The sequence below is a fragment of the Malania oleifera genome, chromosome 3 (genome assembly GCF_029873635.1).
Source record: "Malania oleifera isolate guangnan ecotype guangnan chromosome 3, ASM2987363v1, whole genome shotgun sequence".
In the NCBI taxonomy this organism is placed as follows: Eukaryota; Viridiplantae; Streptophyta; class Magnoliopsida; order Santalales; family Ximeniaceae; genus Malania; species Malania oleifera.
In genome coordinates this window covers 69,119,902-69,264,080 of record NC_080419.1, presented here as the reverse complement: position 1 = coordinate 69,264,080, position 144,179 = coordinate 69,119,902, and the positions used below count along the sequence as shown (strand labels likewise).

Sequence of the window (144,179 nt, the reverse complement as noted above, 5' to 3'; positions counted from 1 at the left end):
CTAAAATATTCCCAAAAATATACATGTACGACTGTTCCGCAAAATACCCTTAACTGGGCTAGGGCTATACAGAAATACTCCAAAAAAAATACTCACTCTCTACTGATAGGGCAGTACTGAAGCCCCTCTAACTGCGAGCCTGATCAGCTCGCCTATCTGGATCACCTGAAAAATGTTAAAGTAATGGGATGAGACGACACTCAGTAAGACGAAATATGCTATTGCCCGTGTGTGGCAAATGAGTTACAATACCATGAAAATCTGTTTCTATATATAGTCATGTATAAATGAATATGAGAATACAAGTACAAATAATATATAAAGCCACCACATGTACCCATGTTGCTTAACATATTTGCTTTTGTAGGTTTTCCATTAATAATTCTTCTACTATACATAAGTACACCCAATGCTACTATAAAACTGTATATACGTATAATAACTGAAAACTTCCCTGTGGATAACTATGTGCCATGATTTAACCCATCATGACAGGGTTGTGCAGCCCGTAGGCAAGATCTACCCTGGCTGGCTGACCAAGATAAACCATTATACTCCATTAGCCTGATCAGCCCTCCTCGACCCATATCTGATGGGGAGCCTAACCACTCTTGGGATCCATCCGATTGACTGTTATACCACGTATTATCTGAATAGGTGGTTGCACTCTATAATGTATGTAGCAACGGTACTATAATCTGTAAACTGTAATGGTCCAATAGGGTCTAATACTATATAATACATTTTTGTATATAACTATCTGTTTTATCATGATTCTGTAATAACTGTATTAACCATGACGCTGTGATAAACTGAATCTGTATCAACTGTATTTTTAAAATAAACTATAAAACAGTACGTCATGGTACTGTAAATTGTATCTGTATCAACTGTATAATCATAGTATTCTGTAATTACTATAAAATATCTCCTCTGTCTATATATTCTGTAAAACATAACTCTGAAAAATACTGTAAAGCATGTTTTTGTACTATATCTATATTCTCAAGCCACACAATAATTTTAAAACATATTAAACATACTTGATAAACTGTATAAAGTTCTAATGTGAATATTAATTTAGCAAAAATTTACATTTCATACTGAAAATCATTTTAAAACTGCCTAGCAAAGCATATTTCTCTATACAGTTTCCTGTTAAAATTCCCCTACTATGACGGGTCCTAAACCCGTAGGGTTCTCCACTCAACATCCTGAAAACCATATATCTCATAATAAAATATTACTATTTCTACATCTACAACATTTCCTACAATTGCTGGAAAGCTAAATTTTGCTTTAAAAGACCTTACTCTGAACCTGGGATTAAATCCAACTCCGTCCCACTGACGATCCACTCGGGCAAACTTGAAGAGAACTTCCCCAGGAGCGTCGTGGTGGCCTCAGATCGTCGATCGGCGGCTAACGGGGCCAAAATTGAAGAAAAATGGGAGAGGATTCGTAGAGAGAGGAGAGAGAGAGTCTTCGCTGAAATTTTTGCGTAAAAAATGAGTTTAAGCACTATTTATACTGCGAGATTCGTTGCCACATCACCTTGTCGACGAGTCCTATAGAAATTTCGCTGACGAACCTACACCCTCGTCGACGAATTTCAAACTTCCAAAAATGCTTCTCGGTATCTTCTCATCAACAAGACAGGACCTCGTCCCCGAGATCTGAAGAACCCTTGTCGACGAAACCCCTGTGTTCGTCGACGAGGCCTGAAAAATTTCTTAGGTTATTTCCTCCAAAGTGCAATGTCATCGACGAAGTTGTCTGCCTCCTTCTATTACCGATTCCATTTCCCTCCCTTTTTATTATTTAAATACCATTATTCTTCGGGTCATTACATTCTCTCTTCCTTATAAAATTTCGTCCTTGAAATTTACTATTCATAAAACTCATCATCCCTTAAAGGCAAAACGGTCTACTTATTTTATTACCTGCCCTGACTTATGGTGGAGGAATACCATAGTTACATGGGTAGTTCTAGGAGATTACAAGAATAAAAGAAAATTCCCCCAAAACCAAAATACTACCTATCCTATACTCTACATTACAATTACATTGTACAAAACAAAATTATCACTACTTCAATTTACACATCACTGCTATGACCCACTAAATAGGTGGGGGTATTTCTGTCTAATCTCATTTTCAAGTTCCCAAGAAGCTTCTTCTATCGTGTGGTTCCTCCACAGGACTTTGACTAGTGGTATTTTCTTACTGCACAATTCCTGTTCTTTTCTGTCCAAAATCTGTACTGGAGCTTCTTCATATGACAAAGCATCACCGAGTTCCAATTCGGTGTAGCTAATAATATGGGAAGGATCTGGGACATATTTCCTTAACATAGATATATGAAACATGTCATGAATCCTAAATAGAGATGGCAGTAAAGCCAACCGATAGGCAACTAACCCAATCTTCTCGAGTATCTTAAATGGGCCAATGTACCTAGGGCTCAACTTACCCTTCTTCCCAAACCTCATGATTCCCTTCAGCGGTGCTATCTTCAAAAATACATGATCACCCACTTCAAATTCCAGTTCCCGATGGCAAGTATCTGCATAACTTTTCTGCCAACTCTGTGCTGCACTGATCCTATCTCGAATGAGTCAAACTTTATCGTACGCCTGCTGTACTATTTCTGGCCTCAAAACTCGCCTCTCACCCAGCTCACTCCAGTATAGAGGGGAACGACACTTCCTACCATAAAATGTTTCATAAGGAGTCATACCTATGCCAGCCCGATAGCTGTTGTTGTAGGCAAATTCCACTAATGACATATACTGAGTCCAGCTACCCCCAAAATCCAATACATACGCTTGCAACATATCTTCGAGTACCTAAATAGTTCTCTTTGTCCGACCATCATTCTTAGGATGGAAAGCGGTGTTGAATGCTAGTTGAGTCCCTAGTGCCTCCTACAAACTCCTCCATAACCGCGATGTGAAACGTGGATCACGGTCCGAGACTATGGATATCGGCACTCCATGGGGTCGAACAATTTCTTGTATGTAAATCTCTGCTAACATGTTCATAGGGTAGCTAATCTTAATAGGTAGAAAGTGAGCTGTCTTTGTCAACCTATCAACAATTACCCAGACGAAATTCTAACCATGCAGCGTCGGTGGTAACCCAATGACAAAATCTATGGATACGTGGTCCCACTTCCATTCAGGAATGAAAAGTGGCTGCAACTAACTAGCTGACCTCTGGTGCTCAGCCTTAACCTGCTGGCACGTCAAACACTACCACACAAATTCTGTTATTTCCCTCTTCATGTCACTCCACCAGAAATACTCCTGCAGATCCCTATACATTTTCGTACTGCCAGGATGAACACTGTATAGAGATCTGTGTGCCTCCTCTAAAATCGTCCTCCTGATGTTGTCATCTATAGGCACACACAATCTGGGGTGAAATCTCAAAGCCCCATCGTCAAAAATGCTAAATTCTTCTCCCTGACCGTCCTGTATTTTAGCTATGACTTCTGCCAATTATGGATCATTCCCCTAAGTGGCTTTAATCCTTTCATATAGTGTAGGTTGTACAACTAGACTGGAAATAAGCGCCAGAGGATCATCTGCTACTAATTCCATGTTGAGTATTTAGAAGTCCATCTGAATCGGGTGCTAAATTATTGCTGCTAACTGCATTGTATCCTTTTATTTACTGCTCAGTGCATCAGCTACCACATTTGCTTTACCTAGGTGGTAACTGATGGTGCAGTTGTAATCCTTGATGAGTTCTAACCATCTCCTCTGACACATATTCAACTCTTTCTGTGTGAAGATGTACTTTATGCTCTTGTGATCAAAAAATATTTCACATGTCTCACCATATAAGTAATGTCTCCAGATCTTTAGTGCATGTACAACCGCAGCTAATCCTAGATCGTGAGTAAGGTAGTTATTTTCATATTCTTTCAACTTCCTAGATGCATACACCACCACCCTACCATGCTGCATTAATACACAACCGAGTCCTCTTAAAGACGCATCACTATAAATCATATAACCATCACCTCCTGATGGAATCATCAGTACTTGTGTAGTGATGAGCCACTGCTTTAATTCCTTAAAACTATGCTTACATTCTTCATCCCACACAAATCTGGAATTCTTCTTAGTCAAACGCGTGAGAGGTCTTGACAAAGCCAAAAACCCCTCAACAAACCAATGGTAATAACCAGTTAGTCCTAAGAAACTTCTAACTTCTTGCATGTTCTTCGGCCTGACCCAATTCACAACTATAACGATCTTGCTGGGATCCACTGAAATACCATCTCCTAAGATCACGTGGCCTAAAAATGCAACTTTCTCAAGCCAGAAATCGCACTTGCTAAAATTGGCATAGAGTTGCTCTTCCCTGAGTGTCTGCAGTACCTGCCTCAAATGCACCTCATGATCCTAAAAACTCCTCGAGTACACCAGTATATCATCAATAAAAACTACTATAAACTGATCTAGATATTGGTGAAAAACTATATTCATCAAATCCGTGAACACAGTTGGAGCATTCATCAGACCAAAAGGCATAACGAGAAATTCATAGTGCCCGTACCTGGTCCTGAAGGTTGTCTTTGCAACATCCTTTGCCTTTACTCTCACCTGATAATAACCTTATCTGAGGTCAATATTGGAATACACCTGTGTACCCTGGAGCTGATCAAACAGATCATCTATATAGGGTAGAGGATATTTATTCTTAATAGTAACCTTGTTGATTTCTCTATAATCAATACACTTCCTCATAGACCCATCTTTCTTCTTTACAAACAATACTAGAGCTCCTTATGGCGATACACTGGGTCGTATAAATCCCCTATTCAACAAGTCTTACAACTGATTCTTCAATTCTCCTAATTCAGCTGGATCTATACGATAGGGAACCTTAGAAATCGGTACTGTCTTTGGAGGAAAAACTACAGAAAAGTCCACCTCACGTTCGGGAGGCAACCCTAGTAGCTCCTCTAGAAAAACATCTGGAAATTCTCATACGACTGGGGTACTATCAAGCTTCAATTCATTCTCTGACGCTTCCTTTACAAAAGCCACAAACCCCTGACTTCCATCCCGAAGTAATCTTCTTACCTATAAAGCTGATACTATTTGCAACAGAGCATGTACACGCGAACCAACAAACCTGAATTCTTATTCACTAGGGGGTCTGAAAACTACTTCCTTCTGAGAACAATCAATGTTGGCATGATTAACAGCCAACCAATCCATAGCCAGTATTATATCAAACCCGCACATCTCAAACACAATTAGGTACACTGGTAGCACTCTTCCCTGAATTTCTATAGGATAACTTCTAAGCACCCTCTAACACCGTATTACTGACCCAGATGGTGTAGCTACTGACAGTTCTCTATCTAATAATTGAGTCTCACTTCCAAATAATTTAACATATAATGTAGAGACAAAGGAATGAGTAGCACCTGAATCAAATAAAATAATAACAGAATGTGATAAAACAAAAAAAGTACCTATCACCACATCCGTGGCAGCCTCAGCATCACCCTGCATCAATGCGTAAACCCTCGCCGAGGCTACATTCCTCTGCTGTCCTCCACAATGCGCCTGATATCCTCCCCAATAGGGCCTGGGAGTTGGGGCCTGGTTTAGCAGTCCTAGGAATGCACATGCCATGTGGTCAGGTCTCCCACATCGATAGCATGCATCTCTCCCTACCCGGTACTCCCTCAAATGACGTCTCCCACACATCTGACATACTGGGATGATTGGCGCACCCTGATTCCCCTGAGGTCCTACCATCTACCTCTGATCTCCCCTATCACGACCTCCTCTTCATGGACCCCTACTAGAGCCAACCTGAAAGCCCCGAGGCACAGACCTCTTCCTATGACTCAGAGCCGTTATACCCCTCTGTATATTGTTCTCAATGATCACAGCTCTATCTACAACCTCCGTAAATGCCTGAGATCTGAAGCCAATCACCTGCTCAAATAAGTTCTACCTCGATCCATCTTCAAACTTCCTTACTTTTTTCTCTTCATCAGGTGCTAGATGTGGAGCAAAACGTGACAACTCGATAAACCGAGCCGCGTACTGGGATATCGACATCTACCCATGTACCAGATGCATAAACTTTGCTGCCTTCGTGCTCCGAACGATAGCAGGGAAATATCGCTCGAAGAACAGCTCCTTGAATCAGTCCCACGTCACTGGTACTAGAACCAGCCTTTACTCCTCTATCAGTAGCATTGATATCCACTAGCGCTTCGCCTCCCCTATCAGCTTATATGCTACAAATACTACCTTCTGCTCATCCGAACAAGGAAGCACTGCCAACGTCTCTTCGATGTCCTAGACCCAATTCTCAGCTACAATCGGGTCATCTCCTCCAGCAAAAGATGGGGGCTTCATCCGCATAAACTGCTCGATCGAACTGTCACACTCCCCAGAGCTCCTGGTCATCTCAACCATCACCTGCTAGGTGACGCTGCGCAATACTGCGTCGGTATCTCCACCCATGTTGGAAGGTCCAAGCCTGTCTCCTCCAACAATTGTACCACTGCTTCCCGGGTTCATCCTGATAAAAAGAAACACACTTAAGAACCTTATCTTCTACACAGAGCTATCTTGTACCAATTAAAAATTAACTACCTTTCCTGACCTTAACTCAATATCCAATTCTGTCACCTAGACACGTGACCTAACAATAGTTTACTATGGTTTTCCTAAAATCAACACCCCAGGAAAAGCACAGAAACCACCACGAAAATTCCTGTACCCAAACAACATAACAAACCTCAAATCCTTTCCTATACTTTGGTATTGCTTCCGCTGCACTCTAAAGTCTACCTAACCTAAATACCTAGGTTCTGATACCAAATTTTAACGACCTGCTATTTATTTCAAGTTGTATATATATATACTATGAGATTTATAATACTCTAATACCAAACTGTCAACCTAAGCAGCAAGAAGCTGAATCCATATAACCATATTCAAAATATACAATACCAGAGTACTAAAATATTCCCAAAAATATACATGTACGACTGTTCTGCAAAATACCCTTAACTGGGCTAGGGCTATATAGAAATACTCCAAAAAAATACTCACTCTCTACTGATAGGGCAGTACTAAAGCCCCTCTACCTGCGAGCCTAATCAGCTCGCCTACCTGGATCACCTGAAAAATGTTAAAGTAATGGGATGAGACGACGCTCAGTAAAATGAAATATGCTATTGCTAGTGTGTGGCAAATGAGTTACAATACCATGAAAATCTGTTTCTATATATAGTCATGTATAAATGAATATGAGAATACAAGTACAAATAAAATATAAAGCCACCACATGTACCCATGTTGCTTAACATATTTACTTTTATAGGTTTTCCATTAATAATTCTTCTACTATACATAAGTACACCCAATGCTACTATAAAACTGTATATACATATAATAACTGAAAACTTCCCTGTGGATAACTATGTGTCATGATTTAACCCATCATGACAGGGTTGTGCAGCCCGTAGGCGAGATCTACCCTGGCTGGCTAACCAAGATAAACCACTATACTCCATCAGTCTGATCAGCCCTCCTCGACCCATATCTAATGAGGAGCCTAACCACTCTTGGGATCCATCCGATTGACTGTTATACCACGTATTATCTGAATAGGTGGTTGCACTCTATACTGTATGTAGCAACGGTACCGTGTTCTATAAACTGTAATGGTCCAATAGGATCTAATACTATATAATACATTTTTGTATATAACTATCTGTTTTACCATGATTCTGTAATAACTGTATTAACCATGACGCTGTGATAAACTGAATCTGTATCAACTGTATTTTTGAAATAAACTGTAAAACTGTATGTCATGGTACTGTAAACTGTATCTGTATCAACTGTATAATCATGGTATTCTGTAATTACTATAAAATATCTCCTCTGTCTATATATTCTGTAAAACATAAATCTGAAAAATACTGTAAAACATGTTTTTGTACTATATATATATTCTCAAGCCACACAATAATTTTAAAACATATTAAACATACTAGATAAACTGTATAAAGTTCTAATGTGAATATTAATTTGGTAAAAATTTACATTTCATACTGAAAATCATTTTAAAACTGCCTAGCAAAGCATATTTCTCTTACCTGTTTCCTGTTAAAATTCCCCTACTATGACGGGTCCTAAACCCGCAGGGTTCTCCACTCAACATCCTGAAAACCATATATCTCAGAATAAAATATTACTATTTCTACGCCTACAACATTTTCTACAACTGCTGGAAAGCCAAATTTTGCTTAAAAAGATTTTACCCTGAACCTGGGATGAAATCCAACTCCGTCCCACCGATGATCTGCTCCAGCAGACTTGAAGAGAACTTTCGCAGGAGCGTCGTGGTGGCCTCAGATTGTCGATCTAGAGGCTAACAGAGCCAAAATCGAAGAAAAATGGGAGAGGATTCGTAGAGAGAGGAGAAAGAGAGAGTCTTTGCTAAAATTTTTGCGTAAAAAATGAGTTTAAGCACTATTTATACTACGAAATTCGTCGCCACGTCACCTCGTCGACGAGTCCTGTAGAAAGTTCGTCGACGAACTTGCACCATCGTCGACGAATTTCAAACTTCCAAAAATCCTTTTCGGTATCTTCTCATCGACGAGATAGGACCTCGTCGATGAGGCCTGAAAAATTTCTTGGGTTATTTCCTCAAAAGTGCAACGTCGTCGACGAAGTCTCTTGCCTCCTTCTGTTACTGATTCCATTTCCCTCACTCTTTATTATTTAAATACCATTTTTCTTCGGGTCATTACAAATTGAGTCCACAAAAAATGGGTGGTCTAGTTAAGGATTGACCCTCACCAAAGGGAGCCACTCCTATTTGTGCCATCTAAATCTTTATATAGCTACTTGTTAGGATTTGTTATAATTGCACTCTAATACCAATTGAAACCTAAGGTGTAGTCCCAAGAGGGGGGTGAATTGGGTTATTTAAAATTCCTTAGAGTCTTTTTATAAGTTCTTGACTTTTTACAATCTTTTAAAAGACTTCTTATATTCTTGTTGATTAGGCAATCCACGCAAACACTTAATTCTTCTATTCAATTCGCAATCACAACATACACAACCAATTGATAAACTATTCAAACCAAACAAACACCATACAAGTAATCAATGTTAGTTTTGCAATATTCAGCAGTCTTGTATATGAACGTGCAAGTCTTGTGGTTGGCCTTTGAACTGAAGATTAAAATAACATTCAATCACTCTTTCCAAAATAAGAATTCAAATAAAGCTTCAGCTAATAGGTTTTGGGTTGTTAACCAATCAACATACTCCCTTACGGTTTCCCCAAAATATTGATTAACCAGCGTACTCCCTTTCGGTTTCCGCAAGCCTAAGAACAAATTAGGTTTTGGTTTATTTAATTTCCAACATGCGTTTTTTTATGATTGAAAGAATTACAACATCCACACAGTTTACATTTTTTTCTAGAATTTAAAGAGAGTAAGGGAAAGAGAGTGATGCCGCTATATTTACGAGGTTCGGCTTACCCCAGCCTACGTCCTCGCCTTAGGTCAACCACCTAAGAATTTCACTATACCTTGTTCCTTCCAGGTGAAACAAAAACCTTTACAACAACCAACATCTTTTTTAGGAAGAGAAATCTCTCCAAGCAACAACCTATATTTTGTGCAACGATCCAACTATACCTTAAACCGTCAAAGATCTGGTAGAAAGGAATGGATATCTGCGTACAAAAACACTCTCAAACACAGAACAAGTTGTACAAGTTAAATCTCTAATTGTACTTCAAAACCAAAACTAAATAGAAAATGTGAAGCTCAAGGTTTAAAAGTCACCAATGGTTCTTTCTTATTGATATAGAGATTTTAGTTGCAAATCAGAACCAAACCTTGTTAATCAACCAGCAATTTTATAGAGTTTTCACCTAGTAAGAGTGTGAGCAAGTATGATCTTTAGGAGAACTTTAGCATAGGAAACGTGTATTGCTTGAGTGTATTTTTTCATTGAGCAAGGGAGGTATTTATAGACTTCTTAAAGAAAAGTTTCCTCATTTAACATGGAGTATTTAGGTAACTTTTCAAAAGATATTAAATCATAAAATCAATTTTAAAAAACTTCCCGTAAGTTCGAAATTCAAAAATCTCTGCAGACTCAGTCGGTTGACCAACTCGATGGGGTCACTTTTTGTACTAGTCAATCGGCTGACTGAACCACGTTCAAAATGGTCAGTTAGCTGGGTGTTTTCAGTTCATCGAGTCAATCGGCTAGACAGTTAACTTTGTTGTAGGTTTTCTGTCAGTCGGCTGACTGAACCACGTTCAAAATGGTCAGTTGGTTAGGCACTGTCAATCGGCTGGGTGTTTTCAGTTCATCAAGTCAGTCGGCTGGGCAGTCCTCTCTTTTCAAATATTTTTTATTTCTGATTTTTTAAAAATCTAGTTTACTTGAAAAACTTAAGTACAACTTTTCAAAAACATTTTCAAGGGTTTTTCAAGTGTTGGTCTCTAAGTCTTTGTATCTTAAGGAGTTTCATATATCTAAATAGTAATGACTTGAAGTACTTACAAATATCCTTCTAAGCATGATCTCCTTAATCACTAAGTCTTGCAGCCTCTTGAGGTTCAGTCTTTATTTCAAGATCTGCTTAGCCTTTAAACTCTTCATTTGTCGTTCATTGCTTCAATATACTGAGAAGCTTTCACTTGATTGACTTTGATTTCTAGCTTACTTCCATGATTAACCATGAGTGTCCTTTTACTTAGACCTGAAATAAAGTCACTCAACAACACAAGTTAAAACATTCTTCATTTGTTATCATCAAAATAAGATTGAAAAACCTAGTTAGGCCAACACTAGATATCTATATGATCCTTACAATGCTAAATTTCAAACAGGATATATATTTCTTTATGGAAAAACTGTTATATCTTGGAAATCAGTAAAGCAGACGATTATAAAAACATCCTCCAAACATTTTGAAATACTTGCTATCCATGAAGCTAGTAGAGAATGCATGTGGTTCAGATAAATGATTTCTCATATCCAAACAAATTGTGATCTTCAATCAATCAAGGATATTCCAACAATATTATATGAAGACAATGCTACATGTATAGCTTAACTAAGAAGAGGATACATAAAGGGTGACAGAACAAAACATATTTCTCTAAAATTCTTTTATATACATGAATTCTAGAAGAATGGCGAGTTAGATGTTTAGCAGATCTGATCAAGTGATAATCTTACAGATTTGTTCACCAAAGTTTTGCCTACTACAATATTCAAGAAATTACATCATCTTATCGGAATGAGGCATCTTAAAGATCTTAGTATAAGTAGTTAATATATGGGTGACATCCACGGGGGAAAGTTATGAAAAATAGGTTATGGAAAATGTGGATGTCACCCCATGTTTCACCACCCCATCTTCCACCACTTTGGTTTCCACCCCAATAAATGCATAGGTATCCATATTGCTCTATAAAAGGGCACCCTACCCCTCTCATTTGGATGATATATCTTTACATGCTTGTATAAACATTGCATGCTTGAATACTCACTTGCATGCTTGAAGTAAGTAGGGTATATAGAAAGAAGAGAGAGTGATAAAGAGAATATTGAGATATCTTGTACAAGGTCGGTTCTATAACACATTGTAATTCCTCCCGTGATAGTGAAATTTTGATCTCATCCACCCATGGAGTAGGCAGTCGAACCACGTAAAATTTCTGTCTCATCTCTATTTATTTTCTGCATCTTTTATAACACTAAGAAAAGATTGGGTCGGCCTTTAGGGCCCAGCCAATATTGTCCGCTTTGGGCTTTAGGCCTGCACGATTTTAAAATGTGTCAGACAAGGGGGAGAAACAACCATCTTAAATGGAAAAACTCCCCCAACCTCCCAGTTGATGTGGGATTGCTTTCACAACACTCCCCATCAATCCCACATGTGAGGTCTTCAGGACCTGCATGGGCCACCAAGAAAGGAGCGGATCAGTCGTCAGGGCCCAGCCAATATTGTCCACTTTAGGCTTTAGGCCCACATGGTTTTAAAACAAGTCGGATAAGGGGGAGAACCAACCATCTTAAATGGCAGAACTCCCTTGACCTCCCAGCCGATGTGGGATTGATTTCACAACAAATTGTTATTAATTTTTTAAAAAAATACAACTTAATTATAGCTAACCAATGGTATATAATTTTTTTTAAATTGTTATTAATTTTTTGAAAATTAGTTGATTAATGGTAGAAGGAAACAAATATATATAGAAATCCTAGAGATGTGGAGAAATAAGGAAATAAAAATTTTCAAATTGTTATTAAGTTTTTAAAAAAATATAACTTAATTATAATTGACTAGTGAAATCGAAGAATATAAAATCAGAGCCAATAAGTATTTAGTCTAGATTTTTTAAATTTTAAAAGATCTCAAAATTTATGATTGGCATTTTGGAAACTCCTCTTCCTTCCATTATTTTGTATTTTGTGTGTGTATATATATATATATATATATATCATCACTCATGCCATTAGAATGTTAGTATACACAATTTTTCACCATTTGTGTTTAATAACTCATTTAACAATTCAATTAATTTCTTCCCTCAAATAGTTAATTTTTCTTTGTGTTTCCCTATAGGCTATAAACATAGACTATCAAAAGCAAAACACACATCATTCACAATAGATCTCTTGCTCTAGTCCATGAAGTTACATGTACATAATTCATCTCTTCTTCACCACTTTTTTTCTTTTTATAAATGTCATTTTCTCCTCGTTTATCCCTTTTATTGTTTTTCTTTTTTTGGTGTAACTATCACAACTCAAACTCTCCAAAAAGGAGTTCTTTTGTGTTTCATTAGATGTGTTTTTTTTTTTTTTTGACAATTAACTTCTAGGTTTTGATCATAAATCCTATATCTTTTTTCTAACATTCAAAAATTATCAATACCTGAAATAGGAGTTTTGATTAATACAAGTTTTTGGGTTTTGATATGAACCCATAACTTTCCTATTTTCAATGTTGTTGATAAAACTAAGTAACATATATATCATTTTAACTTGTTCTCATGTTATTAAGATTAATTCTTGTTAATTGACTGATGATTTGTTAAAGATTATTTGTATGATTGTTGATTGTGAGATTATGAAGTGAAAGAGTAGAACCAAAATTTTTGTAGTACCCTACAAAAAATTGAAGGAAACGCAATGTGTTGTTGAAAGATTTTGGAGAAAAGGAAATGAAAAGCGCTAAAAATGAAGACATTTTAATCAATTGATTGCTAAGAAGTAGGCAATAGGTGGTGCAATGCAGCTAATTGAATCGCTGAGAAGGTGGCTTACCGACAACTTCAACTTGACCAAACTTTACTTTGTCTCTCCACAAGATGTTGTTATGATGATTGTTGTTTTATATTTTTAAGTCCATTTAGTTTTGTTTCATAATTTTTATTTGATTTATTAGATATTTTGATTAATTTTACTAAAATAATTATTTTTCTTTATTTAACTTTCTCAATGTGAAAATTGAAATGGATATTGCATTTTTGTTTATTTTAATTTTTTTTTGTAATTTAAGTAAGTGAGAAAATGGAGACTTGATTATTTGGATTAAAGCGTATTTTTAGTTTTTATATTTATGATTACTAGCAAAGACCACACATTATGCAAAAATTTTAAAAAAATATATACTAAAATTAAAATGTGATTATATATTAAGTATAAAATTAAAGTAGTTCTTATGATTGAATATTTAAAAATAGCTACGCAACAATACTCAAAATATTTTGTTTATGGATCATATAATAAAAATATTTCAATAATTAATATATGCATTATTACACATAAGTTAAATATCATTATAAAAATTTATTAATTTAATTATTAGTACCAATTACAAAAAAAGTATTACCTAAAATTACAAGTAAAAAATTGAATTACAACATTATAATTTATAAGAAGGTTTTAAATGCTAGTTAGTTCATTTTTGTCATGATTTTAAGATATTAATACTATTATTATTCCATAAAGTAATTCAAGAACTATTAGCAACTGCAAAATTATTAATTCTATTATTATTAGTGGTTATAAAAACATTACTTCAATTACTATCATCAGTTGCAAAATTAAATCATAAAATTATGATGAGGTTTCAAAATAATAATCCTTTTATTTATGGATATTTTTCAAAATATTTATTATTTTATTTATTGTCTCATAAAGTAATTCATTTATTAACAACAATTAATGAAATTACTAATTAAATCATCATTAAATTAATAATACATTATTAATAGTAGTTGAAAATTTAAATTACTAATTTAAATAAAAAAATATTCAATTATTAATGATTAATAAAATTATTAATTAAGTTATTAATAGATATATTTTTTTATTTTATTTTATTTTTAAATATGTTTGTGCCCTCTCATATTTGAGTCTTGGTTGTGTTGTTGCGGTAAAGGTTGTTGGTGGCTTGTTGTGCGACCAAGTAGAAGCCATAAATGGTGGGTGTTACGGTTCTTGCTTGCGTAAATTATTTAATAAAAATGGAAGTAAACATTGTTATGGGTGGCACTGTGGGCAGGCATTACATTTTAAGAATAATCTTAAATAGAGTTATCAATCATCTATACTCTAATTTCAAGTGACCAATTTGTCGTGATTATGAGAAGTCCTTATTATATGGCCCCAAAGGTTAAAAAGTGCAATTATGGCTTGTAAGTTGATATTTGCAATGATGTTATTTTGTATATTTTACTCTACGTCGTTCCACTATTTTTAGGCAATTGTGTTAGTCTATTTCTTGCAATTATAAATATAATATATACACAATTTTTACAATGTCAAATATGGAAAGAGTTATAGATATTATGGTTGTTTTGAATATGATAGGATAAATTTAAAAATAAATAAAAGCTATAATTTTGGTAAAAATAAGATTATCAATTATCTAATTAACTTTTGCTAGATTTCAACAATCTCTTATTGAGATCTTCGCACAGTCACAAATGCGTGCCATGAGATTCCTCTTTTGAATCTTCTTACAAAAATTATCATTGTTTTTCTTCTAAAAACTAAACAAATGAAGCATATGCTATTATTTTTTTCCATCATTGATTCTAAGATAACCGTTGACATAAAGTTATCGATAACACAAAGGACCTAGTCAAGAAAATGCTTGATCTAAACCTAAAGCAGCAACTTGGCTCAAAATCTGCTTGGTATTGTTTAGTTGCATTAGGTTGGTTCATTTTGTGTTTATTAAGAATTGTTAATCAATTTAAGATTACAATTTTTCATGAATTCAGTAAAATTGTCAAAAATTATTGCTCAAACATCCCAAAAAGAGAAAGAAATAATTTGTTAAAGGAAGTAACTTGAGGGAAATAATCTATTGGGAATTACAGCCTACAAAATGATACTAAATTTCACTTTATAAACACTTTATATTTCAAATGTAATAACCTATGTCCTCTTTCTCTTCACCTAATAAAATTTTGAAGAGTGGCAAACATTGTAACATTTGTTTTAAATGACAGACGTGTTAGGAGCTATTACTTGTGCTAGCTGTACTTTGTACCTAATGATATTTTGATGCCTAAGCCTAACAATTTGAGTTTATAAATTTTGAGACTCCACGACATTGTTTACTGACATATTTGATCATAAAGTAGGTATGTTGATAATTTTATGCCACCATGCCATGTTTGTTTGCAATTGACAAATATTGCTTCCAAGTTGTTGAATTATCAGGCACCAATAAATTGTTTTAAGGCAACTAGATCCCACTATCTTGCTTTGATATTTTAATCAAGATGGGAATTTCTTTAGATGGTTTTGGCATGTTTTTCAACCCACCAACTCACTATTTATAAATCAAGGAATTGCCTTCGAGTGGCATAAAACTAGGAGAGGACTTGCCATGACTCGATCTTCTTATTTTTGCTCCTATATGGAGTCTTGATTCATTGGGAATGTTAGGAATGGTAGGTTACACAATACTATCCAGTAATATATCTTGTTTGTTGGCTATTTGCTCTCTCATTGTATCATTTGTGTTTTAAAGAACTTGAGTGATGTTCCAAATATGGTGCACAACGTCATTACACCTTGTGAATTTCACAATAGAAGACCGAAGGTTGAGTTGTTACAAAACTTCAAATACACCCATACCATGCTAAGATCCCTATATTTTGTTTCGTTTGCTAGACTAGGCCCCTATTTGGAACGTATTAAGAAATAAGTACTTTTCAAAAAAAATATTTATTTTAAGTATTTGTATCAATAAGTAGCGTTTGGTGACTTAAATAAGTATTTTTTTCAAAAAGTACTATTTCAAACTACTTTTTTTAAAACGAAAAATTAAGTATTTTTTGAAAAAGTATTTTTCTAAAAAAATTACTTATAAAGTAATCTCATACTACTTGTGAATAAGCAGATAAGTACTTTTTTCTAGAAAAGTACTTTTCTATAAGTGGTTCCAAATGATTCACAAAACTTGAAAACTCAACTTCCTAGATCCCTCCAATTGAATGCATATTGGGTTATTCTTACTAGTTTATGCTCATATTATTTATCATAACCTATATTTTCTAAATGGGTATTTGGAATTTTGAGTTATGCTTATAGAATGGCAATCACACATTCAATTTTTAAAATATGAGTAAACAACTAACCTCACAAAAAAGCTTCAGTCCATTTTCATTCAAAGAACTTTTAAATAATGTTCCATCCATTATTTTTTGACCCAAATAAACAAAAGAAAGGGAATGAGAGAAAGAGAGTTTGATCCACATTTGTAATGAAAATGAATGCAATATAGTAGTAAGAGAAAATAAGAGTGAATTAAAGAAAAGTTTGCTAAGAGTTTACCTCGTCTAATGTGTCAATAATGTTTTTTTGTGTAATGAGTTTATAATCAAAATACCACGTAGGTCGATAAGCATGTGAGAAGATGCCATGATTGTCATGTCTCGAGAATCTAAAAACAAAGGATTGAGAATGGGTATTGCATGGGAAAAAAAATTAAAATGGGTATTTTGGGTATTATGTTACAAATTAGGACATAATAGGCACTTAAAATTTAAATAAATGACACTCAAAAGGTTATGTACGTATTTAAAAGTTTTCACGGTCATAAATTTTAAATGTTTTAAATTTCAAATTAAGGTTGCTTGTGCCCCAAATTTTTTAAAATTTTAAAAGATACTCCAAGTAAACTTGGGCATTACGAAAACACTTTTCTAAGCCTATAAATACATGATTTTTCAAATCAAATTTACACCAAGAAATAAAGAATTGAAAAATCTGCTAAAAGCAACTTGCTTTTGAAAAACTCTCTCTTGCTCACTCATTGCGATACTCTTTTGCTAAGAAACTAAAGTACTGATCATCTCAAATCTAGTTCCTACTGCTAATATCCATTAAGAGAAGGAATTGGTGAATTCTAACTTAAGCTTCAATTCTATTTTATATTGATATTTGAATATTGAAAAGCATAGTATTTTGAATTTGTACTAATCTGCTCTATGTGAGAGTGTTATTGTACGTAGCATTCATTATTTGTTTCTTGTAGTTCTTGGACGATTCCAGGTTGTTGGATCATTTTTCAAGCGTGGGGTATCGCTTGGAGAGGTGATTACTCTAGCTTATTGAAGGAGTGTCAAATCGTGGGGTATCGCTTGGAGAGGTGATTACTCCAGCCTATTGAAGAAGTGTGTAAGGTTTTGTTCCTCCCAGAAAGGAACGGGTATAGTGGAATCCTTACGTGGTTTGCCTAAGGCAAGGACGTAGGCTGGGGATAAGCCGAACCTCGTAAAAACTTGGTCTCCTTCTCTTACCCTTACTCTTTTTATTTTTCAGCTTACTTATATACTGTGTGGATGATTTAATTTCTTGATCATAAATACTACGTAATTTGGAAATTAAATAAACTGAATTTTAATTTATTTTTGAGATTACGGAAACCAAAAGGGAGTACATTGGTTGATCAATAATTTGCGGAAACCATAAGGGAGTATGTTGATTGGTTAACACGCAAAGACTCTTTAACTAAAAGTTTATTTAAAGTATAAGCTTTTGGAAAGAGTGTTGAAGTTTAAATTGTGCATCATATTGAGAAAGCAATTTCATTATCTACAGGGCTTGAATCAAATTCATTAATTCAAGGATTGAATCAAATTCATATACACAGGGCTGCAAACAAACAAATACTTTGAATTCTTGTAAAAGCTGAGAATTGCCATAGAGTTGTATATTATATCTTGAGTTGGTATTTTTTGGTTGTTTACTTTAAAGTACTTGGTGGATTGTTTGAGATTTGATTTACTTATGTTAAGTATTGATTTGTGGATTGAATAAGTGAATAAAACTTTGTCGTGTAATTGTTAAATCAAGAAGGGGGTAAGAATTCTTGCAAAGAATTAAAAGAAAATTTTAAAACCCAATTTACCCCCTCTTGGGACTACACCTCAACTTTCAATTGGTATCAGAGCGGGCATATAACAAATCCTAACAAGTAATTATGTAAAGATCTAGATGGCACACCTAGGAGTAGCTCCCTTTGGAGAGGGTCAATCCTTAACTAGGTCACCCATCTTTTGTAGTTTAAATTATACATTTTGGAAACAAAAGATAAGAATTTATCTTCAAACAATGGATTGGAAGGCTTGGAAGGTTGTCACACATGGTGACTTAATTCCTACTAAAACCGTAGATGGTAAGGAAATTCCCAAAGAAGAAAAAGACATGACCGACAATGACCATAAGATGTTGCAAGTAAATTCTAGTGCCATGAATGTATTATATTGTGCTCTTGATATAAATGAGTTTAACAAGGTAATGACATGTAAATCAGCCAAAGAGATTTGGGATAAATTAGAAGTTACTTATGAAGGAATCATTGATGTTAGAGATAGAAGAATAGACATGCTCACAAGCGAGTATGAAGCCTTCAAGATGAACTCAGATGAATCAATTACAAACATGTATACAAGGTTCACACATATTATAAACTCCCTCAATGCTTTAGGAGAAACATACTCAACCTATGAGATGATCCGTAAAATCCTTAGAGGACTTCCTCCAATATGGGAACCAAAAGCCACAGCTATAACGGAAGGAAGAAATCTTAAAAATACATCCCTAGATGAACTCATAGGATCCCTTGTCACATATGAAATGTCTATGAAAGAAATAAGTGGAAAATTTAAAGCCCAAATATCAATGGCTTGTAAAACTTCAAACAAAAACTCCAGTGATGAAGATGAAGATGAAGATGAAATGTGTTAGCTTTACCGTGATCCCAAAAGGGGGGGTAAATGGGTATTTTTAAAATTCATTCCCTAGGTCAATCTCCTAACACTAGTATATTCACAACCCTATGGTCAATCTAGTGCAGGTAAAGTAAATGTATACCAGAAAGTAAATAAAGCAATTTAATCAATCACACAAGCACCAGAAAGCAGTAAAAAGAGGGTGACACGCAGATATGTTATCGAGGTTCGGCCAATTGCCTACGTCCCCGCCTTAGCTAACAAGCACAAGGATTACCACTATCACTTGCTCACTTAACCGGGTGGAGCAACACCTATACAAACCAGGTCAATTAGCACAGGACTGACCTCAACCTTTACAACAATCCTTACCGGGCTGGAATACCGCCCCCTCAGGCCACGCCTAGAATTACTTAGATTTACAATCAAATGGTACAATATAAAAGTGTTTTCACGCAAAGCAGATTTGTACCCAAATGCGTTCAATCACATACACCACAAATGATTTAATATGTAAGCTTAGTGTGGTCTAAATAGTTCAACTCTCAAAGATATTTTCTATCAGTGTAATGCGTACGTGAGAGTGTCAGCAAGCAATCTTTGTATTTCAATATGTTCTCAATCAAGGTGCTCAAACAAAGATATCACTCAAGTTTCAAATAATCCAAATAGCAAAATATGTCAATCACCAAAACAGTGTATATGCTGGGTTTGCAAAAGCTATGCAATCTTTGTATTCAGCAAATGATATATACTTGAATAAATATTGCCACAAAGATTAATATAACAAACACAAATATCGTTTCACAAATATGTCAATATGAATACCACAAGATATTTGAGTAGGTTTTGAAAACGGTTTTGCAACCCAAAAACAAATACAAAACTTCCTAAGTTATTGCAACGAAAATGCAACACTCGAAAGTTTAATACAAGTCTTCTTAGGATAGGCTTATTAGCAAAGCCCCCAAAGAGAACTTAGGTATTGCTCTCGTAAAAACGAATCACTCAAACACGAATGGGAGAGCAAACCTCTTTGCACAAAACACTCAATACACTTACAAAGGATTTGGAGAGATGTAGAAAGTAAGAATGAGTGGTTTCTTAGAGTACGTGAACAATAGAGAGATTTTTGGCTGGAGAGAGATTTTTCACTTTTTACTTAATAATATTGCTAATTTTCCCAAATGAAGGGGTATATATAGACACCCCATGAATTATGACCGTTGGGGACCTATTAGGAATTATTAGGAAAGTTTAATGACATTTCAAATATTTTAACCCTGTTTAAAAAATATTTAACCGCAGTAAAAATTAGGGCAACCCGAGAGGTCCGGTCGACCATAGTTCATATGGTTCGGTCGACCAGGACATTTTTGAATTGAAGACTCGGTCGACTGAAAGTGGGCAATTTCCACTTTACTGAGGTTTGATGGACCAGGACATTTTGAACTGATTGGTTTGATCAACCAAATAGTTGGGATTTCTCTCAAGGACCCTCAGTCGACCAGGTAGTTGCAATACAAATTTGGCTCGGTCGACCAGATGGTCAATTTGTTGACCTCAGAGGGTTTCGGTCAACTTGGGCTTTTTGAACTACACTGGTTCGGTCGACCAAGTCCTTGGTCAACTGTTGACCCAGGCTTATTTCGATCAACCGGGGCAGAATGAACAGCCAAGGTCAGTCGATCGAAAGTGCACCAAGTGTGCATTTCGGTCCTGTTTTGAATCACACAAACCCTATTTAGGTGCCTAATATTTATAGGTGCAATGTGTGTGTCCTAGGGTCATTTATGTCCAATTAAAGTGTAGTGACCCGAAGAATAATAGTATTTTAAAAATAAGAGGGAGGAAAATGGAAACAGGAACATAATAAGGCAGTAGGCTTCATCGACAAATGTCTTCAGGATCTCGTCAACAAGGTCCCGTTTCGTCGACGAGAAAATACCGAGCGAGGATTTTAGGCTACTCTGAATTTCATCGAAGAAGGGTAAGGTTCGTCAATGAATTTCCTTAAGGACTCGTTAACGAGATGACATGGCTCGTCGACAAATCCCGCAATATAAATAGCCTTAAACTGATTTTTAATCGCAGAATTTCAGTCAAACTCTCTCTCTCTCTCTCTCCTCTACGCCTCCTCCTCCTTCTTCCGTCGATTTTGGCCCCGTTAGTCGCCTGATCGATGATCTAAGGCCACCGCGACATTTCTGGCAGAGTTCTCTTCAAGTCTGTCAGAACGGATCGTTGGTGAAACGAAATTGGAATTCATCTCAAATTCAGGGTAAGGTCTTTTATTCAGTTTTTGGCTTCCTGGCAGTTATAGGTAATGATGTAGGCCAAGAAATATTGATGTTTTGTTCCAGGACTTATGATTTTCAGGGTGTTGAGTGGAGAACCCTACGGGTTTTGGACCTGTTATAGTAGGGAATTTTTAGCAGGAAACAGGTAAGAGAAATATGCTATGCTAGGTTATTTGAGAATGTTTTCAGTATAAAATTGTAAATGTTTTACCAGAGTATTGTTCTACAACAGAGATTTGTGCAGTTTATCAAATATGATTAATATGTTTTAAAATTACTGTGTGGCTTGAGAATATGTACCTAGTATAGAAACATGCTTTACATTATTTTTCAGAGATGTGTTTTACAAAATATACAAATAGTGAATGTATTTTTCAGCAATTATAGAAATACCATGATTATATAGTTTTACAATACCATGACATACAGATTCATAGTTAATTATAGAAACATAGTTGATATAGAGATACAGTTTTCCACAGCGTCATGGTTTGTACAATTATTACAGAATCATGGTAAAACAAATAGTTGTATATAGAGGTGTATTATATAGTATCAGACCCTGTTAGACCATACAGTTACAGAGCACGGTACCATAACTACATACAGTTTATACAGTGCAACCACTTATTCAGATAATACGTGGTATAAAGGTCGATTGCATAGAGCCCACAAGTGGACAGGCTCCCCATTAGATATGGGTTGAGGAGGGCTGATTAGACTATGGGGTATAGTGATTTATTCCTAGTTGGCCAGCCAGGGTAAATCCCACCTACGGGCCGCACAACCCTATCATGAGTGGTTAAATCATGACACACAGTTATCCACAGGGAAGTTTACAATTATTATTATGTTTATATAGCTTTACAGAAACAAAAAATATATACATATATTAGCAATATTCTGAATAGAAACCTAAAGTATAGGAATGTTAAGCAACAGGTAAAAGATGAAGATTATATTTCTAGTATTATGCTTTACAGATTCAGTGATACCTGACTATATAGTAATAGTTTTTCTCAGTATTGTAGCTCAATTGTCACACACTAGTAATAACATATTTCATCTTACTGAGCGTTGGCTCATACTAGTGTTGAATCATTTTTCAGGTGATCTAGGTAGGCGAGGAGACCACGCTCGTAGATAGAAAGGCTTCAGTAGTGCCCTGTCAATGATAGTGAGTATGTTTGTGGAGGATTTTTCTATATCCTAGTATAGTTGAGGGTATTTTGAGAAACTGATATATGTGTATATTTTGGGGAAACATGTTAGTACTCTGGTATTGGTATTGTATATATATTTTCATATGGTTATGTCTATGTGATTTCTGCTTCTCGCTATTTAGGTTAATGATTGGGTTTTCCCCAATACGGTATCAGAGCATGTTATATGTCATAAAAAAAAAAAAAAAACTTGTTAATTAAGCAGGTCGTTACATAAAGACACCAAAAAAGTCCGGTGTCGGTCGACCGAACCCTAAGGTCACTTTAAGGTCATTTTCACTTTGAGCATTGTGAGCTTATATATTTGAAACATACATGTGGGGTGTGTGATTATTACAAGCCAAAGACCCTAATTACTATTACAGACCTTTGAATAAATATGAAATACAATACAAATAGAAATTAGGTCTTCAACTTCACTTTCTCCTTGTGCATTATGATTTGCTAATTTGAGTTCCTGCACATAACTTCAAACACTCATTAGATACAATGAGTATTTGTCATAATCAAAACCGGGCGTGAAGGTCAACATTCTCCCCCTTTTTGATGATGACAAATACGATTGACAAAAGTGTAGGGTTAAGCCCAAGAAAGCTCCCCTTACAATATGCATCCAATTTATTTTTAAACACAAGTCCTTTTACCCATTATTTTTGCCTCTTTTCATCTTCCCTTTTTGGCAACAGCAAAAAAGTTCATTTGAGTTAAAATCCTAGGCAATGGATAGGTATTACATTTATACATGATGAATTTTGAAAATATTTTGAAAAAATTTCGGCAGAGTGCCTTTTGTAAATCGGACTTTCCAAAATAAATCTTGTATAAGATGTAACCTGTTTGAGTTTAAATATATCCTAACAGTTTATCCACAACTACTCAAATAGTCCAGTATGGTCCAATCAAGCAAATAAAGTTTCAATATGATCATGAAGTGGACAAGTTGTGCATCACAAATGGTAACCAATATAATCAGGCAATAGATATATATTTGACATGTGCACACAATCAATAATCAACTTTCACAAAGTCTAAAACAAGAAGATAAGTCAACAATAGAATTAGTTGCTAAAACTTGGAAATTTTCCATAAGAGAGCTCCCCCTAAATTTATGCAAGTTATGAGACATTTAAGTGTAGGAAGCTTCTCTACTATGCATTAAGCCTAACTCACGTCTAATTTGTATGAACCTACCCTCGGGTAGTGGTTTAGTGAATATATCAGCCCATTGTTCATTGGTGCATACAAACTCAAGTACAACATCTCCTTTTTGTACATGATCACAAAGAAAATGATGTCTAATCTCAATGTGTTTAGTTCGTGAATGTGAGATAGGATTTTTAGAGATGTTGATTGCACTAGTATTATCACATTTAATCGGTATTGTTTCATAGTGCAATCTAAAATCCACAAGTTGTTGTTTCATATAAAGAGTTTGGGCACAACAACTTCCAGCTGCAATATATTCAGCTTCGGCTGTGGATAAGGCAACTGAGTTTTGTTTCTTGGAAAACCAAGAAACAAGAGATTGTCCTAAGTAATGACAAGTGCCGCTAGTGCTTTTTCTATCAACCTTACTACCAGCAAAGTCAGCATCAGTGTAATTAACAATCTCAAAAGTAGTATACTGAGGGTACCACAATCCTAATTCAATAGTCCTAACTAGATACCTAAGGATTCGTTTAACAGCTTTTAAATGAGATTCCTTTAGGGCAGCCTGAAATCTAGCACACATATACACACTAAACATAATATCAGGCCTACTAGCAGTGAGATATAGGAGACTCACAATCATGCCCCGATATAATTTTACATCAACAGGGATTCCTTGCTCATCTTTATCAAGCTTAATGGAAGAGTTCATAGGTGTACCAAGAATTTTACAATCTTCCATATTAAATTTCTTTAACAAGTCCCTAATGTATTTAAATTGGCATATGAAAGTTCTATGATTAGCTTGCTTAATTTGTAGCCCTAAGAAGAAACTAAGTTCACCCATCATGCTCATTTCAAATTCATTTTGCATGCATTTGGCAAACTTATTACACAACTCATCATTAGTTGCCCTAAAAATTATATCGTCCACATAAATTTGAACAACAAGCATATCATCATTTTTGGATTTGATGAAGAGTGTAGTGTCAATCTTGCCACGGGTAAACTCATTTTCTAGTAGATAACCACTAAGCCTCTCATACCAAGTTCTAGGAACTTGTTTCAATCCATACAAAGCTTTAGATAACCGGTAAACATGATCAGGATATTTATGATTTTCAAAATCGGATGGTTGTTCTACGTATACCTCTTCATTAATGTAGCCATTTAGAAAAGTACTTTTAACATCCATTTGAAACAATTTAAAATTTTTAAAAGCGGCAAAGTTTAAATTGTTTCATCATGAGCATATGTTTCATCAAAGTCAATCCCTTCTTGTTGGTTCTACCTTTGGGCAACTAGTCTAACTTTATTCCTAGTTACTACCCCAATCTCATCTTTCTTATTTCTATATACCCATTTAGTTCCAATTATGGTGTGCTCATTAGGCCTAGGAACTAAGGTCCACACTTTTCTTCTTTCGAATTGGTTAAGTTCTTCTTGCATGGACATCACCCAAGACTCATCCTCTATGGCTTCTTTAATATTTTTAGGTTTTTCTTGGGATAAGAAAACATAATGATTCACTATATTTCTCAAGGAGGATTTTGTGGCCACACCACGGGATGGTTCGCCTATAATTTGATCTATATGATGACTTCTAATGTATTTCCAATCTCTAGGCAACTCCTGATTTCCATTTTCATTGTCTTCAAGTGATTTTTCATTTGCTTCTTGATTTTCACTTGTATTGTTTTCAATAGACATTTTCTCTAAGCATTTTCTAATATCAATATCATCTTCATCATCTTTATTAAAAAATGGATTAGACTCATCAAACACAACATGAATAGATTCAATAACAGTTAAAGTTCTTTTATTGAAAACCCTATATGTTTTGCTATTTAACGCATATCTTAGGAAAATGCCTTCATCAGATTTGGAGTCAAATTTCCCTAGATGTTCATTATCTCTAAGCACAAAGCATTTACAACCAAACACATGAAAATAGGAAATATAGGCTTATGGTTGTTCCATAATTCATAAGGGGTTTTATTAATTGATGGTCTAATCAATACTCTATTCATAACATAGCATGCAGTTTTAATGGTCTCGACCCAAAAATATTTAGGTAAGTTATGCTCATTCAACATAGTTCTACCCATTTCTTGCAATGACCTATTTTTTCTTTCTACTACACCATTTTGTTGAGGTGTCCTAGGTGCAGAGAAGTTATGTGATATGCCCTTTAAGTCACAATATTTTTCTATGCTTTCATTTTTGAATTTCGTGCCTCTATCACTTCTTATATGAGTGATTTTATATCTTTTTTCATTCTGAATTCTCCTACACAATTTGGTGAATTGTTCACATGATTCATTTTTATGTGCAAGAAACCCATGTGAATCTAGAAAAGTCATCCACAATTACAAAAGCATAAGATTTACCACCAAAATTTTGCACAGAATTAGGTCCAAATAGATCTAGGTGAAGCATCTCCAAAAGTCTAGTAGTAGATATGAATTTCTTTTTCTTAAAATTAGATTTTGTTTGCTTACCCATTTGACATGCATCACATATTCTATCCTTTACAAAAGACATCTTAGGCAAACCTTTAACCAATTCCTTTTCTAACAAGTTTAGACAAAAAATCCATGCTGGCATGTCCTAAACGCCTATGCCATAACCAACTGGCTTCATTTATAGCAGAAAAACATGTTGCTTGTTGTGAAACTAAATTATCAAGAGATATAGTATAAACATTTTCATGTCTATCAGTAGTAAAAAGCACTTTGTGATTTGTTTTATTTTCTACTATGCATTTGTCATTTTCAAAAGATACTTTATATCCTATGTCACACAACTGACTTATGCTAAGTAGATTATGTTTCAGTCCATCAACCAGCAAAACATTATCAATGGTAAGAGAGGAATCCTTACCAACCTTACCTACCCCTATGATACGTCCTTTGGCATTGTCCCCAAATGTTACGTAGCCTCCATCCTTAGGAACAATTGATGTGAATTTGCCCCTGTCGCCAGTCATGTGTCGTGAGCACCCACTATCCAAGTACCATCTGTCCTTGGAGGAGGATGATCTTAGGCATACCTGCAAAATAAGCTAAATGACTGATGTTGGTGCCCAAATTTTGTTGGGTCCACAGGGGTTAGTAGCAGGATCTCCCTTAACTACCCATACTTTCCTAATTCTAGCATGCTTATTCTTAAGTGGACAATCAAATTGAATGTGACCAATCTGTTTACATTTAAAACATCTTAATCTACACTTAGGTTCTTTAGAAGGAATATAAGATTTTGACTCACGTGTAAAGTGTCCTAAGTAAAGATTACGTTGTCTTACATTTTCAATACCATTAAAACCAAGACCCTCTTTACTTAAGGAGTTTCTTTGGGCATCAAGTAGTTTTTCAAAATTTTCTTTACCCTTAGTGAATTTAAAAATGATTTTGGAGCTATCCTCCAATTTCCTCTCAAGCTCAACAATAGTAGCATCCTTTTCTTTGAAAATAGGGGCATGAGAAGTTTTTGTCATATAAAATAATTTTGACCAATTTTCACATTTCTTTTTCAAATCATTATTCTCTTTGGTCATTTTGCCTAAAAATTTTGAAACACGAATATATTCAAATTGCAATTCTCTAAATGTAGGCATGCTGTCAGAATCACAATCATCAGATGAATAATAAGAAGATGATGAAATAGAAGACAATACCTCATCCTCGTGTGCCATCAAGCACAGATTAACGACCTCCGTGTCACTATGATCTGAATCCGAGTCACTGTTGCTGAATTGGTCCTATGAAGTCCCAGCCTTCATGACTTTCTTCTTTTTCTTAGCCTCCTTTTTCAACAGTGGACAGTCGGGTTTGATGTGTCCCACCTTGTTGCAGTTATAGCACGTAGGGGCATTTGATTTTTCTTTTCTTTTGCTGGACTCTCCCTTCTCATTAGTAGAGTCTCTATATTTTTTAAATGGCTTCTTATTCTTCCTGAAAAATCTGCTAAACTTGCTGGTTAGCATAGCCATTTCATCATCAATGTCAGACTCACTGCACTCACTAGATGTGTTATTAGATGCTTTCAGTGCAGTCACTTTCTTAGCCCTATTATGCTCATTAAGTCTCTCATTTATGGACAATTCATAAGTAATCAGGGAATTTATCAATTCATCTAAAGTCATGGCCTTAAGGTCTCTACCCTCAGCAATGGTCGTAGCCTTGGCTTCCCAAACAGGAGGTAAGCCTCTGAGGATCTTTCTAATCATCTCATATGTGGGATAGGTCTTTCCTAATGCATGCAGTGAGTTTATGATGTATGTGAATCTAGTGTACATGCTCTGAATGGACTCACTTACATTCATCCTAAAGGCCTCATACTCACTGGTTAACATATCTATCCTACTGTCTTTTACATATCTAGTACCCTCATATGTGACCTCTAACTTGTCCCATATTTCTTTTTCAGTAGAACATGCCATAATCCTATTAAATTCATTTACATCAAGACTACAGTATAAAATATTCATGGCAGTGGCATTAAGACTAACAGCTTTCATATCATCATCATCATATTCATCCTTAGTCTTAGGAACCCTAGTTGCACCCTCAGTTTTCATAGGGACATAGTTTCCCTCAGAAACAATCTTCCACACCTTCCAATCAGTATTCTGAAGGTAGATGCGCATCCTTTGTTTCCAGAAGGTGTAATTAACACCACTGAAGACTGGAGGTTGTGTGAAAGATGGTCCCTCAGGGAAAGGGGTCACGGAGCTATGAGCCATATGTGATCTTTTTGCAAAATAGCAACTAGTCTATGCTACGTGGTTCTGATACCAATTGTTAGCTTTACTGTGATCCCAAGAGGGGGGTGAATTGGTATTTTTAAAATTTAATCCCTGGGTCAATCTCCTCACACCAGTATTCACAATCCTATGGTCAATCTAGTGCAGGTAAAGTAAATGTATACCAAAAGTAAATAAAGCAATTTAATCAATCACACAAGCACCAGAAAGCAGTAAAAAGAGGGTGACATGCAAATATGTTATCGAGGTTCGGCCAATTGCCTACGTCCCCGCCTTGGCTAACAAGCACAAGGATTACCACTATCACTTGCTCACTTAACCGAGTGGAGCGACACCTATACAAACCAGGTCAATTAGCACAGGACTGACCTCAACCTTTACAACAATCCTTACCGGGCTGGATTACCACCCCCTCAGGCCACGCCTGGAATCACTCAGATTTACAATCAAATGGTACAATATAAAAGTGTTTTCACATAAAGCAGATTTGTACCCAAATGCGTTCAATCACATACACCACAAATGATTTACTATGTAAGTTCAGTGTGGTCTAAATAGTTCAACTCTCAAAGATATTTTCTATTAGTGTAATGCGTACGTGAGAGTGTCAACAAGCAATCTTTGTATTTCAATATGTTCTCAATCAAGGTGCTCAAACAAAGATATCACTCAGGTTTCAAATATTCCAAATAGCAAAATATGTCAATCACCAATATAGTGTATATGCTTGGTTTGCAAAAGCTATGCAATCTTTGTATTCAACAAATGATATATACTTGAATAAATATTGCCACAAAGATTAATATAACAAACACAAATATCTTTTCACAAATATGTCAATATGAATACCACAAGATATTTGAGTAGGTTTTGAAAATGATTTTGCAACCCAAAAACAAATACAAAACTTCCTAAGTTATTGCAACAAAAATGCAACACTCGAAAGTTTAATACAAGTCTTCTTAGGATAGGCTTATTAGCAAAGCTGTAAAGACCCGAAAAATTAAAAGGATTAAAATAATTTAAAAAAATAAATAAATAAAATAACAGATAAATAAATAAAAGGAATGGCGTGGGAAAAAGAAAAAAAATTAAAAATAAAGAAATTAAATTAAATTAAGATAAATTAAATAATTAGTTACTAAATTAAATATTTTTACATTGGATTTAAAAAAAAAACTAATTAGAATGATACATATAAGTAAGTTATTATAATATATATATATATATATATATATATATATATATATAAAGTAAAGTAAAAGAAATAAAAAGAAGAAAGAAGAGAAGAAGAAAGAAGAAGAAGCTAGAGTCAGAACTAGCTGCCCCCCCCCCTCTCTGCAAATATATATATAAAGTAAAGTAAAAGAAAGAAAAAGAAGAAAGAAGGGAGAAGAAGAAGAAAGAAGAAGAAGCTGGAGTCAGAACTGGCCGCCCCCCCCCCCTCTCTGCAAATTCCTGCACGTCGTGGCTCCTCCGTCTCCGTCTCTCTCTCTCTCTCTCTCTCAATTTCTCGACGAGTTTGTGACAGATCAGGAAACGAAAGGTGCCATTGGAATCCTAGTTTCGCTGCCGACATTTCTACTGGAGCAGATTTTCCATGGGAACGACTTAGGCATTGTTCTTGGGGAAAGATAATTTTTTCCCATTTTTTCTCAATTTCACTGTTAATATGCGGTCAAATCGATGAACGGACACCAACATGGGGTCTTAGTCATCATCATTGTCATTTTGACGTGGATAAATTTCCAATTAGGATTTTTTAGGCCCTACTCCAAAACGAGAGTGAGATTTGAGAAATTTGGCTATATTTAAAGGTATTATTATTTATTTAGTAATTATGGCCCTAAGAAATATTTAAATATTATTTTATTCAGGAATAATTTATTGGAATTAGGAATTTAATTTCAGGTCCGGGTAAGCGCCACAGGCATCTTTTCGGGGTCCCTGTTGGCGTAATTCAAGAAACTAGGTAAAGGGAAAAATATATTTTAAATCAGAATTTTTATGAATTTAATGAAAAAATAAATTGTGTTATATGTACGTGTATATGTTTTAGTATGGGTAAAATGCCAATTGTTTAAATTATATTTTTTTTCAAGTTTAGGACTGTTTATTAGATATGTATGTGTGAAAATGAACTGTTGAAAGTGGAAAAATATTTTCAGAATATTTATGTAAGACATGAAAGGTATTTTTAGTATATAAACATTAAATGTTGGTTGGCTTATTTTACAAGTAGTGTATGAATTTTATTGTTAAATTGTGTGGCATAAGAAAATAGAATGTTGTGTGCATTTATATTAAATGTATAAGATGCAAGCTAAGTAAGTAAAACAATGAGAATAAAATATGATATGGACAATGTTGCCTGTGTATGTTAAATGTAACCATGCAAAGGTACAACAGCTGAAAGCCGAGTTAGCAGATTCTAGCGCATTTCTATGTGGACTAACTGATGACAGCTAAAAGGAGCTGTATTATCAGATTCTAGCGCATTTCTATGTGAACTAACAAATGATGACTAAAGAGCGGTTGTAGTGTAAAGGAATGAAATGAAAATGTTATGAAATGAAATGATAAGGAATGACAATGCAATGAAATGAAATGTAAAATGTGAATGATACAAATGGGAAAGAGTCACTTAAAGTGAAACGAAATGCAAAGTTAAGTTATGAACAGGAATGAATGTGCATGAGTGTATAATGACAGGAAAGAATGATGTATTATGATATTAGAAGTATGTATGTACGTAGAACATGTTACGATTGGGCGAGGCGTACCTTTCACCTAAAGGCTTTCTAAGTAAGGAAGTGAACTAGTAGTTACAGATGTGGCAGTAGCCGCATAACGTACTAGGGCAGAGGGAACCTACTTGTATGGGCAGGTAGATTTCCGTATCCTTAGGGCTTTTGTCGGTAAACTTTTGTATGAACTATATGAGTACGAGATCAATTTATCACTTGAGGGCTTACTGAGTAAGGTGAGTATCCTGGTATGCTTTAGTTGTGATATTTGAGTTGTCAAATGTATCAAAGCAGAGGGGTGCTACTTGTATAGGCGAGTAATCACCCCTATCCTCGGGTAATTTCGTGGGTTAAACATTTGCATGTGTTTGATTAGGATCAGGGAATGATTTCAGAAATTATGTTAAGGATTTTCAAATGTTAAATATTATGTTATATATAAACTCATTTTGGTCACACACTGTTTTAATATATGGTTTCTTTCTTACTGAGATGTGTCTCACTCGAATATAAATTTATTTTTTTTTCAGGATTTTCTTAAGATCGAGCTTTGAGAGCTCGAGGTTTTTATGGCATTATTGGGAAATAGAAAAAGGAAAGGGTATATTTCTATGTTGATTTTGAGGAATGCAAATATTTAAGTTTTATGTCTTTATGTTTTAAGGCTATCGAGTAAGGAATGATTGTGAAAATACTGAATTGTTTTGGGAGTTATGTAGATTTATGGAAATGCAGGTGATGGATGATTTAAAATGGATTATAGTTAGAATTAGTAAACTCTAGTATTATGTTATATGGAGATTATGGTTATGTTTTCTGCTGCGTATGTCATGGATTATGATTTATCAGGATATGATCAGGTATAATGCACCGGACTCGGGTTTAAGGGTTCGGGGCATTACAAAAGCCCCCTAAAAGAACTTAGGTATTGCTATCGTAAAAACGAATCACTCAAACACGAATGGGAAAGCAAACCTCTTTGCACAAAACACTCAATACACTTACAAAGGATTTGGAGAGATGTAGAAAGTAAGAATGAGTGGTTTCTCAGAGTACGTGAACAATAGAGAGATTTTTGGCTTGAGAGAGACTTTTCACTTTTTGCTTAATAATATTGCTAATTTTCCCAAATGAAGGGTTATATATAGACACCCTATGAATTTTGAATGTTGGGGACCTGTTAGGAATTATTAGGAAAGTTTAATGACATTTCAAATATTTTAACCCTGTTTAAAAAATGTTTAACCGCGATAAAAATTAGGGCAACCCGAGAGGTCCGGTCGACCAGAACCATTTCGGTCGACCAGAGTTCATATGGTTCGGTCGACCAGGACATTTTTGAACTGAGGGCTCGGTCAATCGAAAGTGGGTGATTTCCACTTTACCGATGTTCGGTTGACCAGGACATTTTGAACTGACTGGTTCGGTCGACCAGACAGTTGGGATTTCTCTCGAGGGCCCTCGGTCGACTAGGTGGTTGCAATACAAATTTAGCTCGATCGACCAGATGGTCAATTTGTTGACCTCGGGGGGTTTCGGTCAACTGAGGCTTTTTGAACTACACTGGTTCAGTCGACTAGGACCTTGGTCAACTGTTGACCCAGGCCTGTTTCGGTCGATCGGGGCAGAATGAACTACCAAGGTCGGTCGACTGAAAGTGCACCAAGTGTGCATTTCGGTCCTATTTTGAATCACACAAACCCTATTCAGGTGCCTAACATTTATAGGTGCAATGTGTGTGTCCTAGGGTCATTTATGTCCAATTAAAGACACCGAAAAAGTCCGGTGTCGGTCGACCAAACCCTAAGGTCACTCTAAGGTCATTTTCATTTTGAGCATTGTGAGCTTACATATTGAAACATACATGTGGGGTGTGTGATTATTACAAGCCAAAGACCTTAATTACTATTACAGACCTTTGAATAAATATGAAATACAATACAAATAGAAATTAGGTCTTCAACTTCACTTTGTCCTTGTGCATTATGATTTGCCAATTTGAGTTCCTGCACATAACTTCAAACACTCATTAGATACAATGAGTATTTGTCATAATCAAAACTGGGCGTGACTTATAAGGTCAACAAAATGGATGAGGATGAACTAGCCTTCATATCTAATAAACTTGCAAAAATCCTTGGAAGAAAGTATAAATTTAAACAAAAATTACGAAACTCAAAAACAGAATCAAATGAAGAAGAAACCAATGAAAATAAATCAAAGAATAAAATTCCCACACGTTATAATTGCAAAAAAGATGGACACATAAAACTAGATTGTCCACTGCTCATGAAGGATTCTAAAAAGAAAAATAAAAATGCAATGAAGGCCACTACATGGGACAATCTAAGTACTAGTAGTTCAGAAAATGAATCAAGTGACCAAGAGATTGCTTATACTTGCTATATGGCATGGGATGATGATGATGATGAACAAAGCTCTTCATCCAAATTAGTTAATAAATATAGTAGTGATTCATTTAATGAATCCAATGATGAGAGCATGAAATCTTATGAAGATTTACAAAATGAATTATTTAAAGTTCATAAGATCTTAGTCAAAGTAACTAAACAATAGGCTTCATTGAAAAATAAGAATGAAGGTACAATAAAGGAGTTGGAATCCCTTAAACTTATTGAAAGAGAGAAAGATTTGAAAATCAAAAGATTAGAAAGCAAGAATGAAAAGATGATGAAAGATATAAAAGATCTAAGATTCCAAACTTTTATGGAAATTGAGAAAGACATATATATATATATTTTTGAATTAGAAAGTAAAATCAATAACTTGTCTCAAGAAACAGTGAAATCACAAGTGAATGTTGATGGCAAGAAAGATATAGAGATAAATGATCTCAAAAATCAAATTGAAGATAAATAAAAGATCATTTACAATTTTACTAGAGAAAAATAAAATTTTAACAAAATGATTGGATAACAAAGAATGTCTTTAAATAAATAAGACATATGATTCAATGGAATTAAAAATAAAAGGAAAAAGAACCTCTATATGGGGTACTTTACAAAAACATCCAAAAACTATGTTAGCACCTCTTCTAATGTCTATGCTCACACTATATGCTATCCATATAAAAAGAAGGGACATACAAAGTTTGAATGTCCATTAAAGAGGAAAGATGTGAAAACTAAACAAGTTTGGAAAATTAAGAAACATCTCTTGTTAAACCATTCGGACCCAAGAAAGTATGGGCACCTAGATGAAAAATCAAGTTCATAAACTAAGGATCCAAAGATATTTGGATTAGTCATACCCCTTAGAAATTAAGAAAGTCACTCAATTCAATTTTCATTAAAATGAAAAGATTTTTTTTACTAATGAAAATTGTTGGCCTCCATCAATGCATGAATCATACAAGGCTTAAGATTTGAAAAGCAAATTTTGGAATTCATATGAAATCAAAAGAAAGAAAAACTGAAGCAATATGAAAAATATTTGAGCAAAATGAGAAGTAGTTAAACTGAATGAGAAATACTTGAAACATGAGAACAATTTGAACAAAATTGTAGTACAATGCACAAATGATTATAATATGCTCCATGCTTATATATGATGATATGCTACATGCTAAATGCTGATATTCTGAGATACATATATGGTGAAATATATGATATGCTACATGCTGATATTTTTATATGCATATGAGGTGAGATACTAATGACATGATAATATGAACTAAATGTTGAGCTATGCTATATTGACTTTACTTACATTGATGATTTATGGCTCACTATACATTGAAAATTTGAGTATGAAATTATTGAGCATGATTAAGAAACTTATGATATGAAATTTGTATTGGTATCCATGAGTATACTTGAGAATGACAGCATATTGGTATCCATGAATAAACTTGAGCATGACAATATATTTTTGTCAATGAGCATGTTTTGATCTTGATATGATATGATATATGAGTATGAGATTAATTCTTGATCATATTAGTTTGCATGTTAAATGATGAATAACTTTGTATATCTCTTGCATGATTGACCAAGGATAAACATAAGCATGTTATGACAAAGATGATATTGAAATAATATTGGTATTATTCTCAATATTGGTATCCATGAGTGCTTACATGATATAAATCAATATTTGAAGCATGGGATGATAAATTTAAAAAGCACACTTGGTATTTTCATGAATATATAGTTCATTTCACGAATGAAAAACTGAATGTATTAAATTTAGGGGGAGTGTTATGACTTATTGCTTATATTATTTTTTTTACTTTTCAATTGGTATCATGAAATAAACAATTGGTATCATGAATTAATGTCAAAGAAGGAGAGATTTTTGTAAGCAAACAAAGATAAATTAATATGCATGATAAATTTTGAGCTAATATGAATTTTCACTAAGATCTATACTTTTGCTTATGGTTGCTCATAGCCGTTGTATTTATATATTTTTCTTAATATCTTACTCTTTTTTATTGATGTCAAAAGGAGGAGAAGTTTTGGGCAAAAATTGAGCACGAACATGATATTGAATATGAGAGTATTTGATCTTGAACTAAAATGTTGCTCTTGAATGATATTGATCTTGAATGATGTAATTTTGATATATAAGCATAATGCTGAAATTAATATTGAAATTGACCTTTATATTACAAATATTGTTAAGATGATGTTTATTGTAAGGGGGAGTTTTTTAAGGCTCACTCAAATTTTTGCTCCTTATTTGTCATCATCAAAAGAGGGAGATTGTTAGCCTTACAAGACTTAAAATCTTATTTTGATGATAACAAACAAGTGAAACTTAACATATTTTGTCAAGTGATGATATTTCAAGATTCAAGTATGTGAACACAAGGTCAAATGCTTATAAGGATGATTCAAAACTTATGTTCCAAAGAAAGGTGATCAAATGAAACTTAAAGAGTCAAAGCATGAATTTAAAGATGATCTAATAAAGCGTAAAGAATATGAGAACATGGATGACTTGCTAAAAGTTTAAAGTATGTTGAAACTTGAAGATAAGATGGAACCAAAGCAAGATAAAGCAAGAGAGTCAAAGAAAAACAAACACGAAGACTTAAGTGTTTAGAGTGTCAAAAGTTCTAAGAAGTTTTTATGTAAATGCTTCGTATTTGAATATATTTGTGAAATACTTTTGAAGCTATTCTAGGGTACATTATAGACTTAGAGACCTTATCTTAAACCCCAGAAAGAAAGAGAGAAAAAATAATTTTTGAAAACAAAACTGAAATTTTTGAAAGTGGTATGTCCAGACGACTGAGGAGAATCCTTAGACGTCTGAAGAAGCACCTCAGACAATTGAAGTTTTACTTCAGATGTCTAAAGAATTTCTTCAGAAGTCTGAAGATTTAATTCAGAAGATTGGAGATTTTATTTTTGAAACACAGAACAGGTAGAACACCTTTAGACGTCAGAATGGTCAGTTCAGTCGTCTGAACAAAAACTTCAGAAGTCTGAACCTACGCTTCAGAAGTCCAACCCTGTGTCCAGTTCAATTTTTCAAAGCATTAAGGAACTTCAGAAGACTGAACCCGAAAGTTCAGTCGTGTGAACACTGTTAACGGTCAGAAATTTTAAATGTTTTAAATTTCAAATTAAGGTTGCTTGTGCCCCAAATTTTCTAAAAACTTGGAAGATACTCCAAGTAAACTTGGGCATCACGAAAACACTTTTCTAAGCCTATAAATACATGGTTTTTCAAATCAAATTTACACCAAGAAAGAAAGAATTGAAAAATTTGTTGAAAGCAACTTGTTCTTGAAAAACTCTCTCTTGCTCACTCATTGCAATACTCTTTTGCTAAGAAATTGAAGTACTGATCATCTCAAATCTAGTTCCTACTGCTGATATCCATTAGAGAAGGAATTGGTGAATTCTAACTTGAGTTTCAATTTTATTTTATATTGATATTTGAATATTGAAGTGCATAATGTTTTGAATTTGTACTAATCTGCTCTATGTGAGAGTGTTATTGTACGTAGCGACCATTATTTGTTTCTTGTAGTTCTTGGATGATTCCAGGTTGTTGGATCGTTTTTCAAGCGTGGGGTATCGCTTGGAGAGCTGATTACTCTAGCCTATTGAAGGAGTGTCAAAGCGTGGGGTATCGTTTGGAGAGGTGATTACTCTAACCTATTAAAAGAGTGCCAAAGCGTAGGGTATCGCTTGGAAAGGTGATTACTTTAACCTATTGAAGGAGTGCCAAAGCGTGGGATATCGCTCAGAGAGGTGATTACTCTAGCTTTTTGAAAGAGTGTGTAAGGTTTTATATGATGATAGAAAAAAGATGAATAGAATGGAGAAGTACTGTGTTGGAAAACAAAGGATTGAGATGGAGAGACATAATGTTGGAAAACAAAGGATTGAGAAGGGGTATTGCATGGAAAAAAAAAATTAAAATGGGTATTTTGGGCATTATGTTACAAATTAGGACATAATAGGGATTTAAAATTTAAATAAATGGCACTCAAAAGGTCATATACGTATTTAAAAGTTTTCACATTGACCACTACCAAGTATTTCCCCTTAGGGGGCATTTGTTTGATCTTATCTTTGAATAGAGACTATCTCTTAATTGGTTTGCTGAATAAGTGAACCAATTAAACATTAGAATGTTTGGTGACAACTCTGAATTTTATTAAAATTTCTCTAATAGAATCTAATACGAAAACATGTCTGATTCATATTACACATCTTTTGCTAACTTTGCTTGCATTTCAAGGCATTCACATTAAGTTTGGGCAATTCGTTAACATCATCTTCAAGATTCAAGTGCTTACACTCGTACTATCTTATGAAAAACTGGTTCGAATGCATAACAAATGGTAGACTTAAAATTTATATTTTTATCATTTAAAGGACTACCATAATTTTGCCTTTTACCTTTTAAGAGTAGTTTAACTTAATAATGCATCAAATTATTATTTTATCAAGGAAAATAGCAAATAAGAAAATTAATCGTTAGACAAAACATATTATTCTTAGAGGTGAGATCATAAATTTCAAATTTTAAATTTAAATTTAAATTATTTTTTAAAAAATAATTAGTATATTTTATACAAATTTAAATGTAAGACGTCTTACAAATGCAAAATTCATTTCATGAAGTAAGACTTACGAATACGTCTCTCCCAAACCGAATATATATATATATATATATATATGGCTAGGATCTAGCATAATTATTGCATCTTTTTGTTGATTAGTTTGGGCATGCTCCCTATAGAATATTAAAGCAAAAGAGGAGACAGAAAAATGAAGAGGAAGGCAGGAGAATCAAAACGACAGTATTAGTGGGGTTTATCGTGTGGGAGACCAAATAGTCTAATACGCAGTGTGTTGTAGAAGCTCTTTTTGGGGGCATCCGCATCCACGAGGGGCATTTTTGCCATGTAAGAGCATCTGCAAAGCTTCTTCTGGCTCCTTCCATACTTCTTCTTTTTTGATTTCAAACTCCTACGCTTCTTCTTCCTTCTCTCTTTGCCTTCAAGCTTTGATCAAATTTCAGAGAGAGAGAGAGAGAGATGTCCTGCTTACATGATCACAGTTGCGAAGATCACGATTGTGGGTCTGATTGGTCTCTCCACAACCATATCGATAAATCCAAGGTAAATTTCCCACTATTCTTATTTACAAATGCTTGTTTCCCAACAATATGCTTCACACCGTTTGCCGCTTATCGGTGATTTATTTTGGATTTATTATTGGAACTAACGACGACCCACAAACGCTTCAGCTTCAATTACTGCAACAGAACACTTTTCTTTCTTGTTTGTTGTTGTTAACACAAGTGTGTATGTGGCGCCTGTTACCCAAGTTTAAGTTTCACCATTAATGTGAGTTTTATGCTATTTGGCGAGCACTTGTGAAGTACCCAGGTTGATTATTGGAACTAATTAACAGTGATCCATAAACACTTTTAGCTGCTATCGTTGTAACAGTGAACCAACTGTGTGTTTTTTGCTGTTGTGCGGAATGCCTACTTCTACTTGATTAATGGTTAAACAACATTTTCATTATTTTACATCTCTCCTCTGTGGGTATGACTCAAGTAATGTTGTTTTGTGCTGTTTCAAAGGTGTCCGCTTTAAATGAGGCTGTACATGGAAGTGTGAAGTCAGTTTTTAAAGCTTGGGACCAGCGTCTGAATTATTCAGAGGTAGTTCTGGCTTTCTTACTTATCTGCTCCCCTTTGTTTCCTTGGAAGTCTGCTCCCCTTTATTTCATTTGAAGTGGGCTATTTTCCCGGATTTTAAGCTGGAAACATTAAATTAATATGTATTTATTTGGAAATTATACTACTAGACATGATATAGAAAATATTTGAAGTTTTCAGTGTGGAAGTCTGTTATATAGATTGAGATGCACTAACTGTTTTCCCCATTAGTCAGTTGCTATAAGTACGAAGAATTGAGATAGTACACGCAGGAAAAATATGCAAAAAACATTTGCAAATCAGAGGCTAAAACTTGAGATAGATTAAGTCTGGAACAGGAAGTAGGGAAGAAGCTCCGAGATTAATGAAATGAAAGTATCAATAATGCCTTCCATTGCAATGAGTTTTTCTATTTATATTAGGCTTGCAAGGAGCTCTTCAATCTTTGTCCCTTGAGTATGAAGAAAGCCATTTAATCTAGTGGTTTAATATCATTAAACAGTCATATGCTAGTCATTGTGACTTCTAAATAATACTAGAGACTAGAGATCATATAAAATAAAAGAAAAACAAGAGAACAACTAGAAAGACCAATTAAAACAGAGGGATGCTATAGTGCCTGAGCTTAGTAGAGTGAACAGTGCTTGCACAGTTGCACTACAGTGACATGTTCCTGCTTCAAGAATTCCTCTAAACTAACAAAGTGTTGTTAACACTTGTTTTATGAAGTGCAAGCAGCTGGTGGCTAGTGTTCATGCATCTTTGGTAGTTTGGTAATTGGTACTGTTGAGCTGCCTCGGTATAAAGCTCTTTAAATATTCAGTTTGTATATCTTCCCAAGTTGTATGGTTTGCTTTATTTTTTATTTTTTTGTTGATGTGGTGGTTGAAGTCATGGGCTCCACTGTCTTCTTCCCATGTAACAAGGACCCAAGTGTATCTTAAAAAGTAATGAGGACAGAATGATGTATGTTGTGTGGCACGGGAAAAATAGCTTGATGCTAGGACTGGAAGAAGTAGTGTTGTAATATGACTATGAGAGGAATGCAGATGGAGTTGGTAGAATAATTTATTTGGAGTTCTTGGTGAGAACTGATTTTCTCTGTTCTCTTTGAATGATCTCTATGTTGTTATTTTAGAGGCTTTCGGAGGGGCCAGGAAGCATTGTGGATGTGCACAGTTTTTGCTATTTGTTGGCGTATTTGGTCAGAGAGTAATGCTGTAATCAGGTACTATCGTATCTCATACTTTGGTTTGGAGCAGTTTTGCTTTGGTGCACTACAAATGGTTTTTTTGAAGGTGTCTCTCTAGATGCCGTGCAGGGATATTTGATTGCATTGCTTCACTTGAGCTGTTATGTGGATATTTCGTTTTTTTTTTCCCTTTTCTTTTGTTCTTTTTTTGAGTTGTTGGAGGATGCCTTGTTCTTCATGTTTTATAATTCTTTCCTTGACTTTTCCCTAATGGGTTTGTGTTTATCAAACAAATAGAAGGAAAAAAGAAAGAAACATGGATAGACAAATCACATTTCATGGATTTGTAGGTTATTGGAGGTGGAAGAATTTGATTAGGGAATTGGAGGTGGATGGGGTGTTTATTATCTTGGATCCTAATGTAATTGCCTTTGAGATCACTAATTTTTATTATAATTTGTATACTGAAGAGGATGAGAGTAGACCAATGATGGAAAAAATTAGAATGGGATCCTTTGCTTGTTGATAAGATAGCTTGGTTAGAGAGACCTTTTGAGGAAGAGGAAGTTAGGGCTACAACTTTTGGGATGGAGACGGATAAAGCTTCTGGGCCGGACAATTTTAATTTAGCTTTTTATCAAGATTGTTGGGTGATGGTGAAGAATAACTTGATGAAGGTTTTCAATGAATTCTATTGGAATGAATTTTTAAGTGGGAGTATTGATTCTAAGTTTATAACTTTGATGCCTAAGAAAAGTAGGTCTATCAAGATCTTTGACTATAGACTGATTAGTCTAGTTTCAAGTGTTTACGAAATAATCACCAAAGTGCAAGCTAAGAGGTCAAGTGTGGTGCTTGATAAGATTATTTCTAAGCCCCAGAGTGCTTTTGTGGGATAGACAGATTGTGGATGCAATTGTGATTGCGAACAAAACTGTTGAGGATATGAGGAGGAGGAAGAAGAAGGGGCTTGTTTTTAAGTTGGACTTTGAAAAAACTTTCAATAGAGCGAATTGGATTTTTATGGATAAAATTTTTGTGAGGAAGGGGTTTGGAGAGAGAAGGCGTAGATGGATGAAGTAGTATGTCTAATGCGAATTTTGTGGTGATTGTGAATGTTGAGCCCAATTCTTGGTAATAGAGGTTTAGTGAAAGGCTTTAAAGTGGGTACTGGGTAGGGACGAGATCACAACGTTGCACCTCCAGTTTGCGGATGACACTATCTTTTTTCCAGAGGATCATATGTCTTCTTTCATTAATATTTTGGGGCCTCTTAAAATCTTTCAAAAGGTTTCGAGGCTTGAGTTTAACTTGGGTAAGAGTGGTATTGTAGCTATTAACCTGCAAAGCGTGTTAGACATTTAGCCATGGAAGTTGGGTGCGTTGAGCTGGGTTGGCCATTGTCTTATCTAGGGGTTCCTTTGGGAGGAAATCTTAGATCATCGAGTTTTGGGATCCTGTGGTGGAGAGAGTGTCCAAGCGTTTAGATGGGTGGAAGGGAGCCCTTTTTTCTTTGGGAGGGAGGGTCACTCTAGGTTTCTCTTTCTAGTATTCCATTGTATTTTCTTTCTATTTTAAAAATTCCAATAAGAGTTGCTAGTAGGATTGAGAGAATTATGAGAGATTTTCTTTGGTCAGGGGTAGTGAGGGATCATTTGGTGAGTTAGGAGATGGTTTTTAGGACTAAGAGGGAGAGTGGTTTGGGTCTTAGAAATTTGGTCTCAAGACACACGACTCTTCTAGCTAAGTGGCTCTGGCAGTTCCTGCTAGAGGTTTCTTCATTGTGGCATAGAGTTATCAAAAGTAAATTTGGACTTGATGGGAATGGATGGGATACTAATTTGGGCTTTAGATGCTCTACGTAAAGGCTGTGGAAAGCTATATCTCAAAGCATTTCATTGGTTGGTTGTGCTTAATGGGATAAATACTAATGACTTGTTGCAGATGAGGAGACGTTTAAAGGCTCTCCCTCCTGATATTTGTATGCTGTGCTTTAATTGTTTAGTCTTTCATACTTTTTCCTGCATTGAGATTATGCATGGAAGGTCTGGAACAAGTTATTCAATTACTTTGAAGAAAGCTGGGTTTGTCCTAGAAGAGTGGAGGAGTTCTTGGCAATTTCTTTTGTGGGGTTTGGGAGGGAAAACGAAGGAATTGCATTATGGAATAGTGCTATATTTGCAGTGTTTTGGTGCTTGTGGAAGGAATGTAATGCAAGTATGTTTGCAGGGAAGAAGTTATTATATTGGTTGGCGTGGGAAAAGATTCTGTTTATGGCTTCTTTATGGTGTATGGGCTATGGAAATATCAAGGGAATGTGTGTTTCAGAAGTTCAGCACGATTGGATGTCTCCTTTAAGGGCGTCTTGAGTTTGTGTCATTGTTTATTTTTGTGATTTTCTTTTTGGTTTTCCTGAGGATTATCAGACTTTTTTTAAGGAGATGTCCGCTATCGTGCTTGTAAATTCTATCTTTATCAAATGAGTTTCTTTCTCTATAAAAAAAAAGGAGATACGAAAAATGGTTAGATTAATTGTTGGACAAGGTATCCAAAAAATTTAGGGCCCGTCTATTTTGTGGAAAATATTTTCCTCTTTTCATTTTTTTTAGTTTCTTTTTAAGTTTTTGAAGATTTGTATTAAAAAGGTAGAAAACAAAGAGTTTGTTTAAATTTACAAAACTTTTCTTCAATTTTTATTTTTAGATTTCAAATAATTACAAAAAAGACAACTTGTTTTCCAATTTTCCAAAAATTATGTGAGGTAATGTTAGGGATTATGGATTTTGGGGCTTGAATTTAGATTTGTGTGTATTTAAAAAAAGCTCTATACATATCAACAGATTCAACACAAATTAAAGTTCCAAGATTTGAATTCCATGCTTCCATATGCGAGTAAAAGTTAGAAATCTAGAAAAATATTAAAAAGATGTTCTCCAACATTTCTATATAAATTTGGAAAATTGGAAAACAAGGTGGCATTTTTGTAATCATTCAAAAAATTAAAAATGGAAAATAAAAATATTTTCACAAGCAAATGGCACTAAAACTGTTTATTGTTGTTCATTTATTTCATACAAATGTTGTAAACATGAAAAGTTAGCTAAAATTTTTGTATTTTTTTTTTTTTTAAAACTAGAGTGGAAAATGAGAACTGTTTTCCACAACTAAATGGCCCCTAATAATTGTGGAAGTCTCCAGCGTAAACAGGCTGCTAAACCAACTTTTTGCTATTTATCCTCGAGGATTGTGAGAGTAGTAAATATTCCTTTAAAAGCTATTTTGTTTCTTGAAGAAATGGAGAGTGGGATCAAAGACAAGCCTTCTTTCTTTTCACTTTCGTAGGAATACCCTTCCAGGCATACCTCTTTTTCTACTGTCTCAGCTGTAGCCCAGTGCTTGCTGGTCAGAACAGTAGCCAGGTTCTTGAGTTTTCTGGTCCAGGGCAGTGTAGCAAAATGTGACCAACAGATTCAGCATCATATTTGCATAAAAAAAAAAAGCGTTAAACAAAGTTATGCTTCTTTTTTGGAGGTTTTTAATAGCAAAAGTCTTCACAAAAGTTGCCTTCCAAGCAAAAAAAAATTGCTACTTTGTTTGCGCTGAAGTTCTCCAAATCGCCTTTTGAGGGAAGTTGATCTGGCATCAGTATTATTGCCCAGCTTCTTGTAGGAGAAACTAACAGTGAAGTATCCACTATACTTAAACTTCCATTTAGGCACATTTAGGTCAGTTTGGTGGGGGGAGGGGGGGGGGGGACATCACCATATAAGCACCTGTAGAAATAAGCGGAGGAGTCAAGTTCTCGGTAATGTGTGTTTCTCACAAAGGGAAGGTTCCAAGTTGTTCCCTTATTGGAGTGATCAATGTTCATATTCGCCAAAGCATTTTTGTGCAGGCTAAATTGAAAATGGCAGGAAATTTGATGCTAAGGGGGGAGGAGCTGCAGGTGTCGTGCCAAAAGATGTTGCCATTTCCAATATTTTTTTTTGAGCAGCAAAAGAAAAATATATTAGCAAGGCATCAAGGGGATGCCAACCAGTGGTACAAGCCATCAACCACTTTGAGGAGTCTTACAAACATCAAGGATTACAAAATGATCGTTAACAAATTTCCCACTAAGCTAGCTGGAGACAGCAGTAATACATTGGGTTTTGCAGGTCTGAAGCGAAAGGCTTTCTTATTTCTTTCTTTCCAAACACACCAAAGATGGCGAGAGGTATGAGGTTTAAAGACTTTTCCTTCTCCTTCGTGGCTCTGATGCTTTTCCAAGCCCCCTCCAACTGAATTTTCCATAACCCACTGCTGCCCAGCCAAGGAAAGAGCCAAATTCCTCAAGTTCCTTGTCCAGGGGCAGTGGAGAAGAATATGGTTGACTGATTCTGCTTCAACCATACATAGAAAACACCGAGTGGTGACTGTAAGCCCTCTTTTCTCCAGATTGTCAACGATTAAAATATTTCCATGTACGGACTCCAAAGCAAAAAAGGCTGCCTTTGAAGGGGCTGCTGTCCTTTAAATGTGAATCCAAGGGCAGTTATTGCAATTTATTCCCAATGAAAAGAGCTTCTTATATAAAGATTTAACATTGGAAATGCCATTTTTGTCCACAGCTCAGTTTGGCTCATTGGGGATGTTTTGGTGACAGAATTTGTATAGAAATCTGTAGAAGCCACAGATGGTGTGAAGTTCCCAATCTGCCATGTTCCTTGTAAAATGAATGTCCCAGAAAATTCTCTAATCTGTGATTTGGAGATGACGACTGATAAGGACATTTCTGTCACAAGCCAAGTTGTAGATGGAAGGAAATGCAGCTCTAAGATTAGTGATTTGGATGAAAGTGAAGATCCTCCCAACCTTTTCTGATCCATTTCCAGACACCTAACCCATAGGCCTAATCTCTTTGGCTGTCCACCTATCGCGATCAAGGTCATATTTTAAAGCTGTAACCTTTCATCAAAAATCCTTTTCTTACTCATGAATCTCCAGGGCAATTTGCCTAGAAGGGCCTTATTTGACAAGTGTGAGAGACTTGAGATCTTTGAATTGGTCGATGAGCTACTTCCAATTTTGCTGAGTGGAATTTGAAGACCTCTTTCATATTTGCCTAAAGAATTGAATTTTTTTTTTTTTTTGGGAATATCTTCCAATCTTTTGGCCAGAGCAAGGTATGGGGAAGAGGGGCATGAGGTAAAGTGGGAGGTTAGGGAGTGTGCTCTTGTTGAGTTGCCTTTGGAGAGATTGTTTCCAACCAGCCACCTGTTTTCAAATCTCTTAACAATAGGCTCCCTGATCCTTGTTTCCTTGAACTTTGCACCAATGGGAAGTCTTAGGTTGTTCAAAAGAAAAGGTCCTAGCATGCAGCCCATGATACCAGCAAAGAAAGTGCTGATCTTCACATCCCCCAGTGGGAATGAGCTCACTTTTCCCAAAGAAAGGCCCATGATGAGCCTTTGCCTCGCAAACAATGTGCTATCAGGGGATGTGAGATACTTTCAGCTCTCTGTCATTTCGTCTCATCACTAGCTCCTTTAAGAGTTTTGCCCTTGTGGCGTGATGCAGCAGGACACTGAGAACCTCCATTACAATGATGAGGAGAAAAGTAGAAAGGGTCACTTGCCTCAAACCCTTGGAAGAATGGAAAAAGCTTGAAGGGCAGCCATTAACAAGAATTGAGAGGGATGGTGTGGTGATACATTGTTCAGTTCATATGCACCATAAGTTTCCAAAGCCCATCTTTCTGCAGACGTAGAGAAGAAAGTCTCTTCAAACATGGTCAAAGGATTTTTTAGTGTCAAATTTGCAAACTCCTCCATTTCTGGCTGTGGAATGAACTATCCACAGTACCTTCAGTGATGAGGGTTACATCTGTGAAGACAGATTTCTACAGTAAAAGATATGGGTGTTACTGCAGGTAGCGCAAATAAGTAAGATGTAGATTCAAAATTGTAGGCATCAAGTACAAATAAATAAATTCAATATCAGCTCATATCCAATTAGGTTAAATTCACATTGAATCCAGCAAAATTTGAGAACATTTGTAAAGGTCAAAGTTGACCATGGAATTATTTGAAATCAAAGTGACTAGTAATATATAATGGTCTTAAAGAGATAGATTGCATTTCTACATGCACAAGAAAGTATTTTAGAAATAAATACACTAGAGTATAACAAACAACAAAGTTTCTGAAACTTCATGATTCTCTTTGCTGTGGCAGGGACATTTGGAAAGCAATGATGGTGATCCTGAGTTACTTGTTTTCATCCCGTAAGTGGTGATTTCTGTTGTTTCTGTGCTATTTTTCTCTGTAAACAAAGTCAGTCATCTCTAAACTTGAAATTTTCTGGGTCAGTTTATCTTTCAATTTTATTCTCTTTCGAGCATAGTATTTTGCCATGAATTTTAAACGTCTTACAATCTTTGTTCAACTGGGTCTAAATATTGGTTTTACACTTGATATCGTTTGAAAATATAGATCTGAAAATCTGTTGTTGATAATACTCTTGTTTATTATTTCTACGACACGTTTCTAGAAAATCTGTCCATCTTTCAAAGATCATTACGCATTATCATCTTACTCACTTTGACTTCAATCCCATTATCAACTTTGACCATTAGGAAAATGTTCTCAAATTTTGTTTGATTCAATGTGATCTTGACCTAATTAGGTATGATGCTGGAATTGAAATTTAATTTTTGCTTCATGTCTACATCTAACAACAATTATGTGAGCATCTAACAAGAACAGCAATAGCAGCAGTAACAACAATCCCTCTAGGTAGGGTCAGCTACGTGAATCCTTTTTCCATCAATTTATTAGATCGACAAATGTGCATCCAGATCTTCTTACTTATTTTTTCTACCTTTAATAAGACCTGCATCTTTGGCTTGCTATTGCCTATTATATACATCTATTTGTCTTCATGTGAAATTCTTAGAACTGCATTTCATAAGTTGAATACTAAAAATATGATTTTCCTTTAGATAGAAAAAGAAAAAAATTTAAGAAAGAAGAATAAATGCTAAGAAAGGGGAGCAAATTGTCCTCCTACAGAAACAGGAAAAAAATAAAAAGATGTTACCTAAATGCATGAGAAGTTGAAGCCTGAAGAGAAGTTAGAAAGTCCATGCTATCCCAAAACAAGCAACAATGTGTAAGTCGATCTTTCGAAATTCTATGACTCTTTTCCTTCCATGAAACACAAAAAAGGGCAAACCAAGCACACTTCCTCTACACTTTTCATTGCTTATTCTTGCCAAAGTTACAAAACTTCATCATCAGATACCCCCTCCACATTTTCTTTGGGTTGACTTGCCTCTCCCCAATTGGCAAACAGTACATAAAAGGTGCACGGTCACTTGACGATGAAGAAACAAATGCTTATGTATCTCATTAGAAGCTGAACACATCAGATGAATATCTGGGCTTAGTGCTTTGTTTGGTCTTCTCATGTGCAACAAGTCATTAGTAATTTAGTAGCAGTGTTTCTATAAAAACAGAAAAAAGTTTGAAATTTAGTATAATTTGGTTGAGAATTGAAGTCCCCAAACTCCAAGTGAACACCTTATCTTTAGAGAGAACCTTTTCTTTATCCATGGGAAAGAAAGAGAGAGGAGAAGGTTTCATTGACTGCAACAAGATAGTGAATTTTGGACTTAGGTTTCAATTGAAAGTACAATTCCAGTAGTACTCCTTTGAGAAGTTAATATTGGACTTGGGGAATCTTGTACATCATGTTGCATGTGCCGCTATGATTAAATAAACACACACACTTACCTAGATGTATGAGGCACAATCTCCTCCCATTTGTATCATAGTCTCAATTATAGGAATATGTTGAGGACTATTTTACTCAAGCCTTGTTTATTTATCTTAATACCTGTGAAAATAACAACAAAAAATAATGAATATTTTAGAGGGTTCATTCAATTGCCTCCATCAAAATCGGTTGTTATCTAGATCAATTATCAGTCATTCAATTCACATTTTCAAAAACTACCATCAAACCCCGGAGGTTTAATTTTATTGACAAAATGAACCTTGTGTTAGTTAACTGTTAGTCAATCATTAAGTTTAGGGAAAAAACTAAGTTTCACCCTTAATAAAATGACAGTTTTACCCTTACACTCAATTTTAATAAGTTAAATCAAGAAAATGACATTAATTTAATATATTAAGTACAAAAAATTGGTCAGCTAATTACAATATGTTTTGAAAATGAAACTTATAAGTGAATTAAACACCTAGCGAGTGGGTCAGGTCAACTAGTTGACATAAGCATAATAAGATAATTAAATTATTATTTTAATAATTATGAAAAATAAATAAATAATACTAATAATTTTGAAAAAATAATTAAATAATTATCCAAAATATTTGTTTTAAACATTTTATGCAAATTAAATGACTAACTATATATTTACAATAACAACAGCAACAACAAACCAAGCCTAAGTCCCACTAGGTGGGGTTGGCTACATGAATCCTTTTCCGCCAATTTATGCGATCATGGACAATTTCCTTCTACAAATTTAGGACAATTAAAATCTTTACTATTTTATTCCGAGTTATTTTAGGTCTACCCCTACCCTTTCTTTGCCCCGCGTGTTAACTAAATCACTCTTCCTCGTTGGTGCACTATCTGGCCTACGTTGCAAGTGTCCGAACCATTTGGAGTCGTCCCTCTCTTATCTTATTTTTTATATGAACTATGCCTAACTTACTGCGAATATGTTCATTTTTTAATATCTTTTGGCGATATACCACCCATCCATCTAAACATTTTCATCTTGGTAACTTTTAGTTTTTGGATATGTTGTTTCTTAGTCGCCTAGCATTCTGATCCATATAACATAGCTGGTCTTATAGCAGTTCTATAAAACTTCCCTTTTAGTTTTAAGGAGAAGGGTTGTGTTAGGTAGTTGATAGGCAACATAAAACTTGTCAAATCTCTATGAAATGACTAACTATATATTTAAAAAATATAGTTAAAAAAATAAGCTCAAATTGGGCACTTGGTCAAATTGCAGCTTTCTTTCTAGGTTTGGTTGAATACTATCTTTAATAACATAGCAACATGAATAAAATCAGGAAAAGTCAGTGAATTGTCTCAAACAAGGATCAACCAATTTGTAGAATAGTTGGGTAAAATGGAAGACCTAAACACAATGATAGGTCTCTCCCTCCATTTATAATATATGTCAAGTACAATGGGAATGACCATAATACCCTTACTAACTCACACTTATTACTAACAAAACTCTAACACATAATAATAATGCTAAATGACTAAATAACCATTAACATTCCCCCTCAGGATGGAGCATATATATATATATGCATGGTCTTAAATTTCCATGAAATTGTTAAAATTTCCATCAAAATTTTTGATTTTTGTCACTCTCGAAATCGAAATGGCAGTTGATTTCCATTTTACATAATTTCCGTTGAAATTTCAATGAATAATTTGAAATTTATTGAAATCTCGAAATTATAGCGAAACTTGTCGAAATTTGAACTACAAAATGAAATTTCCTCGAATTTAGGAGTTAAGTGAACTTCCTCTCAATTTATTTTATTTTTGTATTTAAACATTGATTATTACAACAACTTTATATGAAAAATGTACTTACAACAATATTTTAGCTAACCATTCATGTCTAAATTATCATTATTTGTGTAATAAATAATATTTAAATGATTTATGATTTTCATTTGTTTTAATTGAGAATATTTTTAATGCACATTATTTTATAAATATGCTTGATACACTAATTATATTACCACTTTTCCACCTTCATATACAACATAGATGTATTTAACTTATACCATATTAGTCCTAAAACTTATATTATTATGTCTATTAACCATTTCAAAAGTTTCATAAAAGAATTCTATGCTTTACTACTAAATACTATTATTTTTTCTTATTGAAATCGAAATTGACATCAAAAATTGAAATTTCCATCAAAATTCTTGTACTTTTGGAGCTTTGAAATATGAGTCGAAATCGAAATTTAAGACCTTGATCATATGCTCCTAGCTTGTTACAAATGAATTTCACATAAGCACCTCCCAAGACTTTAGTGAACAAATCAGCAAGCTGAAACTCAGACTTCACATGAGTGGTTGTAATGAGCTTCTGTATCAGTTTCTCGCAAATAAAGTGACAATCAACTTCAATGTGCTTTGTCCATTCATGGAAGACCAGGTTCGAGGCAATATGAATAGCAACTCGATTATCACAACATCAACTCCATAGACTGAGAATGTGGAAAACTAAGTTCTTATAGCATGTTCTACAAGTTCATATGTAGTGTTCGCCATAGCCCTATACTTTGACTCAACACTCGACCTAACGACCACATTTTGTTTCTTACTTTTTCAAGACACCAAATTACCACTGACAAAGATACAATACCCGGTTGTGAATCTTCGGTCAGAAGGTGACTCAGCCCAATTTGCATCTGTATATCCTTGAAGATGAGTGTGATCCCGATCCTGATATAAGAGACCTCTTCCTGGTAAACCTTCGATATATCTTAAAATGTGAATTATTGCATCCTAGTAACTTGTTCTCGGGAAATTGAGAAATTGACTCACAACCATAGTAGTCAGAGGCGCGAGGTGAGCCAAGGCTCAAAGGGTCCTTGAAGCCGAGGCGCGAGGTGAAGGCGCGCACCTCGTGAAGGTGAGGTGCACAATTATTAAAATGGTGTAAAATGTCTATTTGGGGTAATTGATATATGAACATATGAATATCTAGTAATATTAGAATATAAAATGCCAAAACATTCAATAACAAAATTGAAAATTTAATAAAATCGCCAGTACGAAGCCCAAAAGCATCAACAATTCAACATAGTTCGACATCAAAAGAAAAGAGTACAAATCAAAAAATAGTAGCTAAATTTCAATAAAAAGAATAAATATTATGTTTTAGTTATAATTTATAAACTTACATTAATTAAACTAAATATTACAAATTAAAATACAGTAGCTAAATTTCAGTAAAAAGAATAAATATTATGTATTAGCTATAATTTATAAGCTTACATTAATTAAACAAAATATTTAATTTATAAGCTTACAAATAAAGAAGAAGAAGAAGAAAAAGAAGAGCAGCGGCAGCAGTCAGCAGCAAGCAGCACGCAGCACGCAACAAGCAGGCAGCAGGAAGAAGAAGAAGAAGATGAAGAAGAGAAGCAGCAGGCAGCAGGACGCAAGCAGCAGAAGAAGCAGACGAAGGTTCGAAGGCAGGCAGACGAACTCGTGAGGACTCTTGATAGTTCAAAACGAAGTCGCGAAGGGTCGTGCTTCTTCAAAATGTCGAAGGCGAACTCACGATCCTGATTCGAAGCTCGAAGACGAAGTCGTGAAGGCGTCTGGCTGGTTCAAAGGCTCGTAGACGAGTTCACGCTGCTGGTTCGAAGGATCGTGAAGGCTCTTGCTGGTTCGAATGTGCAAGACGAACTCACGAAGGGCTTCGAAGGGCCGAAAAGGGCCAGGGCTATGTTCGTTCGAGTCGAATGAGGGCTACGGGTCTGGCTGTGGCTATTTCTCTCCTTTAAATGACTAAAATTCACAAGGCGCCACTCACTGCGCCTGTCGCCCCACTGCGCCTCGTCTCGCCTAACGTCACCTCTTGCGGGTAGAGGCCAATGACAAGTGGTGGCCAAAAGAAATGAACAAACATACTAAGGGCAAGTTTAGCGACCGGAAGGAATGTGTTTGAATAATCCAAACCTTACACCTGAGTATACCCTTTAAAAACAAGGCAGACCTTCACCCAAGCTGTAGAACCATCAAGATTGACTTTCACATTGTACACTCAGTCACAACCAACCACATGCTTATCAGGAGGAAGAGTTATCAAATCCCAAGTATCATTATCATGGAGAGCATGCATCTCTTCAACCATTGCCGTCCTCCACCCAGAATGGTATATGGCTTCAAAAACAGATTTTGGAAGAGCAACAAAAGATAGAGTACTAACAAAACAGTAATAAGAGGGTAACAAGAAATCATAACAAACAAAATTAGAGATTGGATGTTGGGTACAAGTGCATTTACCTTTTCGAACAGCTATAGGAAGATCAACTCATGGGAAATAAGATCATTCGATGAGGGAACTAGAGGCACAGTAGTAGAAGTTGGAGGAGGCACTTCCCCCTTAAGTTGCCATGTGTATGCCTACAAATTGGGATGATCCAAGCAACGAGAAGGACTCAAATTGGATGAAGATGTATAAGACATAGATAATAGGTTTTGATTTGGAAGGCAAGGTAGAGGAAGGGACTCATCAAGGTCAACAAATTTCAAGGAATTAAAGTAGTATGATGCAGAATAAAAATACGACATTAGTAGAGACAAAAAATCGATGTAAAGTAGGACTATAACATCGATATCCCTTTTGAGTATAAGAATAGCCCATAAAAATACATTTGATAGCATGAGGATGCAACTTATCCATTCTTGGAGTCAACTGATGGACAAAGGACACACAACCGAATAAACGAGGAGGAAGGGAGAACAAAGGAGCCTTAGTGAAGATAATTGAATATGGGATTTTACCACCAAGGACAGAGGATGCCGTTTTATTTATCAGGGAGCAATCTTGTGAGCACAACATCACTCCAAAAAACTTTGGGGATATTCATTTGATACAATAGGGTACGAGTGACTTCAAGAATATGTCTGTTTTTTTTGCTTTGTAACTCCATTTTGTTGTGGTGTGTGGGCATAAGAGGACTGATGGATCATACCAGAGTAAAGTCATATAGGTATTGAATTGGGTATTGAAGTACTATGTAGCATTATCACTACAAAATATCCTGACTAGCATATCAAATTGAGTCTTTATTTGGGAATAGAAGGCACAAAAGATATCAAACAACTAAGAACGATCTTTCAAAATATAACCAAATCATCCTAGAGCAGTCATCAACAAATGTAACAAAGTATCAAAACCCCAACTTTGATGTGACACGACTAGGACCCTAATGGACTAGCATGAAAGGACTAACCACCTGTTTTTCAACCTGGGAAGCAAAGGGAACACGATGATGTTTGCCTAATTGACAAGACACACTCAAGATTAGACACATAACTCAATGTAAGAGTTTCACCTTGTCCAAGGATGGATGACCAAGGCGACAATGAATTTGAAGTGGTGTAGCTGCGACCATGCAGGCAATGGGTAGAGAAGGCGACTCCAAGCAATAAAGTTCGCGAGCCTCACGTTCTATGCCAATTGTCTTTCTCATCTTCAAATCCTGAATAACCACAGAATTAGGAAAGGACGTGATAGAACAATTTAGTGACTTTGCAAGCTTATTAATTGACATGAGATTGAAAAGAGATATGGGAATGTATAAAGCAAAAGAAAGAGAGATGGAAGGAGTAAGATTTATTGTTTCTATCCCCTTAACAGCAATAGTGGACCCATCATCAAGGATAACTTGAGGTAGATTTTTAGGATACTGGAGGTTAGAAAAGAAGTTGGTTGCACCTGCTATATGGTAAGTGGCAGCAGAATCGGTGATACCAAATGACATACAGATTGTAGGATTACCTTTCTGGGCAAAAGATGTGATGTGATAAGATGCTTGTTGTGACGATTGATACTGTAGAAACTTTGAATACTTCTTCTCTGATATAGCCACAGTATGCGGTTCACTCAAACAAGTGACTAACAAGGGAACCATACTTTTGGGATTTGCAAACTCCATCCCAACATTCACAAACTCAGACCAATGATCACAAGATTAATTGCTGGAACAATCAGAACAACCACAAACAAGGTGACCCACCATGAACAAGTCACAAATAAATCAGTACAAGGCTGCCACAGCACCAAGAAACTCAGACATAACCCCAAGAAAGCAACACACAGCACTAGAACAATTGGAGAGGTGAACCACCAAAACTACCATGGATAAATCACCAAAAAATTTATATAACACTGCCACAGCCTCTCAAGAAACAGCTTATGAGCACTGACACTGCTCCAAGAGAGCCACCAGTGACTATTACTAACACTAAACAACAACTAATGAATTACCACGAGTGCATGGTCACAACAAAGATTGGATCTTTGAGCAAAACATATGCCCAACAGCTTGATATTTTAGTATATGGAAGGAATTAGAACATTGAATAAAAAAACACAGCAAATCCCACTGTTTCAGACCCAATAAATTCAATAACCATTGATAAACAACTTCATGAAGCATCAGACAACCATTCCTTGGGTGCCGCACATGAGCAATTTAAAAAGGTGAGATCATTAGACAAAATACATCATGAAAAACTCCAATAACATGTTAATTGAGGGATTGGATCACTGCTGGATGATTTCAGGTCAAAAACATGCCTGAAAGTAGCTTCACGCGCTGGCGCGTGGGGTCGGCCCTGGCAGCCTTCAACTGGCATGTGAGGGGGCCCGTGGAACACTGCCTGGAGATGGGATTTCAGTGTGGGGCAGATCGGGAGTGTCTGTGGGTGACACTGGTGTTATTTTTGCAAAATCTTTAGTAGATTTGGTGTTTTGAGCTGGTAGTGTCGCCCAGAAAATTTCCAGTGACTGGTCCGACTTTCAGCTGCTGCTGGCTGTTTTCTAGGGCTATAGTGTTGCTGGAAATTCTTCTATGATGGTAGTCATGCAGTGGATTTTGGTTTAAGGCTTTGGTTTTGACGGTAGTGGTAACAATTAGGGTTTAGGTATCAAGCTCTGGTACCATGTTGAATAATTGGGTAAAATGGAAGACCTAAACACAGTGATAGGTCTCTCCCTTTATTTATAATATATAACAAGCACAATAGGAATGACCTTAATGCCCTTACTAACTCACACTTATTACTAGCAAAATCTAACTCATAACTAGGGGTGTGCAATCGGACGGTTCGGCCTATTAACCGAATTGACCGAAAAAATTTGGTTAACTATTCATCATAATTGAATCGACCGGACTACGCTTCTTACTCGAACCTTACCTGACCAAACTAAATTTTCGGTTAATTCGGTTAACCGAATTTAAACGAATCAAATTATTATTAATTATGGGAAAAAATATGATTGTATGCTTTCAATATTTAATTTTTATTTAATTATTAATTGTACAATAATTATGGAACCCTAATTATAAATTATATAATTTATATTTAATTATTAATTAATTATATAATTCAGTTAAATCGGTTAACTGAAATTTAATTTCTCCATAACCGAATCGAAAACCAAATAACCGATTTTACCGAGATATAAAACTGAACCGAATTAAAAATTAACTGAACTGACTGAATTTGGTCAGTTATTTCGGTTAATTCGATTTTCACCGAATTATGCACACCCCCCTACTCATAACAGTAATGCTAAATGACGAAATGACCATTTAACACACTTAATATAAATTTGAGTTTTCTTTATTCATTTAGCATTCATATTTTACACGCAAAAGAACTAACATTCAATTTTATAGTTTTAATTTATAAAGGATGAATTTTGAAATTTTATTTTTCATTTTCTATAACACTATGTTTGGTAAGGTACTTGAATTTAGGAATATTGTACTATGTTTTATTTGTTTTATGATGTGCCTAGTCATTAAATTTTTAAGAAATACATCTAACAAGCATTTTGTAGCATTATAATTACTTGGTATTTTTTATGATTTATTAATTAGTTTTTATTTTTTCCATACATATTTTTTAAAAAATTGTTATGTTGATGTCAATTGATTGATCCAAAGCGATTGGACTGGTTAATTTGAGAATCAGTTTAATTTATGGTCTTCAGGTTTCTTAGTTTCAAGACATTATACTAACCAATTTTTTAAATTTAATTTATTAAACTGATGTCATTTTAAATTATCATTTTATTATGGAAAAAATTCATTTTTTTTTTCATATATACTTAATGGTTGACTAACGATCAACTAATGGAAGGTTCATTTTGTTAAAATTAAGCCTTAGGGGGTTTTGTAGTAGTTTTTGAAAACTTAGAGGGTGGAGTTTCATAATCCGAAAACTTGGGGTGTTGCTGGATTTTACCCTTTTTAAAAATGGGTTTAAGAATGCATATCAAGAAAAAAAGAGACCAAGGAGAGGTAAGGATCCTTTTTCTATTAGCATCATGGTTTCCAAAACCAGACCTGACCAACTAGCCTGACTGGGTTCAGCCAGAACTGGTCACCAGGGTGTTCTGGGATTCTGGGATTGACCTGGCCAACCTGGTCAGACAGATTAAAATGGGTCATTGGCAGGTCAACTTGGCTCCTTGCACAAAAAAAGACAATGATGCTGCTGTCAATTGAACCTGAAACCCTAGGTATGTAAGGGAGTGAATTACCACTACACTTACTATATCTCTGTTTATTTACTGTGTAAATAATACATATGCACAAGTAGTAATATATAGATACACACATGCACTCCAACTTAAGTAAATTTTTAATTAAATCAAACCTCTCTATTTTTCAATATTTGTTTGACTCCTAATAATAATAATAATAATAATAATATAGAAAAATAGAAAAGAACACAAAATTTTTTTAGGTTGTTGCTGGTGATTGTATTTGGCTCTATTGACCAGCACTTTATAATTTTATTCCCCATATGGTGAAATAGTATCTTTTTAGCACCCACACACACACACACACACTGACATCATGCTGACATCACTGGTTTGGCCCATCAATTCGATCATTCCAACTAAACCAATGGCTTCACCGGGTTTGCTCTGGGTTTTAGAACCATGATTACATTGAATGGAACACATGTATGGATGCTTTTGCTGAATAAAAGAGTATCACTAATAAAAAGCTCATTTTTTGGTAATCTTTTATGGAATAAATTTATTCCTTGTGGCAAAAGAAAGTGAGAATCTTCTGATGATGTGCAGTTTTTGATGCTATATGGGTACCTTGACCGGAGATAAATGCATGGATTTTTTGAAATCACGTTTTAGCTATTGATTTGATTTGGGAAAAGATTGATTTTTTTTTTTCTTCACTTTTGGTGAGTTTTCTCCCAAAATATAATTATTTTATTCATATAATTACCAAAATGATGTAGTTGCCAAAATTATTTCCCCAAATGGTGTACTTTTATAATCTAGTAACTATTACTCGAGTTCTTGAAGTGAATGGAGGTTACATGATTTCTGAACTGAATTCTAGTAAGCAGCTCAATTTTCCTCCTTGTATGTTTTTTTCTTTTTAAATAATACTGTAATCAAGTAATTAAATTTGATTTCAGCTGAAGCCCACTTGAAACTCTTACCTCCACCATCTGCATGCGAAAACCTAGAGTATAAAAATTTATCACCAATGCAATCCATATTCATCCTCAATGTAGCAGTAGTAGTCCTATTAGTCTACTAGTTAAGAGTATTGTACTGCAACTGTTGTTGAAAATTTAACAATTTTGATGACCCTTGCGATGGGGGGAGGGGGCAGAATTTGGGCATCATCATTAAATGAATTCCCAGACAGTAAACATGAGAAATATTCGAGTCAGTACTAGTATTATAATTGGGTAGAACTTGGGGTTCATCATCAAGAAGTAGTTCTCCACATCCCTCTGCTGCTCTGCATATTCTGATCATCATTGTTTCTGCCAAACAAAAGCCTTGTATGGGGTACTACTTGGGGGTTCTTAATCAAGAAGTACGCCACAGCTCTCTGCATATTCTGATCATCACCATCATTTCTGCCAAAAAAGCCTTAGTTCTTGTAAAACCAATTGGCATATGTCTTGCTTGCCGGCTGTATCCATTGGCATGTGTACGTGCAATCCATCATCTCCATTGCTTCTGTTTTCTCTCTATCAAACAGCGTTGATTGTGCAATATTTGTAATTGATGAAAAGTTAATAATTCTGAACTAGAAGAGGGGGGGGGGGGGGACTTGGTGATGGTTGGATTCCCTACTACTGCTGGAGAGGATGAAGAGATATCATTATCATAATACTGATGATGATGAAGATCATCAATGGATACTTGGGGGTTTCATCATTATCGTCTTCATCAAGAACTCCAGATTCCTCACGCCAGCATTAAGTTCTGATCAGCTCTATGTTCTAACATGCCTGCATGTTAGAGCAGTTCATCATCCCTGCTGCAGCTGCTGCGCTCTCCACCAGCAAATAACATCAATCATCATCATCGAGATCGTTTATGAATGTGATTATTATCATTGTAATTATCATCATGAATAAAGTGCTGGCATGGTTCTTCTCTCTCTCCCTCTCTCCATCATATGAGGTGAGGCTAGGAAGATGATCTTCATCAAGAGGAAATCTTTCGACTTGGTGCTTGATGTCAGAATCACAGAATATCAAATGGGTTGGAGGATCTCCATCTTCCTGGAGGTGGAAGAGTTCTGAAGCTGCAGTAAGAACAGGTCGTTATCCCCCTCCTGGTTGTGCCATATGAGGAATAAGGAGAAAACCTTTCTGCTTCAACTCAAGGTGAACAGTTTCAGTTGGTTGCTTGCCCTGACAGTGATCAAGCAGATGGAGATACATTGCCTTTCCAGAGAGTTTTGATTCGAAGGGCTGGAGCAAAATTGTTAGTGCTGTGGCTGAGCTGGGAAGAAGAATGATCCCTAACCAGAGTTCAATCTCCAAGGCTTTGTGAAGGTGCCACCTTCGATCAAACCACAGCTGAGGAAAGATCAAGCCAAACTCAAAGCAGCTGCTCTGTTGGCTCTTTTGGAGGCCAGTTGCTACTGCCCTCACTGCAGTGGCTATATCAGCCACACCCTCAGGAAGCTGAGAAGGCAAGTGAAGACATGATCTTTTGCACGCATTCAGTCAAAAGCGTAAGGTCTCCAAGGTTCCAAACAACTTAAATTTTGAATTTTTTGGTGTGGTCCTTTTTGGTCCGCGTCCTTTGCCATTTTTAAGGATTTAGGGGCAGGTCTTCTTTTGGGCCCGTCCAGCTTTAGCACAAGCATCTTTACGTTCAGGCTCTCACCATCCCATTTCCTTCCTCTTGTGACTACAGAACAGCCCATGCTTCCACCACTAGGAGTCTTGGATCTGCTTTGGTTCTCCTGTGCCACTGCAGGCTCAACTTGAACAAGCTGCTAAGGCTGGTGGACAAGCGAGGGTCCTTGAAATCCTTGGAAGAGGAGCATTTGGTGCTTTTTCCTGCTACACTTCCTGACTTGAAGAATGTGCAAGACAGCCCCCCCTCTCCCTGTTTTAAGGAGCTCGAAGGCTTGATTTTGACAGCACCAGCTTCAAAGAGTAGGTGTCGCTGTGTCGGATTGGGTTCTTTGCAAAATGAAGTTGGTTAGCAAGACTATTGGAGTGTGGCTGTGTCGGACTGGGTTCTTTGCAAAATGAAGTTGGTTAGCAAGACTATTGGAGTATCTTTCAAAAGTTTGAGGACAGAGATATGCCTTTATTGGAAGAAATAGAAAAGAAGAGGAAGGTAGAATTACTTGTAAAAAGCCTCAGGGCAGCAGCCATAGGATGGATGCAAGTAGGGAACTTTAAGAGATTCGAATGCTCAGTGAGTTATGATAAGATTGGAGGGAATTCGGACCTGGCGGAGGCCGGAAGCAATTGGGTTAATTTCATGAAATGTGAGGGATCTCACAAACAAAGCTAAAAGGACTGTAATCAGATAATTTCCCCCAGATTGAAAGGTAGATGTAATATGTTTTCAGGAAACTAAGGCCTATTCCTTAAATAGCTGTATGGTCAGTAGTTTCTAGGGGATGAAGAACTGCAAGTGGATTGATTTGGGAGCTGCTGGAATGCCGGAGGAATTCTCATAATGTGGAAGGATATGGTGGTGGAGCTGCAAGGCCATTCCCTTAATGCTTCCTCGGATTTTTGCCTGTTCAGGGATTTGGAGGACAATTTTACTTGGATTTTCATTGGGTCAATGGTCCAGGTGAATGGGCTTCCAGAATGAGCACCTGGTGGTTAGAGACAATTGGGATGCCCCTCATGTTATTGGGGTAGATTTTTACTCAGTTCTATTTCACAAAGGAGTAGGAGAATCTTATAGGTAAGTAGCATGCAGAAGTTCCCTGACTTTGTTAATAGCTGTGCCCACAGTGACCCTTCCATTCACTGGCATCCTTTTCATGTGGTCAAACTCTGGGAGTTTCCCCTGCACTCAAGGATTGGCAAATTCTTAATTTCCACTGATGGGGAGGAATACTTTCCCAAAGTTATCCATTTATTGCTCCCATGATCCATCTCGGACCATTTTACCATCCTTCTTGATATGGGAGGAATTAAGTGGGAGCTGATCGCTTTTTGGTTTGAGAATATGTGGCTCAAGTACAAAGGGTTCGATGATCAGGTCAAGCAATGGTGACTTGAGCTGCTTTTTGAAGGGGAGGCTAGCTTTGTGGTTGCTCTGAAACTGAGAGCCGAAAGAGAAATTGAAGTGGAGGAAATGAATTAAGAGCTTGAGGAAGAATGTGATTCTCAACAGTGTTAAGGAGCTGGGTGAAGAAGAGCTTAAACAGGGCCTTAGTGCTGATAGTAAGTCTAGAAGAATCACTTTCATAAAAGATCTTGCTGAAGTCTTCATCATGGATGAAATTGCTTGAAGGCAAAAATCTAAGGTTCTTTGGTTGAAGGAGGAGGACAGTAATACTAATTTCTTCTTTTGAACTACTAATGCCCATTAAGATTCAATGTGTTGACTAGAATTGGAGCGGAGGGAGAGATTGTAGTTGATGATGGTCCAATATCTCAAGGGCTATGGGGACAAAGCTTCTGGCCTTGATGGCCTCACTTTAGCCTTTTTCCAAAGGAATTGGGGCCTTCTATAACATGATATCATCGGTGTTACTAAATATTTCCACAGAACCGGTTAATTAGTGATGAATATCACCTCAACTTTTGTATCTTTGATTCCCAAGAAATTTGAGGCTTGCAACATCAAAGATTTCTACCCTATTAGCCTGGTTGGCAGCTTGTATAAGCACCTTTCCAAAGTCCTCGCAGCAATGCTTAAGATTGCAATTTCGAAAGTTATCGAGAAATACTAGCATGCTTTTATAGCAGGAAGGCAGATCATTTTTGATGTATCTCTAGTTGTAATTGAATTTTTGGATGCCCATATTAAGGAAAAGAAGGGAGGAGTGATATGCAAGCTGGACATGGAGAAGATGTTTGACCATGTGAATTGGAATTTTCTGCAATGCATTCTTAGAGGAATTGGTTTTGGGGAAATGTGGTGTAATTGGATCCTTGATTGCATTTCTAGCCCTTCTTTCTCAATGCTCATTAATGTTTGCCCTATTGTTTTTGTTCATCTTGTGGTTGAGACAAGGGGATCCCTTCTCCCCATTATTGTTTATCATGGTTATGGTAGTGTTGAGCCTTATGATAACTAAGGCCAATGAAGGGAGCTTGCTCAAGGGGCTTAGGCATCAGAAGAACAATGCAAATCTGTTGTCTCCCACCTTCTTTTTGCAGATGACACTATCATTTTTTGTGAGGACAGCGTAAGAATATCCTCAATCTCAAATGCATTTCCTTGGGTTTGAAGTGGTTAGAGGCTTGAAATTGAATTTGGGCAAAAGTGAAATTATTCTAATGGAGACTTACCAATGTGGGCGTCTTCTTGTGGACCTGTTGGGGTGTAAGTTGGGGCCTTTTCCTATTACCTATTTGGGTCTCCCTTTGGGAGCCAAGTTTAAAGATAAGGGAGTTTTGGGATCTTATAGTTGGAAGAATTGAAAGAAAACTCGTTGGGTGGAAAAGCACTCTATCTTACCTCCCAATCTACTTTGTCTCATTTCCCTATCCCTATTTAGTAGCTAGGAGATTGGAAGCTGTTCAAAGGAGATCTTGATAGGGGAACTTAGGGGAGGATTTTCAGTATCATCTGGTCAAATGTGGGGTGGTTAAATGACCAATGCATAGAGGAGGGTTCGGTCTTAAATCTCTTCTCACTTTCAATTAGGCTGTCCTAGGGAAATGGCTTTGGAGATTCATGAAAGATATGAATCATTTTTGGAGGGAAGTCATTGCTACCAAATACAGTCTTCTTTATGATGGATGGGTCGGGAAAGATTTGAATGGAGTTCATGGTGTAAGTGTTTGAAAATTCATTAGGAGAGCGAGGGAAAAGTTCTTCTTTCTCATTTATTTTCAAGTGGGGAATAGAGAAAATATGTTATTTTGGCATGATATCTGGTGTAGCAAGTCCTAATTTAGCATAAAATACCCTTCTATATTCAAGCTGGCTAGAGACAACGATGCGCTTATCAGCACCTTGAGCTCACATTGTTGGATGTTTGGAATATTCTCTTGATTAGGAACACCTTAGATTAGGCAACTTGATGCACAAAGCTTTCGCATATGCAGGGTTTGGGAAGGGGTGGACCACAATGGTTCTTTAGTATGCAACCTTACTTTACATTTTTGCAAGAGGCTGTTTCCGTGCCTCAAACCTATGGACCCCCACGTCACACGGTGACAAATTTACTATTTCACCTCGACTCCCCTTAGAGCGAGAGGTCAATAATTTCATAGATTTCTACTGCATCCTCTATAATACCTTGCACAAAAAAAACTGCCATTGAGCCTAACCGAACTTGGATAAAGATGGGAACTTAATGGTCAGATCTTACTATAAGAGTTTCATCTCTCCGACAGGAAACAGTTTCCCCTGGAAACTCATAGAAAACTATAGCCCCCACCATCAAGGTTACTTTTTCCACATGGGAGGCAACTCTTGGAAATATCCTCGCCATTGATAACCTTCAAAAGAAAGACTTCCTCTTGTTAATAGGTGGTTCTATTGCAATGCTCTTGGACTAGATACACCTGGGATTTGGCCATTTCCTTGATCAAGCAGAAGTGGGTCACTTGAGAAATTGTGGAGGGTGAGCTATGGGCTTGGAATGCGATCCGCTCTAGTAAGGATGGAAGGAAGGCTCTTTCCCTCATCCTTCTTGCCATATTTTGGCAGAGTTTTGCTCTTTCATGTTATCAAAGATCATTGGATAACCTTGATTTCAAATTGGCATAGTGGGCTCATTGTGAGGGATAGTAATGAAATGCTTGATTTCCTTGACACACTACAGTGAGGATTGTTCTGAGTTTTTTTTTTTTGGGTTCCCTTTGTAATTAGGTGGCATTCCCTTGATGCTGTTTAATAAACTTCCTTTGCTGATAAAAAATTGTGATTATCATAATGGTACCCCCCTCACCTTTGAGCACAGCAATCCTAGCATTCACATTTTCAATCGTCTTGCCTAGTTCGCCTTGCAGCGCATGTATCTGATCCCTTGCCAAACCCTCCTTCATCTGTAAAGATCATATGGGCCCCATAAACAACAGAGCGGGGCAGCCCTGCATCCTGCATTGGGGCTTCCCTTTCCTAGTCCAATGCAACAAGCTCATAGCACTCAGATGCAAATCCTTGTAGCTAATCACCATGTGATCTCCCCCAAGCCCTTGCTGGTTCCTTCTGTGATAAATCCCCTCCACTTCCCCTGAAAAATCCAGCAAAAAATATTTCTGAATCTCCATCCATTCTTCAACTCTACTCTTGTAACTATGGGTGAGCATAATTCTGTTTTAACCGAATTAACTTACCAAATTTGGTCTGTTTGGTTCGGTTAATTTTTAACTTGATTTGGTTCGGTTTAATAATTTGGTAAATTCGGTTATTTGGTTTTCGGTTTGGTTATGGAGAAAGTGGATTTCGGTTAACCGATTTGACCGAATTATGTAATTAAATAATACATAAATATAAATTATATAATTTAGGGTTCCCACTTCCCTTAATCCCTTCCCACTTCGCACTACACTTTCTAATTCCCAGTTCGCACTTCCCCTTCAGACTTCGGCTTCCACCTTCCTCCAGTGCAATAGTGCTTCCACAGAGCGCAAATTGCCTTTGGGAATTAGGGTTCCCAACTTCGCACTACACTCAACACAATTCCAGACTTGAGAGTTGAGATTCGACTTCTAGTGCTTCCACTCCACAGATTGCATTTGGGAATTAGGGTTCCCAAGTTCCCATTCGGCCAGCGATGACTTCCCAGAATCCTAGCCGTCTAGCAATGAGCGACGACGCTGACGAGCGACCAGTGTCTAGCTGTCCATCATTGCGTCGACTCTTTGACAATCGAGACTAGCCTCCATAGTCCAGGCCCTCCACGACTCCACCCTCCAGAGACCAGCCATCGCTTGCTGTGCCCTCACGTTGGCCGTCGCCTGAGTGCCTCTCAGACTCAAAGTCTCAGGTAGTCAGGTTTAATATTTGTTATCCTGGTTTGATGATGACATTAAATTCATCTTTGATTGAAGAATTGTTTATTTGATACTCCTATTCTATGCTCAAACACATCACACATTAATCTCTTGTGCATGGTCTCATCTGCCTCATTGCTTGTGTGTTTGTGTCAAGCTGTCAGCTATTTTGCAAAAATGGTGTTATAGAAATAGAGCTATTTTCCAAGAACAAATTTGTAGCATACAAATTATACAATCATATTTTTTTCCATAATTAATTATAATTCAATTGGTTAACCGAATTAACCAAAAATTTGGTTCGGTCAGGTATGGTTCGATTAAGGAGTGTAATTCGGTTGGTTCGGTTTTAATGGAGAGTTAACCAAAAAAATTTGGTTAATTGGTTGAAATGGCCGAACCGACCGTTTGCACACCCCTACTTATAACCCTCTCCCTATGACCCCAAATCCATCACCATCATATCTGTATTGAAATAAAACTCCTTCTTCCCTACAAAAAAGACCCCCAATACCTTCAGTCTGACCAGAACTCACATGCTTCACAAAGTTCACTCTATAGTACTTTGGTGCTCCGATTACCTTTGACCCAGTTAGAGACACCCTCCATAGATTCTGGATATGTATGAGACAATGATGTCGGAGTCTAAGTAGATAATGTGGTTGATGCAAGGTCAAGCATTTCACCCAATTAGCTTCTTGCATTGTTCAGGGGATTTTTAAAAGCTTTCCGAATAGGAGGAGGAGAATAAATTGTTAATGAGGCATTCTTCAGATGCATAAACTTTGAAATTCAAAGAAGGGAATATGGAACAAATGATCTGCGCAAAGTGGGTGTGTTTTGCTGATGCTGAATCAAAGGCGATAAAGTGGAAAAAGATGGATTCTAGGTAGAAAGTGTGTTTGAGAATGGAGTGTATGGTGGATGCTGAATGGAAAACTACACTAAACATACTCATTGTCATCTTTAGAGTGCATGGGAGGTTAAAGGAGGAGGGAGGGAGAGAGGGAGGGAGCATATGGTGGGTTGAAGGAAGGGAGACTGAGAGTTTCAAATGGGCTTTAGCTCAAATCAAGTTTTGATTACTTGATTTTAGTATTATTTTAGGAGAGAGGGAGGGAGGGAGTGAGACTGTGTAAGTTGTTGCATGCAGATGGTGAAGATGAGAATTTCAAGTGGGCTTTAGCTGAAATTGAGTTTTGATTATTTGATTGTAGTATTATTATTATTATTATTATTTTATTTATTTATTTTTTTTTTAAATTCAGTTCCTGCAATTTTTTTTTTTTTGGAAAAAAGAAATTTGAACTGAAATCAAGTAATAGTTGCTGGATTTAAGTTCGATTTCTGCATTTTTTTTAAATACTTCCAAACTAAAATCTAGACTATCTAGTAAGGTTACTAGATTTCAGTTCAGAAATTGAGTAAACATTACTCAATTTCACTTTAGGGACTTAAGTAATGGTTATTTGATTTCATGCATCATTTTGGGAACTGTACTAATAAAATAATAATATTTTGGGGAAAAATTTGTGTTTTGGCAGTGTGGCTTTCTCTGTTCTCTAGCATGATTGGTTGGTTTATTAGCCTAATCTTGTATTTTCTCTTATTGCATTAAGTTTATTTTTTATTTTTGGTTTTTCTTCTAATTTCTTGAGGATTCCTTTGCACATTCTTTTCTATTATCAAGCTTCTTCTTCTATCATACAATAAAATTATTTTGAATTTAAATTATTGTAACTATATATTGCTCTTCTTGCATGCGTGTCATAGCTTCTCCAGCTTTCTTTTGTGAATCTTGCAAAATTCACCCTCCCTTTCTTTTCTTTTGGCACTATCCCCATGCTTTGCTTATGGTATACTAATTTTGGCTATATTTTATAAAATTTTGGTAAGAATGGGTTTTGTTCTTGTGCTTGAAATCTGAATCTTGTTCCGTATATATTTCAAGTTTTTGCTTGTGAACTCTCTTCATTTCTATGACCACATATATTGAAATAATCCTGATGTTTGATGTTCTGATTATTAACATCTGCATTCCTACCTAGCTAAAAAAAACATCTGCATTCCTATCTGGAATGACCCATAATTGGAGCTAAATGAAAACTAGGACTGGCATTGAGAAACTACTGCTTTTAGTTTTGGTTTGAAGTAAAATTCAGTTTGATTATTCCTGTGCGGCCTTTGCATCTATACAGCCTACTAGCCTACTGCTTTTGTTATGGTATATTTACTTGTTAACATATTGATGCTCTTTATGGAACTATAGAGGCCATTTTAAGCTTTCATTGATTTTAAATACTGATTTTTCTTTCCCCTATCCACATAAAATTATCAAAGTTGTTGTTCTGGCCATGCTTTGCATGGCATATACCTTGTTTCATACTTTTCCTTTGGTTTTTGTCTTTACTTTCTGGCACAAAATTTTTTCTGATCCACTTAGTTGCCAGAATTTTGTTATTTCCTTATACCTCATGTTTTGTGTTTTATAGTTTGTAAGCCTCCAAAACACGTACAATTTTTAGCTGGAGGCTGCTTCCCCATCCCCTACCCCTACCCTCCAAAAAAAAAAAAAAAATACATGAAAAGTTTTAGTGTGTTGTTTGAATTTATTGATGATCCTCCTTTCCTTTTTTTGGGATGTCGAAGAGTGATTTATGGGAGATGGAGTTTGTTTTTATCCTTTTTTTTTTTCCATGGCCTAGAGTAGTTCATAGAATTTTCTCATTTTCATTGTGGTTGATTATGTAGATTTACATCAGATGTGAAGATTAAGAGCATATCAGTTATTGGTGGTGCCGATGGAACAAGTCCTTCCAAGATGAGAGCGTAAGTTTCACCCTTTTGACATTGCTATGTTGTGGTATGGTCGCTTTTATAGCGACAATTAAGCTTTTGATGGCTATACTTTTTTACCTGTTTTTTTGTTAATGTGTGATTGAATTTACTTTTTTTAATTTCTTCTATTGTTTGTTTTATCTTATTATTATTTTTCTTAAAGATCTCTTGTCCTTTTTTGGTTTGTAATTCTTTTCCTTTCTTGATACAATTTCTTTCTTTGTAAAAAAAATTTATTAGTTAAATTAACACGATTTTGTGCAATGTTATGTTTGACATTGCTAGGTTGTGGAATGACATTTAAATTGTTGTTTTTCCTGTCAGTATTTTGCAGCATCGTCTTTGTTGGTCATGCCTGACCTCCTGAAATTGTGAATTTTGGTGAGATTTAAGATCTGCTTTGCTACAGTCTTGGTTTAAAAAGCAAAAGTTACGATTGGTCATTACACAACTTAAAGATGACTTCGAAAAAATTCTCTGAACGTTTTAAGTGAAATTGTGTCAATTTGATTTCTCTTACCATATTGTCCATGTGAGTTTATACAAACTGGCTTGAATTTGTGGATTTTAGGCATCACAGATAACTTTTATTTTGCTCGGGTATGGAGCAGAACCGAAAACACATTCCTTTTCATGCATCTCTCTTGATTAAGAGGCTTCTTGTAACTGCATTTAAGTAGAATGACATTGTGTTCCATTATTTGCTTAGTGTTGCTCTCTCTCTTTTTAATGTTGCGTTTTGCACTTTTGAGAAACCATATGCTACATCCTATTCTCTTCATATTCTATTCATTTTCTGTTTTCATGCTCTATCCAGAGTTTTTCTCAGCAAGAAGGGAATTTATTGGCCAAGGCTGATATTGATTTAGTGGAAAAAGAGGAAAGAAACATCTTTTTCTCTCTTTCTCACATCCATTTTAGTCTCTAATGGGCGTATTGTGTTGACAAAGTTTCGGGATGCTTGGAAATGATGATGCTTTTCATTTTCTCTTCTTTTTCTCATTTTTTCACGGCAAATTTTATTGGTATGCTCTCCAAGTTTTTGAGTTGTTTAGAAGTTGCATTTTTATTGGTCAAGCCCAGCTTCTTAAATGCATTTATTTTAGCAAATTTATTTTCTTCATTATCTTGGAAGCATAGTTACTTTTATTGTCATTTGATTTTAATAATTTTTAAATTTCATGAACATACATATTAATTACTTATGACTTATGAGATCATGTGAGTAAAGGATTTTGATTGGTATGATCAAATTTCTAGGCTTGTTACCTTTTTTCTCACTTAGATTTATCTTTTGCCAATATACTACATAATTCCATGTTCCTTGTTTTTGATTTGGGTCCAATGTGGAGTTATTTTCTTATAAAGTAGAAATGCGCTCTGACACTTCTTGGTAGCTCGTTGTTCTATATGACATTGCTAAGTTTAGTGGCATTTGATTCTAGCATCATATGATTTTTATGAGTTCATCCGACTAAAGCAAGCCTCTAGCTGATACAAATATTTTTTAGCTCTTGGTTACATTCCTGATGTAATGCATGTGCTTATTTTTCGAAAGAAGAAAAATGGCTTATAACTTCAAATTAAAATTTAGGTTCATTAATCGAGAGGGCATTGATTTTTCAGATGCTCAGAGTATGCTGCCTGTTCAGGTATTGCCTTTTTTTAAGCTGGTTAGTCAGTTTATCATTGTGTTTAACACTAAAACTTACGTGAAGACTTGTTTCTTAAGGAGTGGAATTTGGCTGAAAATATGCAAGGAATGTTGGAATATCAGACAAGGTTGTTTTTCCCTCCCCCTCTTTTTATTTGATACATCATAGTGCCATTGTTATTTTGTGGCTATTTTATCTTGATCCATCATTTCCATTCTGCATATAAGATGGGATAATTTTAGATCACTGACGGTGATTGAAGGGAGGGATAACAATTTTTTTCTTTGTTAATAAGTAACCTTTTTTTTGTCCTTTCAAAAAGTGACAATTTTTATGCTTTTTGGTGGAAGGCTATTTGTAATTATAAAAACCATGATGTAGTGTTTTTCCAGCATGACTATTGTATTTTTCTTGCTCCTAGCAGTATGATTTGGGGAAAAACTTAATTCAGAAGAGAATGAAGCCAAACAATGGGTAATACTTAGGCCATGAATACTTATACAGTATAAATAATTATTACCATGCCATTTGATGACATATATATATTTTTATTTTGATCGCAAAAGAAATATAAGAGAAAATTACAAACAATGGGAGGACATCCTCAAAGCCAGAAAAACAAATAAACAAATAAAAACCTACAAAAATAGAAGAAAAATCAACAGACCCTAATTGAGAAGACCCTTCTTTAAACCCTTCCCTTCATAATTGATAGAGCTTTGAAGCCTTGCTAATTCCCACTGACCTTTATATGGTAGCTCCATCCAATCAAACTTCATTCCCTCCATGATCAGCCATCCACAATCCCATTCTATCCAAAAGATTTTGAACAGAAACATCCTGCTCACTAATCTTCTCTGCAGGAGTAGGTAATATTCCATCTTTACACTGATTACTCACAGCAACATTCTGCGTAGTCTTCTCCACAGGAATAAGTTGAGTATTCCCTCCTTAAACTCGTTAGTCGAAACCAAATTCTCTCCCAATCCCTCCTCAAAGATTGAAACATCCTCTAAACCTTCAAACAGATAAGGGGGCACATAAGAAGTAATCCCCCAATGCACTGAAGAGTCGGACCCATAATCCAAATTTTTGCGAATATCATCTAACAATAAACCACTATCACAGGCAAAATCACTATCAAATTCACTATCCTTTTCTGAGATATCCTCCCAATTTTTCTCCTTCTGAATTTGATTCATTCCTTTATCCATATCAATCTTGACTACTGAAATACTTTCTTACCAGTCACTCGCGTTCTGTTACGGCAACTCTTCCTTGGTTGTGAGAGCTCTTACGGTCTCCACCAACGACAGCATACATAGCATCTGCTGACCAACTTGTTCACCACCATTCTGAAGTCACGATTGATGATATTGACTGGTGAGACATTTTAGCAGTCAAAAGCGACCTTGAACTCCAATTGCTGATGCGTTTCAGCAGGCGAAAGTCCTTCACAAACTGAAAATCTGAGTTTGCTTTGAGTTGAAAAAATTATTGTCTGAATGGGAGAGATCAACTGCTCATTAGGTAAGAAGTGGCTCTCGTTTGCAGACAATGGGGAGTTCCTCAAAATTTTAGAAAAGAATGGGAGCTGGACCTTTCATACCTTCCTAAGAAGAAAGGAGCTGGCTTTCTGAACATTTACAGATCTTCCAATATAAAAAAAACAGAGGATCCCTGGGTTAGGAATTTCAGAACATCGAATCATTTCATCATGCTTCGGTGGAGCGAATAGCTTTGGTCGTTTCTTATCTCTGGAAAAAATTACAAACAAAGGTGTAATACAGATGACTTGCATACCAGTAGGGAAGGACGCAGGGGGATGGATAAGGTTCTTTTATATTGTCATGGTTTTTAAAGAATACAAGAAAAATGAAAACTCTAATTCCAGGGAGGTGCCGAGAATGTGCTGTCTGGATTGTGGATCACCAAACATAGGAGTAAGGGCAGGGCATATCGATCAGAACTTCCGTGAGAACATACAGCCAGTTGGAAGTCCTGGGGAAATTAAAATCAGAGGGCAGGAAGGAGCTCCGGCAAAGATCAGCGGAGAGGAAGAAATTCCGGTGAAGGAAATTATGGAAGGAAAGAACCTATACAAGGCAACTTTGATCCCCCTTTTAACCCCCGCGGGGGGGGGGGGGGGGGGGAGGGGTTTAAGGAGTGATTCTGGAGACAATATCCAGGATTTCACCCACATAATTATAGGGGAAAGAGATATCAGGAAACAATTGGAGATTTTAGAGGGGCTGGAGCTTCCAATTGTGCCAGAAAAGATGTAATTGGGCCAGAAAGAATAATCATATGGGCCTATTTTTTCGAGGCCTAAAACATGGTTTCCTAAGGCCTTTTATGGAAGAACTACTTACAGCCAGGCCTTGAAGACTGGGCTAGAGAATTTAGGCTCAGAGGAGGCCCATCTAGAACTGCAAAATGGCTTGGGAACAGTTAGAAATGGAGGCAACCGGCATTTTTTCCAGATCAGTGGGTAGGAGCCCTCCTCTTCCAGAGAATGTTTCTTCTGGGATAGGAAGAATGAGAACACAAGGACATCTAGGGTGCAATTGGAGGAATTCCATTTAGGCGAAGAGGGAGAAGGGGAACAGAGAGGCTGGGGGAAGTTCAAAGCAGCAAAGCATATTGAACTCCTAAAAGGAAAGACGGGTAGAGATGGAAATGCAGCGAACTCCCTCTTACATACTGAATAGATTGGATTTTAAAGCCTCCGTTTGGGAGCACTTAAAAAAAGTTCTTATAGCACTTATCACTTAAAAGAAGCACTTTTACAAAAAAGTGGCGTTTGACTTATATTGCAGCAAGTACTCATTGCAAAAAGCGCTTTTCAAATCCACTTTTTTTAGAACTATTTAAGTGAATTTTGAGAAACAATCTAAGATAACTTTTTAGCCACTTATAAGTGGTACTATTCATAGGCGGGATCCATTTTGTAAATATAAGAAAATTTTGTGGCTCTTTTTTAATTTTAAAAATATATTAGAAAATAATCATATACTATTTCATTATGTATTATAACAAATTAATTATTAATGAAACATGATTCAATTTTGGAATGAAGAAGAAGTACCATCTATTAATTTAAACTAATATTAAATATAAATAAATTAATATATTATTTTGAACGTAAATTAATGTGATAATCATATGCTTTAAATATAAATTAGGAGCAAGATTATTTTTAATCAAAAAAATAATTACGGGTGGTCTTGGGTTCGAGACTTGGGAGCAGCCTCTCCAAAAATGGGGGTAAGGCTTGCCGACATCCACCTCTCTCAGACCCCACTCAAAGTGGGAGCCTTGTGCACTGGGTACGGCCTTTTTTTTACTTAATAAAAATATTTAAATGTAAATTAAAAATAAAAATTAGCATAATTTTAATTAAAATTTTTATTAAAAATATTATAATTTTAATTTAAAATGTATAAAAATAATCATGTATTATTTTATTATGGATTATAACATATTAATTATTAATAAAATATAATTAAATTTTGGAATCAATAAAAAGAATCATCTATAAATTTAAATTAACATTAAATAAATTAACATTTTTAATTTAGTTATTAATACTATTTTGAACATAAATTAATGTGATAATCATATGTTATAAAGATAAATTAATAAGAAGATTATTGTTAATTAATAAATAATATTATTATATTATTTTAATTAATAGAAAATATTTAAATTTTAATTATAAAATTAATATAATTATCATTGAATTTTTTATTTATAAATATTGATAATTTTATTTCAAATATATTTAAACATAATTATATATTATTTTACTATGTATTATGACATATTTGCTATTATAATTCAATTCTGAATTGAATAAGAACTTTATATTAATTTATATTGACATTGAATAAATTAAAATTTTAAATTTAATTAATGATATTATTTTTATGATAAATTAAAATAAATTAATATTTTTATAATATTATTTAATTAATAATATTATTTTTAATCAGTAATTACTAATATTATTTTTATCACAAATTAATGTAATAATAATGTCACTAATATACATTAATAACAACAACAACAACAAAATACCAAGTCTTAAGTCTTGTTAGGTGGGGTCAGTTATATGAATCTTTTTTCGCCAATTTATGTGATCATGGCCAATTTCCTTGGACAAAGTCATGCCTATTAGATCCTTACTATCTCATTCCAAGTTATTTTAGATCTACCCTACACCTACTGCCCCTCACAGTAACTAACTCATTCTTCTTCATTGGCGCACTATGTGACATACGTTGCAAGTGCTCAAACCATCTGAGTCATCCCTACCTTATCTTATCTTCTACGGGAGTTATGTGTCACGGACCCTCAATTGAGGCTCAATTAAGGGCTGTGCGGCACTCGTCGAAGGCTCTCCTCCAACTGAGTCAGCCGATAATACGCGTTCAGGCCTGCAAACATGAGCACTAGTTAAGTCTCGAAAACCACTTGTAACCATGAAAACATTAATACATACAACAATAGATCATAAAGGCAAGAGACACTCATGCTCTAGATATTCATATAGTGATATAGGGGTACATCCCTATCCAAGACAATGGAACTCAATGATAAATAGGATTACGTATTTTATTCTCATATCCATTATAAGTCTCTGGAGAATACATGTAAACTCATCTCTCCCCCCCATTTAACCCGTTACATTGTCACCTCCTAACATCCTCTCCCACTAGTTTTATCGGCATCCTTGTTGACTTGCTGTAAGAAGTCTTCAGTCTTCGGATTTTGGTGTTGTTGTCTTAGAGTTCATGAAATCTTGAATCTTCTGTGTGGCATGCTAGAGGTTTTCCGTCTTTTCCCAACGGTTCTCTATTATCCGACCCTTCTTCGCCTAACTAGGTATTATTGTTGTTGATGACCTTTATCGTTGATGACTCTACTTGCAAGGATTTCCTCTACGTTTTAATTACAGTCTTCATTCTTGAAATGGTTGATCTCCTAGACTTCTATCTGTATGGATCTTTTTCGTGAACATGAGACAATTTTAAGTTGCTGATGTGAAGTACTGGATGGATTGGTCTTCGTATTGTCTTAGAAGTCTTTCAGGCGGTACTTTTCCAAGCACTAGGTCTCCAGCTTCAAATTATCATGGTTGTCACCCTTTGTCTGCATGGTTTTTTGTGAATTGGTAGGCTTTCAGGTAATGTCCATCACGCGGGCCGTCAAAAGTGTGTGGGAGAGTTGGTTGTTAATTTGTCACCATCTCAACAGGACTTAGTTAGTTGCAATATATTTCATTGAATTAACGCAAAATTAATCTATATCTAATAGGGGGACAAATTTTTTTTTTTGGGGGTTCACAAAATGTTGCACGTATTCTTTCTACATCCCTGTCGCTAATTATGCTCTTAGGGACTCCCCAAAAGCCTTAAAGCCCCCACCATACCTCTCTTTTCTCCTAACTCTGTTTTCGAGGCTTCTGTTCCCTCTTGGAATGCTTTCAAGGCATTAGAGGCTTTTCATTCTGGACATTTTGCTACATGGTGGGGCCCCATGCATAGAAACAAGCAATTGGTGGTCAATACTCCTTATTCCTTATGTCTCTATCCTTTGACTCTCTAGTTGTCAAGGGTCCTTTATCTCTTCAAAAGCTATTAGATCACTTGTCACTTCCTCTGCTTGTACTATACACCCTGTTGGATTTCTGTTCATTATTGACGGAAGTTGGATATTTCCTCTTTTGAGAACTATTTGAGTAATCATCTAATCGTCCGGCTATTGCGAGGGTCGAGTCTAAGAAATCATGTAATCGTTCAATTGCTGCGAGAGTCAAAGGGAGGTCACGAACCCCTTGCCTTTGCATCTTATTCTTTGGCCATGTTTTGAGTCCCTATAGGAAATGGAATACTCTGTTAGATTTGCCATATCTTTGATGTCAAGCATTAAGGCCCAGAACTCCCGTACATAAGTCCTTATCGAGCCTACCTGATGTAAGTCATACAACTTGCAACGTGCCATGTACTCCACATTTTCCGGGTAAAATTGTGCCTTCAAAGCCTGTTTCAGTCCCTTCCACGTCTTGATGGATACCGATTGTTTTGCATGTCTTCACATTTGGTTCTCCACCACAACTTAGCATTCCCATAATGATATACTGTTGCAATGTTAACTCGGTCCTCATCTAGTTTGATCCTTAAGCACATAAAGTAGCGTTGTAGGTCAAAGACAAAATTGTCCAATTCCTTTGTTCTCGGGCACCCCCATAACCTTTAGGTTCTAGTACCTTAATTTGAGGTCCCTTAATTGTATCGGTTATCAGCCTTAAAGACATTTGCGCCACGGTTTCTAACTTAGCACTCATCTCCTATATGTCGTTCTATAATTGGTCCGTTATGTTTCAGAGCTTGCCCACTTCCTTCCAATCCTCTTTCAAGGTGCCCATGGATTCTTTGGCATTTTCTGCAAGCTAATAAAAATTGTTAGCTAACTCCCATAGGAAGGCCTCAAGCTCTATTGGCTCTCCCCCTTGAGATGTAAGGGATGGCATTACGCCCTCAATGTGTTTCAGCCTATTCTCAAAGGCTTCCAATTGGTCAATGTTCCTCTGGAAGACCTCAAGATCTATTGGTCTTTTCTCAGGGATTTTATATGTGGATTGAATTTCTCAGGTTCCACAATTCCATTCTCAAGATCAGATACACTATAGAGGTTTCCTACTAGTGTTTTTATCTGGCAGCCTCAAGCTTTATTCGCATGCCTTTCTCTTTTGACAATTTTGTCACAAACCCTTGAAGTTCAAAGAACATTGTCTCTAAGGTTTCGAGTTTTGTCACTCTTGCCTCAAGCGCTTCAATGCGTTCTGTCTTTACAGACTTTAAAGTTCTTATTTTACCACTCATGGTGCTCACACACACTATGCTCTAATACCAACTGTCACGGATCCTCAATTAAGGCTCAATTAAGGGCTGTGCGACACTCGTCGAAGGCTCTCCCTTAACCGAGTTAGCCAATAATACGCGTTCAAGCCTGCAAACATGAGCACTAATAATACATACAACGATAGATCATAAAGGCAAGAGACACTCATGCTTAAGATATTCATATAGATCAATAGGGTACATTCTGATCCAAGAAAATGAAACTCAATGATATATAGGACTACTTATTTTATTCAATTATGAGGACAACCATACGCTATAACACAAGTAACTTGATATCCATTATAAATCCCTAGAGAATGTAAAACCATCTCTCCCCCATTTAACCCATTACATTGTTACCCCCTAGCCTTATGCCTAACTTACCACGAATATATTCATTTCTGAATTTATCGTTTTAATGTTACACCTCTCATCCATCTAAGCTTTCTCACCTCGATAACTTTTACTTTTTGGATATGTTGTTTCTTAGTCGCCCAACATTTTGATCCATATAGGATAGCTAGTCTTATAACCATCCTATAAAATTTCCCTTTTAATTTTAAGGGTATTCTACGATCACAAAGCACACTTGAAGCGTTTCTCCATTTTACCCTACCTGCTTTAACTTTATGCATTACACCCTCTTCAATTTTTGCCTCAACTTGCATAATAGGTCCAAGGTATCAAAATCTACTAGTGCTATTGATTTCTTCATCATCAAACTTAACTTTGTCTCTAATATTCCTCCTACTATTATTGAAATTACATTTCATACATTCTGTCTTATTTCCTTTTATCCTACACCCTCTAGCTTCTAAAGCTTCTCTACATAATTCTAACTTAGACTATATTTCATTCCTAGTTTCATTAATCAAGACAATATTATCTGCAAACAACATACACCATGGGAAGTCATTTTGGATACTCCTAGTTAGTTCATCCATCACTTAAGAAAAAAGATAAGGGCTCAAAGCAGATCCTTGGTATACAACTATTTTGATTGGAAATTCTCTAGTCTCTCCACCTATAGTCTTAACACTAGTCATTACTCCATTGTACATATCCTTTATAACATCAGTATACCAACTACATGTACCTTTTTTCCTAAAACCTACCATAAAACTACCCTAGGTACCCTATCACACGCTTCCTCTAAGTCAAGAGGTACCATATGCAGGTTCCTCTTCTTTTCCCTAAACTTTTTCATTAATCTTCTTAAAAGATACATAGCTTCTGTAGTAGATCTCCCAGGCATAGAGCCAAATTGATTTTTTGAGACCTTCATTTCTAGTTTTAATTTTTGTTCAACTACCCTTTCCCACATTTTCATTATATGACTCGTAAGTTTAATTTCACGATAGTTATTACAATTTTGATTTTATCCTTTATTTTTGTATATAAGTATTAAAATATTTTTCCTCCATTTGTCTGATATTTTCTTAGTTTTATAATTTTTTTAAATAAATTAGTTAAGCATATAACTTTGTTATCAGCTAAGCATTTCCAAACTTCAATTGGGATGTTATCAGATCCTATAGCTTTTCCATTTTTCATCTTTTTTTTAGTACAAACTTAACTTTGTTAACTTTGATTTTGCGAATAAATCTCATGTTTTTAGTCTTTTCCTCATTTGTCAATTTTAAGTTTAACCCTTCTACTTAGTTTTTATTAAATAGCTCATTGAAGTAACTTAATCATGTCTTCCTTGAACAAGACAATATCATCCTCACTTTTTATGCATTTTACATTACCCAAGTCTTTACTCTTTCTTTCTCTAGTTCTAGCAAGTTTAAATGTATCTCTTTCACCTTATTTTGTATCTAACCTAGCATACAAATTATTAAATGATCTATGTTTAGCTTTACTAACAACCTTTTTTGCATCTTTTCTCGCCTCTTTATACTTTTCAAAGTTTTCAATGTTTCTACTTTTTTTCCATGTTTTATACCAATTTGTTTTTGTCTTTACAACTTTTTGGACATCTTGATCCCATCATCAACTTTCTTTGCTATTCAAGAATCTTCCTCTTGATTCACCTTAAATCTCTTTTGTGTCTACACCATCCTCTATAATCCAATCACCATCTTTGATCAATTTATCTTTAAATTTTATTATATTTTCTCCCTTCAAGATCCATCACCTAGTTCTTTTACACTGGTTTATTTTATCCTTACTCTTTCATTTCTTTAATACATATATCTAACACTAATACTCTATGTTGTGTGGTTAAGCTTTCACTTGGGATAACTTACAGTCTTTACACGACAAACAATCTATCCTCCTAGTTAAGAAAAAATCTATTTGACCTTTATTTTGTCCACTTTTGAAGGTTATGAAGTGTTCTTCTCTCTTCTTAACGCAATAAAATCATATGACATAGCGAACTTTAAGATCATCTCCCCAAGCTCATTTTTGTGTCCATATCCATATCCTCCATATATCATTTCATAACCTTTATTATCCCTTCCAACGTGTCCATTTAGATTTGCTCCTGTGAATATTTTCTTAGTCCCTAATATGCCTTGTAATACTATCCATTAAAAGAGAAAAAAAAAGGGCAGCCCAGTGCACAAAGCTCCCGCGTATGTGGGATTTGGGGAAGGGGCGGACCACAATGGGCCTATAGTACGCAGCCTTGCCTTGTATTTTTGTAAGAGGCTGTTTCCACGCCTCGAACCCATGACCTCCAGGTCACACGGTGACAACCTTACCGTTGCGTCTAAGCTCCCCTTCCCTTGTAATGCTATCCATATCTTCCCAAAATTGTCTCTTAAAGGTTTTCTGCTAAGCCTACTTGAGGAGCATAATCACTAATGATATTTATTTATCTCTTGGCCTAAGACCATCTTGTTTTTTATAATTCTATCCCTTACTCTTTTGACATCTATAACACTATCTTTTAAGTTTTTGTCTACAATAATTCCTACCTCATTCTTATGTTTTTCCTTTTTAGTGTACCAAAGTTTAAATCCTGATTTATCAATTTCTATAGCTTTCTCCCCCATCCACTTAGTTTCTTGAAGGAAAATTAAATTAATTTTTCTTCTAATAAATGTGTCCACAATTTCCATTCTTTTACCCGTAAGTGCCCTATATTCTAAGTTGCTAATTTAATTCTAGTCTCCTGATATCACTTCTTTACTCGCCCACATCTAAAATGATGCGGGAACCCTCACATGTTTGACACCGTACTCTTGTGTTTACATGGCGCATTGCTTCAAGGCGATGACCTAGCCCACCCTCGCCCACTTTTCACTACACCCGAGTGGTATAAGTACAACGTGTCGCTCGTGGGGAACGCCCCAATGAATAATCGGTAAGGATTCATATCATAGTGATCTAAGAAATTTTATGGTGGCTGTCAGCTACTTAATAAGATTATTGTTAATTAAAAGTAATAATTTTATATTATTTTATTTAATAGAAAGTATTTAAATTTTAATTAAAAATGATAAAAACAATTATTAATGAAATTATCAATTAAAAAAATATTAATATTTGAAATTTAAAAATAATTATATAGCACCTTATAATAAAAGTAAGTACCCAAATATCACTTAATTTAAATATAACCAAACACCACATATAACTTTTAGCACTTTTGTAGTTCAACACTTGTTATATTCAACACTTTTTTTTTTTTGAAAAACATTTTTGCATAAGTTGTTCTAAACGATTTAAAGTCTATGAGCGCAGAAATAATAAGATGATAGAGGCAAGTCTTTTGGATAAAAGGAAAGGTAAAGAAGTAGTGGAATTAGAGAGCCAGGACGAAGCTAATTTTGAATATGCAGGAGATGGTGAAGAGTCCTTGTCATCATTTGAGTTTGAGGATTGCTTATTGAAAAATTGAGGAAGGGCGAAGAATTTTGTATCTACAAAGAATTGTATTGGCCTACGTATGAGAGTAATCAAATTACAAACAAGGTAAGGATTTCAGATGGTTCTTTTTTTCCCATAGCAACTATAGAATTCCAATCCTTTGATAAACCCAATCATTTACCTTCTGTGATCAATCTTGAAGAGAAGACAAGCAATTTGGCTAACAACTCCATGGAAATTGAATTGGGGAGTGATGCTATTTTTGAAGGTATGCCATTTAATTCTGTGTTTCTCATATGAACTCTGAACCACTAAATTGCCATAACAAATAAGGGTTGAAGGAAATCTACAAATTGTTGACCTTTTAGGGGGTGAAAGAGAAAACTAGGATGCTTAGGAACTACTTGACGACATGGGTCTTACCTTGATAGCTCCTTCGGCTGATTTGGTTAGTCTTGAGAAAGAGGATTTTAAGGGAGAGGAAAAAGGCTAATAAATTGAGCAGGGAGCTAGCTAGGTTTGCTTCCTTGGAGATCAATGAGAAGGGGGTTAGGGTTTCGGGGGTTGGTAGTGTCTCCAAATGAAGATTTTGTCTTGGAATGTTAGAGGTTTAGGGGGATTAAACAAAGGAAGGGTGGTCAAGGATTTGGTGAATAAAATCAGCCCTAATACCTTGTTTCTTCAAGAGAAAAAAAATTAGGTGAGATTGATTTCCTTGTCATTAGGAGTATCTGGGAATAGATTCAAGGAGTGGGCTTTTTCCCATCCATAGGAGCTTCGGGAGGTCTATAAGTGGCGTCGGACACTAGGTCAGCTACATGTAAAGATAGCATTTATGGTTCTTTCTTCTTGTCTTACTTGAGCTTAGGGGTGTAGGGAATTGGTGGTTTACCTCCATTTATGTTCCTACTCAACATTCCTAGTGGGAAGATTTTATCATAGAGCTGGCTAGTCTGTATAGGCTTTTTGCAACTCATGTTGGGTGCTGTGGGGGGGTGACTAGTATTTATCAAAACCTCGAGGGAGAAGCTTGGGGGCTCTAGGGTGACCAGTAGCATGAGACTTTTTCACTCTTTTATTAGGGATTGTGGTCTTAGGGATATTCCTTTGAGCAATGGTCGTTTCACTTTGGTGGGTTTTGAGGATAGATAGGTTTGACTCGCATAGATAGATTCTTGTATTTTGATGTGTGGGAGTACCTTTTTCGAAATATTGTTCAAGAGTTTAGGCCTACTTTTGATCATTGTTTGATTATTTTGGAGTCCAACCCTATTCAATGGGTGCAACTCCTTTTAGATTTTAGAACATGCGGCTTATGCAACCTCCTTTTTCGCGATTCTAGTAGATCTTGGTGGAGGGAATGCCTTGTTCAGGGTTGGGAGGGATTTAAGTTGATGAGAAAGTTGAAATTTATCTAAGAGAAATTAAAAGTTTGGAACAAAGAAGTGTTTGGGGATTAGGGGAAAGGAAAAATGATATTTTGATGGAGATTAGTGGTTTGGATAGATTGGAGGAGTGTGGTTTATTAGGGGAGGAAGATTAAAGTAGAAGGGTTCATCTCAGTAACGATTTGGAGGCACTACTTATGAGGGAGGAGAGGAGTTGGCGTTAGAAGTTTAGAATTAATTGGGTTTGAGAAGGGGATTGTAATTCTAGGCTCTTCCATAAGGTGGCCAATGGGAGGAGAAGGAAGGAGTTGGAGGTTGATTTGGGGGAGGTGGTGAGAGACCATAATCAGATAGGGCAGGAGGTTACAAATTTCTATGAAGTGTTGTATTGAGATGAGTGTGTGGATAGATTAATGGTTGAGGGGTTTTGGACACCTATTGGGGAAGGGGCGGCTAAGTGGTTGGAGAGACCTTTTGTTTTGGGGAAAATTAGGAGGGCTGTGTTTGATATGGATAGGGACAAAGCACCAGGCCTGGACGGTTTCACTATGGTTTTATTCTCAAGATAATTGGGTAGTGGTTCAATGGGATGTCTTGAATTTTTTTGAGGAATTTCATAGGAATGGAAGGGTGTACAAGAGTATGAATTCTACTTTCATTGCCCTAATTCCTAAGAAAGATGGTGTTAGGATTTCCAAATCAATTGAGATTGCTAATTAATGTGTTAGGATTCCCAAATCAATTGGGATTTCTATTTAATGTTATGATTTTCAAATCAATTGGGATTTCCAACTGATGTGTTATGATTCCCAAATCAATTGGGATTGAGTCCATTAAGGACTTGGATTTGGATATTTTACATTCCTAATAGGAGTAGGGTTCCTTACCCTATATATATGTAACCCTACAGGGGTTTTTTGGAAGCAATAACATAATTCATAGCCTTCCTCTCCCCAGTTTAGCAAGCCACTGCAACCCCCCCTTCCCATCTGGAGAAGATTTTAATTAAGCAGAAAGAAATAAAAGTCTCAGAATATACTGCTCTTGAAAATGAACATTCAAAATAACAGATGGCCTCTAATCTCATCTCCATAATTGCAGAGTGGGCAAATTCTTCTTGTAGTTTTCCCCCAGCCAGAAACACTGTCCAAAGTAGAAGTCTGTAATTTATGGCAAGCCAACAAATGAACCCGTGCCTTGGGATATTTGATTGAAACCAAGTTGCAGAGTCTCAGACCACTAGGGAACCTCAGGATGGAAAACCTTGATTTGATTCTAAGCTGAGAAAGAATAAAAACCCCTGAAGAAGCTGCAGTCCGTGGAACGCTTTCTTCAACATTAATATCAGGAAGTCCTTCGGTCTGCTCAATAATTTAAACTATTTTGGGATTCCTTCTCCTTGGCCAATTCCAGTTTTGAAACCTAGCTTTCAAAGGAAGACCAAAATCAGCATGTATCTCTATACCAAATCTGCTAACAAATGGACTCTCAGGGGATGACAGTTATCCTAAAAGAAATAGGACATCCTTTCATTCCCAATTTTGTGCTTGATGCATCTATAAACATCCTCCCTTGCCTTTAAAATCTTCCTCCACAAGCTGACCCCATGATCGTCACTTTTACATCCTAAACCTTCAACATTATTCACTGCCGCCATGACCTGACTCCACAATTGTTGATCTCAGTGTGGACCTTCAGCTCTGCCACAGCTTCATGATAGAGACCCGTAGCCACCTCACCAAACTCATTTTCAAAGCTTCACTACCTCACATCTTTAGATCCACCAGAAGCAAAAACCAACTCCCTCTTCCTTTGCCACCCCAACTCTTTGACTCCAGAAATTTCCCCGCCTTTGTTAGATGAATTTTCAATTAATTCCGTATGCTACCCAGTTACACCGTAAGAAATTCTCTTCCCAACTGACTGATAATAGACGGCCCATCAGAAAACCATTTTGCGGCATCTGAAGGAAACCGCACCCACCTGTTGCGATTCTGATTGTGTTTGAGCACAAACAAATACAGCTTCTCCCCAACTTGTCTAGCCTCAGATTGAAGGTCTTTTGTTTTATCTCAATCAAACACTTGCATGAGTCTGCTGATGTGTTCTAGCAATTCCATGCCACAATACTACATGAAAGACTAAACAAGGAATGACTGATCAAGCTCCAGATAATGTAATATAAGTTTTGGAAAGGGGTCATCTAGAAATACTCTATATCTGTCAATGACATAGTTATTCTTTAGTATTTGTTTATGTTTTAATTATTTCTATTTTCTGATTTTAAATCAATTCATTCAATCCAGATATTCTAAATTTCAAGGTGTAGCAAGTCTCACTTTACATTTCCCTTTGAATTTTGGTGCTGAAACAACTCAGATTAACTACATTGGTTTAAAGGGCGAAGCCACTCAGGTAATCTCACTGTCAAAGATTGGTTTCATGGTTTTATTAATGCTCCAAATGACACTTTTTTTTTTCCTTATTTTTTTTGTTTCTCGTGAATCAACAGTTGAAAAGGGACGTTGTTGCAACAATTGTTTATGAAGTTACACCTAATCCATCTGACCACAAGTGAGTTCTGTTTGCTTCTGCAAATGATTTTGAATATTTGGTTGCTCTTGCACTGCTGCTGATCTCTTTGCTGCTGTTAATAGCCAAATGCTAATAAGATCACAGGGGTTTAGCTCAAACTTTAGGAGTTGAGACCATCTGAGCAAAAAGATAAAACCTTGAGCAACAGCATAATTTGTTTTAAATTCTAATGTATCCTTGCATGCATTGGGTGCTGCTATCTTTCTTTTCCCTTTCTTTGGGGTCTCATGATTAGTTTGTTAAAACAATAAATGTAGCCTCATGTAAGGTTAAGAGCTTCAAGGCCATCTGAGCAGTTTTGAGAAAGTTCGTTCTGAAATGGCAACTACGCAAGCATCGCGATTCTTCCCATCGAGCCCCTGTGTGCGTACATGAGCAAGACTACCCTCCCTCCTCCCTCCCTCCGAAACCCTTCCCTTCAACTCCCTCTCACGATCATTCACCCTTGGATACCAACTCGATCAGTCGAAAATTTCACCATTGACTTGGAACCAAAGTGAACAATCTCAAAACTTCCCTTCGCATCACAATTCACCAGAAACTCATTGACGCCCTTCAGAGCATCTTCGTCCTCCTTTGTCTGTCCTTTGGAAACTCACAACATCCAAAGGTGACCATCTTGAACCATTGTGCACCTTTGGAAGGCTCACACTGCAACTGTAACCTTTTTCAAATCTCTTTTCCCACCAAACCATTTCGTCCTTAAAGAATGACCTTCTAAAGTTCTCACAGCTCCTGAACCCTTGTCGCCTGACTCATTATTGCAGCAAAAAAGATGAGAGGCAATGCTGCTTTCAAAATTTTAAGAAAGGTAGTCTGTCTAAGTATTTTGGCTTCCTCAACATACTGTATCATGGAATTTGAAGGGAAACATGTATCTTTTGTTGGCATGGAGAAAGATTAGTTTGTGTGGGCTTCAAAACTGACAGGGTTAATCCATGAAGCTAGCTGAGAGACCAAAGGGGATTGAAGGGGACTTACTTTCAGCTAAACAGGCAACAGAGCTAGTTTTCAGATTCTATAAAATGTCAGAGACAGATATGTTTGTTCGAGGAAGGAAAACAAATGAAAAATCAATGCAGTGTGTATTCCAGGGTCTAGAAAAATGGGTAGAGGGCCTTTCTCACTGCTCTGCTGGAACTCTCATCACCCACGAATTAATCCATCAAAACTGACCTTGGCAGCTGGAGATGTTTCGATTGTGGTGAAGAGTATAGAGAGACTTGTTTTCTAGAGAATTACGCCAAATATTTCTTTCCCTGATCTTACCAGAGGAGCTCCGGTGATGAGGAATGAATCAGGAAAGATATCTGGTTAGGGTGTTTAGGGGAGAGGAAATGGAAAGGCGGTGGGAAGAGGATAGTCGTAGAAATAAGAAGGGGGGGGGGGGGGGGTTTGAGAAAGTTTGTGATAGAGTAAGTAGGAGCTTTTTGGATAAAGTCTTTGTGAGAAAGGGTTTGGGTAAGCGTTGGCGTTGTTGGATTAGGGGCTGTCTATCTAATGTGTGGTTCTCGGTGATCGTTAACAATCAACCCAAATCTTGGTTTAGCACCTCTAGGGGCATAAGATAAGGTGATCATTTATCCCCTTTTTTATTTGTTCTTGTAGCTGGTGTGTTGAGCAGGATGGTTGATAGTGCTGTGGAGAGGGGGCTGGTTAGAGGATTAGAAGTAGAGAGAGAGGTTATGGTGGTCTCCCACCTCCAGTTTGCTAATGATACCATTTCCTTCCTTGATGATCATAGTCCCTCTTTCAGAAGAATTTTGGGTATTCTCCAAATCTTTGAGTGGGTATCTGGCCTCAAACTTAATATGGGGAAGAGGGACTATGATCATCAAGGAAGGAGAAGAGGGGTTTCTTTTTGGTTGGGGGATTGGGGGGAGTAAGAGGGGGAATCCTAGAGTAGTTTTTGGAATCCAATGGCGGAGAAGATGTTAGATGGGTGGAAGGGGGGTCTCTTCTCATTAGGGGAAGAATTACTCTGATTCAGGCTTGTCTTTCTAGCATCCCACTTTTTTTTGTCAATTTTTAAGATTCCAACAAGTATTTCTAATAAACTTGAGAATTGAGAAAATAATGAGAGACTTTTTTGTGGGCTGGCATTAGGGTTCATAGGGATCACTTACTTAGATGGGATGAGGTCTGTAGGCCTGAGAAGTAGGTAAGGCTGGGTCTAGGTAAGTTGGTGTCTAAAAACGCTTCCCTTCTAGCTAAATGGTTATGGTGCTTCTCTCTAGAAGAATCTTCCCTTTGGCATAGAGTTAAAAGAAGTGAGTTTGGGTTGAATGAGAATGGGTGGGAAGGTGGGATACGAATAGTAGTTTAAGATGTTCTTTGGGGAGTCCGTGGAGGTCCATTTCTCAGATTTATCTTTCCTTTACCCCTTACACTAACCTTTTCCCCTCACACTAAACTTACGGTGGGGAGGGGGTCATGTATCCATTTATGGAAAGACCCTTGGCTGGGTAATGTAGATTTGTCCACTTCTTTCCCTCGTCTCTTTTGATTGAGTGCTGAGCAAAATAGAACCATATCTTTTTTTTGTTGAGGATTTGAGTTGTCCTTTGGTTTCTTAGAATCTCCATTTTAGGAGACCTCTTAATGATAGGGAGATGGAGGAGGTGTCTTCTTTGTTATCTTTATTGAATGGAAGTAATCTTTCGTCGAGGAGGGATGTTTGCTCTTGGTTCTTGGATCAGTCGGGAGTGTATTCTTGCAAATCGTTTTTCGAATTCTTGATTTGTTCTAATTCTTCATTTCCTCCTACAATATGGAAGGCCAAGGCTCCCCAAAAAATTAAGGCTTTCACTTGATTGGTTGTTTTTAATAAAATAAATACTAACTTGTTCCAAATCAAAAGACTTATGAAGGCTCTTTCTCCCAATGTTTGTGCGCTATGTTTCAAGAACTCTGAGACAGCTTCTCGTCTCCTTATACACTGCAATTTTTCTTGGAGGATTTGGGATAAGCTGCTTGGTATTTTGGGAGAGAGTTGGGTATGCCCTGCATCGGTGGAAGACTCACTAGCCATTTCTTTTACAGGTTTTGCTAGAAGGAAGTATAGGGCAGCCTTATGGAGCTGTGGTTTATTTGCAGTTTATGGGGGATATGCATAGAACGTATTGTGTGGATATTCTCTGGGATAAAATCCAGTATTTTGCGCCATTGTGGTGCGTTGGATTTTGGTTTTTCAGAGGAAATAGATTCCAAGAGATTCAAAGAGGTTGGAGGAATGTGCTGGCTTGTTGATTTTCTCCTTTTTCTGTAGGTTTTGGTTGCTTTTTTTTTGTTTGTTCTAGATTTTCTTTTGGAGATGTCTCATTCTCCCTCTTGTAAATTCTTCTCGTATTAATATAATTTTATGTAGCTATCAAAATAAATAAATGAACATAGACCCATGTAAATATGCTTTGTTCCCAAATTTACCAGCTGTCTGTAGTATTTTCCCTTAATCAGAATCTGGAAAGAAGTAGCTTATAGAGAGAAATGAGTTGCTGTTTTATGCATGAAGGTGTTCATGTTTCCATTTTTAAGAAGCTCTAGGGCGGACAACCTGGAATTAGATGTCAGTCAAACTGAAGGAGGATTTTCCACAACCCATCAGCACTTATTACAATTTGTTTTGTATTGCATTAGAATGTCAATTCTGCTTTATGTCTGTCTGATGCTTAAGAGAGTCTGAATTTTTTATTTGTAGAGCTTTTCCCAGTCATGTGCTTACCTAATATTCAGCTGCTTCACTTTTGCACAGATTTGTGAGTCTTATGAACTTGTAAAAGTTGGGTTATTGAATATCTTCACAGTTCAAAAACTAAGTATACAATCAATTGTGTTCTCTCTCTCTCTCTCTCTCTCTCTCTCAGCCCTTTCTTTTTTAATCCTGCTCTGCCATAGCTGTCAACCTTGATAATGGAGGGGTGCGTCAACTCTCCATATAAAAGAGAAATACTTAGATATGTGACCATTGTTGGGTCAAGGTTTCCTTGGCAGCAGCAAAGTGGTTTTTTCAATGGTCTTCTCAATGTTTGGTCAGTTGGGGATATTTTGTTGTAGAATAAGATTCGGGAGAATATTTCGCCAAATGGCAATTAGGCAGACGAAGAGAGGTTGACTTCTGGAACTAGGGTTGGGATGCGATGGAAAAACTTTTCTGTTTTCATTCCTGGAGGCTTTAGAGCTGCAATGGATGGTGGACCAAACTGGAAAGGGAGCTGATGTGCAGGTTTTGTTAATGGTTCTATGATTCAGTATGTATCAATTTTGAAAGGAGGTTGTGAAGGCAGGTAAGGGATGTTTTTGTTTAGTGCAGTCAAGTCAAGTGGTGGAGTTTATGCTGGTGGTGTATGGCGATAAGTGAGGAGGACTTGCAGAGAAAGGAGATTCGTCGATTAGGCCATTTCAAAGCACTGGGCGCCAAAATTAGAGAGAAAAGTGTGAAATAAGGGCTAAAGCGCTCGCCCCGTCCCTTTTCTCCTTTTTATCCCCAACACAATACAAATCATATCCAACCCCTTTGTGGATCTTTATTAATTCTTGACTACATAGATCTTGTTTTAGGGAAATAATTCACCTATTCCTTAATCTTTAAGTAAACAAATACCCTTATGAGGTCCAATAAATTACAGAAGATAGAGTTTCTTCAATAATGATATTTGGGTTGAAATTATGCGAATGGCATGTGGGCTTTGAGGTCTAAGGAGATGTGGCGCAAAATATCTACTCTCAGATTCCTTGGATTCTGAATCATTCTTCCATGTCTAAGACTCCTGCAATAGGACTGGAAGGGATTCATATCTTTGTGGAAGAGGGATATTATAAAACGTGGGGAATGGTTGTTGAGGAGCAAGCGACTGGGATTCAAGGAGATGGTAGTTTTCCACCCTTGCCTTACCAAGAGCTGAAGTTTGTGAAAAGGATGATAAAGTTCAAAATCTTTTGGTAGGGTGAGCTTGTGGGAATTGGTTCAAGGAGGAAAGGAGGTTAGGTTGGAACAGGAAGAGCAAGATAGAAGGGGCACTGAAAATTAGTCAAGATGTTCATGGGAAGGGTTTAAAGGGAGGCTTTTTGAATTAGCTGTGTGAGCCTATTAGATTTTTGATTTTTTTTTTTTAATTAAAAAGGAAAAAAAGAAGGAAAAAAAAAAACAAAAGCATCCCATGGGCATAAGGCTCCTCACTTTGTGAGTGTAGGGGGAGGATGGTCACAGCATACGCAATTTTACCCGTGCTTTTGTGCAAGAAGGCTGTTTCCTTGGACTTGAACCCCTGACCAACTAGTCACAAAGGAGCAACCTTATTGTTGATCCAAGGCCCACCATCGGCCTGTTAGATTTTCTTGTTCATTGTTTTTTATTTTCTATTTTGTCCTAATAATTTTCATTTGTTATCTAAAAAATGGATCTTCACAGTAATGGTTCTTCTATTACTGTACATCAGTTTTTCCTTTCATTTTCTTTCTTCGAAATCCTGTTGGTAAAATTTTTCAGATTATGAATACTGCTTTCCTATAAGCATCCTTTTCTGCCTTTCCAATCTAATCTGCTAGTTTTCTTTTGCTTGATAATCAAGTCTGCCAGTTGGTGGTGTTGGGGTTGCGGGAGTTCATTGTACATGGAGTTGATATACATGGTTAAGTAGCAACTTGATGCAACAACTTGATCTAAAAGTTTAAGTCATTAGGTCTTGAACCCATCCATGTTTCCGTTGTGATACGAAGAGTGGAATTTCTGACAATCTCACTTTCAATTGGGAGCAAGCCCCAATTCTCAACAATTGCTCAAGGAGGCATGGGCCATATGGTTGCACATGTCTTAATGACATTCCATGTGCCATTTGAATTAATCATGCTTCCCTAGTCTTTATCCACATGGATCCATCCAATGGGCCTAGATGATCCTTATTGACCTTGGTTTGGCTCTTGGTCATCCAACTTAGTATGTCAGGAGAATTGGCTCTTGCACCTCCATTTATGCTACCACTTGACCACTCATGGACTATCCGGCTTTGAAACCACTTGTTAGACCTAGCTGAGTCAGGGCTTGATACACAATGGACCCAAACATTTTTAAGCCATTATTTCTGTACTCATTCCTGTATATTTTAATTTGGGACAATAGTGAAATTTCCTTAACCCGCAAGATGCCACAACATTAAGCGGTTGGTTATATGTATATGATTCTTAGATGGATGGGTGACCTTTGTGTTCATGTGCTGCATCACATGAAACACAATATTAGCTTTTACCCCTATTTCTCCATATTTTGTTTCTCTTTGCTGTGTTCTTTCATACATTTCTACTGTTAAATAATAAAAATTGTGCTGATATGCAGGGCACAGGCTGAAGGTGGGAGGGGTCTTTCACATGTGGAATGAAAAATAGAGGCTACCCAACTTTATTGCATGACGGAATGTGATGAGAACTTGTTTTACCTTTACTCCAGACCCAGTAATCTTGGCACTTTTCCTTCTGCCCTGTTGTTTTTGATGAATTTAACCCTTTTTCTAGTCAAAGTTTTAATTTTGTGCCCGTATAACTACAATAATTTAGAACAGATGTTACCCTGATTTATCTGAAAACAATGCTCTCTTTGGTGCAATGATGAGGTTGGGACCATAATGGGCAAGCTATGTATTTAGCTTCTATGCGACTGCTGAAAAGGAAGTGATTATTCAATATTTTTATTGGCCTGGGTCAAATTTCGGAATGGTTTAAAACCCAGATTGTCCAAAAGGGCAATCCACCTGCTGTTTTTCTGGGTTTGCAGCAATCCTCCTGCACTTCCATTGGGATGGTTGAATTATTCTTGCCTATGTGGGACATGGATTTCTGATTCAGTCCAATTTTTTTTTTCCCTTGGCTAAACCTGTCGTGTGAAGAGCAGAGGGGCATATATGTATATATATGAGACTGCGTCAGTATCTGTCATTGCTGTGTGCTGATTGTCTGATTCATACGCTGTAAACTGTTATACGATCAGTATGTGATGTTTTGTGAGACAAGTGATTATGTAATTATATTGTCACACTTATTAAAACTTTAACATATAATTCATTTTTACTAAATATAGTGAGTTGTCAGCTGTGTCAAGACTTGGAGAGTGGCAATAGAAAGTGATGATTTGACGGGCTAGTTTTTTAAAATGATATTATTTTATTGTTAATCTCATTCTTTTCATGGAAAAAACCCTTTTATTTTTCAATGAGTATGCTGAAAGGATTGAAGAAGAAAAATTTGGGGACTGGGCATAGTGACAGAGAAATTGAGTAGGAGGAAAAAGGAGCAGAGATGGTAGAGGAGACGGAAGATAAAGAACAAATTTGAGCGAGGAATGAAGAATGTAAAAATAATATTTGTGGTAGGTGCAGCGGAGTGTAAATTTTGAGGTTTGAATTTAGATTTTTATAAATTTTAAAAAAAATTAATGAAACTTTATATTATATTTTATTTAAATTTACACATTCAAATTTAATTTCTTAATTTTAAAATTAAATTTCTATAAATCCTCTTTTAGGACTCAAATCTCTGACAATATAATATTTATATTAACATTTAAATTAGTTGAGTGCCTCTTTTAAATGATAATCTGATAATCTTACCCAGTTGTGATGTATGTAACTTCCTCACTTTTTGGCCTCCACATCATCTAAATAACTATTGTCCTTGTGTGAAGGGCCTTCTCCTTCTTCATTTCTAAGGTGCCAACTTTAATTTTTGGTAAATGTAAATGAAAGTATAAAGAGCACAACTAATGAAGATGATTTTTTCTATAATTTTGCTGGGGCATCTCCTAATGCATTACAATTATACTACTTGGGTATAGCGAAAAATGCACAAGTGGGTATGGTGAAAAATGCACAAGGTTAGGCTACTTCGTTGCCATAAAGAGAAGCATTGTCACCGTGTTTAGATATAATGTCAAATATGTAAGATTTTCCAAATCATTCTAGATGTAAGTGGGAAAAGAAATTATTTTAGAAGACAAGGGTTAACGAGCAATTTGAAATATAGGGACACTTAATGGTAAATGCTTGGGGATGTGGACACAATGATTAGAGGAAAAAAAAAGGAACATAATTTACCTTTACTAAGTGGATAGCATAGAAAGTTAGAGAAATTGAAAAAAATATATATATATTTAAACTTTTATACAATGGGGAGGTAAGAATTATAAAACTTAAAAGAGAGTGTTGCTGATATTAAAATAGGAGATTGAGTTATAAAAATCAAGATGATCTTAAGACGAGATAATAAATATCATTAGTGCTTACGGAAAGGATAATAAAGGTTATGAAAGAATACATGAGTATGGATATGCAGATAAAAATGAGTCCAGCGGTATGATTTTAGGCTTTGCAATGTCATACAATCTTACTACAACAAATACATACTTCAAAAAAAGAAAATAATACTTAATAACCTTTAAGAGTGAACAAAATAAAGTTTAAATTATTATTTTCATAAATAGGAGGGTAGATTATTTATCGAGTAAGGAGTGAAAAGTTATGCTAATTGAATGCTTAACTGTCTAACATAGAGTTATATATATATTGAGGTTCCACCGTAAAAGAGCAAATTGGTTGAACTTAAAGGAAGAAAATATATTAAATTTTAAAATAAAATGAGTAAAGATGGCGATTGGCAACAAGGATAGCATAGATGCAAATACATTTTTATTAAGAAGGTAGCAAAAGAGATTATAAGTTTCTTGCCTAGTAAATAACAGAGTTGGTAGTGGGTCAAAATCTCCAAAAGTTGTGAGGACCTTTTTTGTAAAATTAGAATTAATGAATTTAAGTTTCCATAAAAAAAAAAAAGATGCAAATGAAAAAAGCTATGGATCCAATGAGAATAAAATTATTTGATTAACTAATTTACTTAATATAATTATAAGAATCATGGTTTTATAACTTAGATAGATGATTGGCTTGGTGAAGCCACCGGACCAATCAGTCAAACCAGTGATATTGTGTCTTACAAAATAGGTTTGACAATGACGATGAAAAGTTGATATTAGGATTACTATTTTCATTAAAAATTAAATAAATATTACATAATAGTTAGAGAGAATTTAATATTTTGATTCAATAAATGTTTATTTAAAAGGGTAAAAAAATTATTTATTAAATATTAGTAAGATAGAGTTTTTTAGTTAAAGTTTTTTAGGTTCTCTTTCAGTCAAATATTTTGTTAAGGAAATGCATTAAAAGTGAAACCTTACCCTAATATGACTCAAAATTAAGAAAAATCAAATGTTAATGATGTGTGAAATCAAAATTTTGTAATTGATTTTATATATAGTTTATTTTCTATTTCACTTCCCTTAATAATCACGTATTGAAAATTTTGATAGAAATATAGAATTTATCAAAATTTGAACTCCTTTACCTTTTTTGAAACTTGAAAAACATAATATATATATATATATATATATATATAGGAGTTCGAATTTTGATAAATTCTATATTTCTATATGCCAAAAAATATATGCATTGTTCAGACATTTTAGATGTCGATTATGCCATCCTTGTGCAACTCCTTGGAATGTTATAGTGATTATTCAGCTAACATAGTCACCATGAAAAGAGATTGCTTAAGCAAAGTGAGTCATGTGTCACCTAGTCACCCAAATGAACAAGTGAAGAATCACTTAGAATAGGCATTAAGTCAAACATTGCAAGTGAGGTGCAAATCGCCTAAGAGCTAGAATCATTTATCACTCGAGTGACAGAGAACACGAAGCCACTAGGCAACGATGATCTCATCAATCTTTAGGAGATGATGGTCCGCATATATCATTAATTGAAGTTCGCCCATCATATTCACCAACAATGGTTGCCCAAGTCATTAGAAAAATGTCACCCATCATTAAGCGACAAGAAGAATAAGTATTGGGCAAGTATGTCAGCTATAATAAATTGGACTTTTAATCGCATGAAAAGGTCCCTATAGCACCTCGAACCCGGTGGGGTCCAGAGAGCTATTCACCATACATGACCTCTGATACCATATACATAACATCCTGATACCCGAAGTGGGCACTAGGTACACCTGTCCATAATCCAAACTATAAACCAAATAGCGGAAACATAATATACATAATCCCCAAATATAATACCAGAGTTCTAAGATCACTATAAATACATACATATTTCCCCAAAGATCCATAATGTATCCCAAGATACACAAAGCATAACCCTGTCTCACGAATACCTACCCTGAACTACAGTATCTAAGCCTCCTCTCTCTCGAAGCTCGCTAAGCTCGACTTCCTGGATTTCCTGAAATATTAAAGTTATTGAAGTGAGACACTTCTCATTAAGACAGAATAGATTATTATCAATGTGTGGCAACATGAGTTTTAGTGTAATAAAAACACATCCAATGATTAACTTAACTTTAATTGAGAAATCATGTAAAACTCTACTCACACTTATATATTTAAAAATACTTACTTTCTTCTCAAAACATGCTCTGACTTAATAAATTTCTCTGTATATGTAAATTCACATATATGCATAAAAGAGCCTCCCTGAATGGATAATCATATAACATCATGTAATCACCCCACATAATCGGGTTGTATGGTCCAAAGGCGGGACTTAGCCATGACTGACCTACCACCAAACTAAGTCAAAATACCTTGTTTGTAGTACAATTTGCCTATCATAGCCTGGTCTGAACTCCAGGGGCGATCCACAACTCTTCGCAGGCCAAATCGACTTCCATTACCAACACTCTCATAATAGTGTAGTTGCACTGACATATCTCCATAGCTACAGTGCCGAGCTTATCTCTGGTCCATCAGGGTTATTAAAACATATAATGCAATTTATAAAATAATACAGTAACATGATCTCATTTTCATAATTTGGTATAAAATCGTCATACTACAGTTCTGTATAAACGTTGTTATACAATTACTTTGTGTAAAACATTGTCATATCATAACTCTGAATAAAACCATATCTTTGTCTATATAGTACCATAAAAACCGACAGATTTAGTTATGCAATAATAGTCAATCTCATGCCACATGATTTAAGGGATAGTTCATAATATAATAAACTGCCGGAAAAATATATATTTTGCTGAGAATTAACATATCAATATCCTTTACGATTCTTCTTAATCTCAAAATATCTAGTTTCTCAAAAAACATACTAAAAATAATATTTCAAAATTTTCATTTCCATAAGCCTAAATATTTAGAAAAACATATATATTATTCCTGATAATTTGATCAAATCAAATCCCTGTAGTTTTATTTAATTTCAAAATATTCCCTAAAAATTTGATACAATCAAATCCCTGCAGTTTAATTTAATTCAGACATATTTTTAAAATAAAATCTGAACATAGATATAATTAATTTCACATACTCAATTTAAATCGGGCGTATTTTTCTTAACATAAATCTAATTAAATCCACGTACTCAAAACTTAATCAGAAAAATTTTAAAATAAAAACTTGACATAATCTATTTCTCATACCTTAGCCCTAGAGTGGTACCTACGATGTCTCAACAACGAATGCACTTGGGTTAAAATGTTCAAGAGCAAATCTAGGACCCGGATATGGTGTTCATTTTTCAATTTGGCTTACAAAGACGGAAAGAAAATCTAGAGAGAGAAAGTGAGAGTTTGAGGAGAGAGAGAGAGAGAGAGAGAGAGAGAGAGAGAGAGAGACGATGGAGGGGGTCTCTGTATCCCTTTTATTTTTCAATTTGAATCCTGGAGGATCCTTCAGGTTACCTTTATATATATATATAATTATAATATTATATTATATTATATTATATTTATTTAATTAATAATTATGAATAATTATTTATTTATTTAATTTAATTTAATTATTTGTATTTATTTTTTTTATTTTTTTTTTATCACTACATTCTCCCCTCCTTATAAAAATTTCATCCTCAAAATTTGCTAACTTACACTTATCACAACCTCCTCTGGGAATCACTGAAATGTTTACCCGTCACTAGAAAGAGCCAGCGGCCACCCACATAGCGGCCCTATCTCAAATTTTATTAATTACCATCACTTATGATGAAGGAATACCATGGTTACATAAACGGCTCTGGGAGATTACAAATAGCCTAATATAAACTCTCCCAAAACCACCCAAGATTAAAAACCAAAAAAAGAGGGGTTACAATTGAACAAGTTAACTATACAACCTACACTAACCAAATATTTACTTGAACCATCACAATTATCTGATTCATACTAGGTCTCGCTGAAAAGGTGTGGGTACCTCTGGCGTATTTCCTCCTCTAGTTCCCATGAAGTTTCCTCAGCTGCATGATTACACTATAGTACTTTCACCAATGGGATTTTCTTGGTGCGTAGTTCCTGCTCTTTCCGAACCGGCACCTCTTCATATGATAAGGTATCTCCATGTTCTAGTGACTCATACTTTATCATATGCGACGGATCTGGAATATACTTCTCCAGCATGGATACATGAAACACGTCATGGATCCTACACAATGCTGAGGGTAATGCTAACCTGTAGGCAATTGGACCAATTTTTTCTAGTATTTCGAATGGCCCAATATACCTAGGGCACTTACCCTTCTTCCCAAATCTCATAACTCCCTTCATTGGTGCTATTCTCAGGAATACATTATCTCCTACACCAAACTCCAACTTCTGTCAACGGGTATCTACATAACTTTTCTGTTGACTCTAAGTAGTTTTAATTCTTTCCTAAATAAGTCTGATTTTTTCTTAAAAGTCTATTGTACAATTTCTAGCCCCATAATTTGCCTTTCACCAACTTCATCCCAATATAGTGGAGTTCGACACCTCCGAACGTATAATGCTTTATATGGTGTCATCCCAACACTGGTCTGATAGCTATTATTATAAGCAAATTCCACTAGTGACAGATACTGAATCCAGTTTTCCCCAAAATTCAATACACAAGTCCACAACATATCTTCCAGTATTTGAATTGTCCTTTTTGACTGTCCATCAGTCTAGGGGTGAAATGTTATGCTAAATGTCTGTTAAGATCCCAAGGCCCTCTGTAAGCTCTTCTAGAACTGGGATGTGAATCGTGGGTCCCGATTTGATACGATCGACACCAGCACGCCATGAAGTCTAACTATCTTTTGAGTATACAATTCTGTCAACCTATTCATGGAGTAGTTAGCCTTAATTGGAAGAAAATGGGCAATCTTGGTCTGTCAGTCTACTACTACCCAAATGGTGTTTTGCCCATGCAGTGCTGGTGGCAACCCAATGACGAAGTCCATGGAAATATGCTCTCACTTCGATTCGGGAATGTGAAGTGGTTGCAATAGTCTTGTCGATCTCTGATACTCAGCCTTTACCTGCTGACATGTCAAGCATTGCTTTACGTATTAGGCAATTTCCATTTTCATATTACTCCACCAGAAGGATTCTCGCAGATATCTATACATTTTACTACTTCCTAGATGTACTATGTAAATGGAGCGATGTGCCTATTCCAAAATGGTTCTTTTAATCTCAGCATCATCGGGTACACATAATCTGGTACGGAACCTCAAAACTCCATCATCTGAGATATTAAAATCTGCCCTCAATCCACTCTATACCGTACCTATATTTTTTACAAATTTTGCGTCTTTCATTTAAGCAATCTTAATCCTCTTTAGTAAAGTGGGCTGAATTACCAGACTTGCAATGAATTCTTAATGACTTCCCTCTACTAGTTCCACACCAAACCTTTCTAGATCCATCATGATCTAATGTTGGGTTACCATTGTTGATACTGATGCACTCCCTAACTTCCAGCTCAAGGCATCGGCTACCACATTAACTTTCCTTAGATAGTAATTGATGGTACAATCGTAATCCTTTATCAATTCTAACCATCTCCTCTGCCTCAAATTTAGTTCCTTCTGTGTGAAGGAACACTTATTTGTTTATAAGCAATGCTCATCTATTGATGAACATGGTTCATCCATCTATTAGTAGAGCTCATTTGTCAATATAACTAGTGTTTATTTGTATATGAGCAAGGCTTATCTGTCTTTGAGTAAGACTCATCCGTTGACGAATATAGTTCATTTGTCCTATTAGTAGGACTGATCTATCGGTATGAGTAGAACTTATATGTTTTGTGAGCATAACTCATTTATCTTATGAGTAAGGGCTCATATGTTGATACAAGCAATGCTCATCTGTTTATGAGCAAGACTTATATGTTAATATAGGCAGAGCTTCTTTAAATATTTGTATGGATAAGGTGTCAAACCATGTGGTAATTAATTCAAATGATTTTTCTCTTGATTCAAATCATGAGAATGCTACTATTCATCTAAAAGCCAACTGAGCTGAATCATCTAAAATAAGTCGTCCATGAGGCTGGCATGTATTCAAATTTGCCTGTCTTGCATATATATGTGTGTGTGTGTGTGTGTGTGTGTATCAATAAAAAATGATGTAAAATAAATGCAAGTGTGAATCATAGTAATGAAAATATTTTGGGTATAACATATGATATGAGCATCACTAGTAAAAACACAATAATTAATATTTATTTAAGTATTGATCAATTATTTATTCACATGCATGCCTTTGTTGCATTGAAAAAGATTATGTTATGGATTCCCTCTTTCAAGGAATTGTCTCAGAGCAACTATTACTCTTGTATGAGCAAAATAATTGGGATTTTTTTAACCCAATTGAAGTAAAGGAATACAAAATGAGAGAATGTACCATTGAAAATGTAATTGAGATTTTTGTTATGTCAAATTGAAGAATGTAAGAAGGAGCCGCCTTGGCCAAGGAGAGGTGAAGTTGGAATCCTAGAAAATAAATAATAATAAAAAATTAAAACATTTTTGAAAATTTGAGACTAAAAATATTTGAAAAAAGTGCATCATATGGTATGTAGGAATCCTCCCGTGAGGCTTGAACCTATGAGCAAATTAATAAGGATACATTCCAATTGAAGTAAAGGATATGAAGTGAAAGAATGTGCCATTGAAAATGCAATCAAGATTTTTAGTTTATCAAGTTGAAGAATGTAAGAAGGAACTAGGTGTACAAAAGCAAAATTTCGATTCCATCTTAGCCAAGGAGAGATGAAGTTGGAAACTCAAATATATAAAAGACAATCAAAAAATTAAAATCTTCTTCAAAATTTGTGGCTAGAAATATTTGAACAAAACACATCATTTTACAATCATTTGGTCAGACAATTGAAAATCGTACATTATGTTGAACTTGCCTTGTTGGAGCTGAACCATATGTTTTTGGCGACCTCTCCTTGCATTGGAGCTAAGGCACTTGATTTTTTTATTTTTTTTTCTTTTGCCTCATTAGACCTTGGGTCAAATTGTTCCTTGATCTTAGAGGACCGATTGAGGTGCCCCCACTTCCTTTATTTTTTTTCTTCCTGGTTAGAAGAATCATCACAAAAGGAAGCAAAATTATCACAAATGATGCCAAATTGTTGACGCAAAAAATCAAACTTGATTTTCCTAACTCAAGTATATTACAATTACCTACAATTAGGGGTGAGCATAATTCGATTTTAACCGAATTAATCAATCTAGTTTGGTCGGTTTGGTTCGGATAATTTATAGTTCGGTTCGGTTTGATTTTAGAATAGGATAATTTTGGGTATTCGCCTATTTGGTTTTCGGCTAGGTTATGGTTAATTTGTATTTCCTTTAATGAAATTATTCGAATTTTTAATTAATTAATAATTAAATATAAATTATTAAATTATATTATTTATGATTTTAATTTTTAGGCTAGGTTGACCGCTAGGGTTCCATTCGGGATTCGGCCGTTCCTAAATCCCAATTTCCCATTTCCCTCTTCCCTCTTCCCTCTTCGGCTCTTCCCTTCCCAAGTTCGCAGTTCGCAAGTCGCAACTTCACTGGCAGCCGGCATTCCCTGACTCCAAGTCCCAGTTCCCTTCAGCGTCACCCTCCCTTCCCAGTTCCCAGTTCCCTTCCCACGTCGCCGTTCGCACACAGTTGGCGACGGCGAGTTCGAACCTCCTGTTCCAGATCGGCAGATCCAGTCTTCCCCTTCGGACTTCGGCTTCCACCTTCCCAACTTCGCAGCTCGCACTCTCGCAGACTCGCAGTACTCCTTCGGACCTTCCGCCCTTCAGGTTTTTCGTTCGTCCGTTGTGTTCAAAACTCAAAAGTCTTTGCAGTTTGATGTTTATTGAAATTTTACAATACCCTAAGATGAGCACAATGTGTTTGATTAAATGTATGAGAGAATATTTCCTCCAAATTATTATATTCATGTTGATCAGTCTCCCTCTTTAAAATGGGTTTCTTTGTGTTCTTTGTTCATATTTGTTTGAATGTTCATTGAATTTGAGTTTTGTTCCTTTTTAATTTTTTTATATTTGGGTTTTCTTTCTTTTTTTGTACCCAAAGTCCAGTGCCCTGTTCTCTTCTTCTTCGGTTCTTCCCTGCTCTTACCAATAACCCTTGTTTGCACATCATGGAAAAGTTTTTTGGTGTTGGGAATTTTTCTGATGAGTTGTCTTCATTAGTGGATGCAAAATTCTCTTTTTGAGTACAAAAGCATAAAATAAAGGACAGAAAGAAGATAAAAGGATGGAGGATGAATTTTTTTTGAGAATTACTTAGTTGTTTTAAGGGAGAATTCACATATGGTTTTTATTCCAGAAGACAATGATGAATCACTTATTAATACTTGGGAAAGAAGAACATAATAATAATAATAATAATAATAATAATAATAATAATAATAATAAAAAAGCTCACAGACCTGCAAAATAGGTAAGAAGGGATTCTGTCACAGAGCAGCACTCCATGAAAAGGAATCAAAATTAGATGGCCCAACCCAGATGAAATTTTCCCTTATTTTTATGTTCGCAAGCTTTGCCTACTATCAGTACCATGCATTACCTGCCTACCTATTCCCCATTTTGACATTTTTTCTCATAATTAATTTTCTTTTTATTCGGTTAACCGAATTATCCGACAATTCAGTTCGGTCGGGTGCAGGTCGGTTAAATAGACCAATTCGGTCGGTTCAGTTATGGGGTGGAGTTAACGGAAATAATTTAGTTAATTCAGTTAATTGATCGAATTGGCCGAACTGACCGATTGCACTTCCTACGTACAACTAAGAATAAAAAGAATGCTTAGGAGATCCCTAGTGGTATCTAGAGGTTCTCACTAACATTAAAGTTAAGATTGAGAAAATGTAAAGAAATGAAAATTAGTATAAAGAGTGCATAATTGAGAGAGTTCCTTTTTATGGTAGTAGAGATCCTTTCAACATTAATACTAGTCTCCCTTAATTTTAAGGGAGTTACAAGAGTTCCTCTCCTCTTTATTCATGAGTTATTGGCTATTTAATAATCTTTTCTTTAATCCCATTAAGTAAACCTTAAGGAAATTTTCATCAATTTCTTGTTCATATTTTATCTCCCATCAACAACCTTTTCTTATGTAATATAAGTCTAACAAATTGGATAAAAATTCATTAATTTGAACTAAATTTCACTTAAACTGGCCTATAACTTTTTACTATGTTAAATGAGATGGATATGATTTTAAATTTTTTTTTTCCCATTATTAAATGGGTTGGTTGAATTTATCTGGCGTTATCTACCCACTCGCTAAGAGCTAATGGCCAAATCTACATGCCCCAGCCCAGCAGGCAGTAGCCCATGACCCATCAGCCAAATTAGCAAATTGGCCAGGCCCGTCTGTTCTTCCCCACCTCTCTTTACGTACAATATTTTCCCAGAGATTCCTTAGTAAAGGCAATATTTAGAGACTTGCATGATAAGGAAGAAATAGTGAAGTTGAAGCATCATCTCATGATAGCACAACATCTAGTGAAACAAAATGCTAACAAGCACAAAAGTGAGAGGCTTTAAGATTGGCGATTGTGTTTTGCTAAAAAAGGCATTTTTTCAATCAACAAATTGAGGTAACTAGAACTTCTTACTTCTTAAAAATTAACTCCCAACCTCCAAGTATTATAGCCCTTTTCAAATCAAAAAGTAGAATTGTTCTTTTAATCATAGATTACCTGTACCTGTTACTGCTCAAGAGCATTAAACATTTCATGTGTCCCAACTTAAGAAGTTTTATGGTGAGGTTCCTACACAACAATTGCTACACTTCCAGCTACAACACTGGGCCCTTGACCTTCTTTGACACCTAAAGCTATATTAGCTAGAAGAATGGTGAAAAGGGAAAACCAATCTGTTACTCAAATCTTAATTCAATGGACTGGTCTTCCATTATAAACGGTTACTGGGGAGTACATTACGAATGTTAAAGCTCATTTTCAGTTGCTGATGACACCATTTTATTGTAGACGATCAGAGTCTCTCATTTAGGTGTATTTTGGGTATTCTTCATATTTTTGAGAGGGTCTCTAGGCTCAAAGTCAATATGGGGAAGAGTGGTTTAGCAGCTATGAATGTGCCAATCGAGCATGTTAGGGAGCAGGCTAACAAAGTGGGGTGTGGTATTTTGGATTGGCCTTCGACGTACTTAGGTGTCTTGTGTCCCTTTGGGGGGTAACCCTAGAGCTGTAGATTTTTGGAACCCAGTAGTGGAAAGGGTGACGAAGAGATTAGATGGTTGGAAAGGAGTCCTCTTTTCTCTTGGGGGTAGAATTACTTTGATTCAGGCTTGTCTTGTTAGCATCCTATTATAGTTCCTATCTATCTTCAAGATTCAGTGAGGTTTGCTAGCAAGCTCGAGAGGATCATGAGAGAGTTTTTATGGTTCAACAGGGGGAGTCGTAGGGATCATTTATTGAGTTGGAATTAGGTTTGTAGATCTAAAAAGGAGGGGGGTTTGGTCTTGGCTAGTTGGTGTCTAAAAACACCACTCTTCTAGCTAAATGGCTATGGCGTTTCCCTTTAGAAGAATTGCCCCTCTAGCATAAAGTAATAAGAAGTAAGCTTGGGTTGGATGAGAACAGGTGGGATACCAATGCTAATTTAAGATGCTCTCTAGGGAGTCCGTGGAGATCCATTTCTCAGATTTATCCTTCTTTCATCCCTCACACTAAACTAGAGGTGAGGAGGGGTTCTCATATTCAATTTTGGGAAGTCCCTTGGCTGGGAATGCACCATTTTCTACTTCTTTCCCTCATCTATTTCATCTTAGTTCTAAACAAAATAAGGCCATTTCTTTCTTTGTTGGTGAATTGAGTAGTCCTTTGGTTTCTTGGAATCTTCATTTTAAGAGGCCTTTGAACGATTGGAAGATGGTGGAATTGTCATCCTTGTTATCTTTATTGAGCGAGAGTAATCTATCTTTGGGGAGGGACATTCGTTCTTGGTATTTGGACCAGTTAGGTGCATTTTCTTGCAAATCTTTTTTTGAATTTTTTGATTTGTTCCAACTCTTCGTTCTTTCTATACTCCACTATTTGGAAGCTAAGGTTCCCCCTAAAATAAAGGCTTTCACTTGTTTGGTTGTGCTTAATAAGATAAATACCAATAACTTGTTGCAAATTAGGAGGTCTATGAAGGCTTTGTCTCCCAATGTATGCGTGCTTTGTTATAAGAACTCTGAGACAACTTCTCCCCTTCTTTTGCAATGTGAATTTGCTTGGAGTATTTGGAGTATGCTTTTTGGCATTATAAGAGAAAGCTGGGTTGTCCTCCCCCAGTGGAAGACCTTTTAGAAATATCCTTCATAGGTTTTGGTAGAAGAAAGGACAGGGCAACTTTATGGAAGTGTGGCTTTTTCTCAATATTATGGGGTTTATGGATGGAATGTAATACTCGGATATTTTCTGGGAAAAAAATCAAATCAGATATTGGTTTGGGAAAAAAATAAAATATTTGACCTCTTTGTGGTATGTCGGGTATGGATTTTTTAAAGAGGCAAGTTTTCAGGAGCTGCAAAGAGATTGGAGGAACACGTTGACTGGATGATTTTTTCTTGGACATTTTTTTATGTTTTTTTAGTCTTGGAGAGTCTCAGCTTGTCTCAGGAGATTTTTCATTCTCCCTCTTGTAAATTCCCTTTCTATTAATGATATCTTCTTTTGTTATTAAAAAAAAATTTGAATTTTTATTAATTATGGACAAGTACATATGCTTTTGTTTAATAATATTATTCATTAAATGTTTTAAAAAACAACATGCAAGGTTACAATAACACTTCAGAAGACTCAATAGGTTTGAGCTGAAAAATAAAATATTAAACCAATACATAAGTACACGCATTACTCTCACAACTTTCAACATTTAAATTCTAATTATCGATCAAACCAAGGCATGATCGCTTGCTTGTGAATTGAGCAATGCTTAAAAACCTAACTAATTAATTAAATTAATTGTTTAATGATAATGCTCCTTTTAATTATATTAATTGGGGAAGTGACAAGTATTTGTTTAAAACTGAGATCAGAGGGGTATAACTGCAGTCAAGGGGTATTTTGTTGAGAATTAATAATAAGAATAGGTGAAATGCTTTTTAATCTCCCCATCATAGACACCTAATATATTCACATTAACACATGATGCTGGATACTGTTGATATTTCCTCATCTAATATTTTTCTTTTTCATTTTTTTACTCTGGGGGTGACTATTGTTGTTTCCATAATTTTTTAAAAAGAAAATTTGAGCTTTAGGTTGGTTTTCTTGGCTGTCACCCCCTTTTCTTCTCTGTCTTCATCTCTTCCTATGACTCTGCAAGATGAACAACCATCAACACTAATTTAAGGATTCATTGTGATTAAGGTAGTGGTGTGGGTTTTAGTGATGCTTCGGTTGTTGAGTTGAAGAGATTACTGGATATTTTGTACTATAGGTTTGTGGGTTTGTTTATATGAGTACATGTAAAACGAGGTTGATATCACAACTTTCAACATCAAATGCTAATTAGACCAAATCTAGGCATGAACTAAGCTTGCATGTGAAGGGAGCAATGCCTACCTAAATAAAATTTTTAATTAATTAATTAAATTAATAATTTAATTATAATTCTCTTTTGCTTATAATAGTTGGAGAGATGTGAATTATTTTGGTCAGAACTGAATTTTAAGAATGTTGGATAGGGGATCAAATGGGTAAAAGTGCAGTCCCCTGTAGAGTGGCAGGAATTAAATACGAATGGGTGAAGTTGTTTTGTATTCCCACATGAGATGGAGACAACTAACTATCTTCACATTAACACATGATTTTCTAGTCTAATTTCCTCTTTTAATATGGGTGTGAATGTTGTTTCTATCTATATATATGTGTGTGTGTGTGTGTGTGTGTGTGTGTGTGTATTGAATTGACCCTCTGCTTTGTGTTCTTGGTTGTTGCCTTTTCCTCTCTCTTCATTTCTCTTTTTGATTTTGTACAAGATGAACAAATTCATTGTGATTTTGGCAGTATTGTGGGTTTTAGTGATGCATGGATTCGATTTAGGAGATCAATTGGAGATTTCTTACAGTAGGTTATGGGCTTGTTTTAGTTTTTCCTAAATTCTCTCTTCCTCCCTTAGTCTATAGTAGTTGGCATTATTTTTTTTTGATCTGCCATTCTAAAGCTCTAGTTCACCATTTTTTGCGAATCTTTCAGTTGTTATTGTTGGTTAGCAAAATAAAATTACACTAACAGTGATTGCCTACTCGGCTGCCCTTGTTTCGTCTATTTCAATAGTGGTCTTTTCCCTCTTGTTTATGGTTGTCTGTTTATTTGAGGAGTAGCTCTGCTCTATGAATTGTAAGGGACTAGAGCTTAATTTATTTGGTATGATGCATAATTGACAAGTTGTATTTAGTCTGCTTTTTATGGGAGGGAAATATTCTAAGAAATGTTTGTGTGATCTTAAGAATATTTTAGAAAAAGAACTCATAAAATTTGTGTGAGCATGTCTATATTTATATGCATATATACAAAGGGAATAAATGTAATGAATGCTATATAAAATGCTTGTACAATGAAAATTGGTTGTATTGTTTTGTAGGTATCTCATATGATTCTGGTATTACAGCAATTCTGTTGGTCGTAAGAATTTGTTATGCACATTATTAAATTAAATTAAATGAACACCAATGATATTTAAGAATGGATTAATTGGGGAAGGATTTAAACTTTATTCATTAGAACCAATCAGCTGGCCAGACTGGTGGAAATATCATTTGAGCTTAATTTATTTGGTATGATGCATAATTGACAAGTTGTATTTAGTCTGCTTTTTATGGGAGGGAAATATTCTAAGAAATGTTTGTGTGATCTTAAGAATATTTTAGAAAAAGAACTCATAAAATTTGTGTGAGCATGTCTATATTTATATGTATATATACAAAGGGAATAAATGTAATGAATGCTATATAAAATGCTTGTACAATGAAAATTGGTTGTATTGTTTTGTAGGTATCTCATATGATTCTGGTATTACAGCAATTCTGTTGGTCGTAAGAATTTGTTATGCACATTATTAAATTAAATGAAATGAACGCCAATGATATTTAAGAATGGATTAATTGGGGAAGGATTTAAACTTTATTCATTAGAACCAATCAGCTGGCCAGACTGGTGGAAATATCATTTGAGGCAGCAGCAGAGGCAGAGGAGAGAGCGGCAGGTGCCAAAGAGATGGCAGCTGCAGTGAAAAGGGTTAAGATTAAAAAATGCCATCTTGGTATGTTGAAGAGGGTTAAGACTAAAGACTCCATCTTGGTTTATCTTGAAAGCTTGTTATCTGATCTATCTCCTTTTATGGGTTTAGTCTTCAAATTCTAGCATGAAGTTTGAAATGGTTAGGTGGGTGGCTTGCTAGGGTTCGTGAGCTCATCTCATCTCAGCGGCTTAGACGGGTTGATTCCCCATCATTCCATCAACCGAGCTATGAAGAAGTCGTTGCATTACAATCGGAACTCTTTATTTATTTATTTATTTATTTATTCAGATTGATTTTCTTGGGTGAGATTAAAAAATGCCATTTGCATATGTTATGAAGAGGAATAAGATTAAAAACTCCATCTAGGTTTATTTTGAAAGCTTGTCATATGATCTATGTCCTCTTATGGATTTAGTTTTCTAATTCTAGTGTTAATTTTGAAATGGTTAGGTGGGTGGCTTGCTAGGGTTTGTGAGAGTGGCTTGACTAGTTGATTCTCTATCAACTGAGCTATCAAGATGTCATTGCAGCATGATGGAAACTCTTTATATATTTATTTATTTATTTTTGATTGACTTTCTGGGAATGCCTCTTTGGCTTTGTGGAGGGTCCGTTCATGAGCTTGAAACACAATGGAGTCTATGGACCCCAGCTGTTGGGGGGTGGCAGCATATAGATGATGAGAGAGAGAGAGAGAGAGAGAGAGAGAGAGAGAGAGGTTAACCAAACACGTTACTAGCTTTCAGCTTTTAGTTTTGTTCCTAGTTTATAATTTTTGTTTGTTGTTTTTGTTCCATAATTTTTTTTGACAGGAATACCAAATGGCACTCAAGATTATTGATTTCAACTCAAGGATTCCCTTCGCTTGCCCTCCAAATTTAGTCTCCAATGCTGGTAGATGCTCTTCCCAAGTTACACCTCCTTGATTGCCCCTAGTTTTCATGTATATCTGGTACCACTACAGAGCCTTCACTTCTAGATGAATAGATGCCATCTTTGCTTTTGGAGCTTCAGGGCTCTGATCAATTTTGAAAAAACTGACACTTAGAACTGATCTGACTCAAGTGTGGGGGACTTGGATGCAATGCATGCATATGAGATGAAAATAAAGAGCTCGACGAAGGTACCAATTACGGAGAATTGGGAAGTGGAGATGCCAATGTCTCTAATTGGGAGGAAGATCCTGTGAAGTTGGATAGGTGCAATCCTTCAATTAGTTTTGGAGAGCCACAGACAGTGTTGGAAGAAAGGAATGAAAAATTGACACAATAGAAAGATGATTGTTCCCATTCAAAAATTGGCTCCCAGTATTTAGTAGAAATTGAAGAGACTCAAACTCAATGGAAAAAGATTAGTGAAGATGAGACGAACTCAGATTCAAAAGATGACCTGCAACTTTTGTGATTTTGACACTGGTTTGCTAGTTGACCAGTTGAGAGGTACATTAGATATGAAAGAAGACAAATGGGCAGAACCTTCAAGAGATCTTTGTTTATATGAAATTTTGAAAGGGAGGGAGAGATATTATGAAGTGAGATTCCCTTGCATGGAATTCAGCATATGGGAGAGAAGGGAGCTCTCTAATGTCCTTTGACACTAGGCAAGGGTTGGAAGATTCTACTAAGCACACAGATCAAACAGCCTTGTTTGAAAAGGGGGAAGGTCTTTGTCCCTTGTTCTTGAGCCTATTCCTAATAAGGTGGACATCTTTGCTATTCCTTTTGATATTGGGAAGGGTAATAATGAAGAGACAGCAATTCCTTCGGATGATCTGAATTATTTGAAAGCTGGAAAAGGTATTCTTCCTCTTCCTGTCAAGTCCTTTTCTCCTTTTGATGCTTTATGCCATAAAGGCCTTAGAAATAATCTTGTAAAACACCTCACTCAACCTATTAGCTAGTACTTTGGTGATTATTTTATAAACACCAGATACTAAATCAAAAATCTTAATGGACCTACTTTTCCTTGGCACCAAAGTAATGGAGGTTGAATTAATGCTCTTACTTAAAATTCCATTCCCATAAAATTCATTGAAAACCTTCATCAAGTCATTCTTCACTATTGGCTAACAATCTTGATAAAAAGCTAAATTAAAACCATTTGGCCTGGGAGCTTTATCCCTCTCCATTCTAAAAACTGTATATCTAACTTCCTCTTCCTCAAAATGTCTCTCTAACTAGGCTATCTTGTCAAGATAAAGGAACCCACTCCAACCCTTCCACCATTGGTTTACTCTCATCCTCCTTAGAAAACAAGTTGTGATAGAAATTAGTGATCTTAGAGGCAATCTTGGTAGTATCCGAGATAATCAACTCCCTGTCCACCTCCAACTCCCTAATTAAATTCTTTCTCATTTTTCCACTGGCTATCCAATGAAAAAATCGGGAATTACAATCGCCCTCTCTTACCCATTTAAACTTTGTCTTCTGCCTCCAACTTCCCATTTCCTTGAAAATCGGATCGTCCAACTCATTCTCCAAAGAAACCCTTCTAACATCCTCATCCCTTGAAAGAGTAATGCTTTCTTCTTTTCTATCTCTTCCAATTCACTTAAAATGCTAGTCTTTTTAATCCTAATATCTGCAAACACTTATTCCATTCTTTTAAGTTTTTATTTCAACCTCTTTAACTTCTTCATAAATCTAAACCCCTCCCAAGCCCTTTCCACAAACTCGAACTAATATATACTTACCAAAGTCTGAAAGGAGCCATGATCCAACCACATATTTTCAAACCTAAAGGAGTGGGATCCCAAGGCACGTTCCTTGATTCCAATAAGATGAGAAAAAGATCGGAGGTCTGTCTAGATAGCACAACTTGGGAGAGATTAGGGAACACCTCTTCCCACTCGTTTGTACACAAGGACCTATAAACTCTAGTAGCCACCTCCCTAGCTCTAACCACGTAAAATTAAAATTGCCCAACGGACCGTCCTCAAACCACACTCCCTAATAATCAAATCAAACTTCTGCGTAGTGCCAATAACCCTTCCACCCCACCTCCCACAGGAACCTCACTGCATTAAAATCACGACCTATAATCCACCTAGGCGAACAAAAGTTGGAGACAAAATAAAGCTTGTCCAACATCGAAATATCTAATTCCAATCATGAATGAGATGAGATGGATAGGTTTTTTTATTTTATTTGACTTTGAATTGATCAAGATTTTTGGTCCCAATCTCATGATTGAAATTAGAGAATCCAATATTGACAGAATGGAAACTCTTCTGATTGACCTTAAGCCTAAATGAAGAGTTGAAATAAATCAGTTAATGAATTTTTCAAAGTCTTCTTATTGGTAATTTGGATTTAAATATGATAGAAGTTAATCATTAATGAATGGAATGAATGGTTTGAAAATCCCCTCATTGAGTCAACTTCGAAAGTTTAACAGCCATGTGTTTGTGTTTGACTTGCCAGTAGATCACTGTGATGGGGTTTGTACAATGGTAATTCTAGGGGTTTAGGTCAACAATCTGATGATTTTTGGGTTCAAGTTGTTGGTTGGGATCTGGCGATGGGTGCAGAGATTCTCTTTCCGCCGTTTTATTGATGGTGTGACTATGATCAACGGTGAAAGGAAGATTTAATGGATTACAGACATGAATGAATTGTTGGTGAGGGTTGCATTATTGTTGTTCGTGTTTGTAGCTTCTATTGATTTTGAGCCTACTGATCTCTGGTATCTATTCTTTATTGTTTAGAGCTTTAATTTTGGCTTTTAGGGTTCATTGCTTGATTCAATATTTGTACGCTGAAGTCTCAATATATGTTCTCTATTTGCCGTTCTCTCGTCCCTCTTTTTTGTTGTCAAAGGCCATCAATTTTCTGTGCCTGTGGCACTTCAGGAAAATGAGATGAAGTTATTGTAGCACCTATTCCACCCCCCCCCCCCCCCCCCCCTCTTTTTTTCTTCATTTTCTTTAGCTTTGGACTTGAAGTTATTAATTATGAAGATTACGGCCCTCAAGACTCTCGAGAAGTGATTTTACAGCCATTGTAGATCTTGCAAGTTATTTATTAGCCTAATCATTCATATTGATTGAAGTACAAACTAGTTATTTGTTAGATTGATCCTCTTAGGGTAGTATATCCAAGTAATATTGATGTGTAGCGTGTGTGAATGCGTGTCCTGCTGGCATCACAGGTCCAATTGGTCAGTCCAACCCTGTGGCTTCACCAGGTTGATGGCCAGTCCAGGTTTCATAAGTATGATCTTTACTACCTCTCACTGATTTACTGGGAGTCTAATGCCCTGCCTTTATGTTTATTGGCAAGTAAACCAAGAGGAAGAGCTTGTTCGTGCTTTTGTTTTGTATATCACTCTAGTGACAAGTGCATTTGCAGGGATCGGAGCTCCAAACAATGACGGGGAAAAGTTCGTCAAAGATGCTTACTCCCCCGCAAGAGTATCCTCCTGTGGAACAAGAAAAACTCTCCCTCACACCCAAAAAGCCTCGTAATGAGATTGAAGAGATCTTCTCAAGTGGGAAGAGGAAGAAAGCTGAACGAGGAAAGGATCAAAAGCTTGTGGAAGATGCGAGTAAGAAACCAAAAAAGATGAAGAAGAAAATGAAGAGTAAAGGGGTTAAAGATCAAGGGCTTTCGGACCCACCTTCTCGGCCTAGGAAGAGAACTGGGGACGGGCTTGCTGTTTACACAGAAGAGGAACTAGGTATTGGAAAGGCAGATGCTGGAGGTACCCCACTTTGTCCTTTTGATTGTTCTTGTTGCTTTTGATCGCACTGATTTCCTTGCTCGTAGAGAAGTTTTGTGAGTTTTAGGGAAGATTTGATTTGAATTTTTTTTTTTTTTTTTCTTTTTTGGCAATTTTAGTTCATTTTGGGCTGTATGAGAGCCTTCATACTTCATATGTACACCCAGAATATAAATATGAAGTCTGATCTTGATTAATACGGGGAATGGTGTTTTGTTTAGACAAGTAACGAATGCTGTCATCCTAACGAATATCTGCTCTAGCATGAAAAACGGTGGTGCTGGAGTCTCTGATGTTCCTTTTTCTTTTTCTCTGCCTTCATTCGCAAACCATTTAGCCCATTTTCCTGTTTTGCTCTCTCTCGAGCTCTCTGCATGTCAATTAACTGCACATCCACCAGTTTACATTTTATAACCAACTCTTCAGACGAGTGACATTTGCCAATGCGTATGAAAATCACAAGAACAAAGGTTGATCGCCTGAAAATAAAATTAAAAAAAAAATCACGTCATTTGCCTTGCAGACAATAATGATGAAATTGCTTCGCATTATGTCATGCGTCTTCCCATCGGTTTATGTGCTTTTCCTGTAATTCTCGCCCTTTTGAAATTTCCATGACCCACACGCTAAAGAATAATACTTCTCTCAAATTAGCAAATACCGCGTCATTCCTCAGTACACGTATTATGCTTCCTTTACAACCTCACACTTCCAGCGTATTGCCTCTTCCATAAAGCAGTCAAAAGTCGACCTCAAATTCCAACAATTTCACGGGTTTTGTTGAATGATTTTTTTAAAAAAATTATTATTTAATATATTTTAAAAAATAATAATAATAAATTTAAAAATAAATTTTTTTAATATATATTTTTTTAAAAATAATAAATTGTAAAATAAATTTTTCTACGTAATAAATCAGGAAATAAATTCTTTTATAGTAGTGAGATTTGTCACGTGCCATTCCGGGAATTATTTTCTCAAAAAATTATTATTTTAATATATTTTTTAAAAAGATGATAAATCAAAAATAAATCAAGAAATTATTATGTCACGTAAACCACAAAGCCTGTGTGGTCAAGAATCGGGCTGAGGTTGCCGTCCTCGGAAGAGCATCAGCGTGCATGAGCATGACATGCATGCTACCAGCTTCAAGGGTTCCACCACAATCATCAAGTGTCGGTCTTTGACCACCACACAATTCGGAAGAAAAAAACCTAGAAAAAGAAAAAACTCCTGAATTGATTTATATACTCGTAAAAACTGTCCATAGTTTGTGAGATGATACAATAAAAAAAATGTCAAATATAAGTCGAAACATAATGAATGAGTTTTAAACTTTGATAATAGATAATGATTATAAGATAATTCAAATATTAAGATCAATTATAACAATACAAAATTAAAACAAAATATTATTTTAATATGAAACTAAATATAAATATAACCTTATTATTAATATATAAAAAAAGGTGCATAGAAAAATCATATTTGGAATTTACTATTTCATTAGACATTACCATTAAAACATATAATATAAATAATATTTTGGTATAACTTTTTTTATGCATATCACAATTTAGCACGTTATCTTATATTATTTATTCAGTATAACTGACAACTATTGATAAATTCATATGAATAATATAATATTTATAAAAATTACATATATAAAAAACTTTAATAATATTTATGAACATGTACATATAATATAAATTTATTTACAACTGAAAAATAATAACTTACTTATATATATTTTATAGTATATATATTTTTATAATTTTTAAAAATATCAATTAAAATTAATTCTATGATTCTTGTGAAAAAAAATTATACTATATAGTATATACTTATTAAATTTTAAAAATAATTCCAATCATTTTTATTGATTGTTGAGATAATAAATTCTTTTAATAATAGTATTCTCGAAATGACACGTGACAAATATCGCTAAAGAATCTATTTTCCCATTTATTAAGCAAAAAAAAATTTATTTTTTGATTTATCATTTTTAAAATATATATATTAAAAAAATTTATTTTGCAATTTATTATGCAAAGAAATTTATTTTCTGATTTATCATATTTTAAAAAAATATATCAAATAATAATATTTTTAAAAAATAATTCTCAAAATAACACGTGACAAATCTCACTACCTAAGTTATAAGTTACAAGATTACGACAGAATCATTCCAAAAATTATTTTCACAAAAAATATATTATTTAAAATATTTAAAAAAAAAAAAAGAAAAAATCAGGAAAACACTCTCAAACTAATAGCATATTTAGGAGAGTTTGGTATTAGAAAATTTTCATAAAGACAATCTACAGCTTACATAATCAAGGAAAATAATTCAAAATAGATCTTACAACAATTCTACCGATATAATTAGCTTTCTTTTCTTCTATTCACTTAATTAAGAGAAATAACTAATATGGCGTACAATGGTGTGATGAGAAAAGCAAGGCGGTTAGGGTTTGATTAGAGCTGGTGGCTGTATATGTTAGGCTGGCGCCTGGGAGTCCTCCGAGGGTTGGAAAGTGATGAAATTTTGAGGGCTGGGATTTCGAGGGCTTCTGTTTTTAATGTTGTTGGTGGTATTGTAAGATCTTGGTTGGAAATCAGGGTTTTGATAAATGGGGGTTGAGTCAAATTTCGAAATTGCTCAGAGCTTCATTGAATGACTGATGATGGAGCCTTAGCTCTTGGGCCAACCCTCGCAACCTGTAGTTCTTGAATCGTGTAAACAAAGAAGAGCATGCAAGTCGGTCTCTCCAAGCACTGCATTAAAATTTCTCGTGTAAAATCAATCTTCAATATTATTCAGATTCACATGGGGTTATTGTGGGTATATTCCCACTTAAATGACGCATTCTTTCTTTCTATACATGCGTAAAAAACAATTGAGGCTTGTTTAAAAATTATGAACGGAATTGCAGATGCAATTTGATCGAGCAAGCTATGGAATTTGTTGTTGTAAAGTATGCAAGCTGAGTTGGGTCAACTGCTGGAAGAACAAAAGCCGCATGCCTGCGCCTTGCCCGCCGAGAGACTAACGAAAACCTGAAAATGAAGTAGACAGAACATCATACTGTAATTAAATTACTAAAATCTGGGTCTCCTAAAATTGGCCGGCAAAGCTAAAATGCATTGATTTAAAGGATATTGCTAATGCTATGGAAAATTTCGGTATCAATCAATCTTGAAGACGCAAATTGAAGGGAACAAATGGCACAAGGTTAAACCATAAAATGTTTTGATCGGACCACTGACGAAGTATTTGCATATAGGAACAGAGCTCAGAAGCCAAGCGTAACAGTGATTTCAGTGAAGATCCAAAATAAAATTCGGAATCTTCTCACGAATAAGCTGGTCATCATTGCATTCTGTGCACTATATCTATTGCAAAAATAATAAGCATCATAGTGAGATTTCAAATAAGCATTTTTGAATTGTTACATTCTCTGACTTCTCAAAAGTAATTCTCGTCTTTTAGAAACAGAAATCACACCAACTAAACTTCAAAAACTTAAACGGCAAAGGAATATTTTGAAGAACCAGATTGTACATAGAACCAATTGACTGTGGAAGCATTTTTTCCAAAGCAAAACTTGCTCTCCAGTTGTACTTTGGAAGGCTGTTAACCACAGCCACGTTTTGCTACATCAACACAAGTCAAGCAACCAAGAAGGCACAACTGTAGTCGATACACAAATCTACAGGAGAATGTTCAGATGCCCTACAGCGCATTTCTCTTAATGCATGAAAAGCTGTAAATTTTAAGACGATGAATGAATCAAATTAAACATTCAAGAATTTATCTGCTTCAAATTTGAAGAAGCCATGGAGAAGAAGCTCCCTCAATCGTGTTAAGCAGCTCTTTATAGGCACCATGCAAAAGGTGGCTTATCAATGGAATTGACAACCCCCGTGTCTGACTTAGTGCCAATAAAATAAATGCTCAGCACAATTAGAACATCAAAGTACACCCACAAACCAAGAAATAAACAAAACAAGGCAAATGAATCAATAAAAAGATGGTTGTGCAAAATTTTAGATAATAATATTAGGGAAAAAGTAAAGGCAGGATTACAAATGTATCCGGGTATTGTGCCATGAAACAACTGCATGTTTCATGAAATCTTCATCCGGTGTGTTCATCTGGGCTCTAAGCGGCAGACAGGCCACCATGGAAACGTGCCCGCTGTTGACTCAGATATAGGGCCCTCACTAACTCCAACCACAGGAGGAAAACACCACAAAAAATAGAATTGCAATACTAGAACACTAAAAGGATCATCCATTTGGTTGTCAAACGTCAAGAACAACATAGGCTAACACAAACCCCATGGAAAAGCAAATTAAATAGCAGATGACGAGAGAAGAAAAGAACAAATCTCCAAAAACATGTAGCATTTGTGACATGTAAATCACAAACGAACACACAACAAATCAAAGGATAAACTCACAAAAAGTTACCAGCTTTGCAACATTTCCTGCTACTCTAGACTCCATTTCTGCCATGACAAAGCTGGTGCACGTGTAAATCAGATTCCTTGTTCAGAGAATCCCAAAACACTATTGAAACACCTGCTACGGCCCTGCGAAAACAAACCCCAACTGTTAATTTGAGATTTATACAGAAAAGACGCGAACCATCACAACACAGAACTGAGAAGGAAACACACACCTCATTCACCAAAGCGACTGCTCCTATTGCTGCAGTTAACATTGCAGCAACAAGGCAAGAGAGAGGAAAATGAAGAAGGCCGATAGAACGGCGTGTTTAGGGTTTTAGAGATCGCCATTGAAGAGGCAAGACCCGTTGCAAGGGAAATCCAGCGGCCCAGCGTGCGGATTTATAGCGATGTGAAAACCCTAAAAGAAGAAGAATGTAAAATTACCGGGAAGGACCGATTGGGAATTACATTACCCATTGGATCCCTTCAATAAAACGGTGTCGCACAAATTTGTGTGGAGTTGATGTTGTTTGTGGAATTTTATTTTATATGCATGTAAGGAATTAATAAAATCAGGAACAATTTATGAAAATACGAGATATTTCTTTAAAAAAAAAAAGTATTTTTTAAAATATTTGACTGATTTTAGTTATTTTTTAAAAAATTTAGATTTTATTTAATAAATAAATGTTTCTAACTATTTCTTAGAAAAGTTAACCCAATAATGGTGAGTAATTTGTGAAAATATATAGGTTCATTCTTTATTTTTTATGATTATGTTTATTAAATTTAAATTTAAATTTATTAAATATTATAAATGGGATTTTAAGGTTGAATTGTGCAAGCACGATTATGCAATAGAACTGATTAGTATGAGGTTTTGAGTCCCCTCACATGAGTTAGAGTTGGACAATTTTCCTTAATTGGTCAAATCAAGATAAGGAATGTTGATCCTTATGCAAATTATGATTCAAAATTTTAGGTGATTTTGAAAAATAAGTTGTTTTAATATAGTACCATTTTATGATTTTTAAACTTATATACTAATTACATATTTTACAGTAAATATCATGGTTATTGTTTTAATACAATGATTTATTTTATAAGCATTATAATTGCCAATTTATTGTATTGAGTTTTATTTAATTTAATATCTTAAAGAGCTATTAGTTGTGAAAAAGATAGAAATATTAGAAAACAAAGTTATAAGATTTCAATGTGTTTGTTCCTTAATTTCCTTACTCTAACTAAGATTGAGTTTAGTTCATATGCAATTGGTTTAGTATGCTACTTGTCACGACATCCAGGGAGCGAGGTGCCCCGGGAGGCGAGGGGAATTGAAATAAGTTATTTTTTGTAAAAATTTAGAATTTGGAGTCGCCACTTACCTATTTTTCTTTGTGTAGTTAGAATACATGATTACTATTCAATTAAGAATAATATCAGTTTGAGTATACTAGGATTGTGATCGAGAGCTCGATTATGTTAGGGGAAGGTATTCGCACCCCCTACACACCGGTACCTAATTAACTAAGAATTATCCCCAAAACAAATTTTAATAACCTTTTATTTTACTCCTTTTTAAATAAACAAATAAATTAACAAATATGCACAATTAATATAATAAAATCAAAACAGGGTGTGATTTAGGAATATCTAATAAAACCCCCTGTTAGAATTGGTGTATTCCCAAGAGGGGGTGCTTTGTGCACATCTTGATCTTGTCATTCTTGATTCCTGCACAAAAACTCAATTACCCATTAGATACAATGAGTATTTGTCATAATCAAAACCGGGCGTGACACGTAAGGTCAACACCCCCAAAAAAGGGGATCTCGTTAGAAAAACTCCATTGCGAGTTGTTGGCCCAAGAGTCGTGTCTAGAGGGGGTTGAATAGACTATTTCTCATATTTTCATCTTTCTCTACCAAATAAAATCTTGACAAGATACAAACAATTATATGTAAGAACCCGAACCATGATAGATGGGTTTAAATAATTAAGAGAGGGGTAAAATTGGTATTTGAACAAGCTTCGTGGACGAAACCAGAGTTCGTCGACGAAGGTCATGCATCTCTCATCGACAAAGTTCAGAGGCTCGTCGACGAGGAGAAGCCGAGGAGTTTCGGAAACCGGTGATATCAGGATTCGTCGACGAATCCTCCGTCTCGTCGATGAGAGGACTATAGAGCCTCGTCGATGAGGACACCATTTCGTCGACGAGTTTGCCTGGGTCAAAGGGGCTATAAATAGAAATTTCATTGCTTAACCATTAAGAAACTCAAATATCTTCTCTCTCTCCCTCTTGAACTCTCCCTACACTTCCTCTCTTTAGATTTCTTCACCGATCGTCGCTAGAATCGTGAATCTAAAGTTACCACGAGGATCGTGGAAGGATTCTCTACAAGTTCTACGGATTGGAATCCCGTTTCGAAGATTTTCGAGTTTTGGCAAAAAATCGAGGTAGGGCTTGGTTTTTAATTTTGATCCGGTAGTTTAGTAGAGAATAGTCTTGTGAGTATATTTTGTACTATGATTTGTACGTTTTGGAACTCGGTTCGCTATTTAAGGGCCTTGGAGTTTGGGATTTGCTATTCGGGGAAAAGGTAAGGGGAACTGTGTTTATATCGGTTATTTTTGAAATCGGACTCGGTGGAACTGTAGTTCACGGTCCTGTATATGTTTTAGCTACTCATTTGGGGGAATCTAATGGGGAAAAGTATGGATTTTTCATGATTACAGTTTTGGGAAAAGGGGGCGACGGGCTGCATCCCTAGTTTTGTTGAAAACCGAACGTATATGTTGATTTATACTATGTTATAGGGATGGTAGTGCCTTGACTTGTTTTAAACTATATATGTTTGGAAAACCGTGATTTAGATTACCAAATGGGTGTGGTTTGTTTGGTTACATGAGCATGCATGTATGTGTATGATTGTTTAAATGCTAGTAAGAATGCGGTTCCGAATTATTCCAGGTACTGAGTGTCCAGCTCTATATCCAAGGGCGTATGAAATCGCTAGCCATAGATTGGCAGAGGTCCGGCTCTATATCCGAGGGCGTGAGCCTATTTCGGCAGATCAGGGCGAAGGGTGTGGATCCACCAGTTAGCGCCGGTACGATGCCATGGGAGTCAGGGACTAGCCATGTGTCGGTGGTGCGGTATTGCGTGGGTTGACTACGGGCCAATGCCGTATGTCGCGGGCAGGCTTCGGGCCGATGGGTGTGACGACACCGGGATTGCTGAACATGTGTGTGTGTGTGTGTGTGTGTGTGTGTGTGTGTGCTTGTAGGCACTATTGTGAAATTAGTACCAGACTGCATTTAACTGCGTGTATGTTGTATCATAATAACACTCAAATGTCACACACCGATATAACTTGTGTTCTTCCTTACTGAGAGGTGTCTCACCCCTACTATATGTACATTTTTACAGGTCTTTCGAGTAACCGGAACTAGCGTCCTGGTGTAGGGAGTGTAGTGGTCGGTGTACTACAGGTAGCGCTTGGGTAAGTGCTAGGACTTGTATTTTGTGGGTTGCCATTTTTGGCTATGTTGGGTACCCGGTTGTACGTTGTTTGATGGAACCTTGATTCTGTCCTTATATGGACTCAGGTATGGTACTGCATATGTATATAGTATGACATTTTTTCGCTGCATATATTCTTTGTGTTTGGATGTGTATAGAGTGTCTGGGAACCCCACGGGGTCAGACCCTCATCCTTTGTACTGTATCTCTAGATACAGATACTAGTAGATTACATTTTCACCTCTGGGCCCCATTTTCAGGTTCGGGGGGTGATAGCTTAGTATCAAAGCTAACCAGGTTGTTAGGTCTTGTAGACTTGATTAGGCTTAGTTGTGAGTACATACCAGAGTATAGGATGTTGGATATGGGTAAAGTTGGTTGAGGGTTGTTCGGTTGCTAAATCGGGATTTGTCGACAATATTCCGTATTTTTTCTAGGATGACGATTCTAGTAAAGCAGGGTAGATCATTGATGACTTTCATGTCAGTGTGATAAGACAGACCTAGACTTGGCAGGGAATGGTTAACACGATTAGTGTTGATCATTGTGTTAACTGTATGTGTTGTAGGAATACTGATAGATTCCTATTGTGCTATAGAATGGAGCCCAAGGATAATGACCTGGGAAGTGGCTCCGAGGAGACTGCAAGTGATGAGTCTCCTTCTATGCCTCGAGGTTTGACCAGGCAGGTGTTACGAGAGATCGGGTGGAGTGTGAGGAGACGCGAGCGCTCTCCTACTGCTGCGGGGTGCACCATTAAGAGGTTCACACGCATGCATCCTCCGACGTTCTCTGGAGGACCTGACCCAACGATAGTAGAGGATTGGGTAGAGAATACTGAGAGGATTCTGGAAGTTTTGCACTGCACAGAAAGGCAACGAGTCCTTTATGCTACCTTCTAGCTATTTGGGGAGGCGAGTCGATGGTGGACTGCGGTGAATCTGTTGGAGAAGCATAGAGGTGGTCTTGAGGAGATGTCATGGAGCCGTTTCAAGGAGGTCTTCTTCGACAGATACTTTCTGGCTTCTATACGTGACGCGAAGGTGGATGAGTTTTCTGTTCTGGCTCAGGGGAGTATGACAATGCAGGGGTATACGGCTAGGTATATAGAGTTGTCCCGATTTGCGTCGTGTTTGATCTCGAGCGAGTATAAGAAGACTCGGAGGTTCGAGAAGGGCTTGAAGAAGGATATCCGTAGACTAGTGGGTATGCTTCAGATCCGTGAGTTCTTGGTGTTGGTGGATAAAGCCACGGTGATTAAGATTGGTATCCGAGAGGATGAAGTGGATCAGGAATCGAGGAAAAGGACAGTACCATCTGGTTCTCAGACAGGATCTTATCAAGGATCATGGAAGAAGAGGAGCAAGGGCTTGGGTTATCGTCAGAATACCGAGCGCCAGGATTCTCAGATGAGCCAGACTAGTGGTCATTGTACCAGATGCCACAGGTGGCACGAGGGTGAGTGTCGGTCATTTAGGGGTAACTGCTACAACTGTGGCCAGCCAGGTCACATGTTTCGTGATTGTCGTGCACCGAAGCGGGATGTGCCTGCATCTAGTGTGAACCGAGGAAGCAACTAGATACCTCGGGGAACCGTTCAGACGAATACAGCTCCGGCCAGAGTAAATTCTCTTACTCCAGTGGATGCTGAGTATGCAGGGAACGTGGTGACAGGTACCTTATTATTACTTTCAAATAAGGCTTCTAGTTTATTTGATTCGGGTGCAACCCATTCTTTATTATCTAGTGAGTTTTGTGGAACGGTGTGGGGTTGAGTCCCAAGTCATGAACGAGGTGTTATTTGTTAATACGTCATCTGGGAGTGTATCTTTTTGTAGGAAGATGTTGGAAGACTGCCCAGTGATAATTTAGGGGAAGCTGCTACCGACGAACTTTGTGGTATACGACATGTCGGGGTTTGATATCATTCTACGGATGGATTGGTTGTTCTCCAGTTACGCTATGATCGACTGTCGTAGGAAGGTAGTAGTGTTTAGACCTCCTGGAGCAGGAATATGAATTCATGGGATCATGTGTGCGTTCGATGCCATAGATTCTATCGGCATTATAGGCGAGGAGGCTACTCTTGGACGGATTTCAGGGGTACCTAGCTTGTATGGAGGAACCGCCGCGGGATGAGTTGAGGCTCGATGATATTTGGGTAATCAGCGAGTTCCCGGATGTGTTTCCAGATGATTTACCCAATTTACCTCCGGATCGAGAAGTGGAGTTTGCTATAGAGTTGTTACCTGGCAAGGCACCAATATCTAAAGCTCCGTACCGGATGGCTCTAACAGAACTTCAAGAGTTGAAGGAGTAGTTGCAGGAATTACTGGATAGGGGTTTCATTCGACCTAGTGTTTCACCCTGGGGAGCTCCAGTATTGTTTGTGAAGAAGAAGGACGGGTCGATGCAGATGTTCATTGATTACCGTGAAATTAACAAGGTAACCGTGAAGAATAGCTATCCTTTATCTCGTATAGATGATCTCTTTGACCAGTTGCAGGGGATGCTGGTCTTTTTGAAGATCGACTTGCGGTCAGGATATCATCAGGTGAGGATTAAATCGAAGGATGTAGTGAAGACAGCCTTCCGAACCAGATATGGCCACTACGAGTTCTTAGTCATGCCTTTTGGGTTGACAAATGCTCCGGCGGTATTCATGGATCTGATGAACAGGGTTTTCCATGAGCACTTGGATAGATTCGTGATGGTATTCATTGACGATATTCTGGTATACTCGAGAAGTTCGGAAGAGCATGAGGACTATTTAAGGTTGGTGCTACAGATTCTGCAGGAGAAGAAGTTGTATGCTAAACTAAAGAAGTGTGAATTCTGGTTGAGTCAGATTGTGTCCTTAGGTCATGTGGTTACTGGGGATGGTATATCAGTTGATCCTAGCAAGATTGAAGTTGTGGTTCACTGGGTGAGGCCGAAGAATGTGTAGGAGGTTAGGATTTTTCTAGGACTGGCGGGTTATTATCATCGATTCGTGGAAGGGTTCTCTAAACTATCTGGGCCTCTAACTCGATTAACCAAGAAGGGAGTTCAATTTGAGTGGACCAGTGATTGTGAGCAGTGTTTTCAGGAGTTGAAGCACCAGCTGATTACTACTCCAGTGTTAACCATTCCTTCGGGGGATGGTGGGTTTGTGATTTATAGCGACGCGTCTCTTAGGGGTCTGGGATGTGTGCTTATGCAGCAAGGTAAGGTAGTAGCATATACTTCTCGGCAATTGAAAGAGTATGAGAAGAATTATCCTACGCATGATCTAGAGTTGGCTGCTGTTGTGTATGCACTAAAGATCTGGCGACACTATTTGTATGGTGTGCAGTGTGAGATCTTCACTAATCATAAGAGCCTTAGGTATTTCTTCACGCAGAAAGAGCTGAATATGAGGCAGAGACGGTGGCTAGAGTTGATTAAGGACTACGAATGCACAATCAGTTATCACCCGAGGGAAACTAATGTGGTAGTTGATGCATTGAGTTGGAAGTCAGGACCTGCGGCTGTATCTGCGATTGTAACTCAGTATCACATCAGACGAGATTTGGAGAGCTCGGGTATAAAGTTGATGGTAGGTGATCATCAGGCTTATCTTGCTAGTTTGGTGGTCCAACCGACTTTGTTTGAGCGTATAAAGGCCGCGCAGGCATGTGATGCAGAGTTGGCAAAGGTTATGGAAAAGGTACAGCAGGGACTGGCTACAAAGTTTAACATTTCTGACAGAGGTGTGTTGAGGTTTGGGATCAGGCTATGTGTTCCGAACGATGATGAGATCAAAAGGACGATTCTGGAGGAAGCGCATCATTCTTTGTATACGGTACATCCTCATAGTACAAAGATGTATCGGGACTTACGCGAGACCTTCTGGTGGTCTGGTATGAAGAGGCAGATTGCTCAGTTCGTGGCGCAGTGTTTGACGTGTCAGCAGGTGAAAGCTTAACATTAGAGGTCGGAAGGGCCATTGCAACCTTTGCCTATTTCAGTGTGGAAATGGGAGTATATTTCTATGAATTTTGTGACCGGATTGCCGCCAGCACTTCACAGGCAGAATGCTATTTGGGTGATCATGGATAGATTGATGGAATCTGCTCATTTTATACTGATGAAGGTTGGCTATCCTCTGAGCAGGTTAGCAGATATGTACGTGCATGAGATTGTGAGAATGCACGGAGTACCGGTGTCCATTGTATCAGATCGAGATCCGAGGTTTACTTCTCGATTCTGGATGAGCTTGCAAGAGGCATTGGGGACGAAGCTTACTTTCAGTACAACATTCCACTCCCAAACTGATGGACAGTCAGAGAGGACGATATAGATATTGGAAGATATGTTGCGAGCTTGTGTGTTAGACTTTGGTGGTAGGTGGATACAGTTTATGCCACTTGTAGAGTTCCCTTATAATAACAGCTTCCAGTCTAGTATTGGAATGGCACCATTCGAGGCTTTGTATGGTCGGAGGTATCGATCGCCTTTGTGTTGGGATGAGGTTGGTGAACGTCAGGTGTTAGGACCTGAACTTGTGCAACAGGCATCTGAGAAGGTGGGTTTGATCGAGGAGAGGATTAGATCAGCTCAGAATCGGCAGAAGAGTTATGCATATGTTCACCACCGTGATTTAGATTTCGAGGTTGGGGGTAAGGTATTTCTACGTATCGCTCCGATGAAAGGGGTGATGAGATTTGGGAGGAAGGGTAAGTTGAACCTGAGGTATATCAGACCATTCGAGGTTCTTAAGCGAGTGGGTCCTGTAGCCTATAGGATTGCATTACCTCCAGCACTTTTGAGAGTCCACGATGTGTTTCACGTATCCATGTTGAGAAGGTACGTGTTGGATCCTTCACATATTATCAGCTACGATGAGTTGGAAATTGGGGATACTTTAGCATATGAGGAGATACCTATTTAGGTTCTGGACCATAGAGTTCTGAAGCTTCGTACTATGGAAATACCGTTAGTGAAGGTATTGTGGCAGAATCACGAGATTGAGGAAGCTTCTTGGGAACTAGAAAAGGAAATATGCCGGAAGTATCCACAGTTGTTTTGAGCACTTGTATGTTATCCTACTTTGGGTTGGGATAGGTGGTTAGTCGTCGGGAGTGTGTGTATTATGAACTCCTAATACGGTTGTATATGTAACCACAGTATTCCTCCGTCATAAGTGAGGGTATATATGTGTATGTGTATAAGGGGGCTACACTGTAGTAGTCACCAGTTTTCTTCCTAGAATGTTGTATGTGTATTCAGTGGTATGAGTTTGTAAATGAGAGATAGTGAATTTTGAGGGTGAAATTTTTGTGAGGAGGGGAGATTGTAAGAACCTGAACCGTGATAGATGGGTTTAAATAATTAAGAGAGGGGTAAAATTGGTATTTGAATAGGCTTCGTGGACGAAGCCAGAGTTCATCGACGAAGTTCAAAGGCTTGTCGATGAGGAGAAGCTGAGGAGTTTCGGGAACCGATGGTATCAGGATTCGTTGACGAGAGGACTATAGAGCCTCGTTGACGAGGACACCATCTCGTCGACTAGTTTGCCCAGGTCAAAGGGGCTATAAATAGAAATTTCATTGCTTAACCATAAAGAAACTCAAATATTTTCTCTCTCTCCCTCTAGAACTCTCCCTACACTTCCTTTCTCTAGATTTCTTTGTCGATCGTCATTAGAATCGTGAATCTGAAGTTACCACGAGAATCGTGGAAGGATTCTCTACAAGTTCTACGGATTGGAATCCCGTTTTGGAGATTTTCGGGTTTTGGCGAAAAATCGAGGTAAGGCTCGATTTTCAATTTTGATCCGGTAGTTTAGTAGAGAATAGTCTTGTAATTATATTTTGTACTATGATTTGTAGGTTTTGGAACTCGGTTCGCTGTTTAGGGGCCTTGGAGTTTGGGATTTGCTATTCAGGGAAAAGGTAAGGGGAACTGTGTTTATATCAGTTATTTTTTAAACCGAACTTGGTGGAACTATGGTTCACGGTCCTGTGTATGTTTTGGCTACTCATTTGGGGGAATATAAAGGGGAAAACTATGGGTTTTTCATGATTACAGTTTTGGGAAAAGGGGGCGACGGGTTGCATCCCTATTTTTGTTGAAAACCGAACGTATATGTTGATTTATACTGTGTTATAGGGATGGTTGTGCCTTGACTTGTTCTAAATTGTATATGTTTGGAAAACTGTGATTTAGATTACTAAATGGGTGTGGTTTGTTTATATGAGCTTGCATGTGTGTGTATGATTGTTTAAATGCTAGTAGGAATGTGGTTCCGAATTGTTCTAGATACTGAGAGTGTCCGGCTATATATCCGAGGGCGTATGAATCGCTGGCCATAGATTGGCAGAGGTCTGGCTCTATATCCGAGGGCGTGAGCCTATTCCGGCAGATCAGGCCGAAGGGTGTGGATCCACCAGTTAGCACCGGTACGATGCCATGGGAGTCGAGGACTAGCTATGTGCCGGTGGTGCCGTGTTGCATGGGTTGACTACAGACCAATGCCTTATGTCGCGGGCCGGATTCGGGCCGATGGGTGTGATGACACCGGGATTGCTGAACATGTGTGTGTGTGTGTGTGCTTGTAGGCACTATTGTGAAATTAGTACTAGACTGCATTTAACTGCGTGTATGTTGTATCATGATAACACTCAAATGTCACATACCGATATAACTTGTGTTCTTCCTTACTGAGAGGTGTCTCACTCTTGCTGTACGTATATTTTTATAGGTCCTTCAAGTAATCAGAACTAGCGTCCTGGTGTAGAGAGCGTAGTGACCAGTGTACTGCAGGTAGCGCTTGGGTAAGTGCTAGGGCTTGTATTTTGTGGGTTGCCATTTTTTGCTATGTTGGGCACCCGGTTGTACGTTGTTTGATGGAACCTTGATTCTATCCTCGTATAGACTCTAGTATGGTACTGCATATGTATATAGTATGACCTTTTTCCGCTGCGTATATTCTTTGTGTTTGGATGTGTATAGGGTGCCTGGGAACCCCACGGGGTCGGACCCTCATCCTTTGTACTATATCTCCGGATGTCTTGTATGATACAGGTATTGGTAGATTTCATTTTCACCCCTGGGCCCCATTTTCGGGTTTGGGGCGTGACATTATATCACAATATATAAAATAAAAATCATGCACAAGACATAAATAAAAGAGTATGGAAGAAAAGCTCGACAAACAATTTTAACGTGATTCAGCCTCTTGCCTACGTCCATGCCTTAAAGACACACTCAAGGATTCCATAATCCAGTATAAGTCTCCTTCACCGGCGGAAAAGCCTTTACAACTAGGAACAAATCACTTTCGCTCACTAAGAGCCTTTCAAAGGTAACCAATCCCTTTCGCTCACCAAAAGTCGCAAGGTTCACCAAGAATCTTCAACCACGGTTCACCAAGAATCCTTTGCAACAAGAAGATGAAAATGATGTACAAAACAAATGCTCATTGAATGAGATGATAATTGATACAACTAAATCCTCACACATATCTCTTCAAGTAATGATTCACAACTAGATTAAAGAGCAAGAGAGACTTTGAGCACAAGAATGATGGGCTAAAATGTGTTGTGCATGGGAATACTATGTAATGACTAAAATCAATCTTTAAACAAGCCTTTGGATTTTTATTTATAAGCAAATTGGGCTACTTGCCATTTTATGGTTGTTGGGCTAATATATTAATTGTTTACTTTGAAAATTAGTCGTTTATAGCTATTGGGGCTTGAATCACGACACAAACCATTGACTGTTTAACCTAATTAGTTGACTATTTGTCCCACTTAGTCGACGGATTACCCCAATCAGTCGATTGTTTCAACTAGGCCACATTCTACCTGAAAGCGTCAACTATTTACCCCAAACCATTGACTATTTTTCTCTTCTCATCTATGAAAGTTTTCAACATGAAAGTTGTGAGATTTTGTCTTAACTTTCCGTAGATACCAAGATTGCCCTTTTTGGAGTCTTCTAGCAAAATTTATGCTCCAAATACTGAAGGGTATTCGGGAAATTTGAGAGGCGCATAAATGAGATTTTAAACCCAACCAAGACCAAGTTTTTAAAAGATTATAACACTAATATGATTTAAAACTTGTCCCATATAAAAATACATTTGAGTAAATGATATTTTTATAAAACTCTTGTTTTGACTTTGAAAACTCATAAGTACTGAACTTATAAATTGGTGTTATCCTATGTATTCTTACAAACTAGTAAGCACATGCAATTTGCTCAACTCTTGCTCAATGATCATCTGTGAAATAATACTACAAAAGTTACAATAGTTTCTACCTCAAACACTCCCTATTAGACAATGACTTTGTTGGATGTGCTTGAGTTATTCCAAGTAAGTGTCCACCTTGATCTTTCCTACTCGAATGTCAACTCGGTCCAATCTTTGCCTTTGATCCAGTACCTTCATATATTTGTCACATGTTCTTGTACTTAACTTAATCAGCAAAGATAGGTTACACTTGAAACTACAAATAGGTTAAAATCATCAAAACACATTAAATATGATTATGTAGTCACTAAGGCCAACAAGAGTTAATATATGTGAGGTCTGAAATTCTCATTGTCCTTTTTATAATCATAAGGACACACCTACACAAAAATACATAATAATATAATATAAACATAATAATAAACATAAAATACTAATCATATAACATAATAATATAATAATAAACATAATAATAAACTAAAATACTACACAAAATAATTAAAATATTAAAAATACCACAATATATAGTACTAAATACTAAAATATTAAAACATCGCAATACATAATAATAATAATAATAATAATAATAATAATAATAACTATATATCATAATAAGTATTCCAAAAAGAACTAAACTACTGTAATAATAATACTGTAATAAAACTACCATAATATATAAATACCATAATAATAAACTTTCCACAATAATAAACTACCATAGTAATAATAATACCATAATAATACACTACAATGATACATAATTAAATATCATAATAATAAACTACATAATAATAATGCCATAATAATAAACTACCCTAAAACATAACAATACAACCATAATAAATAATACATAATAAAATATCAGAATAATAAATTACATAATAAACTACTATAAAAATAAACTACCATAATAATGTGTAATACTAAATATACCATAATATACATAATAATGATACTATAATAATAAGCTACCATAATACATAATAAACTAACATAATAATGCACTATAATACCATAACTACACACTAATATAATAACATAACAATTATCAAGGAAACATTCATAAATACAATAATAATAACATGACAATAATCAAAATCCAATAATAACAACACATAAATACAATAATCATAACATGGCAATAATCAAAACCCTAATAATAATGTATAATGATCAAACCCCTAATAATAATAAATACAATAATCATAACATGGCAATAATCAAAACCCTAATAATAATGTATAATAATCAAAACCCTAATAATAATATGCAATAATCAAAACCCTAATAATAATATGCGATAATTAAAATCCTAATAATAATATGCAATAATCAAAACCCAAATAATAATATGCATTAATCAAAACCCTAATAATAATCACTTCTAGAAAACTGGTTTTTAGTGATGAAATTTTTAGTGACAGTTCCAATTTCGTCACTAAAAGTGACTATTAGTAACAATTTTTGAATACCCTCACTACTAGTCTAAGTATTAGTGACAGTTTTGACAACCGTCGCTAATAAGTCCCTTTTAGTGACGAAATTGAAACTGTCACTAATAGTTTTGTCACTTAAAACCAATTTTCCTGCTCACACTATCACGGGAAACCACTTTCGCTCAGAAACTATTTTGGGAAAATATTAGTGACGTTTCTAAAGATATTAGTGACGATTTCAAGGCATCACTAAAAGGCAATTATTCATGACGGTTTCTTAACCGTCACTAATAGTGTAATATTAGTCACGGTGCCCTTAGCCGTTACTAATAATGTATGTTGACTCAGAAAAGTCAACAATTTTAGTGACGGTTCTTTTAAACCGTCGCTAATAATTGCCTTTTAGTAATGATTCTTCCAAACTGTTACTATTTGTCTTGTATTAGTCACGGTTTATTATACTGTCACTAATATAGTTTTTATTTAAAAAATATAAAAAATTTTATTTAACTATATTAGTGACAGTTTATGAAAACCGTCACTAATAGTCTATTATTAGCGATGAATTTTTTAAACTGTCACTAATAGTCTTCCCTATTTTGCTTCCTCACCAATATCAACAACTGTCCACTACTACAAAAATAGTCTTCTATTGGCCCATCTGAATTGTAATCATCTTCATAAGCAACCCACCCATGTATAGATATTTGAACCAAACTCTTTCTTTCTCATGCATCCCATTCCTTTTTAATTAGTAATGTGACAATGAACAACTTCAAAAGATCGCTAAAAGTCTATGGCATTTAAAAAATTTAGTTCATCATCGCCGAACTTGACCACAACATCCTTGGTCTGTACACAGTCATTCCAAATGTATCAACTTCAATATGTTTAATTAAATTATATAAGAAAATCTTGGCAAAATACTTCGAAACTGACCTAGCTGATGAGTTGGACACCTTTCAAACTCGAAAGCGAAATAATCTATATTTGGTCAATTCAGAACTGAGATTGTCTTAACATAGTAGACGAAAAAGTTGGAAAAGCTGTCATTTATATAACATTAGTGAATATTGGTTGAAAAGATTGATGATCTCCAAATTTAAACCTTTTGAATTAAAGTTCATACATTTTGGAATGACCGTGTACGGACCAGGGAAGATCGTTGTGGGGTGAAGTTCCGCAATGATTGGAATGATTTTTGAAATGCAATAGAGTTTGAGGGATAGGATGCACGAAATTAAGAACAGTTACTGATATTGTCTATTAAGCAACTTGATACCACAAATGAGAATTTGGATGAGTTGAAGATAAAATATAATGAGAAGAGGATGTCCTGTAGGTTTAATGGGACCAGAGTCGTTACACATCATATTATATAGCTTTTCCCCTAGGGAATTAAGTTCCACTTTCATCATCTGCGGAAGATTTTTCAAGCTTTTTTTGAGACAAAATTTGTAGTATTGTGCAAAGGCTTCATGGAAGCATTACTCATTTTTAGTTTCTTGAGTGAATCAGGTCTTGATCGAAGATCTTTTCTTACTTTTCCTAATAGAAGCAACCTCTTTCAAATCTGAATAAGGAAAGATCTATATGTCTGGCCATGGACTAGGATTATCGTTCTTAACATAGTGGACGAAAAATAATGAAAGAGGGAAAATTGACACTACTCTATTTATAAAAACCAAAAATTAGGACATGCTTCTGGCTCAAATATATGTAGATGATATTATATTTGGTGCTACCAATGAGGATATGTGCAATGACTTTGCCAAATAATGCATGCAAGAAGAATTTGAAATGAACATGATGAGAGAGCTCACTTTATTTCTTGGACTTCAAATAAAACAAGAAGAAAATGGCACATTCATTAACCAATCAAAAGACGTGAAAGAATTGCTATCAAAAAATTTAACCTAGAAGATGGTAAGGTATTGGTTGGGGACCCCTACGAACACTTCCACTAAGTTTGACAAGGATGAGCAAAGTATACCAGTAGATGTTAATTAATTAAGCTTTACTGAGGTATGATTGGCAGTATGCTCTATTTAACAGCTAGCAGACTAGATATAATGTTTAGTGTACTATATATATAGCTTTTCCCCACAAGGAAGTTCTACTTTCATATTCTGTAAAATATTTTTCCAACTTCTTTGAGACAGACTTTGTAGTATTGTGCAAAGGCTTCATGGAAGCATTACTCATTTTTAGCTCCTTGAGTGAATCAGGTCCTGAAGATGTTTTCTTGTTTTTCCTAATAGAATAAACCTCTTTCAAATCTGAATAAGGAAAGATCTATATGTCTAATCATGGACTAAGATTATTGTTCTTAACATAGTGGATGGAAAATAATGGAAGAGTTGTCATTGATATTGAATATCAGTTGAAAAGATTCTCTAAATTTAAACCTTTTCAAGTTCATACCTTTTGGAATGACAGTGTGCAACGACTCGACGAATAATGGTATTTAAATAATAAAGAAAGGGAACACAGAAAGAGGCAGTTGACTTTGTCGACAACATTGCATTTTGGAAAGGATAAATCCCAAGGAAATTTTTCAGCTCCTCGTCGACGAATACAGTGGACTCGTTGACTAGGGTACAACAGGAGCTCGTCGACGAGGCTAGAATTCGTTGATGAGAAGATACCGAGAGATATTTTGGGTAGTCTGAATTTAGTCAACGAGGAGTGGGTTTCATCGACGAATTTTCTACAGGACTCGTCAACGAGGTGACGTAGCTCGTCGATGAATCTCGCAGTATAAATAGGGATTAAACGTAACTTTTAGTCATTTTTCCTGCGCAGATCTTTCCACTCTCTCTCCCTACGGTTCTTCCTCCTTCTCTCTTCGATTTCGGTCTGGATTTCCGCCAGTTCGAGGATCTGAAACCACCACGACGCTCCTGGGAAAGTTCTCTGCAAATCTCCTGGAGTGGATCATCGGTGGGGCTGAGTTGGAAACCATCCCAAATCCAGGGTAAGGCTTTCTACTCAGTATTTGGTTATTTGACAGTTGTAGGAAGTGTTATATGCGTAGAAATACTGAACTTTAGTACAGGGAGTTTTCATTTTCAGGGTGTTGAGTTGGGAACCCTGCGGGTGCAGGACAAATTTTCTTAGGGGGGATAAACTTAGCTAGTTCTTTTTGAGAAAATTTATGTATATATATAGCATTTGATAAATATGTTCATATATGTGATTAATATTTGGGAAAATGTTGTTGAAAGTGATGATATGTTAAATATACGAAAAACTTGTTTAATGTGGCATGACTAGAAATTTACATTAAATACTGTTTTGGGAATGTGATTATGATACGAATTTTTTAATGGAAAACTAGCGTACGGGCTGAGATTTTTATATATATTTGCCGGCGTACAGGGCGAGCTATGGGTATGATTTGCCAGTGTACGGGCTAAGCTATCTATATGATTTTGCCGGCGTACGGGTTATGCTATGGATGTGATTTGCCAGCGTACGGGATGTGCTATGATATGATTTGCTGGCATATGGGCCGAGCTATGGATGTGATTTTCCAGCGTACGGGCTGTGCTATGATTTGCCAGCGTACGAGCCGAGCTATGATAAAATGTGTAATACCGGTATACGAGCCGATGATTTTCATGATATACGTATATAGGCAAAATGATATGATTGATTTGGTAATTAATGATATGAAATATCCATGTATCACAATTTCAGTATATGTTATATGTTATTAGAACCTGGTTGGCTTGGTCTAGGCTAGCACTTGCACGGTACCGTTGCTATGTGTCCATGGTCTTTGTGATCATGATATTTGTGTTAACGCCGCTGTACGGAGTGGTGTGAGATTGGATGGTCGATGTGGTTTTTAAGAAGTGTGTGAGCGCCCCTAGTGTACAGACCAGGTCTGGCAGACCCATCAGACTTACAGACTATACTTTTGACTTGGTAGTGGTCGGTCAGCCATTGTCAGGTCCCGCCTTTGGGCCATACGACCCAGTCATGTGGGGGTAATACATGACAACAACCAGCTAACCTACTAGGAATGTTTTTGTGTTATTATTATTATATGAGATGAAATATGTTTATGAAAATGCAGTATGTTCTGCCATGTTTACATATATCGTACCAAACATATTTAGTAAACTGTTATGTCAGATCTGGGAAAACATATATATATATATATATATATATATATGTTTTCCCAGATCTGACATAACAGTTTACTAAATATGTTTGGTACGATATATGTATAACATGGAATACTCATGTTGTCACACACTGGTATTAGTTTATTTTCCTTACTAAGAGGAGTTTCACCCCAAAATTTTATAAACTTTTCAGGAGCCCCTGATAGGAAAGCGGGTAAAGCCCCGCTGATCTAGTATGGTAGATCTGCCCTTCCATAAGGGTAAGTATTTTTTATAGGATCGGATGTATTTTGTGGAAATGGCCCTAGGACATCTTTTTGAGTTGAGTGTTGTGTATATATACAGTGTTTGTAGTAACTCTGGTATTGTGGTGTATGGTATAATGAGATGTATATGATTGTATGTTTTTTACTGCTTAGGCTTCTGCTATAAGTTCTGATATATCCCTGGTACCCACGGGTCCAAGTGCATTATGAAATACTGAGCTGGGATTTGTGATATTGATTTTATTATATATAAAAAAAATATATGGAAATTAAGTAGGTTGTCACAATATAGTATTAGAGCCTAGGTTGCTAGGTTTTGTAGATTTTAGAATGCATCGGAAATAATACCAGAGTTTAGGAAATGATTTAAGGTTGTTCTACAGTCTAGAGGCAGAACTTACGTGATAGTTTCTATGTTTTTCCTAGGGTGACGATTTTAGGAAAACCATAGTAAGCTATTGTCGGGTTGTGTTCTTAGAATGTAGGACTGGGGATTAGAAATGAGTTAGAAATGTTGAGATAAATGGTGACGATAGGTGGGTAAATTATGAGGATAGGATTACTGAGTTGCGACTGCTATTTTTCAGGACGGATCTAGGAGGAAATAGTGCCCATGCGAGTGGTAGTGATGGAGCAGGGCCTTTGGGTGCAACTGGGACTAACTCTGATGCAGTATTACGTAGCGTGGCTCAACAGGTTATGGCTAAGATCGCTTGGAGCTCGAGGGAGCAGAGTGGCCCATCTATAGGCCATGGGTGCACTATAGAAAAGTTTATGAAGATGAATCCTCCGGTGTTCTCAAGTGGAGTTGATCTTGTAGCCGCTGAGAATTAGATGCAGGAGATCGAGAAAGTCTTGGCTGTGTTACAGTGTACTGAGGAACAGAGAGTCCTCTTCGCCACCTATAGATTGACGGGAGAGGACGAGAGGTGGTAGAATGCAGTGAGACTGTTAGAGTAGCAGAGGGTGACTCTGATGGCCATGACATGGGACCAGTTTAAAGAATTGTTCTTTGATAGGTATTTTCCAGCTACTGTCAGGGAGGCTAAGGTAGAAGAGTTCCTGAGTCTGAAGCAAGGATAGCTATCCGTCCAGCAGTATGTGCCGTGTTTCATCGAGCTCTCTCGTTTCACCCTATACATTGTTCCTGATGAAGTGGAGAAGGCGAGGCAGTTCGAGAGAGGTTTGAGGCAAAATATATTCAAGCAAGTGGTGGTGCTGCGGATTTAGGACTTTGCTGAATTGGTCAACAGGGTGGCCTTGGCAGAGATTGGTGAGCATCTTGATGCAGAGGAGTAGGGACAGAGGAAGAGATCTGCATCTACGGGCTACCATCAGGGTCATAGACTGGGCTAATGGAGGAGAGGAAATCATGGCAGAGGGCAGAGGTAGGAGATAGGAGGATGCGAGGTGTAGGCAGGGCAGGGTCCTCCAGTCTGTCAGACTTGTGGTAGGAGACACTGGTGAGAGTGTCGAGCAGGAGGGGTGGTGTGCTATCCCTGCGGTAGATCGGGGCATATGGCGCGAGACTGTCCTACCCCACCAGATGTAGTTCCAGTTCCCAGAACATACGAGGGAGATTATCAGGCGCTACGTAGGGGCCAGTAGAGAAATGCGGCTCCAGCTAGGGTGTTTACTCTAACGCCAGTTGAGGTTGAGACGGCAGGTGACGTGGTGACAAGTATGGTTATGATGCTTTCTTTTAAAGTTATTGCATTATTTGATTCAGGAGCTACACACTCGTTCGTGTCATTGGGGTGTGTTAAATTATATGGGGCTGAAACACAATCATTAGATGTTGAATTGTTGGTATCTACACCGACTGGGTCAGTGGTGAGGTGTAGTAGGGTGCTCTGAGGTTGTCCAGTTGATATTCAAGGAAAGACTTTGTTTGCTGATCTGATTGTGCTAGACATGCACGGGTTTGATGTTACATTTGGCATGGATTGGATAGCAACTAATTTTGCCAGCATAGATTGTCGAGCACGAGAAGTGATATTCAGATCTCTAGGGGAAGCAGAATTCAAGTTCGTAGGGTTGCAAGTGCAATCCCCGCCTCAACTAGTTTCAGCTATCCATGCCAGGAGACTACTGTTGAATGGTTGTCAGGGGTTTGTGGCTGTTGTGAAGGAGATGTCAGAGAATGAATTGAAACTTGCTAGCACGCCTGTAATAAAGGAGTTTACAGATGTTTTCTCAGATGAGTTACCAGGCTTGCCACCTGATTGTGAGGTAGATTTCTCTATTGATCTACCTTCCGGTACAATGCCAATTTCTAAAGTACCGTACTCGATGGCGCCAGCAGAATTGGTAGAATTGAAAAATCAATTGCAAGATCTACTTGATAAGGGATTCATACGACCTAGTGTATCTATGTGGGGAGCTCCAGTTTTATTTGTGAAGAAGAAAGACGGGACTATGAGGATGTGTATAGACTATAGGGAGATTAATAAAGTGACAATCAAGAACAAGTATCCTCTACCCCGTATCGACGATTTGTTTGACCAGCTCCAGGGTACACGGGTGTATTCGAAGATTGACCTCAGATCCGGCTACCACCAGGTAAAAGTGAAAGAAGAAGACGTCTCAAAGATGACTTTTAGGACCAAGTACGGGCATTACGAGTTTCTTGTTATGCCATTTGGTTTAACAAATGCTTTTGTGGTATTTATGGACTTGATGAACAAAGTCTTCCACCAATACTTAGACCAGTTTGTTGTTGTTTTTATTGATGATTTACTGGTCTATTCGAGGAGCTATAAGGAGCATGAGACGCACCTGAGGCAGGTTTTGTAGACACTTCGGGAAAAGAAGTTATACTCCAAGTTCAGTAAATGTGAATTTTGGCTTGAGAAGGTCGTGTTCTTGGGGCATGTTGTATTTGGATACAGAATTTCTATGGATTCTAGTAAGATTGAGGCGGTAGTGAATTGGGCTAGACCGAGAATTGTCTAGGAGATCAGGAGTTTCTTGGGGCTAGCTGGCTATTACCACCATTTTGTTGAGAGATTCTCAGCTTTGTCAAGACCTTTGACACGACTGACGAGGAAGAATGTCAGATTTGAGTGGGACGATAGCTGTGAGCAGATTTTTCAAGAACTGAAGCAAAGATTAGTCACAACACCAGTATTGGTTATCCCATTAAGGGGTGAGGGGTATGTCATTTACAGTGATGCGTCCTTGAAGGGACTTGACTGTGTATTGATGCAGCATGTCAGGGTAGTGGCGTATGCGTCCAGGCAGTTGAAAGAATATGAAAAGAACTACCCTACACATGATCTTGAATTGGCTCTAGTGGTACACGCATTGAAATTTTGGAGGCATTACCTGTACAGCGAGCAGTGTGAGATCTTCTCCGACCACAAAAGCTTAAAGTATTTTTTCACACAGAAGGAACTGGATATAAGACAGAGAAGGTGATTGGAGCTAATTAAGGATTTTGATTGTACCATCAGTTATCACCCGGGAAAGCAAACGTGGTAGCTGATGCGTTAAGCAGAAAGTCCAGGGAACCAGTGTTGGCAGCTATGGAGATCCAGTATCTGATCATGATGGATCTGGAGAGACTCGGCATAGAGTTAGTAGAGAGAGATCCTCCAGTGTGTATTGCCAACCTAGTAGTACAGCCTACTCTGTAAGAAAGAATTAAAACCGCTCAAAAGGAAGACGCAGAATTAGCAAAGGTGATGGATAGAGTGCAGAATGGTCAAGGGGAGGAATTCAGTATTGCAGATGATGGAGCTTTACGGTTCCATTCCAGATTATGCGTTCTTGCCGATACTGAGATCAGAAAGACTATTTTAGAGGAGGCTCATAGATCTTTGTATACAGTTCATCCCGATAGTACGAAGATGTACAGGGATTAGCGAGGGTCGTAGTGGTGGAGTGGTATGAAGAGAGAGATTGCTGAGTATGTAGCGCAGTGTCTAACGTGCTAGCAGGTAAAGGCTGAGCACCATAGGCCAGCAGGGCAGTTGCAGCAGTTATTTGTCCTAGAGTGGAAGTGTGATCATATATCTATGGACTTCGTGTCAGGACTGCCGATGACATTACATGGCCAGAATGCCATCTGGGTGATTGTTGACCGTTTAACTAAGACCGCCCACTTTTTACCTATCAAGATCAGCTACTCTCTCAACCGTTTAGCGGAGATCTATATTCAGGAGATAGTTTGTTCTCATAGGGTGCCAACATTGATTGTGTCAGATCGAGACCCACATTTTACGTGACGTTTTTGGAAGAGTCTACAGGAAGCACTAGAGTCTCAATTGTCATTTAGCACGACATTTCATCCTCAATCAGATGGGCAAACTAAGAGGACGAAACAGACATTAGAGGATATGCTACGTGCGTGCGTATTAGATTTTGGGGGTAGTTGGACTCAGTTCATGCCACTAGTAGAATTTGCTTATATAACGGTTACCAGTCCAGTATTGGCATGACACCGTTTGAGGCTTTGTACGGTAGGAGATGTCGTTCTTCTTTATTTTACGATGAAGTGGGTGAGCGACGAGTAGCGGGACCAGATCTTGTGCAGCAAGCGCATGATAAGGTTCGATTTATCAGAGACAGGATCAATGCAGCTCAGAACCGACAGAAAAGTTATGCTGATAATTGCCGCAGAAATATGGAATTTGATGTGGGTAATCATGTGTTTTTGAAAATAGCTCCAATGAAAGGAGTTATGCGATTTTGGAAAAAGAGTAAATTTAGTCCCAGGTTTATCGGTCCATTTGAGATTCTAGATAAAGTGGGGTCGGTAGCCTACAGGCGAGCTTTACCACCTGTGTTGTCCAGGATCCACGACGTATTCCGTATTGCTATGTTGAGGAAATAAGTCCCAGATCCTTCTCATATCATCAGTTATGATGAATTGGAGTTTAGTGATTCACTGGTGTATGAGGAGGCACCAGTACAGATTCCGGATAGGAAAGTACAAGAGCTACGTAACAAGAAGATTCCTCAGGTAAAATTTTTGTGGAGGAATCATGCAATTGAAGAGGCTTCTTAAGAATCCGAGGAGCAGATGAGGTAGAGGTATCCACATTTATTCCAAGAAGTTTGATTGGGTAAAATGTAAGTAGTTAGGTAGTATTTCTTTTGCAGGTATATGTTATGGTTTAATTAGTGTAGCATTTTGGTTTTGGGAGAATTTTTCCTTTTGTATATGTAATCTTGCAGGACTCGGAATGTAACCACGATATTCCTCCGCCATAAGTGAGGGTAGATAATAAAATAAGTAGACCCTTTTCTTGTTAAGGGATAACAAGTTATGTAAAAAGTAAATTTCGAGGACAAAATTTTATAAGGAGTGGAGAATGTAACGACCCAACTAATAATGGTATTTAAATAATAAAGAAAGGAAAACGGAAACCGGAAATAGAAGGAGGCATTCGACTTCGTCGACGACATTGCATTTTGGAAAGGATAAATCCTGAGGAAATTTTTCAACTCCTTGTCGACAAATATAGGGGACTCGTTGACGAGGGTACAATAGGAGCTCATCGATGAGGCTAGAATTCGTTGATGAGAAGATACTGAGAGAGATTTTGGGTAGTCTGAATTTCATCGACGAGGAGTGGGTTTCGTCGACAAATTTTCTACAAGACTCGTCGACGAGGTGACATGGCTCGTCGGTGAATCCCACGGTATAAATAGGGATTAAACATAATTTTCAGTCATTTTTCCTACGCAAATCTTTCCACTCTATCTCCCTACGGTTCTTCCTCCTTCTCTCTTCGATTTCGGGCCAGATTTTCGCCGGTTCGAGGATCTGAAGCCACCGCGACGCTCCTGGGAAAGTTATCTGCAAATCTGCCGGAGCTGATCATCGGTGGGGCTGAGTTGGAAACCATCCCAAATCCAGGGTAAGGTTTTTTACTCACTATTTGGTTATTTGACAGTTGAAGGAAGTGTTATACGCGTAGAAATACTGAACTTTAGTACTGGGAGTTTTTATTTCCAAGGTGTTGAGTTGGGAACCCTGCGGGTGCGGGATAGATTTTCTTAGGGGCTTTTTAGGAATTAGGTAAGGGGATAAACTAAGTTAGTTCTTTTTGAGAAAATGTGTATATATATATATATATAGCAATTGATTTCAGAAAAATAAATATGTTTATATATATGATTTATATTTGCGAAAATGCTGTTGAAAGTAATGATATGTTAAATATACGAAAAACTTGTTTAGTGTGGCATGAGTAGAAATTTACATTAAATACTGTTTTGGGAATGTGATTATGATACGAATTTTTATAATGGAAAACCAGCGTATGGGCCGAGATTTTTATATATATTTGCCAGCGTACGGGGCGAGCTATGGGTATGATTTGCCAGCGTACGGGCTCAATTATGTATATAATTTTTCCGACGTACAGGTCGTGCTATGGATGTTATTTGCTAGCATATAGGCTGTGCTATGATATGATTTACTAGCGTACGGGCTGAACTGTGGATGTGATTTGCCAGCGTACGAGCTGTGCTATGATTGCCGGTGTATGGGCCGAGCTATGATAAAATGTGTAATACCGGCGTACGGGTCAGTGGTTTTCATGATATATGTATATATGCAAAATGATATGATTGATTTGGTAATTAATGATATGAAATATCCATGTATCACAGTTTCAATATATGTTATATGTTATCAAAACCTAGTTAGCTTGGTTTAGGCTAGCACTTGCATGGTACCGTTGCTATGTGTCCATGGTCTTCGTGATCATGATATTTGTGTTAACGCCGCTGTACGGAGTGGTGTGAGATTGGATGGTCGATGTGGTTTTTTAGAAGTGTGTGAATGCCCCTGGTGTACGGACCAGGTTTGGCAGACCCATCAGACTTACAGACTATACTTTTGACTTGGTAGTGGTCGACCAGTCATTGTTAGGTCCTGCCTTCAAGCCACATAACCTAGTTATGTGGGGGTAATACAAGACAACAACCAGCTAACCTACCAGGAATGTTTTTGTGTTATTATTATTATATGAGATGAAATATGTTTATGAAAATACAGTATGTTCTGCCATGTTTTGATGATATATATATATATATATATGTTTTCCCATATCTAACATAATAGTTTACTGAATATGTTTGGTATGATATATGTGTAACACCGAATACTCATGTTGCCACACACTGGTACTAGTTTATTTCCTTTACTGAGAGGTGTCTCACCTCAAAATTTTATAAACTTTTCAGGAGCCCCCGATAGGAGAGCGGGTAAAGCCCTGCTGATCTAGTATGGTAGATCTACCCTTCAAGAAGGGTAAGTATTTTTGATAGGGTCGGATGTATTTTTTGGAATGGCCCTAGGACATCTTTTTGGGTTGAGTGTTGTGTGTATATATATATATGCAGTGCTTGTAGTAATTCTGGTATTGTGGTGTATGGTATAATGAGATATATATGATTGTATGTTTTCTGCTACTTAGGCTTCTACCAAATGTTCTGATATATCCCTGGTACCCACGGGTCCAGGTGGATTATGATCTACTGAGTTGGGATTTGTGATATTGATTTTATTATATATAAAAACAAATATGTGGAAATTAAGCAGGTTGTCACATAGTCTACAGACCAAGGAATTAAGGTGCGGTGAAGTGATGCAATGATTTGACTAATTATTTAACTATGCAATAGAGCTATAATTTGAGAGATCTTTTGAAAATGTTCATCACATACAATACTAACAAAGAATGGGATACATAAAAGAGAAACAACGTTTTTTCTTCAAATGTCTATGCATGCATAGGTGGGTTGCTCGTGGAATTAAGATGATCACAATTCAGAGCTTGTCCTAGGTTTATTGGACCAGAGCCCTTGCACATTATATTAATTATATAGCTTTTCCCCTAAGGAAGTTCCACTTTCACCATTTTTAATTTTAATTTTAAATGATATACTATTAGTGACGGTTTAGGAGAACCATCACTAATAGCAGACTATTAGTGACGGTTTTAAGAGTTTTAGTGATGGTTTTAAAATCGTCACTAATAGTCTGGTTAAAATCCCCAATTCACCGAGCGAACCCTCCATCCTTTCCCTCCCTCGGTTGCTTTCCGTTGCTCACCGAACCTCCTCTTGTTGCCGCCACTCTTTGAAGCTTGCCGCCGAAGCTTGCCACCGAAGCTCATCCAATCTTGCCACCATTGCTCACTGAAGCTCCAAGTACGTACGGTTCTTCCTCATTTTCTTCTTCTTCTTCTTCTTCTTCTTCTTCTTCTTCTTCTTCTTCTTCTTTTGCGGGTTAACCGTGTGTGCGTGCGTGGTGCTTGCGTGTGTTTGCATGTGTGTGTGTGTGTGTCTGCGTGTGGGTGTGTGAGTGTGTGTGTGGGTTTGACTGTGTGTGGGTATGTTTGCGTGGTTGTGTGAGTGTGTGTGGATGTGTTTGTGTGTGTGGTCTGATTGTGTGTCGCTTTGAGTACTTGTCTACGTACCACAATCTGATTCCCAATCCCCATAAATTGTTACATATAATTTGTATGTTGTTTGAATGTGTTTTATAATTTTGTTAGAAATTCAAGATTGAAGGATATAATTAAATTAGTTATTTTGTAAGTAGTTTAAATTTCAATTTTATTTGATTCTTATTTATGTTGTATTTGTTGTAAATTTTTTATTTATTCGATTCTTGTTTTGGGTATTATTATTTGTCATTGTATTTGTATACTGTTATAGTTATTGTATATTCATTATTATTGTTTTTATTGTTTGTATGTTTTAGATTATTGTTATTGTAAACTTCAGTATTATTTAGTATTCCTGGTTCAAAACAATTATAGATGGTGAGAGGCAATTTTATTTAAACAATGAAAATATATTTAAATATCATCTTTTTATCCCTAGTTTAGCTAATATATTAGAACGGGTAAAATGGAAGCAAATCAACCACATGTTCTTGTCCTCTCAATACATGACTCCTTCCATATATAGGAAACAATAACAAATAAACCATAACCCAACTAAAATTGAAGGGATTTCTTCAAGTGCTTTTAGAGTTAAAAATTTCAATATTTCTATGTTCTACGCATATATACTTGAAGTTATAAACAGTTAAAGACTCAATCTCAAGTCACTTGTCACCTAACCAACTATTGACACCATTTTCGAATGACCTATTTATAACCATCAATTTTGATGACCATTTTGAGAAGATGAGTGAAGTATAGAAAATCGAATTACTGGTTCTCTAACTCACTCTATACTTTGAAAACGGAATCACCACTATTTTATTTGTTTGAAAAAATAAAAATAAAGGAAAACGTTTTTAAAGAGACTATTAATTCTTCAAATAATAAATTAATTGGTTAACATTCTATAATATCTGTTCTAAGAATGGTTATTGCACTTACATTGTGTATGTGTCTCTCATGAAAAAAAATATAAATTTCTAATGTTAGATTTTTAAAAAACTTACAAAAAGTGATAAAAGGCAATGATCGGTTAATTGAATAGGATAGATGACTAGGATATTGCTTGTTGGTTGAGTTGACAGATTATTTACGTTGATGCTTAAATTGTGAAGTGCATGCTGCTTAGTTGACTAGGATGTTACATGTCGGTTAATTGAAAAAATTGAGAACTGCATTTCATGTGTTCATTGAAGCTTAGACCCGTTCAAGAATGGTTACTATACATTCATGCCTCATCGTACATGTGAGACAAATCAAGTAATGAAATTCAATTGATTATTAGTCATACTATGTAGACTAATAATCAATTGACCATGTTCATTATTTGTTTCATTTACGATTACTGATGTTTGTATTTCAACCATTCTTGAATTGTCCAATGTGGACAGTTTAGGAAGTTGTATTTACGTTGTTGTCATCGTTCATGCTTTGTTCATTGTCATTATATTTTTCAAGCACGTCTCTACTCGTGTTCTCTGGGTGTATAGTGGGGTGTCGTGACAATTTTTTAATGATGGAACACTAGCAACATGTTCACTTCCCCTATCCCTACGGGCTTGCGAGGTGAGGCGGGGACGTAGGCAGTATTGGCTGAACCCTGATAACATATCGTGCGTGTACTTTATATTTTCGGAATTTATTTCCTACACTTTCATTTTCAACACATGTATGTTGTATGTCTGATTCATTGTATGTTGTACATGTGTTGATTGAGTTTACAATAATATAGACAAACCCTAGGTTGTGTATGACTGCTACTGATTTGGATAAACCTACGAATAAATTTTTAATACCCAATTCACCCCCCTCTTGGGAATACACCAATTCCAACAATTGGTATAAGAGCCTTGTGGCATTGACTTAAACGTTTTTGCTAAATATCAAGATGGCTCACATTGGCGTATCCCCATTCAAAGAGCGACATTCACCTACTAGTCCTCCATTGTTTTGTGGTGTTAATTACACCCATTGGAAACTTAGAATGAGCATATTTATAAAATTAATGGACTAGAGGGCCTGACAGGTGATTGTAAAAGGAATTTATATGCCAACTAACAAAAATGATATAAATTTATTGCATGTGAATTCATATGCTATGGACATGTTATATCTTGCATTAGATT

General features: G+C 36.4%; 2 protein-coding genes, 1 long non-coding RNA gene and 1 other non-coding gene across 4 annotated transcripts; 2 read left to right on the top strand and 2 right to left on the bottom strand.

The window, feature by feature from the left end:
- The first annotated feature begins 38,581 nt into the window (after positions 1–38,581).
- LOC131151729 (uncharacterized) lies at positions 38,582–90,955 on the top strand. Its single transcript, XM_058103121.1, has 9 exons — positions 38,582–39,096; positions 39,567–39,647; positions 47,052–47,101; positions 67,827–67,904; positions 69,508–69,565; positions 69,646–69,695; positions 83,993–84,101; positions 84,199–84,260; positions 90,610–90,955. The coding sequence occupies exons 1-9, from the start codon at positions 39,013–39,015 to the stop codon at positions 90,650–90,652; spliced, it is 615 nt and encodes a 204-aa protein (XP_057959104.1). The 5' UTR covers positions 38,582–39,012; the 3' UTR covers positions 90,653–90,955.
- A 9,074-nt stretch (positions 90,956–100,029) lies between these two features.
- On the top strand, positions 100,030–111,793 carry LOC131152051 (uncharacterized protein C6G9.01c). Its single transcript, XM_058103643.1, has 2 exons — positions 100,030–100,407; positions 111,225–111,793. Exon 2 carries the CDS (start codon positions 111,243–111,245, stop codon positions 111,615–111,617), a length of 375 nt encoding a protein of 124 aa, XP_057959626.1. The 5' UTR covers positions 100,030–100,407; positions 111,225–111,242; the 3' UTR covers positions 111,618–111,793.
- Positions 111,794–114,376: 2,583 nt separating this feature from the next.
- Positions 114,377–116,493, bottom strand: LOC131151215 (uncharacterized). Its single transcript, XR_009135703.1, has 3 exons — positions 116,285–116,493; positions 116,074–116,195; positions 114,377–114,657 (listed from the first exon to the last, which is right to left on the bottom strand). It is a non-coding gene; the product is annotated as an uncharacterized LOC131151215 (long non-coding RNA).
- Positions 114,889–114,980, bottom strand: LOC131152506 (small nucleolar RNA R24). Its single transcript, XR_009136004.1, has one exon. It is a non-coding gene; the product is annotated as a small nucleolar RNA R24 (small nucleolar RNA).
- Positions 116,494–144,179: the final 27,686 nt, after the last annotated feature.

Coding starts and splice junctions, on each gene's coding strand:
- LOC131152051 (XM_058103643.1), top strand. CDS start 111,243: ATGACGGGGAAAAGTTCGTCAAAGATGCTTACTCCCCCGCAAGAGTAT.
- LOC131151729 (XM_058103121.1), top strand. CDS start 39,013: ATGTCCTGCTTACATGATCACAGTTGCGAAGATCACGATTGTGGGTCT. Junction 39,097..39,566: donor ACCATATCGATAAATCCAAG/GTAAATTTCCCA, acceptor GCTGTTTCAAAG/GTGTCCGCTTTAAATGAGGC. Junction 84,102..84,198: donor TAAAGGGCGAAGCCACTCAG/GTAATCTCACTG, acceptor GTGAATCAACAG/TTGAAAAGGGACGTTGTTGC.